Source organism: Magnolia sinica, chromosome 1 (assembly GCF_029962835.1).
Source record: "Magnolia sinica isolate HGM2019 chromosome 1, MsV1, whole genome shotgun sequence".
NCBI lineage: Eukaryota > Viridiplantae > Streptophyta > Magnoliopsida > Magnoliales > Magnoliaceae > Magnolia > Magnolia sinica.
The window spans coordinates 107501891-107646069 of record NC_080573.1 but is presented as its reverse complement, the minus strand read 5'-3'; the positions used below and the strand labels follow the sequence as shown (position 1 = coordinate 107646069).

The following is a 144179-nucleotide window of genomic DNA, read 5'->3' as shown; positions in this document are numbered from 1 at the left end:
AAAGTTATGGTGAGGGAGATGGTTTACCTAGAATGAGCGAAAGGTGTTGTTCCAAGCCACGTTCATCAGCACGTGATCCAGCATGGCCCACACCCTGGCAGTGCCAACCTGATTGTTCAACCAAGTATACTTGTTTCCCAGGAAACTAGTGTCAAGGAGACCCGTGTTGTTGATGGCCTCCACAAATTCATGGGAGCTCTCGCTGTCGATGCTTCTCCTGCTACGCCTTTCGGATACATCTATGACTGCGTTAAAGTCTCCACTCAGCACCTAGGGACCCTACACTGACCTGGACAAAGCAGCCATATCCTCCCATAGGGCTCTCTGCTGGATTCTTATACAACTAGTGTAGACCACATACAGCGCTATGAGACTAGTGCTCTACTAAAAATGCATGGTTAAGGAGATCATATGATTCGTATTGGATACCCCTGCTAGGGTGGACTAATATTTACAAAATATCCATATCTTACCTCCATCTTCCACATTTGAGAAGGATGAATGGAGGCCGAGACGGAGGCCTATTTGCACTCTCTTGAACTCTCTGACCATTGGTTCTAGGATCGCCAAAATCCACAGGTTGTGTTCCTTAATTAACCTCTTCAGTGACATGATGGTAGGCTGATTACCTACCCCTCGAGCATTCCACACTAACACCTTATCCGACATGGGAGGTAGCATTTGCAATAGCCCTTCTCTGCAAGCTTTTCAGCCTGAATAACCACTCATCCCTAGAGACTGGGCTTAGGGGATTTTTGGAGATTCTCTTGGCGCCTTTCTTCCTTGGGAGGGTCTTCTGACTAGTTGTTGTTCTCTTCCCAAGAGTAGCTTGCTCACGAAGCGTTACTTGATTTTGTATTAACGCCTGAACCTCCTCATTATTCCCCAACCGCTGATCCTCCGGTAATGTGGGCTGGCTCTTAGACCTCCCCACTTCCTAGTCCGGAAGGGAGCTGGTCTCCTCCATTTCCTCCCCTGATTAGGAGAAGTATGGAGACAGATCCACCACTATTCCCCTGCCGTTGGTTGGCAAGTCCACTGCTATAGGGAAAGTGGTGTGGGGGATGAACACTCTTCTAAGTAATTTGATGATGTCGTGGAACAAACTTCCTCACCAGGTCCTCCCCAAGAGTTGCAGATGGGGTGGTCCCCAACTGATCTAGATCAGATTTGTTCCCCGTCGGCCTTTTGAAATGGACTATCCAGCAATTTTATGTGCCACAATGCTGCTCCGTAGATAGAAGAATTCGGTAGCAATTTACTCACCTTGTGTGTATTTCGGCCCGTAGACAGCCCCTGGAACAGCTGTTGTTTGCTCAAAGCTTCCCAAGCACTGTAACTTGGGTAGTCTAAAAGAGGGGGCACTTGCTCGGGAAAACATTCTCGTTGGTTATACGCTGAAATAGGTCTTGCTGGCAAGGCTGGGTCCTCTTTGAACTAGGCATCTGCCACGCCCATCTCCATCCCATCAAAGACTGTTACCGACTGCCTGAGAGAGCAGGACCCCGAGTCCTGGTTTTCTATTCCATTCTTTCTCTTATCCGTAGTGGGGATGGTGGGACTCCTCTTCCTGCATCCGCCAGTGAGGAGCAATACAGGCTCCTGGATAAACTGATTCTCTGGCTTATTACTATAAACACCTTGGCTACATCGGTTAGGGTCCTTTGTTTCCCCTGATTGGAGCCCCATGAATCCATTGTTAAACGCAAGGCAAATGGCCCTAAACTGTTCCTCAACCCATTGCTTCGTGTTGCAAGTGTTTCTGTGGGTCGAGTTGGCAGTACCTGGGTCGCTCTCCCTGTCTCCTACCCTCAGCTCTAACTCAACGACTGCGTGCACTGGATTGTTAGCCATCCATGACTAATCTCAGGACTCTTTGTAGATCCACCCCAGGATGTAGTTGGACCTTGAGCCGAGCAAAACTTTGGAATAGCCCGAATCTGCTAATAGAGTCTACCATCGACACTTTACCAAAGAAATTCCCTAGATCTAGTAGGACCGATTCAAACCAAGTGTGGGCTGGGATGCTGAACAATCGGACCCAAGTTCCCCCTCCTATTCCTTCCTCCGCTAGCGACCATGGAGTGATTGCCATTAATCCCATCTTCTGTTGCAGCTCCTCATTTGTGATGAAAAGCTCTTGCTCTACTCATCTTCAGTTTGATGAGAAAGCTGGTTTTTGATAGTCTTACCACGTCAATGCATGAGGATGCAAATTTGGAAGCTCTAACTGTCTGGACTAGCTGGAGGACCGAAACACTTGTGGTTGCGCGTCCTATTAGCCCCAGTTTCAATTCCTGTTTCTTCCTCTCCACTACCCCTGGGTCCACAACTATGGTGTAATCATCACCGGGTTCTCTTTGTTGGATGTTCGCCCTGCTGGAGCCGACCACCGCTTTCGCCTATATTGTAGTCAAGGTCTCTGGTTGGGGGATTTTTGGCTCTGCAGGAGTTTTAGGGGGCTAGGGAAATCTGGGATTTACTTTCTTCACCGTTACTCTTCTCCCATCAACCCTTTTCCCATCCAATACATCCATCGCATTTTTTGCATCTTGCTCATATTGGAATCGCACAAAAACAAAACCCCTCGGGTGTTGGTCGATGGCCACACCGGGATGAACACGTCCTGTAGCTTTCCATACTTTCCAAACATATCTTGAAGATCCTTATGGGAGCAATCAAATGGCAGATTTCCTACAAACAAACTGAAGTCTGGCTATAGTTGGAATTGTGCCCTCTTAAGAGACCTTCCTCTATTTGATTTTCTGTGCTGAGGAAGCACAGTCCGGCTTTGTCTTCTAGATGGATACCGCCCCCGGGGACGGGACATCGCCTAGGGGGAAGAAAGCCCCCGATTCTGGGGATTCTAGGGGCTCTCTCTCTCTCTCTCTCTCTCTCTCTCTCTCTCTCTCTCTCGCATAGGACCAATATTAATTTCTATGTCAAAAGTGGGATTTGAACCCACTGTGTCAGAAGTGGGATTTTTCTTGTTCTTTTAATTCCTCATGGATTCGAGAAGAATCTATGAGGAGTCCAGAGAAGCTCTATGGATTCAAAGTAGTTATCCTTGATTGACCTCATCACGTTCATCCCTGCATCAATTGGTATCAGAGCGAGGACTCCCCTCGGGCGATAGAAAACAACAAAGGTATGAACCAAAATCCTGTTGACGGTGATCCATGTATTCGTTATCTTTTCGAAAAAAATGAAAGCATTCCACCGGGAGAATTAGTTAACCATGCAAGGGCTGTAGGCAACCCTCGACCATCTTATGGTTGCGTTACTTCTGCCTCAAGCCCTAAGCGATGCTCAACTGCCTGTGGTTGTTGTACAGCACAACCTCGATTTTCGTAGAGCACTACCAGTGGTGAATTGTAGGAATACACCAAATGATTCGAGCTTTAGAGATGAGGACCTTGATGAAAGCTTTGCCCAACGACCAATCCATAAAGGCAATCATCTAGATCGTGCTAAAAGAAACTATCGAGGTAAAGTTGAACTTCCTAGTTTTAACGATTTATTATGCATAAAAGATTTTCTCGACTGGCTAGCTGAAATAAAATGATATTTTGATTACATGAACGTGCCAGAGCATAAAAAGGTGAAATTAATAGCGTTTAAATTAAAATTTGGTACTTCTAAATGGTGGGAACAATTACAACTCTCACGTGCCCAACAGAATAAGGAGCTCATCTCATCATGGATACGGATGAGATGCCTTCTTCGATCACAATTCCTCGCTAGTAATTATGAGCAGGTATTGTTCTAGCAATACCAAAACTACCGACAGGGAATCAAATCGTCATAGATTATACCAAAGAATTCCAGCGGTTGGCAATGCGAAACGATCAGTCAGAAGCCGAATCACAAAATGTAGCACGATTTATAGATGGGTTACGATTGAAAATGCCAAAAAATTAAAAGGAAAAAAAAAAACTCTTCAAAAACCACATGTAATAAAGTGTCAGACTCATTTGAAGAGCCGCGTGAAGCCGAAGTCGACTTCTATATCTCTGATATAGAACTAAACTTTGAGCTCCTAAGTTTGGAAGAGGTCGAGGGTATGAAAAATGATGATCCAACCCCTAAACTTGAATATCTTCTCACTAAGTTCGAATTGTAGGGCAACGTTGCACCTAGCAACTTTGAAGAGCTAAATTTCAAAACTCCCGAGACTCCTCAAGAAGTACGCATCGGAAAATCCCTATCTCTAAGAATGATTGAGTTCTTGAAACCACGGTGTCGAATTTTGCTTTCTCTTACAAAAACTTGCCTAGACTCGATAAAGATTTAGTTGTACACCATTTACTCACTAAGCTTGAAGTCAAGCCTGTCAAACAAGAGTTAAGAAGAATGTGGCCAAAGTAGATCTTTAAATTAATAGTTCATCCCTGAAAATTTTAAAATTAACACATCTTTTGACGTTTTCAATTATAAGATAAAGTTAAATTGAATATCTTCCTTTTTAATTAAGCTGGACTTCAAAAGATTCATAGAGAATTCAAACCCGTAGACTATGTATTTGTTCTTCACCGCTTTAATGTTTGCGATCCATCAACCAAGGAAATTTTTGGTGCATGGTTCATATCTATAAATTGTATCCATAATTGAAGAACCCAACTGAAGTGAGATATTCCGAGAATTAATTTTATAGCCTGACATGACTCACACATGTAAATAGGGAAGGTGACTTGCACTAAAGCTGATCATGAGGAATGACTTCACGTGCATGAGGCCCACCAGTCGCTTGGGGCAAAGATAGATATATATATATATATATATATATATACACCGGTGTGCCACACCACAGAGAACAGTTTGGATGTGATGCCCACCATTAAAACCTTCCACATTGTGCATCGAGCACACAGTGGTCTCTAACATCATCTAATCCATTCATCTGAAACACCCCACTTGGATGAAGGGACGCCTCATAATAAGGCCATACATCTATTAGGCATGATTTTACACAGTTTCATATGGTTCGCCTCACCTGTGTTTTAGGCCATATATGCGGTGAACATGCATAGCCTTTTCCACCTTCTCATCTCTATTTCTCCATGCATAAACCGTAGAAATTGAGATTGACAAATGACACATGTAGTAATCGTTCAACTATTTCAAATCATAGAAAATTCCCGCTGCGTGAATGTATGATTGATGCGTTACATTAGAAATTCAAGAATAAAAACCATTCAACAGTTGAATAAGATCTTTGATAATCTGCATTACTTCAGTTTTAATTTTCCTTCCTAACATTCTATCACATTGGCGTTGGTGAGATTTCTCTTAAATCACTCAAGCTTGGTTTGTAGTCCTAGCAGCACCATCGATGATATTGATCTACTTGTTCCGTTGCGAGATTACCCTCTCAGGATCATCCAGACTTGTAGGATATATATCCATGCAGTGGGCCCCAGAACATGAATTTTCGATCAGTACAAGTTGAGACGATCATTTGCAGATGATGATTGATAGAGATCGAACATCCAGTCATTGGGCGATAGCTAGAAAAAATCATTCCGACCACCCCATTAGTACATTTTTCTTTTATTTATTTTTTCTACAATAGCCCATCCATCAGAAAGCTGATCAACTATTTTGAGAATCAATTCATCAATCTCAATCGTCTGGTACAACATTCATTCATATATCAAGCCATCCTTTCGATTGATTCTTAAAATAGTCCAAAAACGTTTAATTTAGGATCTCAATTACTTCGATAGAAGAATCAAACCATCCAGTAATATTTAATAAGTGTGTGTGTGCGTAATTATTATTATAAGTTTTACACAAACATAAATCAAAAGAATTATGGATGTAATTGATAATTTATTTATCATATAAATAATGTATGAAAATGTGTTGCAGTAGAATAATATGTATATAATTAACGTATATAAAATATTATGAAAATGATATTATAATGAGTAATAATTTTAGAATGTATAATTAAATTATAAATACTGATGTAATACTAAATAGCTAGCTTCTATAAATATGTGTACAAGATTTATTAGATAAGATTTTATATTATGGAATACAAATATGATTTTAAGTAAATATATATTGTATAGTCTTAAATTCATTCATATGTATAATATAACACTATATATTATGAATTATATACTAATAAACATGTGATCCATAGCATGTATATGATGGTATATTAATATTAAAATTAATATATTATTTAAATAGTAGCATATGACGGTGTTCTTAGACATATAAGTGATCCCTTAAGTCATTTTGACCATTGATGGTCGAAATGGAACTGATCCGACCATTAGATTCATGGAAAACCACCATTTGAACTAGAAATTCAAGAGTATGGCCCACCCGAGCCTTGAACCCACCTGATCTTGGGTCAAAGCCTATGTTTGGAACCACCAAGTGTAATGAACAGAGTGGATTTCCCACAAACATCACGGTGCCCCCACACGTGCGTTGCATGTGCACAGGGGGAACGTGCCTCGCTGTGCACCAGTCCGGGCAACCCGGTCAAAACGGGTTGACCCGCAATTCCTCTAAAAAGAGAGGATTCTCTCTCTCGCTCTGGCTTCTAACAGCGGACGGATGTCCGTCCATTTCGGTAATGAGTGGTCCACCTACACTGACCATTCGGGAAATCCGAACCGTCCATCTGACTCGTTCAATGGGCTCGACTAAAACCTAGCTGTTGTATCAGGTTTTCTGGTACGAATGGGTGCACGATTCTTGACGCAAGTGTAGCCTACAAACACAACATTTCCTGAAATGGAAACTATCTCTCCTTGCCAAGGTGGCAATCCGCATGAGGGGTCTTTCCTTTAGTCTTGGCCATCCACGTGGCGCAATCCCAGCCACTCAACGGCCTTTCACGCGGATTAGAGATTCCGCCCATAGCCAAACAGAAACCACGACCGGTTTGGCATTTCGGGCTGTATTTTGGGGCGGTTTCAACTGGAGCAAATCCAGACCGTTTATTACCAACCCAACGGTCCTGGGATGTTAGGTAAAACCATAAAAATGGGAGAGAACCGAGCAAGCACGTCTCCTCTCCCAGCCTTAAGAAAAATCGCCGTTTTCTTCCTCCAACGAATCCACCATGCAATCCCCACTAAGCTTTGATTTCAATCTTCCATAAATTCCATTGGTGGTGTAAAAGATGTCTGGAAGCGTTGGAATCAAGAGAGATTTGTCGGATTGAGAATCACCATTAGAGCTCAGTCATCTTCCCCGTTCGAAACAGAACTGGGTTCGGTCCGGTCCAGGCTAGTAACCCTGCTGCCATATGGGTCTGGTCCATTGTGAAAATCCAGGAAAGAGAGGCAGAGAGAAGAAGAAGAGCAGAGGAAAGGAGAAAGAGAGGGAGTGAGCGGCTGCCCTGTGCGGCAGCAGCTCGATCCGAGCCTCACGAGCTCGGGGCGTGTTGGTTGGACCCACCTGCAATGAAAAAAAGAAAAAAGAAAAGAAAGAAAGAAAGAGGAAGCAGAAAGAAGAGGAGGCTGGAATAGAGGGAGAGAGAAAGAATGGCTGCCTCAGCTGAGTCGAGACTGGACCGAGTCGCTGGGCAAACCGAGTCAGATTCTGACCGTGTTTCGCCTTAGCTGAATGGGCCTGCTGGCCGTGGAGTGGGGACTGATTCGCTGTGTTGGGCGAGCTGCATCACATCCACATGGTGCTGATGGGTTTTCAACAGAAAGGTGAGTGATAGAAAGGGAGGAATGAGAAAAAGGAAGAAAGAAGAGTAGTAGTGTTGGGCCCAGTCAACTCGGCTGGAACTGAGTCGACCTAGGTGAGCCCACAATTTCTTTCCATATTGAAATTATTTCAATTATAGATATTATTGTTACCATTACAATTATCGTTAGGATTGATTAATATTATATATGTATGGCCATTAGTAGATTATCTACATTAATATTAGCCATTACATACAAAAATTATCATTATTAAATAATAGAGTTTTATTTTCTCAACCTTAAAAATTATCTTTGATGATTAGAGCATACTATTTACTTCATTACAATAACTATTAGTGCCCTGTTAGCTAATATTAAGTATATTAATGATCGTTTTGAAATTATTAGTATTATTAGCATTTACGATCAACTATACATCGTTGGCCATTATTGTATTACTATTGGTAACATTATTAATACCGTTGTTACATCTATTAGAAATTGAATCTTAAAAATTTATTCTAGACCTAAACTTAAGGATGAAATCCAAAAACTTAGGCCATCTAAATCCGAGGTTAAGACCTTAACCCTAAATAATGTGTTAGGATTGGATCTAACAATAGAACTTCAAAATTCATGGCAGCTCCTAGTATCTATTATCATGACTAGATTTATTAATGATAGTCATGGCTACTAGCGTTGAGAAGTATTATCGTTTTTCTTTATGGGATTAGTAAAATACTTATTAATATAACTAGTAGTAATAGCCCTTATTATTATTATCGTTAGTAAAGAGTCTATCATTATTACTTGCATTATTTAGGAGATTTTTAGTTATTTTAGGAATATTAGACAATGTCGGTACATTTAAATAGGAACCTAGGAACCATCATTAATAATGGATTGGTACTCCTACTATGAATAATATCAATCTATCATACAATAATAATAATAATAATAATAATAATAATACTAATACTAATCTAGGATTCAAATCCTAGAATCTAAATCCTATAACTAAACCCTAGGATGAAGATTTAATTCTATATTAAAACCCTAAAAGTAATCCAAACCTTACGTTGTATAAATCTTAACCATAGACACTTGGTAGAACATTGATCTCATGTGTAAATTTCACAATTCATGGTAGGATCTGATTTTAAGGGCACACATGCTTCCTAGCAATGCTGGTAGGTGATGCAAACATAAGGTGATGATTTCTTCCCCTTGAGCTTTCCATTTCTCATAGCTTAAGTGATAGTTTTTATTTACATTTCAGTTAATAATTGATATCTTTATCTTATAGTCATATGTGCTAAGTATGGAATTGAACTGCTAAATTACATGTCTGATATCTATCCTACACATTTTCTTATGTTTATGAATTACTTGTGGATCGTATATGGAACTTAAACTGGTACATCAGTGGAAAACCCCCACTTATAAATGTACACCCATACTTGGGATGTAACCCGACTGGTTGTGATTGAAATGGACTTTCAGCTTAGTGGTTATTGAGTGGTGGTTAAATTGATCAATAATGTGGGCCTACCATCTAGGGTTGATGTGTCCAATGGTTTTCAAAGATGGTCTTTTAACGCATGGTTTTGATACTCGCCCTATGTGGCTTATTTTGATATTTGTCCTATGTGGCTTGTTTTGATACTTTCTCTATATGGGTTCGATGCTTTATACTATGCAACCATGCGATGGTAAGCCCCATATACTGTAATATGATTGGCCACTAATCGATGGATTTTCATTAAACATCCTAAGATGGTAGCCTCATGAGCCGGGGATGGTGGTATGGGACCTATACCCGAGCTGTTGGCCTACGCTGACAACTAGCCACCGTACCAACCTTTGAGCTAATTTAAATTGGCTGATTGTAACTGGACTAATAATGGTTGAGCTAATCATGCATACATGGTACAGACCAGCATTTATTGCTATCGTACGTGATGTATGTATTTGTCTAACCGGATGTTTTTCACAGGATAGAGACCGTTTGGATGCTTTTCTCGGGTCGATGATTGCATAGGTGACGAGCTCACTGTCCGCACAGATGAGTATTTTCGAGGGCGATGATTGCATTCATGCATCCATGCATCTAATAAGACCTACATCATGTATTGTTTTGTATGCTTTGTTTTGTAACTATGCTTACCTAATGCAGCGGTGTGTAATCTTGAGGGGAGTTCACACTGAGTTGGTAACTCATCCATCAAATATATAGCCGCACAGGTAATATAGGGTTGCTCAGATAATATTCACATTCATGTTGGTGAGGAGCAGGTTATAGTTGACAAGGGCGCATGATTCTATTTGCTAAGGGTTGCTACAGGATTTCACAGTTCAAGATTGTTGTAGTTTACCTTATTTCACATGTAATGCTATTTCATTTTGTATTTGTAAGAATGGGGACATTGGTTTGTATAAGTCATTATGCGCAGCTCTTGTATATTTAAATGATAATGCAAACTTTCCTTTATGTTTGATTTGTCCATTCTACGCTCATTTGCTTAATCTGGACGGAAAAAAAAAAATCACTACGTCAAAATCGAGGATTTGCAATGCATTTGTCCATCGCAAAATTGCTTTGTTTACTGACGAATTTAATCCGTCGCTAATGAAAAAAGTTAGTCGCCAGTCTCTTCTTTCTCGAAAATCTGTAGTTCAAACGTCGTGGAATTTCGTGACGAACCCAAATCGTCGCTAAAATCTTATTTACGATGGATTTTGGTCCGTCATAAATTAGCGACGGACCAAATCCGTCACAAAGTTTGATTTTGCGACGGAATATGATCAGTTGCAAATTCCCGCCCAAAATACCAGTTGGTGACGGTTTTCGACAGATCATGCTCCGTCGTAAAAGGACTTTCACCCTAAACATTAATTTTTTTCATTTTTTTTAAGAATATGGTGGAAAAATATGTTTTTTTGTAGTCTAATAATTGTTTTTAATAGAATTTTAGTGGTTTAGTTGTACATATTTGTATAAAAGATTATTTGAATGCAAATATATATATATATATTATTTTTATAACAAATGAGTGGAAATTATTATTTTAAAAAAAAATAAAACTAATATTTAAATGATTTGTAATATCACATGAAAAAGAATATTGAGAATAAAAAATTTAACAATGTTAGAGAAAAAAATGAGATTTTGAAAAAATAAAAATCGTGATTTAATAAAAATCTATTTTGCGGGGAAAAAAAAAAGAATATTGAATAAAGTTGATAAATTTGAAAAAAAAAACTTTTGATCTTGAGAAAAAAATAATATCCTAAAAAAGAAAATTAAAAATATTTTTAAAAATGTGAAAATTTTCACAATGTTGAAAATTGAAAATATTTTGAAAAGAAAATGAGAGTGTATTTTGAAAAATAAAATAAATTTGAGTTCGATAAAAATTGACAAGTTCGAATAAAATGCTTTTTTTTTTAAATGGAGAAGTTAAAAAAGAATTGAAAATTTTAAAATAAAACAATATTAAAAAATCGATACTTTATCAAAAAAACAAACATTTTGAAACGAAAAATAAAGAAGTTGAAAATTTTTGTGATGTTGAAAAATAATTGAAAATGTTCAAAATTTGAAATTAAAAGAAAAGGTTATTTATAAAAACATTGAGATTTTGAATATATATATATATATATATATATATATATATATATATATATATATCATTTTAAAAAGAAAATTGAAAAGTTGAAAACAAAATGATGCTTTTGAAGAAAAAATCAGCATTTTGGAATTTTTGGGAAAAAAAATAAAATTTGTGAAAATTTTAGAGATTTTGAAAATAAAAATTCAGAATATATATTTTAATTTTTTTTGAAATATTTTGTAATAAAAATGATATTTTGTTAAAAGTTTTCAAAGAAAAATTAGAAAAAATATACATTTTGAAAAAATGTTATTTTTAAATGGAAATTGAAATTTATCTGTGAAAAAAAATTAATAAATTATTAGGCACATCCACTAATTGAGCATTTAACCGTTTTTGGACAATAGAATTAGTCCAGATTGAAGAGTAAATAACTTCTGATGTTTAAATCAAATTTCACTCAAATTATTGATCAATCTTGTATGGCCAATATCTTTCTCATATCTATCCTGATTGGGGCGAGTAACTAGTCAAATTGAGGGTATTGATCAGTAAAATAGAGTGAATTGACCAGACATATAAAATGGATCAAATATTACTGTCAAAATTGTGACCCCACTTATTGACCTTGCGAGAACCTAAGAATTGATGTTAGTATGTTTTGTGGGCCCCATCACGATGTGTGTCGAACATCAACATCGTGCATTTAATGTGTCTCCTTTAGGTTATGAGATATCTCAAAAATCATCCGTATATGAAACTCAGGTGGGCCATACCATCTAAAACCATGTGAAGACATCCTAAAAAATATAAAAGCACTGGGTGGGGCCAACATGAGTTTTGGATGCGGCTAAAACTTGGTTTGACCCCTCATCCAAGTGGGACACACATAATGAGTGGGTTAGATATGTGACTCACATTTAGGCAGGCCCAATATATGATTATGAATGTTTTAAGGAAACCCCTCTCCACTACATTTCGGTGAGTTACTCATTACCCTTACCAGAGTAATCTTTGTGGGGTCCACCGTTATTTATATTTTATCCACTCCGTTCATCCATGTTAACAGATAATTTGAGGTCTAAATAACAAAAAGGAAGCATATCAAAAGCTCAAGCGGACCGCACCACAGGAAATAGTGTGATTGAACCTCTACCATTGAAAAATGCTTGGAGGCCATAGAAGTTTTGGATCAAGCTTATGTTTGTGTTTTCTCTTCATTCATATCTTTTTAATATTATGAGCAGGTTAGATGGCAAATAAACATTACTATGGGCCCAAGGAAGGTATCAATGGTGGAAATCATTATTCCACATTGTTTCGTGTGGCATGGTCCACTTGAGTTTTGGATTTACCGAAAATTTGGGATCAACCCACACCGTTCATCCATTTTTTGAGATCATTTTAGAGAATTATCCAAAAAATGAATCATATCCAAAGATTAAATGGACCACACCACAAATACTAGCATGGATGGGAATGGATTGGCTACTCCCTTGCCACCAGCCCGTTAGCTAGTATTCGGTGCTATGCGGGCCCCACCATGATGTATGTATTTCATCCATTTTTACAGATCATTTTAGGGCTTGATAAAAAAAAATGATAGGGATATAAACCTAAGGTGGACCACATCATAGGAAAACAATATTGATTGGATATCCACCATTAAAATCCTCTTAAGGCCCACTGTACTATTTATTTGACATCCAATCTGTTGATTAGATCATTCAGGCCCTGATGAAGGAAAAAAAACAAGGATCAGCTTGATCCAAAACTTGTATGGCCCCCAAAAGGGTTTCAATCGTAGACGTTCAATCCCCCACCGCTTTTTTCAGTGTGGTCGACTTGATAGTTAAATCTGTCTTATTTTTTGTCTCAAGCCTTATGTAACATCTCGGAATAATCTATATAAAGACCTGAGTAGCACCTCAGGCAGAAATCGCATAGGACCAAATCCTTTAGAAATTAGGTAAGAATTGACTAGTGCTAAACTAGAGTACTTGTGAAATTAGCACTGATCACTTTAAATATGACCTGTAAGACCTAAACTAGAATCATTGACGCTACATTACCCTGAAATCTAGAATCCACCTCTAATCCCGGTTGCTCTCGGGAGCACCTTAAAACTCCGTATCGGATCTGGACCGCACGTCGAAAGTCTGATTACCCCAAAATCATACGGCTATGACTGCATTACTGGACTTGACAAATCCCTCGAAAATCAACTCCTAATAGTATCCAGAAATGCACAACTTGAGCCCGGAGCGAAGTGTGTGAGAAACGTGAATATATTTAGAAATAAAATTCGACTTTAAGTAAACTGAGTAGTGTCGCTTACGGGCCAAATATAAGGATTCAGACCCAAATACACCCTCTGATCAGGAGAAATGTCCCACACATGTCGGTGTACTTGTAGCCCTGATCTAGTGCCGGTGACCGTTAAACTGAAACTGATCCGTCATGGCTGATCTGTAAACCCGATCAGAGCGAAAACTCAGCCTGACCTAGATCCAATGTCAGGGACCTTAAGTCCGACCGCACGTAGAAAGGGTGGCTCCAGAAGTGCTCCGTTGGACCGGAACAGTCTGTATTTGGATATAACCTAAGTATACCATGGCCCTGAGGCCATTCCCATCAGTTCTGGGCCTATATAAGGGCCTTAAACTCTCTCTCTCTCTCTCATATTCCATACGAATTCTAAAACCTTAAGAAAGAGAGTAGAGGAAAAGGAAAGGAAAGAGGGAGAAAGTGAGAGAGTGAGTTGGAGATTCCTCTTGGGATTCGATCACATTGCTCCTCGAGTTTAACTACCGCTTCTACATCGCTATTCCGGCGATTCCGACTCCGTACTTGGGTAAGAAAACATAACCCTAACTTGTTTTAGGGTTTTTGACTAGTGTAATAGATAAATTAGCTAACCTATTCCTTGTTATAGGTTATTGTGGTGCCGTAGATAAAGACTTAGCTTTTAAACTGAGTTCGTTACGAGTCTACCGGCGAAAGGTGCGGACTATAAACGTATAGGTTATGGTTTTCAAGGCTTTCAATGTCGACTAATGATTTATTATTGACATGGGTGCCATTTCACATGCCTAATGCGTTGTCTGTTTCGCCTTACATGTACATATGAACTATGTCGAAGTAGTGCAATTCATGTGTTTGTTAAAATATTTGTATGAGTATGGAATCTAGATTTGGGTTTACCATGATTAACTGTTGTAGACATATGGTTGAGGTATACGTGACAATTCCTTAGTGAAAGGATTTACCCTTATACGTGCTATCACCAACATACGTCATGTATGTTAGAATATGTAGTCTAAGTGTTTATAGAAATATCTGAATTAACAAGTGTGTAGTAAATTGTACTTTATATGGGCATTGAGATGAGATTCTCAACTACGTTAACGATGTGTATGATTTCCTCAATGTAACTTATATTCTTTGTCTATTTTATTTAGGGACTGCATATGTGTGAATTCATGTTTAAGTTGAAATCCATCAAATGCTCACATGCTTGTATGATTGGAATTATTAATCCATTACTGCTCTGATCATCTTATACGATTATCTGTTATAATTGAATGTGTTTGGGACTACGGTATAGTCCAAGCAATCGGTAGCAGGCACTGAATAGGTGGCTGAGGTTATTTCGCCCGTAGGACGTGATCGATGAATCCGAGCCGTACTTGGAATGTCGGCAGTGGTTAAGCCACACGGAGTGCTTACACACCTCATGTCAATCAACTTAACGTGCACTCGTACTAGTTGAGCTTGTCAAGTAAACTGATTGACCCAATGTATGTTCACCATGTATGGACGCTACTGCTTGAACCTAAGGTACCAACTTACCACTGAAAATCCCGTTAACCATGGTACCTCGATCCGCTAAGACTCATGAGTCGGACATGGTGGTATGGGACACCGTGGTCGAGTTGTCGCCCTACACTGGGGCGATGAGCCTCCCCGTAGTGACCAGTGAGCAACATAGCCTCGTGAGCCGAATACGATGGTATCGGACACTGTATTCGAGCTGTCGACCTACATTGATAAGGTGACGAGCCCTTTGTAGTGACCTCGTGCATACTCTAAGACTGTGTAGAGGCGACGAGCCTTTCCGTAGCAACAAGAGTACAAACTAGGCATACACTGATAAGGTGACGAGCCCTTTGTAGCGACCTAGAATCGTAACATCGTTTGAGATTTACTAGGACTGACGACCCTAGAATGGATCATCGTTTGGGAACTGATATAAGGGAGGTACCTTAGCTTCCCAATCATGCTGTATGAAAAGGACTAATAAGAACTTGGTAATCACGTTCATGCTCCGCACTTCATGTGCCGTTTGGCGTTGAGTAGAGATCACGAGAAAGTGACTGACATGCGCGATCGTTAGATAAAGATCCTAGAGGGAGTGCAGGCGAGGGCATGCATCATTTATACATACCATTCTTGCATTAATCAGAGTGCTTAGGGATGTTTGATTGTGTTGTTTTATCATTACTGCTTGACTGAATTGATAACATGTTAATCCTTGCTTTATTGTTCCACTAAGTTGATCACTCACTCCCACGTTATGGGACGGTGTTTTAAACACCAACTAGACTCTATCTTAGTTACAGATGGAGACCCGATGGGCGAGGCAGAGCCAGACTTCGAAGACGAGGAAGATGCTTTCTCGTATATGCAGTATTCAGGCAGGTTCATATAGACCGTTCTGATCGACGGGGCTTAAGGGTTATACTTGTAGTGGGCTCTCATATTTTTGACATTTTGTATTTTGAAACAATATTTGTAATATTTCACCTGGGAGATGTTTGTACTCTGGAGACGTACCACAACTTACATGTTTTATATCCATCTATCACAGTCTTCCGCTTGCGTAATTTAACTGTCTCTGGGGTATGATACGCTGTTTTGGTATAATCCCACTCATGTTTAACGCACTAATATGGACAACATTTAATCATCATTTTCTATGTTGCATAAGTGATACTTTGGAACTCGGGAATCGAGTTTGTGCTCGACCCCCGATTTTCAGGGCGTTACAAGTTGGTATCAGAGCATGATTTGGATTAAACTGGACCTGGGTTATGGTCACACGACATACGCTGATGAAAATTCAACGTAGGAGGGTGCGAGGAAACGTAGAAACAGACTTAGGATTTTCTATTTCGCCAAACAGCAAAATCGACCGAAACAGACTATAGGAATCGGACCAGTAGGCTTTCCCGACCACGTGAAATGATCCCAATACCATTCTAAACCGTCAATTGACTGGTTTAGATGAAACTTTCTTAGGTCCCGCACTTAACAAATTGAAATTACGTGAATATACGCGAGTGGGAACTCGAAATGACTTAAATCAGAGTCGGGGCCAAATCGGCGTAATTCGGGGGGATCCACAGTGGACCCTGTACACCATCGACACCCCGGGAGGGGGCTAGCCACCGCCCCACCATGGCGGCACCGTACCGGGTCCAGAGGACCGCGGCGGCGCCGCGCCTACCGCAATGGACTGCGGTCGGGTTCTGCCGGGCCTGTCGGGCCACTGCGGGCCAGCATCGGGCCGACCCCTAGACACGTGTGGGGCCCACCAAATCACGTGGGGACCCCCTTTTCCTACCTATTTACCCCCCTCTTCCCTCGCACACCCTTCCAAGCTCTCCTTTTCTCTCCAAAGACTCCATTTCTTCTCTCAAACCCCACTCCATTCTCTCATTTTCTCCTATTCCTTCAAGGCTTACACCCCTCCTCCGTTTTCAGCAAACTCCATCTTCTATCCCTCTCATTTCCTAAGATTTGAGTGCACAAAAACTATTTTTCGTGGCTCAACATCTCACAACTCAACAATCCGCCTTAATCCCACACTTTACTCCACTCCAATGGCCCTTTTCGAACTTATGGCAGCCATCTTCTCCATTTCCACCTTTGTTTCTCTCATGGGAAGGAAGCGGATTCCTATGGATGAAGCCAGGCTTAGTCTCCCAAACCGTCCAAGGAGGAGAGCGGGTGCAGAAGCAAGCACAAGCACCGCCCGTGAGCACAGGTCGAAGTGGGACCTAGATCCCCAAATCCCAATCGAGAGAACGCTACCGATAGGCTTCGAATATGGTCAGTTTGGTGGCCGCAGGGTTGTACTTGAAGCTCATGTAAATGAGAGGTTGTTTGAGCTACACCCGATTATGGACCGCTTGGTGGACGTTGAGTGGGGTCTCATGTTTGAAGGTAAGTCTCACGCATGTGAGAATACGGTTCGTGCTTTCTACGCCCATATCGGAGACCCATCACTGGAGCCTCTCCAGTTCACTGTTTCTGTAGGGAGGCGGGAGCACACAATCAATGTGGATCTGGTAGCTCGGATTATGAGGATTCCACATGGTGAGGTACACACCAATGAGAATTTTTTAAAGAGTGCGCGAGAAAGAGATCGGTAGACACGATACCTTTGTGGCCGACTGGCTCCCTGGACGCAAGGCGATTGCCTCCCATCGACGAGATTGATAGATGACTTCCATTTGTTTCACCACATTTTCACGTACAATGTGTATCCACGGTGGGGCAACCGTACTGAATGCACTCATTTGATGAAAAACTTCTTGTACAGGGTTGGACATGGGGACAAGTTATGCCTGCCCACATTCGCCCTACTCCAGATAATTCAAACCGTACGCTCTATCAGGGACGACGTCTCACTCTCGTTCGGCAGGCTGGTATGTAAGATTGCTCGAGAGGTCGGCTATAGACTTAACATAGATGCTATTGCGCCGATCCGGTTCATAAACAATACTACGCTTAACGACATGGTGATCGACCCTCGATAACGTTAAGCCCGACTCGACGAGTATGGGGAGGAGTCCGATAGTGAGGGGGAGGAAAGTATTGATCTAGGGGAAGAAAGTGAGGGAGGAAGTGGTGAAGAGATAGAGGAGCAGGAAGAAGAAGAAGAGGCTCAGGACACGGAGGAGAGCTCCCCTCCTACGGCACCGGGGCATGACACTGATCGGGCTGCTAGGGAAGCCCGCTTAACTCGACTTGAGGAGGGCCAGGCTACCCTGCGACAGGAGATTATCGATGTCCGGGCCCTCGTGAAGCATAAGTTTAAGAGGGTGACCCGCACTGTGAAAACTATCCTGTGTTGCCTGCAGGATAAGGGTGCCCCTCCTCCATCGCCAGACTCGGATGTCTAGTCATTCATGTCGTCGCCCAGTAGTTTATTTTGTTGCTGTTTTAGAATGTTTGCTTTTTAATGTGGATGGGCCTAGTAGTATAGTAGGTAGGAAGTGTGTTTGTGTTTGGTAGGTTTTCTACTGTTTACAACCTTGCTTGTAATAGCTCATATGTGTTTCCTGTCATGATTCATGTAATGTGTATTTCATGTATTATGACAATTTTGGTAAATGAAATGCATGAAGTTTCTTTAAACTGTGTGTAAATATTGTGTGGTTGAGTTTGTGGGCATGCTGAATCTGAACTGGGTTGCACCCTATATTGTATATAGGGAATGCCACCTAAGGTCACACGGAGAACGGCACGGCTCACTCTTGGTGATTCGTCTGACGGGGCACCTCCCCTAAGTGATAGCCACACGGACCCCAGTTCGGGCCCGTTTCCTTCTGACACCTTGCCGGACTCTCTGCCGGCCACTGGCCCCACCAACGGGCCTACACCTGTTGTGCCACCAGTTCCAGAGCAGAACCGTGGTTGGAGCAGATGATGTTGTTGATACAGCAGCAACAAGTATAGCAGCAACAGTTTTTTACCACCATGGCGGGAATTTTTGCCCAGAGCATGGGTGTGGCTCCGCCTGCTCCATTTATGCCCCCTACTGGGAATGCAGGTGCCAGTGGCCACTTTGAGTGATTCCAGCACTTACGGCCCCCTACCTTTGCAGGTACTCACAGACCCGAGGAGGCCAAGTATGGCCATGGCTCCCTATGAGGCCTTGTATGGGCGCCCGTGTAGAGCACCGCATTGCTGGGCAGAGGTTGGCGAGAAGAGCTTGATCGACCCAGAGTTAGTATAGGCGACCTCAGAGAAGATCGACATTATCAGGCGTCGACTTCTGACGGCGCAGAGCAAACAGAAGAGCTACGCCGATACGAGACGGCTACCGCTAAAGTTCGAGGTCGGAGACCATGTGTTCCTCAAAGTTTCCCCTATGAAGGGAGTCCTTCGGTTTGGTAAGAAGGGGAAGCTTACACCGAGATTCATTGGCCCATTCCAGATACTTGATCGAGTGGGTGTGGTGGCGTACCACCTTGCGTTGCCCACACCACTTTCGGGTGTGCATAACATGTTTCATATATCTATGCTGAAGAAATACGTTCCCGATCCTTCCCACATTATCAGATGGGAGCAGGTGCAGTTGAGCGAGGACGCTACATATATACTGCGACCGACGCATATCCTAGACAGGAAGGAGCAGGTATTGCATAGCAAAGTTATTCCACTTGTGAAAGTGCTGTGGACGCATCACATGGAAGAAGAGGTTACTTGAGAGACAGAAGTCGAGGTTCAAAAGAACTACCCTCAAATTCTCGAGGAGTACAAAAAGGTACTAATTTCGAGGATGAAATTTTTCTTTAAGGGGGGTACATTGTAACATCTCGGAAAAATCTGTACAAAGACTCGAGTACCACCTCAGGCAGAAATCACATAGGACCAAATCCTTTAGAAATTAGGCGATAATTGACTAGCACTAAACTAGAGTACTTGTGAAATTAGCACTAATCACTTTAAATATGACCTGCAAGACCTAAAACGTGTAGAATCATTGACGCTACATTACCCTGAAATCTAGAATCCACTTCTAATCCCGGTTGCTCTTGGAAGCACCTTGAAACTCTATATTGGATCTGGACCACACGGCGAAAGTCCGATTATCCCGAAACCATACGGCTATGACGCATTACTGGACTTGACAACACCCTCGAAAATCAAGTCCTAATAGTGTTTAGAAATGCACAACTTGAGTCCGGAGCGAAGTGTGTGAGAAACGTGAATATATTTAGAAATAAAATCCAAATTTAAGTAAATTGAGTCGTATCGCTTATGGGCCAAATATTAGGATTCAGACCCAAATACACCCTCGAATCAGGAGAAATGTCCCACACATGTCGGTGTACTTGTGGCCCTGATGGAGTGCCGGTGACCGTTAAACTGAAATCGGTCTGCCACGGCTGATCTGTAAACCCGATCGGAGTGAAAACTCAGCTTGACCTAGATCCAATGTCAGGGAGCTTAAGTCTGACCGCACGTAGAAAGGGTGGCTCCAGAAGTGCTCCGTTGGACCGAAACAGTCCGTATTTGGATATAACCTAAGTATACCATGGCCCTGGGGCCATTCCCATCAGTTCTGGCCCTATATAAGGGCCTTAAACTCTCTCTCTTATATTCCATACGAATTCTAAAACCCTAAGAAAGAGAGTAGAGGAAAAGGAAAGGAAAGAGAGAGAAAGTGAGAGAGTGAGTTGGAGATTCCTCCTGGGATTCGATCCCATTGCTCCTCGGGTTTAACTACCGCTTCTACATCGCTATTCCGGTGATTCCGACTCCGTACCTGGGTAAGAAAACCTAACCCTAACTTGTTTTAAGGTTTCCGACTAGTGTAATAGATGAATTAGCTAACTATTCCCTGTTATAGGCTATTGTGGTGCCGTAGACAAAGATTTAGTTTTTAAACTGAATTCGTTACGAGTCTACCGGCGAAAGGTGCGGACTATAAACGTATAGGTTATGGTTGTCCAGGCTTTCAATGTCGGCTAATGATTTATTATTGACATGGGTGCCATTTCACATGCCTAATGCGTTGTCTGTTTCGCCTTACATGTACATATGAACTATGTCGAAGTAGTGCAATTCATCTGTTTGTTAAAATGTTTGTATGAGTATGGAATCTAGATTTGGGTTTACCATGATTAACTATTGTAGACATATGGTTGAGGTATATGTGACAATTCCTTAGTGAAAGGATTTGCCCTAATACGTGCTATCACCAACATACGTCATGTATGTTGGAATATGTAGTCTAAGTGTTTATAAAAATGTCTGAATGAACAAGTGTGTAGTAAATTGTACTTTATATGGGCATTGAGATGAGATTCTCAACTACCTTAACGATGTGTATGATTTCCTCAATGTAACTTATATTCTTTGTCTATTTTACTTAGAGACTGCATATGTGTGAATTCATGTTTAAGTTGAAATCCATCAAATGCTCACATGCTTGTATGATTGGAATTATTGATCCATTACTGCTCTGATCATCTTATACGATTATCTATTATAATTGAATGTGTTTGGGACTACGGTCTAGTCCAGGCAATCGGTAACAGGCACTGAATAGGTGGCTAAGGTTGTTTCGCCACATAGAATGTGATCGATGAATCCGAGCCATACTTGGGATGTCGGCAGTGGTTAGGTCACACGGACTGCTTACGCACTTCATGTCGATCAACTCAACGTGCACTCGTACTAGTCGAGCTTGTCAAGTAAACCGATTGACCCGATGTATGTTCACCATGTATGGATGCTACTGCTTGAACCTAAGGTACTAACTTACCAGTGAAAATCTCGTTAACCATGGTACCTTGATCCGTTAAGACTCATGAGCCGGACATGGCGGTATGGGACACCGTGGTCGAGCTATCGGCCTACGTTGGGGCGACGAGCCTCCCCGTAGTGACCAGTGAGCAACATAGCTTCGTGAGCCGACTACGGTGGTATGGGACACTGTATTCGAGCTGTCGGCTTACATTGATAAGGTGACGAGCTCTTTATAGTGACCTCGAGCATACTCTAAGACTGTGTAGAGGCGACGAGCCTTCCCGTAGCAAAAAGAGTACAAACTAGGCCTACACTGATAAGGTGACGAGCCCTTTGTAGCGACTTAGAACTATAACATCATATGTGATTTACTAGTCCTTTTCATACAGCAGAATGGATCATCGTTTGGGAACTGATATAAGGGAGGCACCTTAGCTTCCCAATCCTGCTGTATGAAAAGGACTAATAAGAACTTGGTAATCACGTTCATGCACCCACTGCATGTGCCGTTTGGCGTTGAGTAGACAGCACGAGAAAGTGACAAACATGCGCGACCGTTAGATGAAGATGACAGAGGGAGTGCAGGCGAGGGCATGTATCATTTATACATACCATTCTTGCATTAATTAGAGTGCTTAGGGATGTTTAATTGTGTTGTTTTATCATTACTATTTGATTGAATTGATAACATGTTAACCTTTGCTTTATTGTTCCACTGAGTTGATCACTCACTCCCACGTTACGGGACGGTGTTTTAAACACCAACCAGACTCTGTCTTAGTTGTAGATGGAGACCCGACTGGCAAGGCAGAACTAGACTTCGAAGATGAGGAAAATGTTTTCTCGTATATGCAGTATTCAGGCGGGTTCATATAGACCGTTCTGATCGACGGGGCTCCAGTGTTATACTTGTAGTAGGCTCTCATATTTTTGACATTTTATATTTTGAAACAATATTTGTAATATTTCACCTGGGAGATGTTTATACTCTGGAGACATGCCACAACTTAAATGTTTTATATCCATCTATTACAGTCTTCCACTTGCGTAATTTAACTGTCTCTGGGGTATGATACGCTGTTTTGGTATAATCTCACTCATGTTTAAGGCACTAATACGGACAACATTTAATCATCATTTTCTATGTTGCATAAGTGATGCGTTGGAACTCGGGAATCGAGTTTGTGCTCGACCCCCGATTTTTAGGGCATTACACCTTACGACGAGCTCACCAGTTAGATGGACAGTTTGGATATAACACATACCTCACGGTGGGACCCATAGAACTTGCTGACATCAGCCCCTCTCACTTCATTTCGCCGGCCCTAAAACGAGCCCTGTTTCTCTCTCCCTCTCATCCGCTCTCCTCTCTGACTGTCCCTTTCCTAGCGCCGGCCCTAAAACGATCTCTGTTTCTCTCTCCCTCTCATCCGCTCTCCTCTCCTTTTATCCCTCTCCCAGCGCTGGCCCTACAGACCTCTCCCACCTCTCTCTTCCTGTCGATCACTTCATGAACATTGAGGTAATTCTCTCTCTCTCTCTCTCTCTCTCTCTCTCTCTCTCTCAATCGATTGATAGATCGCTCTCTCAATCTCCCTCTCCCAGCGCCAGCCCTAAACCTACTGGATTCGAAACCCCCATGATTGGAAACCCCCTGGATTCGAATCCCCCGTGATTGGAATCCACGGTGCCAAATGACCCTAAGGGCCTGTTTACCAGGCTAAGATAAGAAACTTAGACACAAATTGGCTTAAGGCGCACGCCCCCGAATTGTGGCCTGTTTGGAAGCACCACCCAATTAGGTTTGGTTTTGCAAAATAGGGTGGAACATCAGATGAAATGCTTGCAGCCATTTTCTTTTAAGTTCTGGATATTCATTTCAGTTTCCTCTTTTAAAAACAGATGAACTCATTTTTAAGCATCTACCAAACATACCCTAATTTTTCCTTCGAGTATTCATGATAACATGAAATAGGTCGTGACTCAATGAGTGGCCCACCTAATACGATGGAATGCAGATTTGAGCAGACAACAAGTATCAGAGATCCAGACCATTCATCTGCAGGTACTGCACAAGCATGCTATGTACCAAAAAAACAGGATATTACAGTAGCCGAAGTGAGCCACAATTGTACTTTGAATAAGCATCGGAGTTCTTTTACTAACCGACCATTTTTCTCTTACAAGCTTAACCAACATTATTTTAAGTCCCTGGCAGGTTGGCAGTTGCCTTACCTGATGAATGGCCTGGATCTCTAACATCCCAGCCATTCTACTTCCTCACATGACAGGCCTTCATTGAATCACGAACTTGGAAATTACTATTGTGACGGCAGCATCCTTTGAATTTTCCTGTGGGCCAACTCATTTCTTTATTATTTAAAAGAACTAATTACGTACAGCTATAAGTACACATACTTTCTGTCCAGCACCATCTTTCCTGCCAACATGCCCCTTTGGCAGGAAATCTGTTCCATGAAAGCGGCTGTAAGTCTTGCATTGAGCACCATTGGTAAGCAATCAGGCCCGTCCACTCATCAGGCAACCACAACTATATCTGAGCCAGATCGTCGGCTGTCCATAGGTTCCAATATTGTAGCCTATATTGACGAACGTACTGACCTGATTTTTGAACTTGCCTCATTTTGTCTCAAGAACTAAAATGTGTGCTAAAATGAAAGGACATTGTGGATGTCATAGAAACATCAACCACAAAATGTTCCATAATTTGAAAATAATATGTTATGTTAAAATGGGGGAAAATTGTCTTTTCAGCTGCTAATGTCCATTTTGGTTAATTCCTAGTCAGTCAAAGTCAAAGTTGCTATTTATTTTTAAAACCATATCTAAAAAGTTCGTTGCTTCTCTTTTCATCTACAGATTGCCAAAATCTACGTTGTAATCCTAGATGTGAGGATTCAAAAGCTTTCCATTGCTTGATTTTTTTATTTTTAACTACTTAAGAATCAAAAGATTTTTACGAATTCGAAAGATAAATCCCAAGAGATTAGAGGCAATGGAGGGAGAGAGATTTGAACCCTCAGTATGAATAACTCATACAACGGATTAACAATCCATTGCTTTAGTAGTGTTTATTTTGACTAATTTTTAAAGTAGATAGTTTTTGGAAAATCAACTAAAGGATAGGCATTTATAAGGAAAAATCATTATATAATACCTAGGCTGTATATGGTGCTTCATACCTAGGCACTTAGAAATTGTATACAAGTGACATACATTAACTCGAATTAAACAGCCTAAATTTATGAGGAATTTTGTAGGAAAAACCTTTATATAATACACATAATAGGGAGGTATTTGATACTATGGGCAAGTGTGAGAGTTGATATGCAAGTGCACATGGTATGTAATAACTGAAATTAATCTGCCCAAATTGCAGTACCTATTATGGGTAGGTTATTATTCAAAATCATATTAATTAAAAGATCTTAACCTTTGATTAATGGCCATTTGTTTGATGCTGCACTGTTTATGTTTGCACTCCTATTTTGTACTAATGGTAATTGATTACTATTTTTGGCACTATTCTGATACCAAAAAAAAAAAAAAAACTAGAACAAAAGGGCGCATGCATAAGAAAGGCAGGGACTAAATGTTGTTTCCCATAATCATGTCTACTTTCATGTATTGCCACACCATCCACGGGAGATTACACCCATCTATTAGAAAAGAATATCCCCATCACCATGCTTAATAAGGGCCTGTTTGGCCAGGCAGATTGGATGGTATTAGATGGTATTAGAGTGGATTGCATGGATTTCAAGGTAATGATAGCTGCGTCAGTGGATTGGTGCAAGATCTATGGGATTACAATATCCCAGGATTGCTATATCCGGTCTGTTTGGCATGCCCGGCCAATCCCGGGATTAAACCTTCCAATCCCTTTCAATCCCTCAAACCAAACACGTCCCAGGCAATTTTCAAGGGATTAGGGTGGATTGGATGGGATTTAAAGGTAATGATGGTGATGTCAGTGGATTGTCTTAAGATCCATGGGATTGTTATATCCCATGATCAAGATCCTGTGTCTATTTGGTACACCTGGCCAATCCCGAGATCTATCTTCCAATCCCTTCCAATCCCATATAATATGCCCGGCCAAACAGGCCCTAAAAAGAAAGGAGGATAAACCTGTTATACTTGGATTGAGCATTTTCTTTTTGTTACTACTGGTGAAAGGAGGATTCAATGTTATTCAATGTCATGCTCTGAGTTCTATTTATCTGTTTATATATGGAGAACTGGTGGTGTTGGTATCTAGTGAGACTGATTGCAGGAAAACAACTCAGGTTACCAGTTCTTTGCTTTGTCTTATTTATGGTATATGTAATGTATTTTGTAGAGTTCCATTTAGAAATGTGTTGTTATCAACATATGCTTCTACATGGTTAATTGCTTTGATTTTACATTTAGAAATGAGTTGTATTTTGAATTATGTTCATTTAGATTACAAATTTTGATGTGATTGTATATAGATTAGGACAATCAGTTACACATTTGAGGATTTTTATGTGGCCAGGCATAGATACAGTGTGCTCCTTGGTGCATAAAAATTCTTAAATTGTCCCTGTTTGGACAGTTTAAGACCAGATAGAATGTAATGCTTTCATTTTAACAATTCAAATGCGCTTGCCTTTTCTATGCATCATCTCTCTTTTCTCTCTAGATATGTTTCTTGCATTTATTTTCATTGTCAAATATCCTCACTTTGTGTCGATACCTGACGTGGGAATCAAATACAAGATCAATATATCTGGAGAGACATGAGGAGATGTTGCTGGAATTTCGGTGTAGGCATTTAAATTTGAAAATGAAATTACAATCAATTCGGTCTTGGATGGGCGACTGATTTAGTCAATTAGATAGACATACTCATTCGTAATCTAACTTAAACACATCATGTACATGTTACCAGAGATGGCTTCCATGACACCATGCAAGAATTGGATGAGGGCAGGAAGGTTAATTGTGGAATACATGGAAGGTGTTGCAACATTTCTAAAGTACGTGAAACAAAATTCAAATGGGGATGACTGGCACAGCTGTCCTTATGCCAAGTGTTATAATATACATAGGAAGGTGACATTAGAAACCATTTCCGAACACTTGGTTTTTAATGGCATAGATCAAACGTACACGACATGGTTTCTCCATGGGGAACAACGTCTTCAAACAGGTGCGAGTACATCTGTCGATAATCGTAACAAAAATGTGTTGCCCAGAATGGTTGATTTGGTGAATGATGCTTTCGGTCGTCTTTAACCCGATGAGTTAGATGCATGTATGGATGAGGTTAATAATGAAGATGATATTGAACCTCATGATGACTTAGGCGATGAGGCTTGGTATAGGAAGTTAAAGGAGGATGCAAAATAACCCCTATATCCATTGTGTAAACCCTAGCATACAAAGTTGTCTGTGACAGTGGAGTTACTGAGTATGAAGGCTAGGTTTCGTTGGTCAGACAATATCTTTACAGAGTTGTTAAACTTGCTCAAGAAAATTTTGCCAAACGAAAACTCTTTGCCAGATAGTACTTATAATGCAAAGAGGCTGATCAGTTCATTGGGTATGAACTATGAGACAATACATGCATGCCCTAACGATTGTATTTTGTACTGGAAGGACCATGTTGATAAGCAGTGTTGTCCAAAATGTGGAACAAGCATATGAAAATTTAATAGTGTTGTAAGGTCAACTGCCCCACGTGTACCTTGTAAGGTGCTAAGGTATTTCCCATTAACGCCGAGGTTAAAAAGACTCTACACTATACCAGAGATTGCAGAGAATATGATATGGCATTCAAAGTCGGCTCAAGATGATATTTGCATGCGTCATCCTGTGGATTCGTCTATGTGGAAGATTGTAGATGAAAAGTATGCTGATTTTGTTGCGGAGCTATGCAACGTTCGTTTGGAACTTGTAATGAATGGATTCAATCTTTTTAGGAATATGAGCAATTCATATAGTTACTGGCCTGTTATGATTGTTACGTATAATCTCCCGCCTCATTTATGCATGTGGAAGGAGTTTACCATGTTAATACTTTTGATCCCCAGAAAAAAAAAGGTCCAGGACATGACATTGACGTTTACTTACAACCGTTGATTGCAGAGTTACTTGAATTGTGGGAAGGATCTATGACATATGACTCACACAGTAAGAATATGTTCACAATGAGGGCAATTTTATTATGGGCAATACACGATTGTCTATCATATGGACATCTTTTTAGTTGTAGGACAGGAGAAAAGTACACATGCCCTATTTGTAGTGAGGAGACGGAATCAGTTTAGCTTGAACATGGAAAGAAGTTTGCATATATGCAACATAGAAGATTCCTGCCATCAGGTCATAACTTTAGGACCGACAGAACCAGATTCAATGGGAAAGAGGAAAAAAGGAAGGCTCTGAAGCATATGAAAGGTTCAGATGTACTACGTAAAATGCATAATATTGAAACTATTTTTGGAAAGCAAGTGGGAAAGAATAAGAAAAAGTCTAAGAATGACCCGATCAAAATTGCTGCCTAGATGAAGAGATCAATCCTTTTTGACTTGCCATACTGGGAGCATTTGCCCATTCGTCACAATCTGGATGTGATGCATGTTGAGAAAAATGTCACCGAGAACCTCATTGCAACAATCATCGATACAAAAGATAAAACTAAGGATGGTTTACAAGCCGGTCAGGATCTTCAGGCTATGAAGATAAGAAAGTCTATGTGGCCTGAAGAAAGGAACAACAAGCTATTCTTACCCAAAGCTCCTTTCACATTGTCGACATCTGAAAGCAGCTTGTTTTGTTTGACACTGAGCAATTTAAAAGTCCCGAGAGGATATTGTGCAAACTAGACACATCATGTCAATTTAGAGAATTGTCGGCTAAAGGCCCTCAAGTCGCATGATTATCACATTTTGATGCAGCAATTGCTACCAGTTTTATTTTTGCACTCATTTTTAGGAAAGAAGAAGACATTGTGCACCGTCATTTGTGATATATCAAGATTCTTCAACGTCATATGTTCAAAAGTTATTAATTGTGAAGAGCTTCAAAATACAAAAAATAAAATAGTGGAAACATTATGTGTATTTGAAAAATATTTTTCCTCATCTTTTTTTATTCCTATGACACACCCAGTGGTGCACTTAGCAGAGGAAGTACAACTTTGTGGACCTGTCAGATATCGATGGATGTATCCTTTTGAGAGGTAACATTAATTATTAGAATTTATCAACTTTCTTTTTCTAATTTTTTTCTATTTATATCGATATCTGATTTTAATGTGTACAAGATGATGAGAACATACAAAAAGTATGTGACAAATCAAACTTATTCAAAGGGTTGTATTGTTGAACGCTACATACTAGAAGAGTCCATGATGTACTACATGGACTACATGCCAGATAAGATGTTAGGAAGCTATAAGAGAGTAAAAAAGATATTCTATGATGAGGGTGATGATAATGCCGATAATTTCCAAATCAATAAGAAAGGGAAAAGTTTTCTTACTAATGTGCAATATCAACAAGCACGTAGATGGTATTACAACATCACGCTGAAAATGCTCAATGGCTAGGGTATGTTGACAAAAGTCTATGTATCTATCCTTAATGTTTTTAGATTGTACCATGTAAAGTAAAATTTTAATTTACATATTATATTATATGTGAATTATAGAAAGTACAATGCATACATTCATGGCCAAACACGTAGGGGACAAAATCGGAGGGGCAATCCGTCAGTACAAAAAGAAGTAAACTACAATGCTTCGTTAAGAGAACAATTAGAGAATGAAGAAATGTCACAATTTAAGAGAATTGCTGCTGGTCCTATCTATGATGCCACATCATATAATACATACTCAGTAAATGGATATATTTTTTACACATCAGACTCTGAAAAAACTTGACAACATAAAACACTGGGGTCTCTATGAAAGCCTTAACTATGTCCAGGGCGAGTGCCAGGGATAAGAACTTGGTAGAACAGGAAGCCACCTGCTATGGCATCATTAGACAAATTCTTGAATTAAACTACTTCACCTTCAAGATAACATTGTTCTACTGTGATTGGGTGCATATCAAAGATACTTCAAATGGATGTTATGTAAACAAATCTAATATTTGTTAACGTAAGAAGGTTTAGAAGGAATATCAAGGAAGAGGATGAGCCATTTATCCTTGCATCTCAGGCAGGTCAGGTCTTCTATTGCAAGGATCTGATAAGAGATAACTAGCATATTGTATTAGATGTTCCGAAGCGACTAACAAAAGACGAATATGCATTTGAGGATCCGCTAGTGTTCGAGGCCAGGTTGACTGCAGGTTCCTCGAGCTCTTCCTTAGTAGACGATTTGTATGACCCAACTAGTGAAGATATACAAGAAGGGTCATATGTAGAAATTGAATCAAGTAACCCACGTATTCGGAAGCGGATAAGAAACTGATCATGTTTCATATCAGGTTGAAGTAAATTTAATTACATCTACTATATGAGATTATTTTTCCTTTTCAAATTTTTTTTTTCAAATTCAGTAAAAACATATGCATGTGTATAGCGTTATCTCTTTATAATGTATAACAAAATATTAAATAACTAATAATCTTAATTTTTTTAGTAATTATGTCATATGCAGGGCCTTCTTCTAGTTTTGCCCCAGGAAGCACCACAAAGATAAAAGTTTCAATCAGTTCAGTTGGAGAGATTACTGTAGATAAAAAAAATCAATTCACTTCATTTTTGGGAAATGTGGTCAGGACACACTGTCCAATTTCATACAAAGACTGGCGACTTCTACCAAAAACCATTAAGGAATGTTTGGTGAACCGTTTTGGTAAGCATTGAAATACACGAGTTTTACTTTCTAATGTTTATAATGTAATTATTGTTGACTAATTGCCCTATGTAATGAAATACGTAGGCCAAATATGATGTCGATGATAATGAGAGATGTGAAAATATGTATAATGAAGCATGCTAATGATATGTGGAAGGACTGGAAGAACAAATTGTGAGTATGTGTCTTGCATAAGTATGATCATGATGCAGATAGGAAAAAAAATTATCCTAATGGTGTGAAGATAGAAGATTGGGTCAAATTCGTTGATTACGAATCTACTGAAGAGGCGAAGTCTCATCGTGGAAAGGGAAAGGTATCAAGAAGAGAGATAAAGTTCCCCCACATGACTGGTCGACGGGGATCTACGAGAACAGCAGAGTTGATTGTAAGTTTTTAACATAACTTTAATTTCTTTTAATCCAATTTAAGAATATATAATAATTAACATGATTTCTCATTGTAAATTACAAGAAAAAAAAATTCAAATACTCAAATCACGAGAACAGAATTGTTTCTGGCAACTCATGCTAAATCCGATGGGTCTCTCTCTTCACAAAAGCTAAGCATCACAATGGAAAAAATAAAAGAAATAGTTGTCAATGACCCTGCTAGTATACATAATGATTTAAATCACGACCCGGTTTCACAGGCTTTTCATTTGTTCTCTTCACTTTGACATACTTAGCTTTCTGAACCTTTTCTATAACTAATATACACGCATTACTAATAATGGTAGATTATCATTTAGGTTTGTAGTCTTGATAAAAGAGGACATGTTAAGGGGTTGGGTCATATTTCAAAAACTATCATTATTACTTCAACCCCTTACATTAATGAAATTAGAGAAGGAAATGGCGAAATCGCTGAGGTTAAAGCATTGTTGAATGAATTAAAACAGCAAATGGAACACAAGATGAACAAGAAATTTGACATGTGCTAGAACATGATATTCAACATTAGAGAACGTTTGGTTGAAGTTCAGAATCAAATAAATAATCTAGTTTAACCAATGCAATGCTCTCCTAGCAGTACTGCTGGTTCTCAGGTATTTTAACAATTAAAGAATAATGTATAATTACTATTTTATCCATGAAAATAATAAAAAATATTTATTGTAGGCATTTTTTCGATCTAGCGAGACCTCAAGTCGTCGTGATGAGTCAGCTCCACCTCCACCTCTACGGGTGGAACAAATCTGTCATTTGACATATATTCGTAGTCGAGTTGTTGCACGTGGGCGTCTGATTAGAGATAATGCAGGCATCCCTCCATATTGCATCAAATTTATATTGAATGTTGTTGAAGTTCCTAGTGCGGATGTGTTTAGTGACATTGGGGAGAAGACGTTGGCCGATTGCGACGTGGGTGATGTTCTCGTTTGGCCTAGAGTGCTGACGAAAACATAGATATTAAAGGAGTTTACTTAAAACTTTTCTTAAGTCAAGAACATACTTTTGTAATTTGGTCAGGACATGTGGATTGTGTTTGAGGTTATTTTGGATATTATTTGACTAAATCTTTATCTTGAATTATCTAGTAGCTTTGCTTTACTAATCTAGTGATTTGTTTCAGCTTTTCATCTTCTTATGTGTAATAGAAGATACACATATTTATATTATGATTTATTTGATTTTTTCTCTACTTATGCGTAAAATGTTCTGATTTAAATATTAAGAACTACATAGTGGCTTGATCCCAATCTTCCGAACATTAGGTACGTAAGCAGTTGTTCATACTAGACCGTGTCGGTGGAGCCACAAATTCTTTTTTTTTCCCCTTCTTGTAGTGTGGATTGATTTTCGTCAGGACTACTTGGTAGTAAGAGTGAGGTGGATGTAAGTTCTTGAAACTTTAAATTAATCTTGAATCATTTATATCTTTATCGCTTCATTTATATGCTATCGTCAGGGTCAACTTGTAACTCCTTAGAACCCGCTCTGCCGTAAGACATTACGGTGCATGACGGTTCCTAGTAGGTTAAGTTACAAATTATTATTAAGAGTTGGTTGGATATATTTTCTTTTTTGTAAATGTTGTTAACAGTTGGATGGATGATGAATATATTTGCGAATGTAAATGAAAATAAAAAACTTACAATACGTGTGTGTGTGTGTGTGTGTGTGTGTGTGTTATCAATGGAGGATACCTTGTTTAAGGGGACATGAAATTCTTGTAGCTTATGGTATGGTGCCCTAATATTGGTTGTATGTACTAGTATGTAGCAGATAATACTAGGTCCAATATTTTTTATATGTGAAATATTGGTTTATGTAGCCCACACGTGTGCATTGGCCATGCCACTAGTGCTTAATCATCTCTCTCCAGCAAGTGAGGCGCGCTGTTTAGATCTTATACTTTAAAAATCAGGCCATTTCACACATTTGGCAAAGTAGCATAAGTGGTTGTGAATTAGGCTTTTACACAATGGGCCCCATCGTGAATGTACCCTGGACATAAATCAAATAGTTTGGTCACCGCTTGGGCCACATATGTACCTTGACACAGTTCAAATGTAATTCAGCTTTAAACACACAAGAACACACACACACACACACACACACACACACACACAACTGATTGTACATCCAACTAGTTGGTATGTGGAGGCCACAATGTTGTTTATGTGGTATCTCGCTGCCCCAACAAGGTTGTCCCACCATGAAAGTGGGATGCCCTAAAGATCTAGTTAGCCTAACCATGAGAATGGGATCCCAAATGAATGTGGAGTTTTTTGGTTGGTTGTTCTTGGTTTTCTAAGGTGTGTCCCACCTGATAGTTGGATTAACCTGATTTTTGGGGGATCCAATTTTCATAAAGGGACAACCTTGCTGGTTGGTGAGATTTCATGATACAAACACTATGGTGGGTCCCACATGCCAACTAGTCGATGTACAGCTAGTTGTGTGTGAGCATTTCTCTTTTCCAGCACCCCAATTGGTAATGGAGGGGTCATACCGAATCTGAGTACCATTCATGTGGGCACAGCTGTGAAAATGTGCTAACCAAAAATCTCTAGCCAATTCATCAGGTGGGCCATGGTGTAGAAAACAAATGAACAAATGGACAACTTGTGAGCCTGATGGAACATATTTTTTCTGACTAAACACAATTTCTAATGGATCTCAACAATCACATTGATCCAAATTGGATAGCAGACCATTTTATTTTAACTATTCATTGATGGCCACTAGTCAGATGGTTAGATCTTTCCATGTCAACAACTTTCAGTATATGATCCATCTATACCAGTGCTTAACATTTGGAATGTTTGAAATCATGCGACCAATACGATCTTCCGTCTAGAATCATTGCCCACTTTGATTTTCTATTCACTTCATTCTATCCATAACTTTGATTTTCTATTCACTTCATTCTATCCATATCTAGAATTTAGTTGGAAAATCATTTCTTAGAAAGATAATATCTTACAATACGATAATTTCCTAGGCATCATTGGAGAGAAGGAATACAATTAGAACACCTGATGCAACTTACCATACACTACATATCTTCCATCCTTAAACACCCAAAATATGTCAAGATATACAAAAGAGAAGATGAACCTTGGCCCCTCAATTGTGGCTGTCTTGGTAGATTCCAGCCCCAAGATATAAATCCCTGATTACATGAATTTCCACGACAATATCTCTTATCTTCATTCTTTTGTTTGGAGATTCTACAGAACATGAGACACCAATTTCAACTATAGAAACCAAGCACTCTTGCATTTTACTCAAGGGAGTGTTGCATTGTTGTATGTTGTTCAGAGCTCGAACTTCTTCTAAGAGCAGACGTGGGTCTACAATCCTCATCACTTGATCAGGCAAAGTCCTTTTTGCAAATTCATGAAGGCTCAGACTATCTTTAAACATGTCATCAATTGGTCTCTTTCCTGTGAACATTTCCAAAAGAAGGATCCCATAACTGTAGACATCACCATGTGCAGATGCCATTCCACCCATTCCATACTCCGCCACTCATGCATCTCAAAATTTTCAGATATTAAGGTTTCATTCCAATAATTAAATAACAATAGATAATAGTTATTGAAATAGAAGAAGTGGCAATCATTGCAAGCATAGGAAACAATAATCCTATTAATTTTAAACTTTTGAAGCATGATCATGAAGTTATATTAACTAATGACAAATGAGTCTTACAAGAATAAGACTAAGAAAAAAAAAAAAAAAAAACAAAAAACACAAACATGCAACTCAATATAAAACAATTTGCTTCCATCGAATGTTACATGGCCTACTGTTCGATGCATTTTCAGGTGAAGTTTATCTTTAAAATAAATTAAATTAAAATAGAGACATTTTAATTACTCCATTAGAGAAATCCTTCCATTATCTCCTTCATTCTTATTGAGAGTTTCTTTCCAATTACCACTACAACTGGTTTTAGTTGTGGTAATGGAAGTATATTAGTTGTGGTAATAGAAGTATAAAATTTACAGAACAATCTATTTTGAAGGTTTTATTGATGCCATTATTTTGAAGGTTTTATGAGGAATGATCCAATGTTCCACTACAATTATAATACCAAAAACAATGAAAATGGTTGAAGTATTATCCAAGGTTCTATGTCAAATTGTAGCTACATGTCCATTGCAATTGCTTAACTACCTGAAAATGAATGAAACCAAACTGTGAGTTATTCTGATGGGTAATTTAAGTACCTCATTTATTGCATTTGTTTAACAAATTGTTATCTTATACACTGCTATGTTTATGTGTGATTATGCGTGTTAGATCCTGAAAATTTCCTTCTTGATTTAGCACTAGGTCTTCCCTATCAATACCCTCTACCACTATGTTGTTTTTCATTCAAACACAGTTTTGACACCTTCACAGGAAGTAGCTGAATTAGTAAAACATGACTTTGGGAGCACTGACATCCTTGTGCACTCTCTTACCACTGGCCTAGAGGTACCGTAGTAACTATATTATTCATGCCCCTTCTCATGTTTATGTTTGTTGTTTTCGTCTAACTTGTAATTTCCTTTATAGGTTAGTAAACCTCTATTAGAGACATCCTGAAATGGATATCTTGCAGCGATTTCAGCATCAAGTTATTCCTATGTGTCATTGCTCAAGCATTTTGTTCCAATAATGAATCCAGGCAAGCTTCTCAGAAAATGAAAAAGAAAAAAAAAAGTGGGCTGCCTGATTTTTTTGGCTAGCTAGGGTCATCTACACTGTGGGACCACTTGATGAATGGCTGAGATTGGCACCATGTGCCTTGTTGGAACTTGTGGCTTGGTGTAGAATGGGCTGCCTAGCCAACCTCTATATTTGTATGTATGTGCAGTCAACTTACCATATGAACATGTGGTCCATGTAATGTTGCAGGTGGTGCATCAATTTCTCTCACATACATTGCTGCCGAAAGGATCATTCCTGAGTAACTTGATTTACACACCCTGTGATTTTATCAGCCCATGTAAACCAGAACTATTAAAGAAAGGATTATTATTGTTGTGTTGTTCTTTATATATTAATGCATACAAATATGGTGGGGCATAGTTCAGCTAAAGCTGCTCTAGAGAGTGATACCAAGGTGAAATTTTTATAGCTGGTAGGTCTACTACCTTCAATGCAAAATATATAATTTCCTGAAACAAATGGGGCTGTATTTATAACATTTTCTGATCTGGAAGGTGCTCATTTGAAGCAGGAAGGTGCCACAAGATTCGAGTTAATACAATATCCGCTGGTATGACTACTATCTTCGTACTTTTATTTTCTGAGACATGGTACTTGCTAGAGTATCTCCCTGTCGTGACATTTTCACATTGATGAAAACTCTCAAGTCCATTGAGAATCCGTGCAGCCAAGGCCATTGGATTCATCGACATGATGATTGACTACTCATCAGCCAATGAAGGATTATATCATGGTGATTTCCCGGCAACTGCTGAAAGTCCAACAGTGTTTAACAGACAAAATTAAATTACATTCACCAACTAGTGATTTTTTATTTTATTTTATTGTAGTGAGATGATAGGAGTTGGCCATGAATACATGGAAGAGTTCTTTGATGGTTGCGAATCCATTTTGGCTAAAGATGGTTTGTTTGTCCTACAGGTTACATATTGTCTATTATAATTTTTCTTAATTAAGGTTTGATTTGAATTATCTAAAAAGAAAGGTGTACCTGTAGTAGTCCATTCAAATGGCCCCACTTAGCCATTTCCTCTTTATTGATTTGAGTTGTTACCAATTTTGTGAATGGAATTCTTATTAACAATCATGTGAATTAATTTTGGAATGACTATCAGGTGTAAGATTCAAAAATAATAATAATAACAATAATAAAAATAAAATAAAATCTGACGATATTTTTTTAAAATTTACAGATATTATCCGTCGTTGATTTCTCAACAAGTAGCATATCAACGACGGATTCGAGTCCATCGCATTCCTCATATTAGCAACGGACCTTATCTGTCGCTAATATTTATAATGACATAATTTGGGGGGTTTTTTCAGCATTTCAGCAACGGATTTTTAATTTGTTGCGACAGATCTTATCCATCGGTAATATGCGACGGACCTTATCCGTCCTAGATTCAATGACGGATTTTATCCGTTGGAAAAAAAACCCAGTAAACAGTGACGGAGGAAATCTATCTTTTTTGGTTTTACGAAGGATTTGGTCCGTCGCAAATCTACGATTTTGGCGTAGTGAATGTATACTCGAATTTGACCATTTTTTAAGGTTAACACTCGGGTTTTTGAGATGGGTCATGTACTCGAGTCCTGAAAACACGGGGCGTTATAATGTTTGACATGGAGTCAGAACTCAGCACCCCCCCCCCCCCCAAACACACACAGACATCATTATGATTTGGCACGATAGAATAGATCAACCCATTATGTCCTGGAGCCCTGCCTCCTAAGAGGAAGGGGCGCAGGGCTCCAATTAGTTCATCTCCATGACTTTTGTATTGGTTGGCCAAGCATCTCAATGTCCTTATCTTTAAAAAAAATGCCTTTATAAATAGGCATTGGAACTCTGACCAAGACTAAGAGATCTCGGTGTATGACAGATCCTATATATATATATATATATATATATATATATATATATATATATAACCTTCAAAAAAAATAAAAACAAAAAATCCACAAAAATCAAATACGTACATCCAAAAAATTTCAAAATGCCAAAAAATTGAAAAAAAAAAAACTCTCTTCAAAAACCACATCTAAAGGGTCTCTGATCTATGATATTAGCTGGACCCCCACTCATGTTTGGCATTCTAAACTGCTCATCTATTACCCTGAGTGTAGAACTTCTTATGGACCAATTTTTATAATTTTTAGACACATCAACTGTAAATCAAAGACATAATACAAAAAGGAATCACTTTCCAAGATTCATACGTGTGACCTTATGTAATATTTAAGAACAACTTATTTATTATATACCTAATAGATTATGGGAAACACAAGGAGCGAATCAGATTTACATAGCACCATATGTGGATCTGCATTTAACATAAAACTTAAATAGCATAAGTGTTCTCACATAAAATTCAAGAGAAATCTGAGGGAGATTTGTTTTAACCAAAATAGAAAAGGAAAGTAGGCATCCAGGTGTTCACACATCAATCACGGCATCGGTGCAGAACCACTCAAGCTTGGTTTATGGTCCTAGTAGCAAGATCAGAATAGTACTGTGCAATCCATCCGTCGATGATATTGATCTCCTTGTTCCGTTGCCAGATTACCCACTCGGGATCATTCGGCCTTGTAGGATATATATCCATGCAATGGGCCCCCGAACATGAATTTTCAATCAGTAAAAGCTGAGATACTTATCATTCATAGATGATGATTGATAGAGACCATCCAGTCATTGGGTGAACTCTTGGATGGGCTATACCTAGAAAAAATCATCCCGACCACCCCATTAGTACTGTAAGACCCGTATCCAAGGCAGTACCATTTCGTAAACTTCCGCGGTCCTCCCGGTCGAATTCTGGCAACCTTCGACCTGTATTCGACATTTGCACGTGATCCTAAGTCAAGTCTCGTATATTAAAGTCCACACAACTCAAAACTTGTACCCTAGCGACCGTGCCATTGCCGCGGTTCCAACGCCACGACTCGCGCACTAAACCGATACCCAGGCCAAGAGATGTGGGCCTGCGTTTATTTTAAAGAAACGCCCCGCAATACAAATTTTGAGGGAATCTCTACAACATGTCCCATCAATCAATCAATGTCAAGTACAAGCCATACCCCAAGTACAACACCCATCCCTCCTTTTCCATAAGTCAACTCTCTCTCTCCCCTAACCATCCCTCTTTACAAAATTTCAAACTAAGTCATGCCTCCCCATCACCTTTCCTTATAACAACCCCATCATCCCATCCCTTTTCACCCATCATTTCCCTCTCTCTCTCATTCCCTCTCTTCACTCCCAAGCAACCCAAAAATTTTCATACGTCCAAGCCTTTCCAAACTATCCCAAAGCAACAAGTGTAGCCCACCCTCTCATCTCTCATCCCCACCATCAAAACTCCATCAGCCATCATTAATAGTGAAGGTAAGGAGCATAGGAGTCCAAGGGATCAAGGAGAAGGCTGATAGGTGGGTGATCCACCGTTAATTCTTATTTTAAGGCCCACTTGTTGGTGGGACACATTTTGATGTATGTGATGTAACCGTGAGGGGCCCAATAGTGGCGTGGTCCCTCCCCTTCATCTGTATCTATCTCTCTCTCTCTCTCTCTCTCTCTTAAAATGAAGTGGACCCCACCGATATGTTAAATCTACTCCATCCATTAGATGGTGTGGCCCACCACATTTCAAGGAGATCCATACCGTCCACTCTAGGGACGGTGGGAAGTTCCACACACCAGACTAAATGATATATAATATATTATATTTATATGTTAATATATATATATATATATGCATGGTGGGCCATGTACAGGTGGGACCCACCACGATGCTTGTGTTATATCCATGTCATCCAGCGTCCCTGGACGCTGGACGTGATGGAGGCTAACATGGAGTGCGTATACTGCCATAGGTGTGTATTAGCAGTTAAATATATATATATATATATATATATATATATAATATTATATTTAAGCTTTTGGGTGGACCACTCATGTAGGCCCCACCTTGATGTATGTACTTAATCCAATCCGCTATCCTTTTCCTCAGATCATTTTAGGCGTTGAGCCGAAAAATGAACCCAATCCGATTTCCTGGCGGGCCATAGCATAGAAAATATTAATTTTACTGTTAAAATTGACTAGGACCCACCTTGAGCCAAAACATACTGAATATTGGGCTTGTTTGGTCAGTCCTGACCCATGAAATGTAATGGCTGGAGTGGATTCTCCTAATGCGGGCCCCACAAGGGAAAAATCGCAAGATTTATATTTAAAAAAAAAAAAACAACGACAACATAGGCAGCAGCGCCTGCTACTACCGCTAACACTAGAGGACACAACAGCTTCCTGGGCGCTAGAGGCAAGGACCCATGGTCCCAGCTGTGGGTCCCACCGTGATGTGTGTAGAACATCTACACTGTGCATTTTGTGGGCCCTCCTTCTAGCTGTGGGCCGCCATAAAAATCAACCGTGTATGTAACTCAGGTGGCCCACTTCACAGGAAACAGTGGGATTGAACGTCTACCATTGAAACCTTTTTAAGCGTCACAAAAGTTCTAGATCATTATGAAATTTGTTTTTCCGTTTCATCAGGGTCCGTGTGACCTTGTCAATGGCTTGGATGGCAGAGAAACATTATGGTGGGGCCCACGTGGGACCCACTGATGTATGTATTGTATCCCATACTGTCCCAGGGTGGGACGGCTAGTGTACCTCACTCCAGCTAAGTAGCTACTGTAGTGGCGTCACCAAGTTTTGTGGGTCCCGCCTGTGTCATCCACGTCATCCATCTATGGGACCCACCATGATCCATGTGTTGCATCCAAGCCATCCAACCATTTTCAAAGCTCATTTTATGGCATGAGCTAAAGACTGAGACTGATCTCAGATCAAGTGGACCACCTAGTAAAAAAGGCATTGGGGATTGAGCTTCTGCCATTGAAATTCCTTTGTTGTCACAAGAGTTTGAATCATTAAGAAATTTATTTTCCTCTTAATCTAAGTCTGTGTGACCTCATGACCAGATTGGATAGAAAATAAATGTTACGTGGGCCTTAAGAATTTTAATGGTGGAAATCATTGTCACCACTGTTATTGGAGTGTGGTCCAGTTGATCTTTTGATATGATTCATACATATATATATATATATATATATATATGTATATATATAAGGCCCATGTGATTGGCCCATCTTGATGTATTTGTGGCCCGTTGTTAAGGCCCACTTTGATATATATGAGGCCCATGTGATTGGCCTATCTTGATATATTTGTGGCCCGTTGTTGAGGCCCACCTTGATATATATACGAGACCCATGTTATGAGGCCCATTTGATGTATTGAAGGCCCATGGGTCGAGGCCCAATGGGTTGTACATAAGGCCCATTGTAATGTGATTCCACCATGGTTTATGTGTTGACCTTTATAGCGGGCTATGCCTTGAGAGCAATGATGGTTTGACGCCCACATTGTAAGTACAATGTTGGTTAAATGTCCGCATTGTGACTCTCCCTAGGGCCCAATGATAGGCCCATACTTGTAGTGTGTAGGCCGTCTAGGGCCATCTTGTTATGAACAGAGCCCATCACTACATAACATGTTTATTATGGATCTATGATTCATGATCATACGCATCCTATGTATGCCTGATATGAGGAGTGACTGATCATAGCATATGCCTTCGGGTAAATTGTTTATGGGCTCCCAGATAGGCAGAGTTGCCCTACATGAGCGCTCGATACGCGCAGGATTGTTGCATGTCTGGTAGAGTGGTTCGTGCACTTACATGTGTGTGATTATGATTATTGTATGCCCTAGCGACATCAGGGCCATAGCTTCCACAGACACATCGTGGATGGCTGGATTGGATACCAAAAATACTGTTCTAGTATCAGGGCCCCATAGATGTCCCTATGTAAAAATTTCTAAACTCGATGTACGAGAGGATGACTCCAACGTCGTGACCAAGTGGATATATGAGCGCACGAGGGCCGAATACCAGGAGGTCGCATCTCCCACTGTGTCATGGTCAGTTGGAAGGGGGTGTGGCCTTACTCGTCCGAGGGTAGGGGGCATTACTAGGCTGAGTTTGACCAGCTCGTAAATGGGTCCGCTATCGATATGTCGGATAGGTATTGGCAGACTATTGGCCAGGCGGATAGTGAGGTTTCTTACTCTCACTTGGACTGTGCGGCTGGGAGAGGAGTAGTGCCATTTGGAGTATACTAAACCCTAGTGATTTTTCAGAATGAGAACTATACTGATATTTGATGAGCTGTATGTAGATTTGGATGAGGATTGGTATGCTTGAGTTGCATCATGCATCGCATGGTCTCGATATGGCCGATAGCATTCATATCTTGCACTACAAAGCCTTGGTACAGCTACTTGCATTCATGTTCTCATCAGCATGATTCCACATTACTCTGACCTTGCATTCTGAGCACGCTCATATTGCACACACACTTACACCACCCTCTAAGCTTTTTATAAGCTTATGCAAGATTGATGCGTGCAGGTGATGCCAGGACGTAGCCATAACCTCGCCGCAGTTGGAGTGTGTAGCTGAGCTTCTGGAGTTTTATTACTTTCATTATATTGTATTTCCCTTTCATACGCATTGTACTCAAAGTTTTTAATCATAGTCGATTTTGTAATGGTGTTCTTGTGGTTATTGTTCGTGAGTTATGCTTATGTTATGCTCATTACGAATCAAATCATGTTTGAAATCCTCCTTGTAGGATCCCAGGATCGGAACCTGGTGTATAAGTACCGGGAGCCAAGAATGGAGTAATATGGAGGCTGTCGGCGCCGGATTCGATGATCGGGGATTTTGTGAGCCCAGTTTTTGAGTTTGGGGCGTGATAGAAGTTGGTATCAGAGCATAACTTAGGAATTACCGAGAATAACATCACATGTTTGTTATGGGTTTATGACGATTAGGTTCCGAGTGCGCAACCTTCCGATTGAGTTCCCTAAACGTGTGATTCTTAAGGTTGATTGGCATCCTTATTCTTTCTATAGGATATGCCACGCAGGAAAGTGATCCGATCGACTCTCGCTCCACCACCTGATGCTCCCGCTTTACCACTTGCGGCTCCCGTTCCACAGAGATCCCTGCTCCCCAGCCTGAGGATGTCGTTCCTCCACTTGAGACCGGTGCAAATCTAACCGTACCTATGAGTGCCTCTCAGTTACAGCTGATGTTACAGGCTGTGACAGCCGCACTTCAGGGACAGGGCAGGTCCCCAGTTGTTTCACAGCTCAGGCCAAGCAGGAGCGAGCAAGCACCCTTCTTCGTGAGTTCAGACAGCTCGATCCTCTACATTTCTAGGGCGAGCCAGATCCGACAGCAGCTGAGAGGTGGCACTCCGATGTGGAAAAGATTTTTGATACCATGGCATGTAGGACCCAGCAGCAAGTTCGGTTGACCGTATTTCTTCTTCAGGGAGAAGTCGAGCACTGGTGGACCTCCATTACCCATGTTGTAGGGCCGGCTTATGTCTAGACATGGGAGGATTTTATTAACCGATTCGAGCAGTAGTACTTCCCCGACCACATTCGTCATCAGAGAGCGTTAGAGTTCGAGACTCTGGTGGAAGGGGACATATCCGTGGCATAGTATGTGGCCCATTTTGTGGCGCTATCGAGGTTTGCGCCATATCTGGTTGATGATGAGGGGCGGAAGGCCCGCCGTTTCGAGAACAGCTTGCGTTACGGTCTTTGAGGTCGTGTTATTGGGCATGAGCTCCTGACCTTTCAGGCGGTAGTACAGAAGGCCCAAATTTATGAGACTGAGTGGGCTGGTTCACAGACCGATCGAGATTAGAGGAGGGACCGAAAGAGGCAGGCCCCCTCCTGTAGCTCTCAGCAGCATCGACGACTGCAGAGATATAGGAGCCACCTTCCGCCAGAGCACTAGTAGCACCATCGGAACCTCCAACTGCACCACCTCAAAAATAACTTTTTGATACCTGCTATGGATGCGGTGGGATAGGACACCATAGGTGGGAGTGTCCCCGACCTTAGCAGTAGTAGCCGAGAGCACAGCAGCAGCCTTTAGTGCAGCAACAACTCCATCAGCAGCGACCACAACCACCTCAGCGCCGAGGCCCCAGCAGCAGTAGAGACAGCAGTACAGGGACCTCAGAGGGGGCATGCACCTCCCCAACCAGCTCAGGCTAGGTTCTATGCGGCCCAGCAAGACCCGCAGTCCTCTGGAGGAGTCGTTGAGGGTATACTCTCAGTCTCTACATGCATCGCTCAAGTATTATTTGATTCCAGTGCTTCACACTCATTCGTGTCTGAGGATTTTTATCGATCGACTAGATTGTCGACAGAGTCCACTAGTGAGGGATTGATCGTATCAATGCCCTTAGGGAAGACTACAGTATTAGGCCGCTTCTGTTCATCTTACCCCGTGTTAGTGAGAGAGATTTTCTTACCCGCCGACTTGTACGTGTTGCCGATGTCAAACTTCGACATTATCTTGGGCATGGATTGGCTTATCGAGTACCACGCCATCTTAAACTGTTCCGCAACGACAATCACGTTCTGCATACCAGACTTGCTGTAGTTTCAGTTCGTTGCCAAGCCCCGAGGAGAGCCATTATCTTACTTGATGTCCTATGCCGTTGAGGAGTCTGTTGCCACTTGTATTGATCAGTTGCCAATTGTCTGTGACTTCCCCGATGTGTTCCAGGAGATTCTGGGGTTGCCGCCTTGTCGTCATATTAAGTTTCAGATCGATCTTTTGCCCAGTACAGCGCCTATTTCGAAGGCCCCACACCGTATGGCACCGATGGAGTTACGTGAGCTGCATCATCAATTGGACGAGTTGCATGAGTTGGGATTCATTCGTCCGAGTAGTTCACCTTGGGGAGCACCAATACTCTTCGTCAGGAAGAAGGATGGCTCATTGAGGCACTGTGTGTATTATCACGAGCTCAACCGGGTCACGATCAAGAACAAGTACCCGCTCCTACGGATAGATGATTTGTTTGATCAGCTACAGGTGCACAGTTCTTTTCAAAGATTGACCTACGTTCCGGTTATCATCAGATTCGGGTCCGAGAGGAGGACATCCCGAAGACGGCTTTCAGGACGTGTTATGGTCATTTTGAGTTTCAGGTCATGTCCCTTGGACTGACCAATGCACCCGCAGTCTTCATGCAGTTAATGAATGAAGTCTTCCGTTCGTATCTCGATCAGTTTGTTGTGGTCTTCATCGACGACATTATGATATATTCGAGGACCCATGAGGACCATATGCAGCATCTGGAGATCGTGTTGTAGACCCTCCATGCCCACCAGTTGTATGAGAAGCTGGAGAAGTGCGAGTTTTGGCAGGAGGAGGTGAGGTTCCTCGATCTCGTGGTGACGAGGGAGGGTGTCGCAGCAGACCCCTCGAAGGTTGAGGCAGTATATCTGTCGGGCCAGCCCACGACTGCATCCGAGATCCACAGTTTCCTTGGTTTAGCGAGATACTATCGGCATTTCATTGAGGGTTTCTCTCGTATTGCAGCCCCGTTGACCAGCTTGACTTGAAAGGGCGTAGATTTTGTTTGGACTGACGCATGTGAGCAGGCATTCTTGAAGTTGAAGGATCATCTGACGTCTGCTCCTATCCTTACTCTTCCCTCTGGGAGTGATAGATTTGTTGTATTTACCGATGCTTCGCGTATTAGCTTGGGTACTGTCCTGATGCAGCACGGGAGACCAATGGCTTATGCATCTCATCAGCTCAAGGTCCATGAGCTGAACTACCCTACGCATGATTTGGATCTGGCAGCAGCCATCTTCGCACTGAAGGTGTGGAGACACTATCTCTATGGCGTCAGGTTCGAGCTCTTCTCTGACCACAAGAGCTTAAAGTACTTATTCTCTTAGTCCGAGCTGAACATGAGGTAGAGGCGCTAGATGGAGCTTCTGAAGGACTATAATTTTTATCTCCAGTACCACCCAGGCAAGAAAAATGTGGTGGCGGATGCCCTCAGCAGTCAGTCGTAAGGCCTAGTAGCACACATGATGATTTAGGAGTGGAGGATGCTCGAGGATATAACAGAGTATGACTTCGATTTTAGTCTGCAGTCTTCTATCGTTCAGCTATCGAGCCTGTCGATTCAACCCTCTCTTGTCGCAAGGGTGATCGAGGCTCAGCATATAGACGAGTCGTTACAGGATTACCGAGCAAAAGTAGCATTTGACAGTCAGACAGATTGGCAAATTGGTGCTGATAGTGAACTTCGCTTCAGAGGCCGATTATGTGTCCCAGATATTCCTGAGTTCTGCAGAGATCTTATGACTGAGGCACATCGATCGTGATTTTCTATCCACCATGGCTCGACGAAGATGTATCGTAATATACGGAGACAGTATTTATAGGCGGGGATGAAGCACCAGATCACCAATTTTATGGCCGAGTGTGACACATGCCAGCATGTCAAGGCCAATCATCAGCGACCCCCTAGTCCATTGCAGCCGTTGAGCATCCCGACATGGAAGTGGGAGCATGTGTCGACAGATTTTATCATGGGCTTACCGAGGACTCAGCGATGTCAAGACGCTATCTGGGTCGTCGTTGATAGTTTGACGAAGTTGGCACATTTTCTTGCGATTCGTGCGACTTGGCCTTTGGACTGGCTTGCAAGGTTATTCATAGAGGAGATTGTGAGACTACACAGCGTTCTAGTCTTGATCATTTCTAACCGAGACCCGAGGTTCATGTCTTAGTTTTGGAGGAGCTTTCTGAGAGCGACGAGCACTGATTTACAGCTCAGCACCGCATATCACCCGCAGATCGATGGCCAGACCGAGAGGGTCAATCAGATCCTTGAGGACATGCTTCGGGCCTGCGTGATTGACTTCGGGGGTAGCTGGGATGAGCATCTGTGATTGGTTGAGTTCGCATACAACAACAGCTATCAGGCGACCATTGGCATGGCTCTTTTTAAGGCATTATATGGCAGACCATGCAGATCTCCGAGTTGTTGGACTGAGGTCAGAGAGCGACGTCTCCTAGGTCCTGAGCTTGTGTAGTAGACGTCAGAGGCTATCGACATCATCAGGCAGAGGATACGCACAGCTCAGAGCCGGCAAAAGAGTTTTGTTGATCGCCGGCGTCGTCCCTTAGAGTTTGATGTAGGGGACCATGTGTATCTCAAGGTCTCGCCCATGAAGGGCGTAGTTCGATTTAGAACGAAGGACAAGCTTACCCCGAGATTCATAGGACCTTTTGAGATCACTGAGCGCATTGGCGTCGTGGCCTATCGGATTGCCTTACCATCTCAGTTGTCTGACATCCACAACATTTTCCATATCTCTATGCTGAGCAAGTGTGGGTCAGATATTATTCCTGTTATTGATTGGCAGCCGCTGGAGGTTCGTGAGGACGCTTCTTACATTGAGCAGCCAGTTCGTATCCTTTATCAGAAGGAGCAGGTCCTCTAGACCAAGGTCATTCCCTTGGTGAAAGTTCAGTGGGGTCACCATTCTATTGATGAGGCGTCTTGGGAGCACGAGCTGAGATTCGAAAGCATTATCCCCATCTCTTTGATGATTGATTGTATGTTGTATCCTGTATACTGTCTCCAATTTTATATAAAGATACCTTATTTCCTCTTTTATTATGATTTATAATTACTTACAATGATCGTGTAAATTTTGAGGATGAAATTTTTATTTGGAAGGGAGAGTTGTAAGACTCGTATCCTAGTCTGTACCGTTTCAAAGGCTTCCGCAGTCCTCCCGGTCAAATTCTGGCAACCTTCAACCCGTATATGATGTTTACACGCGATCCTAAGTCGAGTCCCGCATATTAGAGTCGACACAACTCGAAACTTGTACCCTAGCGATCGCACCGTCGCCACAACTCGTGCACCGAACTGATACCCAAGCCCGGAGATGTAGGCCGACGTTTATTTCAAAGAAACGCCACACGTTACGAATTTTGAGAGAATCTCTACAACATGTCTCATCAATCAATCAATTAATCAATGTCAAGTACAAGCCATACCCCAAGTACAACACCCATCCCTCCTTTTCCATAAGTCAACTCTCTCTCTCCCCTAACCATCCCTCTTTACAAAATTTCAAACTAAGCCATGCCTCCCCATCACCTTTCCTTACAACAACCCCATCATCCCATCCCTTTTCACCCATCATTTCCCTCTCTCTCTCTCATTCCCTCTCTTCACTCCCAAGCAACCCAAAAATTTTCATACATCCAAGCCTTTCCAAACTATCCCAAAGCAACAAGTGTGGCCCACCCTCTCATCTCTCATCCCCACCATCAAAACTCCATCAACCACCATTAATAGTGAAGGCAAGGAGCATAGGAGTCCAAGGGATCAAGGAGAAGGCCGATAGGTGGGTGATCCACCGTTAATTCTTATTTTAGGACCCACTTGTTGGTGGGACCCATTTTGATGTATGTGATGTAACCGTGAGGGGCCCAATAGTGGCTGGGTCCCTCCCTTTCACGTGTATTTCTCTCTCTCTCTCTCTCTCTCTCTTAAAATGAAGTGGGCCCCACCGATATGTTAAATCTACTCCATCCATCAGATGGTGTGGCCCACCACATTTCAAGGAGATCCATACCGTCCACTCTAGGGACGGTGGGAAGTTCCACACACTACACTAAATGATATATAATATATTATATTTATATGTTAATATATATATATATATGCATGGTGGGCCATGTACAGGTGGGACCCACCATGATGCTTGTGTTATATCCATGTCATCCAGCGTCCCTGGACATTGGACGTGATGGAGGGTAACATGGAGTGTGTGTACTGCCATGGGTGTGTATTAGCAGTTAAATATATATATATATATATATATATATATATATATATATATATAATATTTTATTTAAGCTTTTGGGTGGACCACTCATGTAAGCCCCACCTTGATGTATGTACTTAATCCAATCCGTCCATCCTTTTCCTCAGATCATTTTAGGCATTGAGCTGAAAAATGAACCCAATCTGATTTCCTAATAGGCCATAGCATAGAAAATATTGATTTTACCATTAAAATTGACTAGGACCCACCTTGAGCCAAAACATACTGAATATTGGGCTTCTTTGGTCGATCCTGACCCATGAAATGCAATGGCTAGAGTGAATTCACCTGATGCGGGCCCCATAAGGGAAAAACCGCAAGATTTCTATTTAAAAAAAAACAACAACATAGGTAACAACGCCTGCTGTTGCCGCTGACACCAGAGGACGCAACAACGTCCTGAGCGCTGGAGGCAAGGACCCACGGTCCCAGCTATGGGTGCCACCGTGATGTGTGTAGAACATCTACATTGTGCATTTTGTGGGCCCTCCTTCTAGCTGTGGGCCGCCATAAAAATTAGCCATGTATGTAACTCAAGTGGCCCACTTCATAGGAAACAGTGAGATTGAACGTCTACCATTGAAACCTTTTTAAGCGTCACAGAAGTTTTGGATCATTATGAAATTTGTTTTTCCTTTTCATCAAGGTCCGTGTGACCTTGTCAATGGCTTGGATGGTAGAGAAACATTATGGTGGGCCCCACGTGGGACCCACTGATCTATATATTGTATTCCATACCATCCCAGGGTGGGACGGCTAGTGTACCTCACTCCAGCTAAGTAGCTACTACAGTGGCGTCACCAAGTTCTGTGGGTCCTGCCTGTGTCATCCACGCCGTCCATTTATGGGACCCACCATGATGCATGTGTTGCATCCAAGCCATCCAACCATTTTCAAAGCTCATTTTATGGCATGAGCTAAAGACTGAGACAGATCTAGGATCAAGTGGACCACCCAGCAAAAAAGGCATTGGGGATTGAGCTTCTGCCATTGAAACTCCTTTGTTGTCACAAGAGTTTGGATCATTAAGAAATTTATTTTCCTCTTAATCCAAGTCTATGTGACCTCATGACCAGATTGGATAGAAAATAAATGTTATGGTGGGCCTTAAGAATTTTAATGGTGGAAATCATTGTCACCACTGTTATTTGGAGTGTGGTCCAGTTGATCTTTTGATATGATTCATATATATATATATATATATATATATATATATATATATATATATATATATATATATATATATATATATATATATATATATATCGATATATATATATATATATATAAGGCCCATCTTGATGTATTTGTGGCCCGTTGTTGAGGCCCACCTTGATGTATATATACAAGACCCATGTTATGAGGCCCATTTGATGTATTAAAGGCCCATGGGTCGAGGCCCAATGGGTTGTACATAAGGCCCATTGTAATGTGATTTCACCATGGTTTATGTGTTGACCTTTATAGCGGGTTATGCCTTAGGAGCAATAATGGTTTGACGCCCACATTATAAGTACATTGTTGGTTAAATGTCTTCATTGTGACTCTCCCTAGGGCCCAATGATAGGCCCATACTTGTAGTGTGTAGGCCATCTAGGCCCATCTTTGTTATGAACAGATCACATCACCACATAACATGTTTATTATAGATCCATGATTCATGATCATACGCATCATATGTATGCCTGATATGAGGAGTGACTGATCATAGCATTTGCCTTCGGGTAGATTGTTTTTGGGCTCCCTGATAGGCGGAGTTGCCCTACATGAGCGCCCAGTAAGCACAAGATTGTTGCATGTCTGGTAGAGTGGTTCATGCACTTGCATGTGTGTGATTATGATTATTGTATGCCCTAGCGACATCAGGGTCCTAGCCTCCACAGACCATCGTAGATGGTTGGATTGGATACCGTAAATAATATTTCTAGCATCGGGGCGCCATAGATGTCCTTGAGTGAAAAGTCCTAAACCCGATGGTGCCAGAGGATGACTCCAACATCGAGACCGAGTGGATAAATGAGCGCACGAGGGCCGAATACCAGGAGGCCACATCTCCCACTGTGTCATGGTCAGTTGGAAAGGGGTGTGGCCTTACTCGCCCGAGGCTAGAGGGCATTACTAAGCTGAGTTTAACCAGCTCTTAAATGGGTCCGCTATCGATATGCCGGATAGGTATTGGCAGACTATTGGCCAGGCGGATAGTGATGTTTCTTACGCTCACTTGCACTGTGCAGCTGGGAGAGGGGCAGTGCTATTTAAAGTATACTAAACCCCGGTGATTATCCACAATGAGAACTGTACTGATATTTGATGAGTTGTATGTGGATTTGGATGAGGATTGGTATACTTGAGTTGCATCATACATCGCATGGTCTCGATATGGCCGGTAGCCTTCATATCTTACACCGCATAGCCTTGGTACGGCTGCTTGCATTCATGTACTCATTAGCATAATTCCGCATTGCTCTAACCTTGCATTCTGAGCACGCTCATATTGCGCACACACTTACACCACCCTCTAAGCTTTCTATAAGCTTATGCACGATTGATGTGTGCAGGTGACGCCAAGGCGCAGCCATAGCCTCGCCGCAGTTGGAGTGTGCAGCCGAGCTTCTGAAGTTTTTGTTACTTTCATTATATCGTATTTTCCTTTCATATGCATTGTATTCAAAGTTTTTAATCATTGTGGATTTTGTGATGGTGTTCTTATGGTTATTGTTCGTGAGTTATGCTTATGGTTATGCTCATTATGAATCAAATCATGTTTGAAATCCTCCTTGTAGGATCCCAAGATCAGAACCTGGTGCATAGGTGCCGGGAGCCGAGAATGGGGTACTACGGAGGCTATCAGCGCCAGATTCGGCAATCGGGAATTTTGTGAGCCTGATTTCTGAGTTTGGAGCGTGACAAGTACATTTTTCTATTATTTATTTTTTCTGTAATGTTCCCTGTGCTGTGGCCCGCATGAGTTTGGACCAACCAAATTTTTTAGGCATGCACTAAGGAGAATATGAAAAGGGGCTCACCCATCATTAAGCCTCACCTATTGCATTATTGGTTAAATCTTAACTTACAATGAGATGTGTTGGGGCCACCTGATGGGCAGTAGATCTCAACAAAATAAAAAATAAAAAAAGACAGCGGAAGTACCTTAAGTGATATATATAGCAACAACACTATCCGATATGTTCTGTAGTACCCTGTTTATGGAAAAAATAATATTAAATAAATCCTCACTAGGCCATTTGAAAGAAACAAGTTTAAAATAAAATAAAATTAAATAATAAAAAAACGCTAAGGGTGTGTTTGGTTGCATCAGATTTAATAAAATATTGAGAAATTTTACACCAAATTAAACTGATTAATCATTAAATATCCTAATAATTAGTGCAACCAAATAGACCATAGGAAAGAGAGAAGCGGATTTTTATACCCTGCCACACTATAAGGGTCCCTGAGTCCATTGGAAAATATGATGTTGCTGCTAAATCTCTGTAGCGCCAATTTTATATCCTATAGTTGACACCAAAGCCCAATTATTATCAAATTTAAACAACTAAATTGCATGGAGCAGAATAATTGTACCTTTATTAGGAGTTTGATCTGAGCATAGTCTAAAAAACATGAAAAAAAAAAATCAGATGAGTTGACTCAACTTGACTAGATTTCATGAAAACTCGGGGAAAAACTCAACCTGATCACCACTCAGTAAAAGCTTTTAAAAAAAACTCAAGAAAACAAAACTCAATAAAACTTAGCATTATGAGGATTGCTCCCAAGTTTTGAATGCTAGGAAAGATTCCTCTTCATTAAATTGAATGTTCCCAATTTGATTTTCTTTTGCATCCAAACATAGAGCTAAAAGTGTTTGCGAAAGAAACTTACATGCCCACCAAATTTTGTGGTTATCCAATGAGGCCTTGGAGTGACGCCATACATATTCCTACACTCATCCATATAGTTTTTCATATCGAATGGTTCCTTTTAAAACATGGTATCATTGCTTCCACTCCCAATGGGCATTACCATCTCCGTACATGTCTGCATAGTGGGAAAATAATAATTAAAAAATTGTTTATATGAAAATAAAATACAACCGGGTGTTTTAGAAGTATTGTTTATGGTGGTATATACTCATGTTAGTTTTATGCGTTGAAAAGACAAGGGATTTTGACCGTACTAGCATTGTGGTATGGTTAAAAATCTCTAAATCCAATGGAAGTTCCAAATATTCTAAAGGTAGTCATCTGACAGGTCTTAAAAAGTTTTTCAAACTAAATTGTCTTTTATCCTTCTATCAATAGTTGTATGGTTTTTTAGTGAAAAAAGAAGTTAAGTCGTATTCAATCTCGAAAAAACGACATGGTAAAAGCCCTTTTTTGGCATGAAAAAGCCTCAACTCGTGGGGCCCACATTGATGTATATGTATAATTCATGACCCCCATCCTTTTTGCCATGTCATTTTGGGGTTAGGGCTCAAATATCAGCCTCATCCGGAGCTATTATAGGCCACATAATAGAAAACAATGGTGATAGTGTCACCCCCTGTTGAAACTTTTCAAGCTCATTGTTATGTTTTTTGGAAGTGGACCATGCCTTCTTGGGACCACATCGAGCTGGCCGACAAGTGGATGGAACGAATCACCCCACTGTGGGCCTTAGGGCTATAGTACCAATGAATACGGACTAAAACATTCTTTTACTGTGTATTTAGTTTGAAGCCTTTCATCCTTTTTATAGTAAAGGAAGTTAACATATGACAACCACGACCCTTAACATATCACAACCTCGACCCTTAACACATTACAACCTCGACCCTTAATACATCAACACCCCGACCCTTAACACATGACAACCTCGACCCTCACAACTTCGACCCTTAACACATGACAACCTCGACCCTCACAACTTCGACCCTTAACACATGATAACCTCGACCCTTAACATATCACAACCCCGACCCTCCCAACCTCGACCCTTAACACATCACAATCCCGACCCTCCCAACCTCGACCCTCAACACATCACAACCCCGACCCTCCAAACCTCGACCCTTAACACATCACAACCCCGACTCTTAACACATGATAACCTCAACCCTTAACACATGACAACCTCGACCTTAATAGTCTTTCATCCATTTTGGTAGTAAATGAAGTGAACATATGACAACCCAACCCTTAACACCTCCCAACCTCGACCCTTAACACATGACAACCCCGACCCTTAACACATGATAATCTCGACCTGCACAACTGTTGAGGGTCAAATATTGCATATTATCCCCCATTGATATCTTGGTTTTATAAACATGATACTGCTTAATGTCCTATTTTACTCATGTTTGTGTTGCAAGGTGACTTTAAGAGCTTAGATTAGAAAAGGTGTTAAAAACATGAATTTAACGCTCAAAGATCACCAAGGAAAAGAAGGATCTTAGGAGACAAAGATTGAAGATTTCAAGGTCCCAAGATTCAAGAAAACCAAGTGGAGAATGAAATAAGTTGAAAGAACAAGTGCAGAATTCACATTGATTATGTCATCAATCACCGTTCGATGACATCAAACACGGGTCGATAACATTGAATTTATGAATAAAAATTAAGTTGGTTGCTAGACAAATTGAAGACATTTTGCGATGACTTGATGTCCTGTTCAATGTCTGAAAGCTTTGCTCGATGGCATCGAAGCCAGTTCGATGACATCAAATTTTCTGTGAATTTTTGACAAAACTCGCTGGACAGATTGGGCACAATGTTCGATTACTCGAAACTCTCCTCGATGATATCGAAAACCTGCTCGATGACATCAAAGGCCTCTTCGATGGCATCAAATTTATTGAAGAAATTGGATTAACTCTCTGGATTCTTTTGGACGCATTATCGGTTCCTCGAACAGCACTCGATAACATCGAAGGCCTCTTCGATGACATCAAAGGTAGGATCAAATACATATAAGGTTACACAGTCCGGATGAAGCTACAACAATGTGAAAAGGCACGTATAAAAGGCACCTTCGATGACATCAAAGGCAATTCGATGTCATCGAACGAATTGCACAAAGTTACACAGAGTTACATGGAGTGCGTAAATTTGAGGCGGTTTTCGAAAGGCGGTTTCTGAAATTGGAAGGTCGGTTTGAAGCATGGAGCACCAAAACTATAAATAGGAGACCCCGGGGCATCCTTAGGCATATCTATCTAGGGTTTGGAGGAGCGAAGCACAAGGGTGGAGAGCCGTCGCCAACTATTTTTCTTCTTTCTTCCTTAGTTTTTCATGCTTTTTTCTAGGGTTTTGAATCTAATCATGTCTATGGTTGGCTAAACCTCTTAGCTAAGGCTAAGAGGTGAAGCTTGTAGAGTGATGGGATGTTTCTATTGTTTTGATTCATGTTTATGTTAAACTCTCTTTTATTCTAGTTTAATATTTAAGGAATACTTTTAGTTTTTAATAGTTTGTTGTGACTCAAATTACAATAGATCTGCAATAGCTTTGCATATCTTCTTTTCATTTTTTGAGATTGTGAAATTAGGAAATCCTGTTATTCATCATCGTCCCTTGGGCATGGTTGGGTGATAGAATCCCTTCTAATCTTTATAATTCTCTTATGATTGATTATGGGATTGGTATTTCCTGTTGTTTGTCATTGTTTCCTGGGTATGGCTAGGTGATGGAATCACTTCCATTTCTCACAACTCTCATCCGTTAAGAATTAGATCAATGGAAGTTCAGATTTGATCTTAATTGTTATACCTTCGAACTGGATAAGATAGGACTCCGATTCCAGTTGTGTCCTTGAATCAAGCATTATATCACCCTGATTGCTACAAGTGGATCCTTGGAAACCCTAGTTCCCACCTTTAAATTCTTAAGTTTCTAATTAAACACCTCACAACCACTCCCTTTAATCTCATATTTATATTCACATCTTCTTCTAGTTCTACTTCTAGCTACTTTCAGATATGTACAAGTTCAGTCCCTGTGGATTCGACCTCGGTCTCACCGAGATTATTACTACATCACAACCCTACACTTGGGTTTATGAACAACAACCTCGACCCTTAACACATGACAACCCCTACCTTGAAAACATTGACCCTTAACACATGACAACTTCTACCCATACAGCATTTCATCCATTTTTTGTAGTAAAGGAAGTAAACATATACAACCCTGACCGTTAAAACATCACAACCTCTACCCTCACAACATCGACCTTGACAACATCAACCCTCCCAACTACCCGAGAAATCAATCGCGCAGGCCCGAAGCATATCCTCAAGGATCTGGTTGACCCTCTCAGTCTGGCCATCGGTCTGCGGATGATACGCGGTGCTGAGCTGCAAATCAGTCCCCATCGCTCTCTGAAAGCTCCTCCAAAACTGAGATGTGAACCTCGGGTCTCGGTCTGAAACGATCGAGACAGGAACACCATGTAGTCTCACGATCTCATCAACAAACATCTTGGCGAGCCGGTCCGTATGTCAAGTCTCACGAATTGCAAGAAAGTGTGCCGACTTCGTCAGACGGTCCACGACAACCCAGATAGCGTCATGACCACGCTGAGTCCTCGGCAAACCCATGACAAAATCGGTAGATATGTGCTCCCACTTCCACATCGGGACGCTCAATGGCTGCAATAGACCAGGGGGTCTCTGATGATCGGCCTTGACACGCTGGCATGTGTCACACTCGGCCACAAAACTGGCTATCTGGCGCTTCATCCCCGCCCAAAAATACTGACGCCTCATATCGCGATACATCTTCGTCGAGCCAGGGTGGATAGAGAATCGCGATCGATGTGCCTCGGTCATAAGATCTCGGCGTAACTCAGGAATATCCAGGACACATAATCGGCCTCTAAAACGAAGTCCACCATCAAAACCAATCTGCCAATCTGTCAATGCGGCCTCTGCTTCGTACTCCTGAAGTGACTCGTCCTTCTGTCGAGCCTTGATCACCCTTGCGACAAGAGAGGGTTGAATCGGCAGGCTCGATAGGAACGATAGAAGGCTGCAGACCAAACTTGAAGTCGTACTCTGCTATATCCTCGAGCATCCTCCATTCTGAATCATCATGTGCGCCACTAGGCCTCGTGGTTGCGGGTGAGGGCATCCGCCACCACGTTCGCTTTGCCAGGTGGTACCGGAGATCAAAATCATAGTCCTTCGATAGCTCCATTCATCACCTCCTCATGTTCAGCTCGGACTGAGAGAACAAATACTTCAAGCTCTTGCGGTCGGAGAAGAGCTCGAACCTCACCCCATAAAGATAGTGTCTCCACACCTTCAGTGCGAAGACTACTGCTGCCAGTTCCAAATCATGCGTAGGGTAGTTCAGCTCATGTACCTTAAGCTGACGAGACGCATAAGCCACCGGTTTCCCGTGCTGCATCAGGACAGCACCCAAACCAACTCGCGAGGCATCTGTAAATACAACAAATCCATCACTCCCAGAGGGAAGAGTGAGGACAGGAGCAGACGTGAGACGGTCCTTCAGCTCCATAAATGCCTGCTCACAAGCATCGCTCCACACGAACTCGGCACCCTTCCGGGTCAACCTGGTCAACGGGGCTGCAATGCGAGAGAATCCTTCAATAAAACGTCGGTAGTAGCCCACTAAACCAAGAAAACTACGGATCTCGGATGCGTTCGTGGGCTGGCCCCACTGACGTACGTCATCAATCTTTGAGGGGTCCACTGCGACACCCTGCCTCGTCACCACATGACCGAGGAACTTCACATCCTCCTGCCAGAACTCGCACTTCTCGCCGCGTAAAGTCGGTGTGCACGGAGGGTCTGCAATGTGATCTCCAGATGCCGCTCATGCTCCTCACGGGTCCTCGAATAGATCAGAATGTCGTCGATGAATACCACAACAAACTGGTCGAGATATGGACGGAAAACCTCGTTCATCAACTGCATGAACACAGCGGGCGCATTGGTCAGTCCGAAGGACATGACCTGGAACTCAAAATGACCATAGCGAGTCCTGAAGGCTGTCTTCGGGATATCCTCATCTCGAACCCGAACCTGATGATAACCGGACCGCAAGTCTATCTTCGAAAAGAACTGCGCCTCCTGCAGCTGATCGAACAAATCATCGATCCTCGGAAGCGGGTACTTGTTCTTAATTGTGACCTTGTTGAGCTCGCGGTAATCTACGCAAAGCCTCAACGAGCCATCCTTCTTCTTCACGAAGAGTACCGGTGCTCCCCACGGCGAACTGCTCGGACGGATAAAGCCTAACTCGCACAACTCGTCCAACTGCTTCTGCAGTTCCCGTAACTCCAACGATGTCATACGATACGGGGCCTTCGAAATAGGCGTGGTACCAGGCACAAGATCAATCTGAAACTCAGTGTGCCGACGAGGTGGTAACCCTGGAATCTCCTGGAATACATCGGGAAAACCACAAACAACCGGCAGCTGTTCGATACTCAAAGCAGCTGGTTCCTCAACGGCACACGATAACAGACAAGAAAGCAGCTCTCCTCTGGGCTCGGCAACAAACTGGAACTCTGGTACGCCGGGTATATAGAACGTGACTGTCCTCGCGAAGCAGTCCAATACGGCATGATACTCGACGAGCTAATCCATGCCCAAGATAACATCAAAATCGGACATCGGCAATACGAATAGGTCCGCAGGCAAAAAGATATCCCCACTCAGAACGGGGCAAGACGAGCAAAATTGGTCTAATACTGCAGTCTTCCCTAAGGGTGTCGATACTGACAAACCCTCACGGGCAGACTCCATCGGTAAACCGGTCGATCGACAGAAATCAGCGGCCACAAAGGAATGAGATGCACCAGAGTTAAATAATACACGTGCAATGCATGCAGAAACAGGGAGAGTACCCTCGACGACCCCTCCCGATGACTGAGGGTCCTGCTGTGCGGCATAAAATCTACCACCGAGCTGCTGGGAGGTGCAGTCCCTCTCGAGGTCTCTGCGATGCCGATCTGCTGCCGCTGTGGCGGCTCGATCTCGCCCTCGCTGCGTGGGGAGGCCACGGAGGCCGGTGATGTGGTCGCGCGCCGCTGTGGGGGAGGCCCGGAGGCCGGTGATGTGGTCGCCGCGCTGTGGTGGCTGCGTGGAGGCCGATGCGGTGTCTAGCCTGCCGCCGTGGATGGGGATGCCCGCACGCGATGTCCGTCCTACCACACCCAAAGCAAGTACCGGTAAATGGTCCCGAAGGTGGTGCTGGGTGTGCCACTAGTGCTCGGAATGCTGGGCGGGTCGTGCGTCGCTGCTGTGAACGATGCTGCTGCTGCTGGGAACTACCAGAGGGTGCCTTCCTCTTCTGATCTCCCCTCTGGTCACGGGCTCTCTGCAAACTGGCTCAATCCGACTCATAAATCTGAGTCCTCTCCACAATCTGCTCAAAAGTCGGAAGCATGTGTCCAATCACACGACTCCTGAGGGCAGGACGCAAACCGTTCTCAAAACAGCGGGCCTTCCGCCCCTTATCATCAACAAGATACGTCACGAATCTCGATAGTGTGACGAAACGAGCCTCATACTGGGACACAGACATGTCTCCCTGGACCAGAGTCTCAAACTCTAATGCGCGCTGCTGTCGCACATGCTCGGGAAAGAACTTCCGGTCAAACCGGTCCACAAAGTCCTCCCAGGTCCACTCAAAATCAGTGGCTACAGATCGAGCTACAGATGCCCACCAATGCTGAGCCTCACCCTGGAGAAGGAATACAGCTAATGGGACACGCTGCTGGGTCGTACATCTCATGGTGTCAAATATCTTCTACACCTCAGAGCACCATATCTCTGTTGCAGTAGGGTCAGGCTCGCCTCGAAAACGAGGAGGATCGTGCTGCCGGAAGTCCTTGAGAAGGGCACTCGCTCGCTCCTGCTTAGCCTCGGCTGGTGTAACAGTGGGACGTCTGCTCTGCCCCTGAAGAATAGCGGTCATCGCCTGAAGCATATGCTGCACTTGGGTGGCACTCACGGGTACGGTCAGATCCGCACCGGTCTCAGGTAAAGGAGTGGCATCCTCGGGCTGAAAATCAGGAATATCTGGTGGCGGAACGGGAGTCGCCGGTGGTAGAGCGGGAGCAGCAGCTGGTGGAGAAGCGGGAGTCGCAGGCGGAGGAGGGGGATTCGCTCGGGTCGATCTTCTAGCCATTTGTCCTACAGGAAGGAACAAGGGCCTATCAACCTTGAGAATTCTCGAAGGCATGAAGGTTAAGGGTCTAAGTCGAAAAATCGTGAAGTTATTCCGACTTGGAACCTATTCATTCTAAGTTCATAGCAGATATGTGATGTGATCCTCAGGTATTCCCAAGTTATGCTCTGATACCAACTTCTGTCACGCCCCAAATTCGGAAAACGGGCTCACAAAATTCCCGATCGCCGAATCCGGTGCCGACAGCCTCCGTAGTGCCCCATTCTCGGATTCCGGCATTCTCATGCCAGATTCCGATCCTGGGATCCTACAAGGAAGATTTTCAGTATGAAATTTTTTTTTGTAATGGAGCATAACTACAAGCATAACCAAGTCACAAAACAACATCACCACATATCCACTAAATCAAAAACTTTAAGTACAATGCGGAAAGGGAAATACAGGGTGATCAAAAGCTTCAAAATAAACTGATGTGCACTCCTGCCTCAGCGCTGCTGCTGTCCAACACTACCTGCACGCGACGGTCGTGCATATGCTTACAAAAGCTTAGAGGGTGGTGTAAGTGTGTGTGCAAGGCTAGCGCCAAGTGTACAGTATCAGAGTAATGCGGAAATATGCGATAAGTCCATGAATGTTATCATCTATATCAAAGCTATGTGATGCAAGGCATGAATGCTATCGGCCATACCAAGGCCATGCGATGTAAGGCCTATGTAGCCAAATGTCATATGCGAGATGCAAAGCAAGCATGCCAGTACTCATCATATCAATACAGTTCCTCTCTGGATATCACCGGGGTCTAATACACCTCACACTGACTGCCTCCTCCCTAGCTGCACAGTCAAGCAAGTGGAAGAGACCACACTATCCGCCTGACCAGTAGTCTGCCAATACCTACCCGGCTCGTCGATAGCGGACTCATTTACGAGCTGGTCAAACTCAGCCTAGCTTATAGCCCCCTCACTCGGGCGGATAAGGCCACACCCCCTTCCAACCGACCACGACACAGTGGGAGACGCGGCCTACTGGTATTCGGCACTCGGGCGCTCATGTATCCACTCGGTCTAGACGTTGGAGCATCTCCTGGTACCAAAAAGGTTCTGGGACTTTCACCCAAGGACATCCTAAGTGCCCACAATACTAGAGCCAATATTTCCGGTATCCGATACGACCATCCACGATGTGCCTATGGAGGCCACGGCCCTGATGTCGCTAGGGTGTGCATTGAATCACGACACACAATGTGAAATGCATGAGTCACACCGTCAGTCATGCAGCAATCTCGCGCGTACCACGCGCTCATGAGGGGCACTCCATCTCATAAGAAGTCCCGTAAATGTCTCAGCCCAACGACTTATGCAACGATCAAACATTCCTCATATCAAGCATACATATGATGCGTATGGGCATGGATCATGGAAATATACCAAGCATGTTACAAAGTGATGAACCGTCAACAAGTATGGGCCTACCAATGGGCCCTAGGGAGAGTTATAATGCGGACATTTAACCAACATTATCCTTACAACGTGGACGTCAAACCAACATTGCTCCCAACGCATGGCCCGCCATAAAGTATCATTACCCAAACCATAAGGAATCACACATTGCAATGGGCCTATATATGTCTTATTGGGCCTAGACCCATAGGCCTTAGATACATCAAATGGCCGCCTCATATGGGCCTTATATAAATCAAGTGGGCCGCATCAATAGGTCTTGTACACATTGCAATGGGCCATAACCCATGGGCCTTGAATACAGAACAATGGGCTTTATAACATGGGCCTTATATTCATATCAAGGTGGGCCTCAACAACAGCCACAAATATATCGAATAGGCCTAATCACATGGGCCTTATATTCATCAGATGGGCCACCCCAATTGGGCCTCATGACTATACTCAAGTGGGCCCCAACAACGGGCCATAATACATCAAGATGGGCCTAATCCTATGGCATTATGTATATACCAAGGTGGGGTCCACTTGGACTATAAATTGAGCTTTCAAAATGGTTAGACAATTTGGATGCAACACAAGCATCATGGTGGGGGGTCCACATGATGGTGGCCATCATGTGTATTATATATAATATAATATAATATATATATAATATAATATATATAATAATATATATATATATATACACAATATATACACACACATATATATATATATACCCACACATGCTGCCGGCCCCACACGTGGGGTGGATCCCACCGTCCAGGGTGGACGGTGCAGATAGAACACATCAGCAAGGTGGGTTTCACCGTCCACGGCCAGTGGACGGTGAGAATGAAACTCATGCATCACTGTGGGCCTCACGTGGGGCCCTCCATAGCGTGTACTTTACATCCAAGCCGCTGGTAAGGTTGTGCGGGCCCAGACGAACAGGAAAAACAAATTTCATCGTGATCCAAAACTCCCGTGGACCCAAGAACGGATTTCAAGGGCAGACGTTCAAGCCCACTGTTTCTCATGATGTGGGCCACTTGAGTTTCAGATCGGGCCAATTTTTGGAGGGAGCCCACTTCAAGCAGGGGCCCACCTAATGAAAGGATTGGATGACAAATATACACCATGGTGGGGCCCACGGCTAGGGCCGTGGGTCTGCTCTCGTCCGCCCGCCCGCCTGGCGCTGTCAGCGTCTCTGACGCCACAGCAGCAGCAACTGCTGCTGGTTGATATATTTTTTTTTATTTTTTGAAAAACCTCTGTTCTCAAGGTTTTGCATACGTGGGGCCCGCATCAGGGAGATCTAAGCTCGCCATCAATCCCCATAACTCAAGACAAGAAGGATGAGCCCAATATTCAATATATTTTGGTGAATAAAAACAGCAGTTGGATTTTCAACGGTAACCACCACTGTTTCTCATGCTATGGCCCACCAGTTACTCGGATCTGCTTCATTTTTCGGCTCAACGCCTAAAATGAACTCAAGAATGGAATGGACGGCATGGATTGATCTCATACATCAATGTGGGGTCCACACAAGTGGACCACCTCAATAGGGTGTGAACCAAGCTGATATTTGTGCTTTTCCCATACCACGTCCAGCGTCCCTGGACGCTGGATGGTTGGACGAAACACATACATTCGAGGTGGGCCCGGCTTAGGTGGGCCACCACATGGAGGATGGTGTGGGTGCAACACATGTAAGGTGGGCCCCATTTATAAATGGCTTGGGTAAAAGTCACACCTCATGGTGGGGTCCATCCGGGTGGGCCAAAGGCCACATCATCACATAAAATAGGCACAAAGAAAATGAAAGAGAGAGGGAGAGAGAGAAAGAGTGAGAGACACGTGTGATGGAGGGACCCCGGCACTATGGGCCCTCCGTTCAAGCATCCAATTGTACATCAAGTGGGTCCCATTGCATGTGGGCCCATTAAATTGAAAATCAACGGTGGAGATCCTTTCTCCACCAAAATAGACGGTCTAGATGACCCTATGCATGCAAGGAAGATAAACATCATGATGGGGTCCATGGAGAATGGCCCCATCATGGAATGATCATGAGCATTAAGGTGGGCCATTGGCCACATCAAGGGTCCAAAGTGAGATCCATACCATTGATCGGTAGGCCTCACTTGGTCCATCATAAGAACATGAAAACCTAGTCTATAGAAGCACCCACCGGTCAAACTTCTCGGTCCGTTGAAATGCCGATCTCCTTAAGCTTCTATTTGATGGTTGAAGATGAGAAGTGAAAGGCTAGGATGGAGGATTTGGGATGGGAAAGTGGGCCACACACATGCACTCTCTCACATGGAGAAGCTTGGACGTGAGCTCTCTCTTTGGTTGCTTGGAATTGAGTTGAGAAATGAGAAAGAGAGAGGGAGAGATGGGATGTAAAGAGAGAGAGTGATGGATGTGAGTGATGGGTGAGGTGATGTGTACTTGACTAGCATGGGTGTGTAAGAGAGAGGGTGAGAAAGGGTTGACTTTGGAGAGAGAAAGCATGGGTTGCTTGTACTTGATATGAGGTGATGGATGTGATTGATTGATGGGATTGATTTGACATATTGTAGAGATTCTCTTGGGATTGCAAACGCGCGGCGTTTTCTTCGAAATAAACGCCGGCTCACATCTTCCTGCCAGGGTATCGGATCGGTGCGAGAGACGCGGCGTCGGAACCGCGGCGACGGTGCGGTCGCAATGGTACAAGTCTTGATTTAAGCCGACTCAAATGTACAGCATAAGGCTTAGGGTCGATCGCAACGTTGATTATACGTCACAGGTTGCCGAAATTCGACAGGAAGGATCGCAGGATTCGACGAAACAGAACGGACTAGGATACGGGTCTTACAATAATGAATTATGTTTTGCAAGATTTTTTTGTTTCATGTAAGGATTGATGAAGATAGGAGAAGCTATGCAAGTTTACATGTCTTAGTATATTTGAGTTATAAATCATTTATATTTGACATTAAATATTTTGTGTTATTTTGGTATGTCATTGGTATGGACCATGACATTATCTAAGTTAAGTTTTTATTACGTAATTAACAAAGAGAGAGATTGTTAGTGCACCCTGTTTGTCAATCACTTGCGTTAATGTGTCAGGAAGTCGATTGAGCCCTTGGAAGCTAAAGACCGAAGACACATGAAGATTGGAACATCAATGAAGTGAAGAACAGGTAAATGAGGTGCCTTAGTAACCCTAGTCTTGATCTAAAATAACCCTTGAACCTCTAAATGATTCTTACCTCAATATAAAAATCTTGTGTTATCATCCATCAACCTTAGGAGCCTTATTAAAACATGATAAGATAGGTTATATATGTAACAAGTTGTTGGAAATCAAACTACCCAGACCAATGATTTTATAGTGTGCTTGAGTGAAGCTCGATAGATCGAGTCGATTAAGCAAACATAGAAAAATATGTCCAGCAAGCAACTAACCTAAATATGATTTAGTTTGGGTGCTCGATACACGAGCTTGATCGAACATGGCCAAAACAGTCCAGGGAGTTCACTGTACCATTTTTTGCCGAGCTCGATCAATTGAAGGCTAGGCTCAATCGATCAAGCATAACTAATGGAGATCCATTTGAACCTTTTTATTATAAATAATGCATTCAGATCTTTGAACAAATCATGGATTTTGGCATTTTAGAGACCCTAGTGCATTCCAAGTTCTACCAAACCTCTTAGGCTCTATCACATTGAGATTCATGCTTTCTTCTTAGTGATTATTCACTCTAATGAGCACTTCATACTCCTCTATAAGAATATCATGACTCCAAGCATTCTCTAGAGTTTAGGTACTGATTCTATTGGCAAATCCTAATGTCTATTAACCTATAAGATGTCAATCAAGGAGAATCCTCATAAAAATTCAACTTTCCATTAGTTGTAAGAGATTTTATCTGACTCTCATCACCTCAACGGAGCATTGCGTGCAAGGTGTTTGATATTGGAGTTGAAGGTTTGGTAAAGCATCGACATAAATGATCCAGGGAAGACAAGGAGAGAGCTGATGGAAGCATGAGAAAGCATCAATCAAACGACCTGAGAAGGTACTATAAAAAGGGCTCAATCTGACAAGTTGTCAAATTGTAAGAGCCACAACATTCCTTTTTTGTGTAGGATTGAGTGTACAGTTTGCAACCCAAACTCACGTAGATTCTTATGTAGGACCGTATCGCCACCAACACGGTTGAGTATGTGTTTAAGTCTTGTAGGCAAGCGACACGAGTGTGTACATGGGTAAGTCCTTGAGTAGGCCACTGACACAGGTGTGTACATGTAAGTCATTACGTAAGCCACCGACATGGGTGAGTACGTGCACAAGTCTTTATATAAGCCTTTGGCGGGAGTGCACCTTATAAAGGTTGGAGATGAACCTAATTTAAAACCTCTAATAGTGAAATCCGGTACACTTATAGGTTGAGTGCATTCGCTAGGAGTGGAGTAGGAAAACCGAACCACTATACATGCTTGTGTTTGGGATTGTCATTTGAGTACTTGTTTAATTATGCTTATGTAATTGATTGACGAATTATATATTTACATGATTAATGAATATTAGGATTTGATAATTAGTACATCCCACACACACATGTATACTATCATATATATACTAGTTGCTTCATTAGGTTCAAGCTGTGTAGGAGCATATGGAGGAACGCGGAGAGAGCCGTTATGGGAAAGGGTTGCGACTCTCAAAACTTCTTCCAAATACTCCATATTTGCGGCGAATCTAACCTATGACACTACGGAAGACGATCTTCTTCACATTTTCGGCCATTTTAGGAAACTGGCAGATGTGTTCTTACCCTGGAATCGTCTCCAGAATCATCCAAGGGGTTTTGCTTTCATTCGATTCTTCTATGAGCAAGATGCATTCAATGCTATTCAATGTTTAAATGAAAGATGAATCGTTGGAAGGGTTGTGTTTATCATGTGGGCGAAGAGACAAAAGGGAGTGAGAGAAGAAGCTAAGGTTCCACTACAGCATCAAAACCAGTCGGAATCGCTTAACCCAACCCGCACCAAGGAGGATGTCGTCCCACTGGCGGGGCCAGTAAACCATAACCAAAGGGGAGAGATATAGGACATCTCAACCACGGTGGACCCTAGTGCGGTAGAAGAACGTTTGAGAATGTTAAACCTAACGCTGGTGGGCACGGCCACAAGTCAGCATGTTCGGATTGGGAGGTTAATAGAGGCAATCAGGGCAGCAAATCTGAAATCGACGGATGTAGAGATAGTGAGGATTGCTCCTGTCAAATTTCTGCTGACTTTCAAGTCCAGAAAAGGGATGGAGGACTTCTTAAACAGGAGAGATCTTCACAAAGATATCGGGCTAATGTCGGTGGAATCGTGGACTCCAAAGGAGGTGTTAGGGGGTGACAGTATATGGATTCGGCTCTTCGGTATCCCTGCTCAGGCATGGATCGAGTCAGTCATTCTAGACCTGGCTAGCTTCTTTGGGAAGGTCACAAAGATTGACTCAAACTCTAGGTTCGATTTCCAAGCATTTACAAGGATCAAGGTAAAGCCTCGGCCGAGAGCTAACTTCAATCGATTTTTGAGATTGAGGGTGCTGGAGAAGTCTTACCTAATTATCACAGAAGTGGAACCACTATTTAAGAATGGAGGTAATGCAACTATCAACCAGGCTTCAAAGGAAAGTACAAAGGAGTGGGTAATTAGGTGATTCCACACCTCTACAGGCCACTCGCAGGGTGTTTGTGAAAATGAACCAATGAGGACAGGAAAAGGTAGAGATGGAGCTGAGGATAACTGGGCAAAGCTACCCGATAAAGGTGCTTTGATACCAAAGGGGAGTGGAAATTCGGAATGTAGGCATCATGTTTGTGAAGATGCGATTGTGGTGGCAAGTGGTAAGGGAGATGGCCTACATCTGCCTGAGGTAGATGGAGATGAAGATGTTACGTTCAACAAAGAAATGCAATCCTCTCAGTCTATTCCTCTCCCTCTGGTTGTTAATACAGTTGTAATGGTGCGGCCGGAAGGTGCTTCAGTAGGGGATCAAATAGAAGGTAGTTTATCGGCAAAATTATAGGAAAAGGAAAAGGGAAGTCGTCCAGATCAGGGCCAATATCAGGTAACTTTTGCGCAAGGAGAAGTGGACATGGTGATGGGTATGCAAGCATATAACATGCCTCAGCAGTGTGAGAATCCTCAGCACAGTCAGTTGGAGATGATCAGCACAATGGTTCTAGGTGGGGCGTGTCAGCGAGCTAAAAGTAAAAGAGCAGCGTTGGTAGAGTACACTCCAGCTAACACAGAATTAGTAGTGCAATGCCAGCAACAAAATGTGGGGCTAGTGGGTAGCAGGGGAAAGGAAAATATTTCCCCTAATCAGAGTCCAGCTTTGGTCAGTATCAGAGATGAAAGGGGTGGAAATGGTGAAATCAGGAATGTGTGTGGAGGTAGTACAAATGCAGGGCAATATAGGAGATCGGCAGTATCAATGCCGGGATTGGAGAGGGCTGAACTGGAGGTACATATCTCCCCCTATTTCTTGTCAGTTTTCAGAACAGGAAGTCAGTTTAAGGAACACCTTGAGAAAGAATGTAGTAGCCCCATCGATGCTTTCGTTGTGAGAAAGGAAAGGAACCAGGAAAATGAGGAGGGAGATGAGGCTGTTTGGGAGGAACAAGTGCAAGAGATGAATGAGGTAGGGTATCAAGAGGGGCATAAGATGTCAGACACCAGGACAAGGTCTAGAAAGATAAGAAGGCACAGAACCTTATATACTAAAGGCAACTGGGAGTCAAGACTACACAGATTAAAGAGGAGGGCCGTGAATACAGGCTGTATGATGGATGGATAAGGTCTTGGTGTGGAACGTCCGAGGAATAAGCAACCAACGGTCTTTAAGGACTGCGAGAAAACTGATAAAGAAACATGATCCCTGGATAATGGCTCTGCTTGAACCGATGTTGGGGGAGGAGAAAAGAGTTAGAACTGGGCTATTACTGGGCTTTCACTCATCTTGTTCTAACGGTGATGAGGGTGGAAAGATTTGGATATTCTTCAAGGCTTCGGTGTCATTGTCGGTTATATTTAAATCTGACCAATGTGTGTCGATTATTGTTTCAGTGCAGAGTTGTCCCTCTCAATTTTATATTACTTTCGTCTATGTCAGGTGTGCTAGGATCTTGAGGAGATCTCTTTGTTTGGATCTTGCTACCATATCGGCCTCGGTGCTAGGTCCCTGGCAGTTTGCGGAGATTTTAACACAATCATTAATGACTCGGAAAGGAGAAGCAAGAGGCCAGCGAATCGTGCTTCTTCCATGGAATTTGCTGATGCTATTAATATGGCGGGGCTGCAGGATGCGGGTTTTAGCGGCAATAGATTTACTTTGAGCAATAACCAGTCAAGTACTTCTCGGGTGTGGGCGAGGCTAGACCAGGTTCTCATCAATGTGAGATGGGCTTCTTTGTTTTCCTAGTGTAAGCCCCTTATCCTAGACCGTACCATTCCATAGACTTCCGCGGTCTTCCCGGTTGAATTCCGACAACCTTCGACCCTTAACTGGTATTTGCACGCGACCCTGATTCACATGCCATCAACCTGAATCGACTCAACCCAGGACTTGTACCTTAGCGACCGTGTCGTCACCGCGGTTCCAATGCCGCGACTCGCGCGCCAAGGTGATATCGTGGTTAGGAGATGTGGGCCAGCGTTCGGTGTGAGGAAAATGCCGCGTGTGCGAATTTTGAGAGAATCTCTACAAGATGTCACATCAATCAATCAACCCATCAATCCCATCATGTCAAGTACACATCACCTTTCACCCATTCTCAAGCAAGCCCCAAAAGTCAAAAATTCTTACAAAACCCATACTTTTCTTACAACTTTTGCCACAAAAGTCAAAAAGGGCTCTTACACCCATCACTCACCACATCAACACATCTATAACCCATCCCTCTCTCTGTACAAGTCTCTCTCTCATTTTCAAAGTCATTCCTAAGCAACTAAGAGCCTCACGTCCAAGCCCTCCCATGGTGAGAAAAATGCATGTGTGAGGCCCACCTTTCCATCCCTAGATCTCCCATCCTAGCCATCCATTTCTCATCTTCCTCCATCAAAGAGAAGCACAAAGAGCTAAGGAAGCCAAGGGAGCAAGAAGATCAAGCGGTGGGTGCTTTGATAGGGTAGTTTTAATCTTTTTTTAGATGGGCCAAGTGTGGCCAACCGATCAATGGTTTGGATCTCACTTTGGACCCTAAGATGTGGCTGATGGCCCACTTGGATCATCATGATCATTCCATGATGGGGCCATTCTCCATGGACCCCATCATGATGTTTATTTTCCTTACATACCTAGGGTCATCTAGACCGTCTATTTTAGTGGAGAAGGGATCTCCACCGTTGGATTTTGATTTAATGGGCCCATGTGTAATGAGACCCACTTGATGTATGTTTGGTTGCAAGGGAGGGCCCATAGTGTCGGGGTCCCTCCATCACGCATGTCCCACTCTCTCTTTCCCTCTCTTTTTTCTTTTTTTTCTCTTCTTATGTTAATATGGTCTTGTAGCCCATTAGGTTGGACCCCACCATGAGGTAGGTATTTTATCCAAACCATTTATAAGTGGGGCCCACCTTATATGTGTAGTACCCACACCATCCATCATTTGGTGGCCCACCTAGGCAGGGCCCACACCAATGCATGTGGACTGCCAAACCGTCCAGCATCCCTGGACGCTGGACAAAAAAAAAGAAGGGAAAACACATATTTTAGCTTGTTAACAAGCATTTGGGGTGGCCCACTCTTATAGGCCCCACCTCGATGTATGTAATCAATCCACGCCATCCATTCCTTTTCCAAGCTCGTTTTAGGCGTTGAGCCGAAAAATGGGACCAATCAGACTTTCAGGCCGGTCATAACATGGCAAACAGCGGGTTTACCGTTGAAATGCCCACTGTTGTTTCTATACACCGAAACAGGCCCAATATTGGGCTTATTTTGCTTGTTTTGAGCCGTGGAGGGCCATTGGACGGGATAGATTCACCTAATGTGGGCCCCCCATGAGCAAAACCGTAGAAAAACTAGAAAATAATATATATATATATATATATATATATATATATATATATATATATATATATAACAGCAGCAGGCACTGCTGCTATGTCAGAAGGCAGCAGGCGCTGCCTGCGCACTAGCTGGAGGGCGGAAAGCAAGAACCCATGGGCCCTGTCGTGGGCCCCACCATGATGTATATTTTATATCCACTCCGTTCATTGTGTAGGCCACTTCCTAAAGTGGGCCTACTCCAAAAATCAGCCTGATCTAGAGCTCAGGTGGCCCACACCGTAGGGAACAGTGGGATTAAACGTCTGCCCTTGAAACCCTTTTTGGGTCCACAGAAGTTTTGGATCAGGGTGAAATTTTTTTTTACCCTTCATCTAGGTCTACGTGACCTTATCAACGGGTTGGATGGCGTATCAACATTATGGTGGGCCCCACGTGGAGCCCACAGTGATATATGTGTTTTATTACCACCATCCAGGCCGACGGTGGAGCCCACTATGATATATGTGTTCTGTCCCCACCGTCCAGGGAACGGTGGGTGTGTGAGTGTGCGTGTGTGTGTGTGTGCATGTGCGTGTGCGTGTGTGTGTGGGTGTGTGTGTGTGTGTGTGTATATATATATAATATTGTATATACTATATATAAAATATATATTATATTATATAAAATATGTGATGGTTGGCCTTCATGTGGACCCCCCACCATGAGGCAGGTGCTGCATCCAATCTGTCCATCCATTTTAAAAAGGTTATTTTATGGCATGGGCTTAGAGAATGGGCCAGATCTATAGTCCAAGTGGACCCCACCTTGGCATGTTGTAAGGCCCATTAGATGTATTTATGGCCCATGGGTTAAGGCCCATTAAGATGTATTGGGGCCTATGGGTTGAGGCCCATTTGATGTACATATAAGGCCCAATTGGTGTGGCCCATTTGATACACATAAGACCCATGAGATTAGGCCCATTTGATGCATTCTAAGGTCCACGGGTTATGGCCCATTGCAATGCACATAAGGCCCATTGGTGTGGCCCATTGATGTGGCCCACTTGGTGAATATAAGGCCCATGTGATTTGGCCCATTTGATGTATTTAAGGCCCAATGGGATGTACCTAAGGTCCATTGCAATGTGTGATCCCAACATGGTTTAGGTAATGATATTTATGACGGTCGTGCCTTGGGAGCAATGTTGGTTTGACGTCCACATTGCAAGTATAATGTTGGTTAAATGTTCACATAACAACTCTCCTTAGGGCCCATTGTTTGGCCCATACTTGTTGTGTGTAGGCCATCTAGGCCATCTGCATTGTAAGGATAGTGTATTACTTTATAACATGTGTAGTATAGCTCCATAACTCATGATCATACGCATCATATGTATGCTTGATATGAGAAGTGACTGATCATAGCATATGCCTTCAGTCAGATTGTTTAGGGGCTCCCGGATAGGCGGTGTTGCCCTACATGAACGCACGATACGCACAAGATTGTTGTATGACTGGATAGTGTGATTCATGCATTCGCATTGTGTGATATAGTTACTGTACGCCCTAGCGACATCAGGGCCGTATCCTCCACTGACGTATCGTGGTTGGCAGGATTGGATACTAGAAATATTGTTCTACATGGGGTGCTATCGATATCCCTGGGTGAAAGTCCCTAAACTCTTATGGTACCAAGAGGTTGCTCCAACGTCTAGACCGAGTGGGTGCATGAGCACCGAGTGCCGATTACCAGACGGTTGCGCTTTCCACTGTGTCGTGGTCAGTTGGAAAGGGGTGCGGCCTTACCCGCCCGAGAGTAGGGGGCAATGCTGGGCTGAGTCTGACCAGCTCGAGGAATGGGTCCACTATTGACGAGCCGAGCCCGATATTGGTAGGCGGATAGTGAGGTCTTTTTCACTCACCTTATTGCGCGCGATGGGGCGGCAATCTTGCTTGGAGTGTACTAGACCCCGGTGATATTCCAGATTTTGAGTTGTATCGATATGTGGACTTAGATGAGGATTTGTATGCTTGAGTTGCATTTCGCATTACATGGTCTTGGTATGGCCGACATTATTCATGTTTTGCACCGCATGGCCTTGGTACGGCTAATGGTATTCTTGGCTTTTCATCAGCATGTTCCGCATTACTCTGATACTGCATAACTGCATTACCACCTTGAGTATACACTTTCACCACCCTCTAAGCTTTCTATAAGCTTATGCATGACCGTTGCGTACATGTGACGTTGGATCGCAGCAGCGCTGAGGCTTGAGCACGTGGCAGATTATTTTGGAGTTTTGTTCATCATCATTGTATTTCCCTTTATGCTCATTGTAATTGTAAAGTTTTTAATCATAGTGAAAATGTGATGGAGTTTTTGGTTGTTGTTTGTGGGTTATACCTTTGGTTATGCTTATTATGAATCAAACTAATGTTGAAAATCCTCCTCGTAGCATCCCAGGATCGAAATCTGGCGAATGGGCGCTGGGAGCCGAGAATGGGGTTCTACGGAGGCTGTCGGCGCCGGATTTGGCGATCGAAAATTTTGTGAGCCCGGTTTTCGAGTTTGGGGCGTGACATTTCAAGTATCCCATCTTCCTCTCATCTAATCGGATCATGCCCCACTACTCCTGGGCTTTCCTGGGCCGCAGAATGGTGGCCCAGAACCATTCCGATTTCAACGAATGTGGATACAAGAGGAATCCTTCTTTGGGGTGGTTAAGAAGGCTTGGAGAATGGTCAATTCTAAACATCCTATTTTTAATGTAATAGCGAAGCTAAAGAAAGTAAAGAATGATCTTAAGATATGAACAAGGAGGTGTTTGGTGATATTTTTGAGTAGTTGAAGACAGCAGAGAGTGATTTGGCTAAGCTGGTAAATAGAATGCAGGCTCCTTCAGATGCGTCAAATCAATTTGAAAACCTCCAACTGGAGAGGAATTCAATCTCACTCAAGCTAGAATCACTGGAGCTAAAGCAGGAAATTTCTGGAAGCAAAAATCGAGAGTGGATTAGATGTCGGAGGGGGACAAGAACATGAAGTTTTTCCACGCTACAGCGATGGAGAGACAAAGGAAATCAATCATTCATAAGGTGGAGCTTGAATCAGGTCTTTCGGTGGAAAATCCTGAAGACTTAAAAGCAGCAGCGGTAGAGTATTTTCAGAAATAGTTCAGTGCTACTTCTTGTACAGCGAATGACGTCCTATTTAGCTACATTCCCCAGCTGGTTATACAAGAGCAGAACAACATGTTAATGGCTTCTCTGTCCATGGATGAGGTGCGCGTAACAGTTTTATCAATTTATGTGGACAGTGTGGCTGGTCCTGACGGATTTTCAACTAATTTCTTCTTGTCAAGTTGGGATGTAGTGGATCAAGACATACAACAGGCGGTTTCCTTCACTACCAGAAAATAGGGAAAAGGCTACGGATAAAAACCGTAGCTAAAAGCCTTTGGCTACGGTTAAAATCCGTAGCACGACCATAGCCATTGGTGTCGTAGCCATAGGTCTAAAAGCTATGGCTACGGCTAAAATCCGTAGCTACAAAGAAAATAGATACGGATTAAAGCCGTAGCCATTGCTTCTGTAGCAGTCAAGGATTTACGGCTACGGATTATATCTGTAGCCAAAAGTTGGGCAAGAACTGTAGCAATAGGCTGAAATTAGCAACAACTATGGTTTTCAGATACAATGCTACGGTTAGTAGCCGTACCTAATGAAAGTATAGGTACGGAATAAATCCGTAGCAATATTGTCTGTAGTTTAAAATTACATACAGCTACAGATTTTATCTGTAGCTAAAAGTAGAATGAGAACTGTAGCAAAAAGCTAATTTTAGCAAGAGCTACGGTTTCAATAAAGGGCTACGGTGAATAGCCGTAGCTAATGCTTGTTGTTAATAGAAAATTTAATTAGTAATGGCAGCTCTTACCATTGTAGTACACCCTGATAAATCATTCATTCATTTAATCAAACACAATCATTCATTTCCATTCACAAAAGTACAATGCCAACATAATAATAGTTATATGTCTATTTAAAGTTCTCATTAACAACAAGATCCAATCGGCATCAACAGTAAATACTCATAATCACTTGCTCTTACAACTATTCCCACCTCCAGTGTCTCTTCATTTTCTTCTGTTTCCATTGCCTCGCTGGTATCAACGCCTTTGGTTTTAGGGAACGGTGTGAAACCCTTCTACTGTAACTCGAGGACCAGATCTACTCTCTTCATGTTACTCACAATAATCTCTCCTTCTACCACCCCAATGATGAATCTGACTTTGTTAAACAATCTCAACAGCTTTATTTCAAGATTATCCAACATTACTTTCTGCATGAAAGTAGCAAGTCAATACTACCATCTTCTCAATTACCAAAAAGAAAAAATGGGGGGCCTAGATCAAAGCTCACCTTTCTCTTTACATAGAAATCAAGTCTTAAATGAAAGAATTCTTCAAGAACTGCAAGAAAAGAAGGCACGGTGATGAGAAAGCATGTATAGATTTAATAAATTCATAGCAGTACATAGAATAAGCAAACTTACATAGAAAACTTAGTGTTATCCACTCCCTATCCATTACAGGTGAAACCCGATTAACCAAAGGGACCTTTTTGAACCTGCACCTTACCAAAAAAATAATTAATAAGTATTTTTCACTCATTCACGAATATAATTCTAAACACATGCATCTATGATCTTGATTTGAAATCAACTAAAACACCAAAGAGTTTTGAAGTACTTAGCTAAAATGCTAGTCAGAAATGGTTCATTGTTGTTATCAATGCACAATGAAAAAAGATCATCTATTAGCATCCATACAAGCACAACAACTTACCCAAGGCAAAAGTTCCTTCGTTGCCATGAAAAGAGATCTTTGAAGACTTAAAACCCAATGCGGGCCACCACCATTGTTGTATTATTAGTTGAGGCTCCAAGTAAAATGATGGAAATGGTTAGACTGGAAGGTTCTATAAGGGATTTCAAGGAAAGGTTCTAAATATCCCTTTTAAGTGTTTTCTATCAAGAATTCAACGGTGCATCAAACAATTCATTGATAAGAATATTGTTTATCAGCTTGGCCAGATGAACGTCAACCAAATAGACCTTAATCTATTGGTAGGTCGTGCTTATCAAGAAATCTCTCAAGGCCAATGGATGGTACAACTTGAAGACCTACAGCATAATTAATTGGTTATGGCCGAAACAATTCTAGCAAGAAAGAATGCAGAAAAGATTCCAAAGATGTTCGACTCAAAATAAACTCAAAATGCTGCACTGTTGTGTTTTTCCTGAGTTGTAGGATCCTTCTCTCTCTCTCTCTCTCTCTCTCTCTCTCTCTCTCTCTCTCTCTCTCTCTCTCTTTAGACACAGTCACACAGCGTGCTGCTCCTGCTTCCTAGCTGTTTATACTTGACAACATTTTGAAACAGATGGTTCCCCGCTCCCACACCTACTTTGCTTATTTGGTTCCTTGTTTCTGTTTTAAAGAAACTTAAAATCGTAGTTCCCTTTTCGTAGTTCCCTATTCAAGCTATCTATTCTAATTGTGTAACTACTATATTGACGTAGCAAAGTTCTTTGAGTTGAATATATGTGATTTAATTACCAGAAATGAAAGAAAGCAGGAATTGCAACAAGAGGTAGTGGGACCATGAGTGGTTGAAGTGGGCCAGCACCTTAAAAGTAGGGATTCATGCGGCTACTATAAATTTATGGCATTCCTTTTGAGTTGAAAGAAAGCAATCAATTGTAGGTTATTGGATTAACCAGGGGAGTCGCTATTAACGCCTGTTCCAATTGATTTAGCTGCACCCTATTTTCAATTTTGGGTCTTGAAATATTACCACAAATGTACTCTTTAGAATGCCCAAAATGGAAAATGGAGGGTAAGCAAATCAATCAGGTTGGGTGTTGACATCAATACCCTTTACTAATATTTCAGCATCATCAAACAAAATAGTAGTCTGTTGTGAGTATCAAACAACAATATACCCTGAAAGTATATTCCATCAACGGATAGAGAGAGAATACAATCAAACTGAAAATATACTACTCCACAAAATCACATCTCATTGACATTTTAACAACCAACTCCCCTGCATGTTTTAACAACCAACTCCACAAAAATTTCATATTCATTAAAATCATGTGATTGAAAACATTGATCTAGTAATTGAAATAAAGATAAATGCTATATAGAACACTTCATATGAGTTCTAGTAATTGAAATCATTGATTTGGTGTGCCACCCCATGAGTGTATATAGGCAAACAAATTCGGAAAACCCATCTGTGCAATTAAGATTCAAAAACAAAGGCTCCACAGGCAATAGGTAATCATACAAAGAACTTTCTATCCTTGCATGGCATTTGCTATGATTGAGGTTTGATTTTTTAACCCATCCCACTTTGAAATCCCACCATTAGATTTCTGATCATCCCATGACCACTCCCTAGGCTCTGTCTTCAATAGCCCGTCAACCAATGCTTCTTGTTTGAGTGAACAGTTCCTTTCTCATGCCATTGGTTGGATGACTACTACAGTCCAATGACTTATTGTAGCATTTCTCATCATCATCCAAGCCTCATCATCCAATAAATTGGGATGAGGCTTGATTTGCAATGAATCAAGGTGACGGAGATCAAGAGAGACAGAGAAAAGGGGCCGAAGATCGAGAGAGAGAGAAGAACGCATACCAAAATCCTCTCTGACGATGCAATCTAAGGAATGCCGATGATGATGTTTCTGTTTCAAACAATGGTGCGGGAGATCGAGAGAGAGAGAGAGAGAGAGAGAGAGAGAGAGAGAGAGAGAGAGGGACAGGAACAATGGTGCCGGAGATCGAGAGAGACAGAGAAAAGAGAAGTGGGAGATTGAGAGTGAGAGAGAAAGGGACGGACGTGAGAGTGAGTGAGAAAGGGACGGACGTGAGAGCGAAATAAAAAAAATTTGAGAGAGGGGGAAAAGAAAAAGGAGCGCGGTTTTCGCATTTTGTACCTACTACGGATTTACTACGGTCTAAAGCCGTAGCTAAAAATTCATAAAGCCGTAGCTATTGTTCCGTCCGTAACCAGCCCTCGGCGTTCACACGTTTGGTGGGATCTAGACGGACGGATTTTTTATTCTATTTGGGGGGTCCATCTTGATGCATTTGACAAATCCACTCCATTCATTAATTTTGAAATTTTTTTATAGGAAATGAGCCCAACAAATCTACAAACATTTTGTCCAATTGAACCACACCAACTTTCAATGATAGGTATTAATCTCCACTGTTTCCTAATGTGTGGTCCACTTGATCATTCGATCTACTTCATTTTTTGGATCTTGCCCTAACATTATTTTTCAAAACGGATAGACGTATTAGATGGAGCATACGAATTTTAATGGGCCTCGTAGAGTCCCTCAAGGGGCTATGCAGGTTGGATGGACGTGGGAAGGTGGTCACTTTTAGCTACGGTTTTGGGACTTTTAGCTACGAATTTGAGCTGTAGCAGTTGAGCTACGGTTTATATCCGTAGCCAAAAACTAACATAGTCCGTAGCCGTTGATCGTTTTTTTGGTAGTGCTTCTTCTTTCAGGGAGGAAATCTCCCCAGGTCAGTCACAGCAACCATCATTTTCCTAATTCCAAAATCAGCTGCTCCTAAAAGATTCTCTGATTATCGTAAGGTAAGTTTATGCAACTATTTGTATAAGATTTTTGCTAAGATAGTTGCTTCCAGGCTCAGCTAGGTTCTTCCACTGTTGATTTTGCCAGAGCAGGGAGCCTTTGTCCATGGCCGAGCCATATCCGAAAATATTGCGCTAGCTTAGGAATTGTTCAAGGAATTAAAAACGCCAGTCCGAGGCGGGAATATAGTGTTGAAGTTGGATATAGACAAAGCTTATGACGGGGTGGATTGGATCTTTCTCAAGAAGGTGTTGTATCAATTCGGTTTCAGCGAGCAATGAATTCAACTGGTTGAAAAATGTTGGGCAAACAGTTGGTTTTTAGTTCTTATAAATGGTGAGTTAGCAGGATTTTTTAAATCTTCTAGGAGATTGAGGCAGGGGGACCCCAATCTCTCCGAGTTTGTTTATTCTTTCAGCTAAAGTGCTCAGCAGAGGTCTTAAAAATCTGATTAACTAGCAAATTTCCAAACCATTTGTGGTCAGAAGAGGGTGTCCAAACATTTCACATTTGTTGTACGCGGATGATACATTGATTTTTACAAATGAGAGCAAAACCTCGCTTCAAGCTACAAAGAAATTTTTAGATATCTTCTAAGCCTCCTCAAGTCAAAGTATTAATATTCAGAAATGTTCCTTTTTCTGTTCTAAGAAGATGTCGGTGGCTAGAACCAGAGAGATTGAAACAGTGCTTAGTTTTGGTAGATCCTCGGGAGCTTTCTCTTACCTTGGTGTTCCAATAGCGGAAGGCAGACTTAAAGCGAGTGATTTTATCCCTCTTATTACGAGAGTGGTGGGTCGTATTAATGGGTGGAAAGCCAAAATTTTATCCCAGGCTGGGAGATTGATTCCGGTTAAGAATGTGCTAGCGAGTATTCCGGTTCACTCCATGGCGGCAGTGCATATTTCATTACAGGTGTTGAAGTCCATAGAGAGGCATATGGAAAATTTCTTCTGGGGTTGGTCTGAAGGGAAACAGAAATGTCACTGAAAAAATTGGAAGGTGATTGCTCTACCAAACGCTGAAGGAGAAATTGGAATTAGAAGACTGCCTGACATTATGAAAGCTTTTCGATTGAAGATGGCGTGGAATATCAGATTTGCTAAAGAAGGAAATGTCTAGAAATCATACATGTCAGCCAAGCATAATGGTGATTTGTCCTCAGGTATGATGACCTGGTCAACCCGAACCTCTTCTCTGTTGTGGAAACGAATTACAGAGCTCATTCCAGTGGTGGATTCTAGAGTTCAGTGGCAGATCACAGCAAGGAATTGCAATTTTTGGAGGGTGAATTGGTCCGGGCTGGGTCCCCTTGACCACCTTGTCGGGGTGGAGGTTCCTGATAGTTTGCAGAACTTACAAGTACATCAAGCACTTGGTCCAATGGGTCCTCTCCCCCCCTCTGCGGCATGGATGCTCCTTCCACAGACCGTTATCAATTATGTGTTTCTGGTCGGCTTCTGCACTTCAGGGGAATTTGACAATCCGATTTAGCCTTTCAATCCATCGGGAGAATTCTCAGTAAAATCAGCTTGGAATATGAATAGAACTCTTCACCCCGATCAGAGTTGGTCTAAATGGGTTTGGCATGCTAAACTTTCGCCAAAAATCTCCCTCCTCGTTTGGAGAGTTCTCCAAAAGGCGGTATCGGTGGACCAGGAGGTTAAATCTTGCTTCTAGGTGTGTGTGTGTGCTATTCACTTCAAGACACCCAGTCGCACGATCAGGAATCACTATTTCATTTGTTTGTTGCTAGCAGATTAGCTCATCGAGTGTGAGGGGAGGTCGGCAGGTTATTAGGCATCAATGTTATGGCAACAGGATCTATTGAAGGCAGATTAGCACAATGGTGGGTGGCAGCGGCTGTTAAACGAGGGAGAATGGTGTCTCAAATGCTTATTCTGTGCATTACCATTTGGGAAATTTGGAATGCGAGAAATGCTGTAATTTTTGATAGTTTTATAGTGGATCCAAGAACACTAATCTCCAAAATCTGGCGTTAGGGCGAGAGGATTGAAGAGTTGGGATCAAATCAGTCTTCAAAGAGAAGAACAAGGGGGTCACCTTCAAATCTAGGGAGTGGTCGCCAAACGATGGTGATCAAATGGGAAAAACCTTCTGCGGGTTGGGTTAAAATAAATGTAGATGGGTCAACCAGAGGGAATTCAGGATGTTCAGGAGGGGGTGGTATGTGTAAAGGGGAGAATGGTGATTTTTTGTTTGCATTTTCGGCTAGCTACGGGGTCGGTTCGAATACTCAGGCAGAATTACGAGCGATGCATGACGGGATCCACTTTGGCTTGCAAAGGGGTTTTTCCCAAATCATAATAGAATCGGACTCGAGGCCGATTGTAGAGATGCTCAATGGATTGGCGATACCGGGCTGGAAGTGGAAGACGTGGTTATACAGGATTCAGCAAATGAAGCAGAGAGGGAGGATCATCTTCAGACATGTCATGAGAGAAGGAAACTCGTCAGCCAATTTTATGGCTCGTCTGGGGAGTGAATCTCACTCCTCTGGATGGTAGGATAGAAAATTTGATCTCCCTCAACAGGTTAGGGGATTGATTTTTCTCGATAAGGTGGGGTTGGGTTCGGTTAAGGTTGGTTGATCTTGTTGAAATTTTGTGCAGTTTTGTTTTTGTTCTTTTCTTTTCCATGATAGGCCCCTGTTTTTGTTAAGGGGGCCTGAATGTAAAGATTTGAATATGAATGGAGGAAAGTTTTGAAAAAAAAATTAAAAATTAAAAAATTAAAATAAAATAAAATACTAGTTGCTTCATTGAAATATGATTTATAGTTTATGTGATTGGACCCACTATTGGCTTGGAAGCTTTAGTGTTAAATTATTTTACTTAGTTTAATTTGCATATTAGTTTAAGTAAGCAATTACGTCTTATAATTGGCTAAAATTTTATTTGATCCTAATCACCCCCCTTCTAGGACATAACCTTCATTATATGAATCTGCTAAGCTTCTGTGCATAGCCCGTGGCCCACCACCACACACAATTTCACACACCACTAACCTTCTTCAATTACAGGATATCACATTCTCCCCTTGCAATGTGCACCTCTAGGAACCCTAGATCCCTTTAGAAATCCTTTCTCAAGCCCTTATAAGTGTAAAAACTACATCCCTTAGCAAAATCCTTTCTCAAGCCCTTATAAGTGTAAAAACTACATCCCTTAGCAAAATCCTTTTTCATTAAGAGAAAACACTCGTGTTATTAAAACCATTATCTAAAAACAGATTTAAATACCCCAAATCCGAGCAAAACCGATGGTCGTACCACGGTCAACCGACAATCGACCGTGAATCATCACAGCGAGTCACAGTTGACCCCGGAATTCCCTGGTTTACCGTGAACAACATAGTGACTTTTAGTCAACCCTAGAATTACCCGATCGACCCGAACTGTGCCCCTTCAAGATGGCAAGATACAAAGCATCTTGCACAACAACTTAAAAGAAGATGGGGGGCTATTTTTGAACATCTAACAACCGTAAAAGGGAAGATTAACTTCACCACCCTATTGATTTGCATACACTCGTTTGGCACTCGGATAATTGAAATGGTACAATTAAAAGGTAATAGAACAATTAAACATAATCATTCCATTTTAAAGCTCAAGAATGAAAAATGGGCGTACGCAAATCAATCACTGTGATAAAAACAATAGTAACTCACAACTCAAACCTACATGCAAAAACGTATAATCGCCCATATGATGAATATACCTGATATGTCCATGGTCTAATCGTTCCTCCATAGTCAGATTCAGTGACAGAATAGCAGGGCTACCATCCTTCTCTGGCAACAACGGCTGCAAATATCCGATCGAGAATATCTATCCCTTGAGGTGCTCCATCGATCGCGTTACATATCACATTAACTGGATATTTTGGTGGATAATCGTATTGAGCTACTGAAACAAATATAGTTCCTAAGTAGTCTTTCAGCTCTTCGGTGTCGTTCAAAGGGATTAAAATTTCAACAAAGATGAAAACATATATATATATATATATATATATATATATATATATATATATATATATATATTAAATTTTTTGAGGAATACTCATTATTTAACATTTAAAAAAAAAAAAAAAACTATTTCATTTCATCAAGCCGGAAACATTACATCAACATCATCTACAATGATTCGGGCTTCCGCATAGAGAAAAAGGATCTAGCGAAAGCCTATCATATGAGACTGAATATTCCAAGGAGACAAAGGGACAAGGGGACGTTGATGCAGCCCTGTCCGTGGCTGGGCAGTCTACGCTAAGCCTAATAACGGATCTTTCCTAATAGAACATAATCCAGCCTTACTAGAAGAAAAGCACCCTTGGCAATACGTGGGAGAGCCGAGACTTCGGTGAGATGGATGTCAGATTGATATTGGCTACCCTTTTTGGCTAGACCATCTGCTACAGCATTAGCTTCCCTGAAAATGTGGGAGATGCGAAAAGAGCCTTGTGAGCTGAGCCTTTTGATTCTAGTTATCCAGTACTTCCACTGCCATGCACAAATGGAGTTTCCCAGCAGGCAATCCACCACCCACTTGGAGTCTGATTCAATGAGAACGTGCCGCAGCCCGTGTTCTAAGCAGAGCCGCATACCATCATGGACTGCTCGAATTTCAGCCCCACTATTGGACATGATACCATACCCTCTGGCAAATGCAAAAATCAAGTTTCCGCTATAGTTCCTGCATATGCCGCCCCCTCCAGCTGCACCTGGATTTGAGAGGGCTGAGCCGTCAATATTTAACTTATGACACCCTGCTATCGGCCTGATCCATCCCACGGTGTAGCATCCATGGGGCAGGGAGCTGCGGTGATGCCGACTGGGGGGAAACGAGAGGGAGGGGGGTTCTGGTTGTAATAGAGAGGGTTGTACCTAGGGGAGAGACGAGATCAGCCACCATTTGACTTTTGCGAATGTACCTTAAGCTAAGATATTCCGGCCTTCAAATCTTGCTCCGTGCCTGGCCTTCCAAATTTCCCATAGCAAGAAAGCGGGAGCAAGTCGGAGAGCGATCAAAGTCTTTCGGAATGGAAGATCCCGCTGCCACCACCAGAGAAGACGACCTCTAGCCGTTTAGATGAGCTGACAGCGAAACTCCAAAATACGCAGCTAGATAGCTCCATAACTTATCAGCCAGATTACCTGCCAGAAAGAGGTGGGATAGAGTTACTCATTACTTAACATGGAGTGTTTGATTATTAAGTTAGACTGTCCATTCATTCCAAGACTCTCTTGGGAATCACATTGATCAGATGATCATTCCATCAATAGGTTAGATGCCTAACAATTCTTTCAATGGGTCCCACCTTGGATTTCTTGTGAGTATATGTTAAGATGATGTTAACCATCTGAACCATGGATTGGAGATGTTTATAACAAGTGACTAGTTAGTAGTGTTTTAGATTGTTAGGATTACCGATCAATGTGATTAATGGACGGTTCAGATGCCACGCGTGTGTTGCATTGCCTCGTTTAGAGGTGTGGTACACGTGGATCTATACACACGCGTGGGATGGGGAAACCATACTTGTAATTTTCCTGCAGGTGTTGAATTTTTGAGACAAGAGAGTAAGGCCATTGGATTGGGAGGCGATTGTGTCGATTTCAAACCATGACTGCCTTATGGTATTGTAGCAGCTCTCGCTAGCTTCCTGCACCCACAATAAAAAGATGGCCAAGTTGTTATTCTGCAAGCCTATGCAAATGTTCGGCAATCTAGACCGTTGATCTGATGTGGGTTCCCTGACAATTATTCCCACATTGGATAATTGGATGGTTAGGATCACTCAATCAGTCTGATTTCTTATCTATGCTACATCCTCATCTTGCACTACAGTTTGGACGGTATGGGATCTGGATAGTCATACATCGCGCCGAATGTCAAGAGCATCAGCCATCACCAGTTCCTTTCGCACCATTGAAAACATGGTGGTGATTCTTTCACCATACATAAGTCTCAGATATACAAAATCCAGACCATCAATCACCGACCCATGCTGCTTATCGGGCATAACCCAAGAAAATAATATACTATCTATCTAATTTGCCGCTCCAAAACTTTGTGGGGCCCACTGCCATGTCGGTGTGAAATCTACCCCGTTTTTGTGGGCCCATAATGATATATGTATTTTATTCACACCAACCATTCATTTTGGATCATTATTTTCAAGCATGAACTCAAAAATTAGACAGACCCAAATCTCAGATGAACCACACCACAGAAAAACAGTAGAGATGATATATATATATATATATAGATATATATATATATATATATCCAAAACTTTTGTGGCCCCCAGGAAGTTTTAATGGTAGGCGTTCAAACACTATTGTTTACTGTGGTGTGGTCCACCTTAGATTTCAGTATACCTCTTAATTGTCTCATGCCTTAAAATGAGCAGAAAAAAATGGATGGAAATCATTGGTATAAAAAAATAATAAAATAAAAATAAAATTAAATAAAATTAAAAAAGACCTACTTTATGGTGGGGCCCACAAAGCACCGTCCGGCTATTGGCAATGTCAGTGGACAGTCCACCCCATCCACAAAGGGACCCACACAATTTGAATGGTCTGAAAAACGAGTGCCACTATCATTTTTAAATGATTCCAAACTAACATCAGACTCTACGTAAGAGAGATATATCGTTGCAGAATAGCTTACTCTGTAGTCCTTAGTTACAACCGAATAATATCCGTTTTCTGGGGTGATGTCATCGAAGTAGAGAATGGGTGCTGATGATGCTACTGCCCCAATTGCAACGTGCAGGTATTTTAATCTAAACCATGACGCAAGCACTGCAAAAGCAAGGTTATCATCATCAAATAAATAAATCTATAATTATGGTGCGTTTGGGTGCTCCATTTATATGAATTGCAATCATTCAATTCAATTAAGGTGGTCATTTGGCAACATATATGGATTAAATTAAGGTGCGTTTGGGTGCTCCATTTATATGAATTGCAATCATTCAATTCAATTAAGGGGGTCAGTTGCCAGCATATGTATATTTTGAGCATTCAGGATTTGGAATCTTGCACTTTAGACTAAGGATGGACGTGATGAGGTCGAGCACCGTCTTCCTCAGAATCCAGCACCGTCTTCCTCAGAATCCAAGGAGCTTCCCTGGACTCCACGTAGAAACTTCTCTAACTCATGAGTAAAAAAATAGAAATAAATTCTAAATAATTCATAAATTGATTGATGATTCAAATAAATGAGATTACAACTATTTAAATAGGGATACTAAGCCTTGGAAGAAGCTTCGGAATTAAATTACAGCTAAAACTCTTAGAAATCATGGCTTATTATAAATAGTAAACTTACTATTTATAGACAGTTGTGATGTCTACTTGTCATCACGGTTTTCGGCCAAAAATAGTATCCTACTTCACGCAACCATGTGATTCTCCTAATTATTCTAAACACTTTTCATGTTGGGCGCAACTTCAAAGCCTAATGGATAAAGGGTTATACCGAAACTGAAACTTACTATAAATAGTAAAAATGAAATTAAAATAGGAATTCAAACGTCGATCTAATGGTATTTCACAAATTCGACGTGTGCAGCACGGCATAGATGGGGTTGGGTGGCTAAAGTAGCTTGTCCTACCCCAAAATCAGATATGGCACGTCGGATAACTTATTTCGGTTTGCGAGATACGTCCATTTTAAGGTCCTGACAGTCCGGATCACTTTCGTTTCCGATCAGGCCTTTTCTAATCCATCTTGGCCATGAAACTGTCCACGACCCGCTCTACATCAACTTTCAATCAAGTATTGTTCATCACCTATCAAAATTATGGATTTCAAATCCAACTTAGATTGAAAATCTTCAAAAAAATCAAAAAATCAAAAAAAAAAAATCAAAATCAAAATCAAAATCCAAGATAAAAAGTGGGATGCAAAATTCTGAATTTTCAATTTTCTTCAACTGTCATAATAGCCCACTCAAGTCAAATATTAGACTACCAAACATAAATTTTAAATTTCATGGAATTGAAAATCCAAGCTACAAAACACAATTGAATTAATGCGAAATTCAGATTTGAAATCCAGAATCTGAATTCGTAATTCAAAATCCAATTCCATACTCCCAAACGACTCGAATGAGATATTCGAAGGAGGGAATCTGAAACATGGACACAAAAATGTGACATAATATCCTCACAAAACGAAAGACTTAGCATAGTGATGGACTCAAACTCAAAAATTCAATCCGAGTTAAATTCCCAGTTCCTGTCGATGTTGTTTATGGGGGTATGTCGATGCCTCAGCTCCTGTCGACGTTGGACTCGCAGACAATTCAGGCAGATATAACTAGAACTATCAGAAACTGAATCTTGAGAGAGATGGAGGGTTGTGCCTTGTATGTATGTATATATATATGTATGTATATATATATATATATATATATATATATATATATATATATATAGGGAAAAGGTACTATGCGCTTGACCTCACGATAAGCTCCCATGAGGTTGAGCTGTGTGGGCCCCACCGTGATGCGTGTCGACCATCAACACCGTGCATTTGATGGGTACCCTCTAAATTATGGGATATCCCAAAAATCAGCCATATACGGAACTCAGGTGGGCCATACCATCTAAAATCATGTGAAGACATGCCAAAAACATATAAAAGCACTTGGTGGGGCCCACCTGAGTTTTGAATGCTGCTGAAACTTGGTTTGAACCCTCATCCAAGTGGGACACACATAATGGATGGGCTGGATTTGCAAACCACATCTAGGTGGGCCCCAAAAATGATTATGAATGTATATATAGATATATATACTGATCTAGAAGGAAAAAATGTCAAAACACAAAAAAATAAAATAAAATAAAATAAAATAAAATAAATAAAAAGGTTGGTGGCTGAAGGGTTGATGCCGTGGAGCTGGGGTTGATGTTGGTCTTGTTGGAAGTTTTGGGGCTTTATATTTCCCGAGGTCTTGATCAGCTAGACTTGCCTGTCGAAGAATCTTAAAGCAATTCAAGTAGCTGCGATGCTTTTAAGTTGCTACCCTTCGTGGAAGCTATGGTTCCTGATGTTTACATCTACGGGGTCAAGAGCAGTTATGGCTTGTGTTCTTAGTGACCCAGTGAGATAAGCTATCTGGTCTCTATATAGGTCTAGTCCTTTATCATGTTCATGGTTTTTTATGTTGTATATGGATATATTATGTTACGTATGGACGGCTGTTTTTTCATGGTGCCCGCCGTTTGGATGTATAATGAATTTTCAATCAACTAAGTTTTATATGGTGTGCTCCCATCTTTTTTGAAAATAAAAAAATAATAAATAATAATAAAATTCCCGGTTGATCCTTGAGTCAAGTCAGTAAGTTTTTAAACGTTACCTACTCTTCCATTTTGGCCATTCCACTTTTCAATTGAATTCTTGAAATTTGGTCTGACCAATCATCCAAACGCACCATTAATGTATTTTGTTAATTGGTATGGTTTTGTAGCGGCCTACTTCCACCGTATGATCCTCCAAGGACTATCACCGGGCAACTCTCTGCAGATAAGTTCTTCTTTAGGTTGATGATCAGCTCCGCATAGTCGGCAAGAGCTTGGGTCGAGCTGAAGTATCCGAGAGTGCTGGCATTCCGAAATGCTTCCTCCATTGACCCAAACGGTATGGATGCTCCATAATATCGATGCTGTTAATTACAAATAAAAGAAATTTTTTTTTTTTAATTTTAAAAAAGCATTCTATCAGTGTAAAAAATAAAAATAAATCTTGGATGATGGGTGGCTGTCAATCTTCTAGGAGTTATTGTGGATGGGCGACATTTCAATTTTTAAACTATGGTAACAACATCCCTTAGGAACCATTCTCACCTCTATATACACGAGAAGAGATTTGTAGCGTGGAGCGTTATCAGTTAAAAAGTCAGCAGCTTCAACATCAGTAAACAACCCCGCCTCATCTCCGGTGTAAATGAAGATCGGAGCGCTAACGTTGGGGCCGCAAGTAGCGGGAGTTCACTACATATCATTGTTGGAAAGTTGTGTAACTTTCAGGCCTGTAGTTAAAATGGTTTAGCGTTTGTGTAGTACAACGTTTCAAAGCCGTCTGCAGCCAGAAATTGGGCGTCGTAAGAGCTGTTGAAAGTTCTTTGGATGATACCGAGCTTCGGAATCTTCAAGGTTACAGGTAGGGTTAGTGAGAGAAATACAAGGAGCCATGCAAGCACTAGCTTTGAAGACGTTGGAGAAGTGCTTGTACTGGCCATGTTTGTAGGTGGGGAATGCAATGGAGTTCAAAGCTTGAGATTAGCCTTCTCAAGCCTGCTTATATTTATCACCAGCTTTTCTGAGTGGAAGATAGGTGAAACATTCAAGATATTCATCATGTGGATCTCACCATGTGAATAACGGGTCTTAGTTTTCATGGGTCGTAGTTTTCATGTTATATGGATCGTGGTTGTCATGCTAAATGGGTCGTGGTTTATGGATCGTACATGTAGCGCTGATTCCGAAGGGTCGCGCTAAATCTGAAGAGAAGGGTCATGGATATGACGAACAATGGGTCGTGGTTGTCATGTTGACAATAAGAGTGTCATGTTGAGATGGGATACTTACACGTGCGACCGAAGGCACAAAACGGCAAGAAGAGATTATCGACACGATTGTCCATTGAGACAGCCATAAGAGGCCATTGACAATAAGATAGTGACATGCAATTAATATGACTACGAGAATGGCATCCACGCCGTTCATTATGTGGGCCCACGTGAAAATTCGTAAGGTCCACTAATCCATCGAGTCTCACTTCGTGCTTTGAATATAGACCACCAAAGCTTTTTCTCACCATCCATTCTTCACTAGCAAGTGTGGCCCAAAAGTTCATGAGATATAAATCTTTTAGGTCGTCTGGCATCAATGATTTTTTGAGATATGTGAATTTTAGAGAAATCAAAATCCTAAAAAAAGCTCTTTTTGCATTTCCACACTTCAAAACTGATTTCTAAAATTCACTCCATTCAACCTAATTTAAAATTCATATTTGCCAAACAAGCCTCTGGAGGTGTTTAGTTTATTGACAGCTAAAGCAGTTAAAGATGATCATTATGATATACATATCACCCTATCCTAAGGGCATTTTGGTCATTATAAAATGTGATAATTAAATCATTTATACAACTATTCTCATCTTAGATATGTGTGCGTGTGTTTGTATGGTTTTGCTGATATCCCCACCTTCATGGAATGTCAGCAACATCTACTAAGCTTTTTTAAATGACACATTAGACCACATATAACATTTTATTTATTTGTACAGCTAGTGTAAAAATCATGCCAATTGGATGATCCTAAACACCCAATTAATGGCATGGAAATGGTCAGTTAAGATTGAGCAGAGAATCAAAACAAGTCTACTCACCATTTTAAAATATATATTTGATAAATCTTATTTTATATTGCTTATAATTTAAAGTAGCATTTGGGTTTGATGATTTCTAACCATGCCATCTGTGGCTTGTAAACAACTAACAATTGTAACAAATTGGACCAAGTCAAAAGAGATTCTTGCATCATGGCTTACTCTTGGTATTTCATTTAATGGAGATAAAAGAAAGAAAATCTCTTAGATTAGGACATTTTTATTTTTATTTTTATCATTCAACTTTTTACCTATGAATTGGAAGTCTGTACAAGTGGGACACCAAACTCGTCATTTAGGAACGGTTTAAAACCGTTCCTAAATGCGGCGTCGCAAAGACAATTCATGGGCAAATTTTAGAAACGGAATTTTAGGAACGGTTTTAAACCGTTCTTAATGTTGCCAATGGTCAGATTTTAAGACGAAATTTTAGGAACAATTTTAAACCTTGCTAAACACGAAATTTAGGATCAAGGGAAATAAATTAGCAAAAGTTTATTGCATTCCATCAAAATAGAGATTAATCGAAAGAAAAACATAAGCTAATAATGTGTTTGAAGATGTTTCATTGCAAAATCAAATTTACAAAAAGCCCCAAATAACTTATCAAATAAGGAAAGAATAACTTAAACTTTCATAATCTTGTGAAAAATTATCCAGCCATACTCTCGGAATCATTATGAAAAAAGACACTTTTGATTCTGTGATTTCGCCATAGGCAGCACATTCCTTTGCTACAGTGACCAATTGAGCACTTATGGGCTGCTAACATCACAGGGTGTGTAAATCAAGTTACCTAGGAATGATCCTTTCAGCAACAATGTGTGTGAGAGAAATTGATGCACCACTTGCAACATTACATGGACCACATGTTCAGATGCTAAGTTGATGGTAAGTTGACTGCACATACATACCAATGTATGTATTTGCATTTAGATCAACACCAATAATCCTTGAAGCTCTAGCAATCCTTGCCCCTTCTACAGCCTAATCATATAATACAATAACATCATTCATCATTTCTCATAAATAAAAGCTACATAAAACAAATGCACCTTATATAGATGAACGTATCAGCAATTTACATCTGCCCAGTACCACTTGAGCACACCCTTTATTGGCACAAGTTTCAGTGCATATATCTATGTTGTGGGTGGGTTAAACCTTCTTGGAAATGAAAAGGCAATGAAAATGATGATGATTTAAAGATTGAAAATCCATTGTCCTTACACAAATGTGAAAGTCGTGAAACATAATAAATATCAAACTGCTCCTACATTTTTTTACTATGTTTTTGTATGCTTGAAAGTCCATCTGTCTATATTGAAGAGCATTCAACTGTTATAGAAGAAAGGAGTATTGGTACAAAGTTATAAAACATACAAAATCATTTGAAATTGAAGAATAACTACAGATAGTCAACAGTAAAATAGATACCAAAGCAAGAAAATCATGAATGTGGGATTCCTTCATAGCATCTGTTGCATTTTTCACCAATGCCTGGCCAAGATATTTAGTAATCATCAATAGCAGTAACTGAACATTGTAGCTTAACAACCAACAGTAGACATGCCCAGTAAGAAATCTACATATTACAGAAAGAAACTAACCATTCTAATGTTTTCTAGTGAGATGCACCCATTCTTATTTGGCTCCAATAGTGCAAATTGCTCTTTCATATAAAAAAGCTCATCCACAGTCAATGTCTTTGCAAGAGCCTGTTGTGAATGTGAAAGAAATGAAATCTAAGTATGTAACATAATCAGTGAACTAAGACAATTTCTTTGTAGCCATCAGATTTGGTTTAAATGTGTATAAAAATTTTAAAAAGAAGAAGGAGAAGAAGGTGATGCAGTAATGCAAACTTTAAGAACCAGAACAGTGCAAGGCCTTAAATTTGAAAGAAGGATTATGCTTCAAAAGAACCTAATTATAATTTTACGTACTAAATGTTTCCCCCACCTACCTCCAATCTATGTATAAAGAACTTTTTTTAAAAAACAATACCCATCCTGGGCATAAGCTGCACATCTGTGCTAAACACATTGAAATAGCTAGTAGGATAAAATCTAAGTTCATGGTCTTGTTCATTTACAGGCACCATCCACATTCTAACTACATAGTTCTAGGCAAATTCCTATTTGACTAGAAACATTTTTTCTATATGTACGCATGTATAATCTCACATCATGCAACAAATGGCTAGGACAAGGCTATGGAGATGATGATTGTATCTTCTGAGTTCTAACAATAACATATAGCCCATGCAGAGATGTTTGCATTTGGATTCTCAAGGTTTGTAGTGTCTAACACTGAGTCTCCATGTCAGCTACCTACAATTAGAACATTCGGTAACTACCTGGATGCAAGTTTGTACATGAATTGAGATTCAGGAATATCATAAAAGACCAATAAGGCTCTGTGAGGAAAAGAGGAGGGAAAAGTGTAAACCAGGATGGCAGAAAACATACTTCAGGCCTTCATGCTGTGAGATATTGGTGGGTGAAGATGATTTAGAGTTTCCAGACAGTTGTAAAAACTAACTAAACAATATTGACCACAATCATTACCCACAAAACTGATATTTTAAAGAGAAAAATATTGTCAAGAATGAACTTGATTTTACATTCTAGCTAGGCCATAAAGTGCAGAGTAAAGATGCCAACATTTTTACCTTCGAATTGAGAGTAGAGCTTGGTGCGGATGTTGATCTTGCAGGCCCATTCAAATCAACACTTGCAATTCTGGAGGAATATCACTGATAGATCGAGTTGAAGGTAACCCCTTAATCTCCTTCACGAAAGCATCTCTGGATGGGAGAAAGAGTAAAATAGTGTTTCCATAAATTTCCTAACAAAACCAAATGTGAGTTTAATGAGAAATAACGTTTCTCAGGTCCTTAATGTCAAGATAAATAAAATCATGATATTTCAAAAGCTATGGATAATCCCAAAATCTTGCAATATTATCATGACAATATCATTAATTATACTTGCCTCAATAACATCGCAAAAATTTCAAATAACATTATTTGTCACATGCCATTTGGATCCCAAATAACATTATTTGTCACATGCCATTTGAATTCCATTACATCTATTGGCCCTATATTATAATTTTAAATGCTTTAACTGCAAGAAAACCAGATGGACAGTTAAATCAATTCAAACAAAATTCAAGTATAGGAAGCCTGCCAATCAGTCAGAAACTGAAACCTGTGTCAAACAAGAACAAGGGGGAAAAAAGGTGGTCTGGAGCATGCCAATGCGACCCCATTTGAGTCATTAAAGAAGAAACATGCCATGCATCATATGAATGGGAAGTCATGCATGGTAGGGCAGGATCCTTAAAAAGAAGGGCCTTAAGAAAAAGGCATTAAAAAGATCTACAATTGCTACCGCTTGTCAGGGAGGTTGAGAGATTCATCCATAACATTAGATGATGCATCCAGGTACATAAGATCAGACCATCCAACTTTAGATTAAATATCCAGATCACTTATTAACTCCAAGTTGATCAGATGACAAGTATGGAACCATATCAATGCTTCAAACAGCTTCAATTGATCCAAACATTCTTTATCGATTTCATTAATCAACCCAACAATTTTGTGGTAGGGGTCGCCAACGGGCTAGGTGCAGGTGTTGCCCATACCCACCAATGGGAACTGTACCCATACCATCATAGGCCTTGAATGGGGATGGGCACTCTTGCCAGTTAAAGGTATGCCGGGCACCTATTAAGGTATGTAACATCTCGGAAAAATTCGTACAAGGACCCGAGTATCACCTCAGGCAGAAATCACTCAGGACCAAATCTTTTAGAAATTAGACGAGAATTAGCTAGTGCTACACTAGAGTACCTGTAAAATTAGCACTAATCACTTTAAATATGATCTACAAGACATAAAACGTGTAGAATCATTGTCGCTACTTTACCCTGAAATCTAGAATCAATCTCTAGACCCGGTTACTCTCGGGAGCACCTTGAAACTCTGTATCCGACCTGAACCATGCGTCGAAAGTCTTATGACCGCGAAACTATATGAATATGACCACTTTTTTGGGCTTGATAACCATCTCGAAAATCAAGTTCTAACAGTGTCTAGAAACGCATAACTTGAGCCTGGAGCGGTGTGTGAGAAACGCGAATATCTTTAGAAAACGAACCCAGATTTAAGTGAATTGAGTCGTTCACTTGCAGGCCAAATCTAAATATTCAGACCGTCAAAATCTGACCCAATTACACCCTCGGATCAGGAAAAATTTTCAAATCATGTCGGTGCACTTGTGGCCCTGATCGAGTACTGGTGACCGTTGAACTAAAACTGGTCTGCCACGGTCGATCTATAAATCCAATCGGACCGAAAATTCAGCTGACCTAGATCTAATATCAGGGAACTTCAGTCCGACCGCATGCTAAAGGGAGGCCACCAGAAGTGCTCCATTGAACTGAAACAGACGCCCTTTTGGATATAACCTAAGTATACCTTGGCCCTGGGGCCATTTCCATCAGTCCTAGGCCTATATAAAGGCTTAAAACCCCCTCTCTCTCTCTCTCACTCCATATGAATTTGCTAACCTAAGTGAGAGAAGAGAAAAGAAAGAGAAGGAAAGAGAGAGAAAGTGTGAGGGAAGTTAGGGTTTTACTACAGAGATCGTTCCCTGCCGCTCTAAGTATCGAAACACTGCTGCCGTGTCGCGATACCGGCGATTTTGGTTCAGTTCTTAGGTAAGAAATCCTAACCCTAATCTGTTTTAGGTTTTCAAACGGTGTATTGGATGAAATAACTAACTTATTTCATGCTATAGGTTGTCGTTGTGCCATAGACAAAGGCTTAGTGTTTAAACTGAGTTCGTTACGAGTCTACCGGCAAAAGGTGCGGACTATAAATGTTTAGGTTATGGTTTTCAAGGCTTTCAATGTCAGTTAATGATTTATGTCTAACTTGAATGCTATCACATGCTTAGATACGATGTTTCCCACACTTTACACATATATGAACTATGTTGAGTGTAGTGTACTCCATGTGTTAGTTGAAATGATTGAATGCATATAGAATTTGGACTCATGTTTGACATGATTATCCGTCGTGGATATAGGGTTGTAGTATGTGCGACAGCCCCTTGGTGAAAGGATTTACCCTAATACATGTTATAGCCAACATACGTCATGTATCTTATAGTGTGTAGTCTAAGTGTTTGTTGAAATGACTGAATGAATATGGGATTATGATTTGTGCCTGCCGTGTCTATGGAATGAAAATACATGATTGTTGTGTATGTGACAACTCCTTGTTGGAAGGATCTGTCCAAGTATATGTTATAATCAACATATGTTATGTATGTTGATATGTGCAGTCTAAGTGTTTGTAAAAATGTCGGTATGAGTAAGTATTTGGTGCATTATACTTTATACGAGTGTCGAGATAAGATTCTCAACTACCTTAACTATGTGTATAAATCTGTCCATGCAACCTGCACTATATTGTCTGTTTTACTTATGGAATGCGTATGTGGGAATCCATGGTTATGCTGTATTTCATAAAATGCTAAATGGTTGTAGGATCTGAATTAATTGTTCAATACTGTATTTACTACTTCATGTGATTACTTGTTGGAATCGAGTATGGTTGGGACTATGAAATAGTCTAGGCAATCGGTAACACGTCCTAGTTTGGCAGCCGAGGTTGTTTCGCCACACCAAACATGTTCGAGGAATTCGAGTCGTACGCTGCTAGTCGATAGTGGTTAGGTCACGCAGAGTACTTATGCACTCCATGTCAATCGGCTCGACGTATACTCGTACCAGTCGAGCTTGTCAAGTAACCCGATTAGCCTGATGTATGTTCACCATGTATGGGCGTTACTGCTTAAATCTAAGGCACCAAACTCACAAGTGAAAAACCCGTTTAACTTTGATACCTCAATCCGTTAAGACTCATGAGCTGGACATGGTGGTATGGGACATTGTGGCCGAGCTGTCGGCCTACGCTGGGGCGACGAGCCTCCTGAAATGGCATAGCTATACGTCCTAAAGGGGGGGTGAATAGGACAATGCCAAAATAAAACGTTACCAGCAGAATAAAAGAATATGATAACCAAATAAAATAAATCAATTCACAATGCTGAAATAAAAGCAACCTCAATAAACAACAATTGAGAGGTTGATACGAATTCAGTTCTAAGGACAACCTTACACCATAAAAACCAAGGGTTTATGGCAGGACAACCTTATTTCTAGAATGTCCTTTGTATCAAAAACTCAAACCGGAGAGGAATAAATAAATAGCAAGGAATTGAAATAAATTGCAGAAATTTAAATCTAAATTATTACAACATTCCCACTATACTTGAAATGTAAATTTTACAACATTCACATCCACACATACATTCCACAAATCTGAATAATAAAAGATATAAAACTTCAGCAAGCATTCAAACCACAAGACAAAGAATTATAGTGGTTCGCCTAGGTGTACACCAACTGTTCAACAACAGCCACACAGAATGCTACTCCACTCCTAATATCTTCACACAAGGGATATTAGTGTTCACTAATAAAATAGGTTTCACAGGTTCACCTAAAACTTTCACAATTGTGTCTTTTTAACTTCGGCATACACAATCTAAAAACCCACACTTTCTGAGTTTTTTGGCTCTCCTTAGAAAACCACACAATGAGATTTTTCTAGCGAATCTTAAATAAAAACCAAAAGAATGTAAATTACATAAAAGTAAAAACCTGGATTTCTACTTTTTGTAGTAGCCCGGTAGAACCAATCAGAGTAGATGTTCGAATCAACGTTCAATGTCCAATACTCACTTTACAATGTTTCTAAGTTTTAATTGATTTTAAATTAAATCAAATGGGCTTAGCTCTATTTGATTTTGATTCTAAGAAGAAGGAATACAGCAATTCCTCTTTTCAAATAAGATTGGAATATAGGAATAAAATCAAATAAGAAAAGCTAACAAAAATAATATTAAATATGCACAACGTAACTTAAAATGAACAAACTTATCTCGGAGTAGAGGCTCGAATTTTCTTAAAATTCATAGATATAAAACTCTGAAATTCGTGTTCAATTTATAGATAAAAAGATCACATCTATGACTGGTCTTAGGAACTCTTTGACTGGTCGTAGCTTCAACGGCATTTTAAATTTTTAAGCGCGATTTTTTAAAACAGTTCTACAACTGGTCTTAGGGAGTCTACAACTAGTCGTGGACCACCTACGACCAGTCGTAGCTGACCCAGGACTGGTCATAGACAATTAGGCTTGGTTGCTGGAGTTTGAGTCGTAGTTCTAGGACTGGTCGAAGGTCAAGTCGTGACCTCCCTACGACCGGTCGAACAGTCTCCAGGACTGGTCGTAGAGTAACTAAAAAATTCTGAAAATCTTCAACAACTTAGGATTGGTCGTGGAATTTCTTGGATTGGTCGAACCAGTGCTAGGACTAGTCGAACAAGGTCCAGGACTAGTCTTAGAACAGACCAATTCATATAAATAGATTCATTTTGAATTATGTATACAAAATGACTTGAACTTCATTCCTAAGGTCAATCTAAGGTCTATCATACCTAGATCATTAAGTATGAACATTGAACTTCATTCTTTTCAGATAATGGTTGACCTTTGAACTTATGAAGCTTTAGATCTCTACTTGATGTAGCTTAATCTTGAGATCTTCTAAATCTTGAAATTAAACTTCATCTTGAGTTGTACTTGAGTCTTGAAATGTACTTGAGTCTTGAAATGTACTTTTCTTATCGATGTAGCTCTGAACATAGATGCTTAAAGTACCTGACTTTACATTTCTTGAAGCAGAGCACCATACAAGTCTTGAACCATTGTGATGCAGTGTCTTGATTATATACATATCAACATACAAACACAAGACACAGATAGAGGTTTTGGCATAACAAAATTTGACAATCAAAGGAGCATGAGACCATAGTATTTACAATCTCTCCCTTTGTCAAATTTGTGACAAAACACACTCATATAAAAATAATAGAAGCACCACATGCATAATAAAGAATCATGCACCAGTTGTCATAAACTAGCAAGTACACAACATTCATCTATACTTACTACCCCTGAGTAGCAGCATATATATAATGATTGCTATACATATTATAGTACCATTCATATCCATAAGCAATCAAACCAAAAGCTTCCAAAATAGCTTCAAAAAGCCTTCTCCCCCTTTTTGTCACAAAATGACAAAGGAAGAAACAATGTAAAGGATTAAAAGATGGAGTAACAGATGGATTTAATCGACAATATATAAGCAAGTAAAAGATCACAATCCATTTACCAGTTTAACTAAAAAGTCAGCAAACCAACTAAAGTGCACAATCCAACATAAGTATGAAAGTTAATACAGACCAAGAAATAAAATCTCTCAATCAGATCCTGAAGATGGAGTAGGAATGGTAGGATAAAGTTTATGCATCCCCTTCTTCAAGCACCTAAAATACTTGCGCATATATTTAACTGAAGATCATGGGCAACATTCATATTCTCTACCTTCTCCTCTACAACACGAAGACAAGCATCAAACTCAGATGGCTCATAGTCAAGATCATTTCCAGAATCTGAATCAAGTTTATCGAAAATATCATTCATATCAACATCATCAGGAAGATTGCCAACATCTTCCGCTTCAATCCCAGCTTCAGTACTACTACCTCCAACATCCACTTGGCTAGGAGCCAATCCCAATTTCATCTTGTTAATATTTGTATTGTTAAAAATAAGATGATGAATAGAGGCCTCTCCAACAGGCATAGCCACGAGCATGTGAGTAACTAAAACAGTCATAAGATAGGTAAATGGAAGATCACTATGACCAGGATGGATTCAAAACTGAATGATGGAATGACAAATTAAAGAAGGTAGACAGATCTTTACACCAGTAATGACACAATGCAAAACACGAACCATAAAGGCAGTTAGCTCTGTTTTGTTGTCAGACCGTGGACAAATTTGAGATAAAGATTCTATAAACAACCTTGTATCTAGGTAACAAATACCCTCAGGGGAGCACATTTCCTTTATGGGTCCATTGCACTTCCATATTGCATAAATCTCTAGTGAGCATCTATTTTTCTAATTCAGAGGGTTTTTCAAATAATGTATGAATGGAAATACCCTCATCATTAACAGGGATATCCATAAGACCAGCTATTAAATGTCGATCTACTTCAAATAGACCTTTTCTAGTATCAATTTTAAACGTTAAATTCTCATATGAAAAATCAGAAATGCATGCTAATATGGACTGAGCAATAGACTGGTATGCAGGCCCACCCCAATGTAAGATGTTATCCCAACCTATAGATTGGAGTAGAGGTAGGATACCAAATTGACCAATGTGGTTAAGATCAACTGGACGTTCAACGATGACATTGCGCATATGCAAATCCCGTACATCGGATGGATCATTTTCAGGAGATCAAAGATAGCGTTGTGTGATAGGAGTTAATCTAGAAGAAGATGGACCACGGGAAGGTTTCTTTTTCCCTTTGGGATCCATTTGCAATACCAGATACAAGAAAACAACTAGATTCAAAAAATATGGAATGGATTTTGATAGATCAGATTTTTGAAAAGAAGAACCACAATCTTACACTGAAAGACCAAATAAGGTGCACAAGAGTGAAAAATGAGATACAATAAGTAAGATTCTACAAGAAAAATGCAAAAGAACGACTAACCTTGAAGGAAAATGTTGGTGGGTTCGACCAGTCGAGCTTAGGCTCGTTGGAGAGTGAAATGGAAATGAAGAAGAAGAAGCTTTTCTCCAAGTTAAAGTGATTTCACGAGTTCTACGACTGGTTGTGGATATACACAACCGGTCGTACCAAGACTGGTCGTGTATACTCACGACTGGTCAAGTATTACATTTTACAACAATTTTAAAATTCAACCAAAAAGATAAATAAACATATATATAATATGATACAATAATACAAGAATATTCAATTTAAATTGTACGTACCAAGATCAAACTTTAATTTATTAAACCTACTTTTGTCAAAAGGTTTAGTGAAAATATCCTCAAGTTGAGTCTCGGTAGGAATATATTCCAAAGATATTATTTTTTCTTCCACTAATTCACGAATGTAATGATACCTAATGTCAATGTGCTTGGTACGTGAATGCTGGATTGGGTTTTTAGAAATATTTATTGCACTGGAATTATTTCAATATAAAACCACTGAGTCCTGTGTAATTCCATAATCGCATAACATATGTTTCATCCAAACATGCTGAGTACATGCATTTCCAGCTGCAATGTATTCAGCCTCAGCAGTTGAGAGCGATATAGAACTTTACCTCTTGCTAAACCAATAAACCAAGCAATTTCCAATATAAAAACAACCACCACTGGTTGATTTTCTATCATCAATATTACCAGCCCAATCAGCATCTGAGTACCCAACCAACTGGACACTAGTATCATATGGATACCAAAGACCCAAATGCATAGAACTTGCAACATATCTAATAATCCTCTTAACTGCAGTTAAATGAGATTCTTTAGGATTAGACTGATATCTTGCACAAATATCAACACTAAAAGCTATATCAGGTCCACTAGCAGTTAAATAAAGCAAATGCCAATCATGCTACGATACAATTTAGGATCTACATCTTTACCTATAGAGTCTTTTGAGAGTCTTAAAGATGTACTTATGGGAGTATCAAAATTCTTACCATTCTCAAATCCGAACCTTTTAATCAAGTTCAAAGCATACTGGGTTTGAGAAATAAAAACTCCAACAGGTTGTTGTTTTACTTGCAACCCTAGGAAATAATGTAATTCCCCAACCATGCTCATCTCAAACTTAGATTTCATTAAATCTACAAACTCAATAGTCATATTAGTACAAGTTGATCCATAAATAATATCATCAACATAGATCTGAACCATTAAAACATCATTATTGTGTTTCTTAACAAAAAGCATCTTTCTACACTGCCCATTTGAAAATTATGACTGAGTAAAAACTTCGTCAATTTCTCATACCATGCTTTGGGGCTTGTTTTAGACCATAGAGAGCCTTTTAAGATGGTATACATGATCAGTAAACCTAAGGTCTTCAAACCCTATAGGTTGTTCAACATATACCTCTTCATGTAAATCGCCATTCGAAAAAGCACTCTTTACATTCATTTGATAAATCTTAAATTTTCTATAGCATGCAATGGATATAAAAAGTCTGATTGATTCAAGGCGAGCGACTGGGGCAAAGGTTTCATCGTAATCGATACCTTCAATTTGAGTGTACCCTTGTACAACCAGTCTTGCCTTGTTTTGAATTATATTTCCAAGTTCATCAGACTTATTTTTGAAAATCCACTTTGTTCCTATAATATGTTTATCGTTAGGTCTAGGAACGAGATACCAGACATCATTACGAACAAATTGATTAAATTCTTCCTGCATGGCAACTATCCAGTTTTCGTTAGAAAGAGCTTCTTTTACGTTCACCGGTTCTATCTGGGAAGTAAAGCACACGTAATTACATATGTCTTCTAATTGTCTACGAGTGCATACACCAGTGAGAGGGTTTCCAAGAATTTGAGTGGTTGGATGATCTTTGACAGTCCTCAGTTCAGAGTTTTCTTGATTTGATGAAGTATCTGGTTTGTCAATTAAAAGAACTTCATCATTATCTGAACTTGGGACAGGTGTATTCAATTGATCATCAATGACCACATTAATAGACTCTGGAATCACACCGGTCCTGTTGTTCAGTACACGATATGCACGACTGTTTAAAGAGTATCCTAAAAAGATCCCTTCATCACTCTTAGTGTCAAACTTTTCTAAATTTTCACAGTCACGTAAAATATAGCACTTGCTACCAAAAACTCGAAAGTATTTGACAGTAGGCTTCTTATCAAACCAAAGTTCGTAAGCTATTTTATTATTAGATTTACAAGTATAAACCCGGTTAATAATATAGCAAGCGGCATTCACTGCTCAGCTCAAAGATTTCTAGGGAGCTTCATACTATTTAACATTACGTTTCCCATTTCTTGAAGCACTCTATTTTCCTCTCCACAATTCCATTTTGTTGTGGTGTTTTGGGCGCAGAGAATTCATGCGATATTCCCTGATCGCTACAAAACTTTTCGAAATTGTTATTCTCAAACTCAGATCCATGGTCACTACGGACCTTACAAACTTGAGAACTTTTTCCAGCTTGGATTCGTTTAATGATCTTTTTCACTTCATCAAGGGTTTCTGATTTGTCCCTTAAAAATGTAACCCAAGTGAATCTGGTATAATCATCCACTATTACCAAGATGTATTTTTTGCCACCTTGACTCTCCGTCCTTATAGGTCCTATAAGATCCATGTGGAGTAGCTCGAGTGGTCTTAATGTGGCATTAGAGTTCACCTTTTTATGAGCGCTCCTTGTTTGCTTGCCATACTGGTATTCACCACATATTTTGTCTACTTTTTGTAATTTAGGTAGACCTCTTATTAGTTCTCCTTTGCTCAATCTGTATAAATTTCGGTAGTGTACATGTCCAAGTCGTTTATGCCATAATTATGTTTCATCGGTATGGACCATGTAACATTGTTGATTAGATGAGCTACCATCGCTTACAATATACCAGTTTTCAGAAGTTCTGCGACCAGTTAATATTACAGAACCCATTTTGTTTATGATTTCACAACCTTGATTGAAAAATTTCACACTATGGTTGTTATCGCATATTTGGGATATGCTTAACAGGTTATGTTTTAGCCCCTCAACAAATAAAACGTTCTTAAATAAGGGAAGATTATAGAGTTGAACCGTACCTTGGCCAATTACCTTGTAATTGCTTCCATCACCAAAAGTAACTGACCCATCAGTCATATCTTTAAGATTGGTGAATAAAGTCTTGTCGCCTGTCATATGCCTGGAGCATCCACTATCTAAGTACCACTTTGAATAACTTGTAGCTTTGAAAGCAATGTGGGCAACCAAGCAGGTAACCTTAGGAACCCATTTCATAACTGTTTTGGGTTTAGGAGTATAGTTGGTCTTCTTCTGTCTGTTGTTATAAGAATGACCTACTGAGTTAGATTTTAAGAGCTCCTTGAGTAAATCAACTATCTTTTCAGCTAGTGGGTTTCTATTCTGATTTTTGAAGTTGACATAACTGCTTTTAAGTTTTTAAAAAGCTTTTGTATTTTTAGAAAAACCTTGACTAGTATTTTTTCCTTTTGAGTTAGAAGACTCTCCTTTCACAAACTTAGGAGGAGTATACTTTTGTTTAGGAGGAACATTTTTATCGTAGCCCAACTCGGATCTGTCGTCACATTTTCTAGATCCGGATAAAAGTTTTTCTAACTTTGGATCTCCTTGGGCATACTTCCATGTATCCTTTAAACTCAGAAGAGAAGATACTTCAGTTTTAAGTTTCTCATTTTCAGATTTCAGATTTTCAATTAGGGAGGTTTTGAATTCTAAATCGCATTTTGATTTTTCAAAACAATTTGAAATTTGGGATTTTTCTAAAACAAGAGATTCAAAACATTCTTTAAGTTTAAAAAACTTTTCTTTTTGAAGTTTAAGTTTGACAACAATTTTACAACTTTCCTTGTATAAGGCATTGTAAACGTCTTGAAGATCATCTTCATTTTCATAATTACTATTCAGATTTTCTTCGCTAGTTGAATCATCATGATCTGAAAAAGTGAATTTGGCTAGAGTCATAAGGGCTTTAACTTCACTGCCCGACTCGGTTTCAAAATCTTCTGACTCAGAAGAAGCTTCAGAATCAGATGATTCATCCCAAGTAGCCAATATACCCTTCTTTTTGGGTTTGTCCTTTTTAGGACATTTGTTTGCTAAATGCCCATATTCTTAGCAGTTGTAACATTGACTATCTTTCAAAGATTTTCAAGTTTTAGATTTAAGTTTTGATCTTTTCTTATCATTTGATTTTTGAAAATCAACCCTCTTTTTACTCTTGAAAATCTTGTAAAACTTTTTCGCTAAAAGATCCATATCATCTTCAGAATCAGAGTTTTCTTGAGAAGAAGATTTACGAGCAATAGATTTACTTTTAGGAGCTTTAAAATTTAACTCATAGGTTTGTAAAGAACCAACTAGTTCTTCTACCCTCATATTGTCCGTATCACGAAGTTCTTGGATCGCGGTTACCTTAGAGTTGAACCGTTCAGGAAGTGAGCGTAGTATCTTTACACACACTTTACTTTTTAGGATTTTATCGCTAAGAACCCACATTGAGTTTACAATGTCATTTAATCTTGTGTAAAAGTCCATAAACATTTCATTTTCCTCCATATGAATTTCTTCAAATTTGGTTGTGAGGAGTTGGAGTTTAGATTTTTTTACAATTGATGTACCCTCGTGTGTTATTTCTAATATATCCCAGGCTTGCTTTGCAGTATCGTAGGATATAATTCTTTTGAATTCATCCGGTGATAATGCGTAAGTGATTGCATTTAGTGCTTTTGCATTGCCAGTATTCTCATTTTTCTGAAGAGTGGTCCATAAGAAATATGGTGTTACTCTCATTGATTTTGAACCATCGATACCAGTCACTTTAGTGGTAGGTGGGTTCCATTCAGTCACTGTGGCTTGCCACACACTCTCATCCATTGATTTGAGGAAGATCCTCATTCCGGCTTTCCAATAGGCATAGTTGGAGCCATCAAAGGGTGGGGGCCTAGTGACTGATAGGCTATCAAAATTTGATATCTTTTAAATAACTTAGATCGTTAGCTCAAGAAATAAATCCAAATAAAAAGCAATAAGAGCGAGCTTTTAGGCTCTGATACCACTTGAAATGGCCTAGCTATACGTCCTAAAGGGGGGGTGAATAGGACGATGCCAAAATAAAACTTTAACAGCAGAATAAAAGAATATGATAACCAAATAAAATAAATCAATTCACAATGCTGAAATAAAAGCAACCTCAATAAACAACAATTGAGAGGTTGATACGAATTCAGTTCTAAGGACAACCTTACACCATAAAAACCAAGGGTTTATGGCAGGACAACCTTATTTCTAGAACGTCCTTTGTATCAAAAACTTAAACCGAAGAGGAATAAATAAATAGCAAGGAACTGAAATAAATTGCAGGAATTTAAATCTAAATAATTACAACATTCCCACTATGCTTGAAATGTAAATTTTACAACATTCACATCCACACATACATTCCACAAATCTGAATGATAAAAGATATAAAACTTAAGCAAGCATTCAAACCACAAGACAAAGAATTATAGTGGTTCGCCTGTGTGTACACCAACTGTTCAACAACAGCCACACAAAATGCTACTCCACTCCTAATATCCTCACACAGGGGATATTAGTGTTCACTAATAAAATAGGTTTCACAGGTTCACTTAAAACCTTCATTATTGTGTCTTTTTAACTTGGGCTTACACAATCCAAAAACCCACACTTTCTGAGTTTTCTGGCTCTCCTTAGATAACCACACAATGAGATTTTTCTAGCGAATCTCAAACAAAAACCAAAAGAATGTAAATTACATAAAAGTAAAATACCTGGATTTCTCCTTTTTGTAGTAGCCCGGTAGAACCAATCGGAGTAGATGTTCAAATCAACGTTCAATGTCCAATACTCAATTTACAATGTTTCTAAGTTTTAATTGATTTTAAATTAAATCAAATGGGCTTAGCTCTATTTGATTTTGATTCCAAGAAGAAAGAATATAACAATTCCTCTTTTCAAATAAGATTGGAATATAGGAATAAAATCAAATAAGAAAAGCTAATAAAAATAATATTAAATATGCACAACATAGCTTAAAATGAACAAACTTATCTCAGAGTGGAGGCTCGAATTTTCTTGAAATTAATCGATATAAAACTCTGAAATTTGTGTTCAATTTATAGATGAAAAGATCACATCTATGATTGGTCTTAGGAACCCTTCGACTGGTCATAGCTTTAACGGCATTTTAAATTTTTATGCCCGATCTTTGAAAACAATTCTACGACTGGTCCTAGGGAGTTTACGACTGATCATGGACCACCTACGACCGGTTGTAGCTAACCTAGGACTAGTCGTAGACAACCAGGCTTAGTTGCTGGAGTTTTGAGTCGTAGTTCTAGGACTGGTCGAAGGTCGAGTCGTGACCTCCCTACAACCAGTCGAACAGTCTCCATGACTAGTCATAGAGTAACCAAAAAATTCTGAAAATCTTCAACAACTTAGGACTGGTCGTGGAATTTCTTGGACTGGTCGAACCAGTGCTAGGATTAGTCGAACAAGGTCTAGGACTAGTCTTAGAATAGACCAATTCATATAAATAGATTCATTTTGAATTATGTATACAAAATGACTTACCCTAAGGTCAATCTAAGGTCATCATACCTGGATCATTAAGTATGAACATTGAACTTCATTCTTTTCAGATAATGGTTAACCTTTGAACTTATGAAGCTTAAGATATCTACTTGATGTAGCTTGATCTTGAGATTTTCTAAAGCTGAAAATTAAACTTCATCTTGAGTTGTACTTGAGTCTTGAAATGTACTTGAGTCTTAAAATGTACTTTTCTTACCGATGTAGCTCTGAACATAGATGCTTAAAGTACATGACTTTACATTTCTTGAAGCACAGCACCATACAAGTCTTGAACTATTGTGATGCAGTGTCTTAATCATATACATATCAACATACAAACACAAGACACGGATAGAGGTTTTGGCACAACAAAATTTGACAATCAAAAGAGCATGAGACCATAGCACTTACACCTTCCCGTAATGACAAGTGAGCAACACCGCCTCGTGAGCCAAATACGGTGGTATGGGATACTGTATTTAAGCTGTCGGCCTACACTGATCAGGTGGAAAGCCCTTTGTAGTGACCTCAAGCATACTCTGAGACTGCGTTGAGGCAACGAGTTTTTCCGTAGCAACTAGAGTATAAACTAAGCCTATACTGATCAGGTGACAAGCCCTTTGTAGTGATCTAGAACCGCAACATCGTATGAGATTTACTAGGACTAACGACCCTAGAATAGATCATTGTTTGGGAATTGATATAAGGGAGGTACCTTAGCTTCCCAACCCTGCTGTATGAATAAACCTAAGTAAGAACTTGGTTAAAATGATCATAACATTGCCTTGCACGGTGCTTTAGCGAGGAAGTAGTATGTGTCTGGAGTGGTGCATGCCGCGACTGTGAGATGAAGTTCACAGAGGGAGTGCAGGCAAGGGCATGCATCATATCATACCATCTTTGCATTAACAAGAGTATTTAGGGCTTGATTGTTGTATTGCTTTATCATTTCTGCTTGATTGAATTAATAACATGTTAACCTTTGCCTTATAGCTCCACTGAGTTGATCACTCACTCCCATGTTCTAGGATGGTGTTTTAAACACCAACCAGACTTTTTCTTAGTTGCAAATGGCGACGCAACATATGATGCGGAGCCTGACTTCTATGACGATGAGGAGGAGTTCTTTTTCATGCAGTTATCAGGCGGGTTTACTTAGACCGTCTTGATCAACGGGGGCTACAGGGTTTATCATTTGTAGTTGGACTATCTTTGATATTTTGTATTTTGGACTAATACATGTAATTATTTGACCTGGCAATGTATTCATATTCTGGAGACCGGCAATGGTCTATACATTCCATATATGCTTATATACATCTCTCAGTCTACCGCTTGCGTTATTTAACTGCCTCTAGAGTATGATATACTAATTTGGTATAATCCCACTTATGTTTAATGCACCAATACAGACAACATTTAATCATCATCATATATGTTGCATAAGTGATGTTTTGAGACTCGGGAGTTGGGCTCCTACTCGACCCCCGATTTTCAGGGCGTTACAAGGTATCAAATACCAATTCATTATTTGAAGTTCTAAAATAAATCACACAAATCCAAAAGATAAAACTAATGGCATAAAAGTTTCCATCTAATTTTTTTCCCTTCGAATTTGAACCACTGACTTTTAAAAACCTACCCATCAATTTCACAGCCTTGAAGTGGTGATTAGGATTGCTTGATCATTGTGGCTTTTGAGATATGCTCCATCCATAGTGTTACAATTAAGTGATGTGGATTGCCATACATGATGACATGTGTGATGAGATGAGTCACCATAATTTTCAAATTGGTGGTGAATTATAGTACAAGATAGATTTGCAAATCAGAGGACCTTCGCAAGGAGACATGCAACAATTTCTTAAAAGGAGTTCAAAAAGAATAAATACCAATGTTGAGGCATTTCCACTGCCTGAAAATTCATTAAATAAAGGAAATATGCTCCCCAATTGTTCATTTGCCTGTGGAAAAGCAAGCAAGAGAGTGATTTATGAGACTTGAGGGAGGTAATTATGACTTGCTAGGTTGGCATAGTGTGTGCATATATACCGTGTGTAATTGCAACAACTCTCTTTGTAAACCTTGAAAAGCTGGGTCTGAATGATGTTCATCTTGTGGTAGAAGAGAAGTCAGGTTCTCACTTTTCATCCTTTCCAATTGCAAGTATATGAAAGAGGCTTAAGGTGAAAAGGGGAGAAAAATCAACCAAGAAAAAAATTCCTGCTGAAATAAAAATGACACAGTTCCTTATCTATTCAGAAACCATCCCATAATTCATACAATCTGCGCAAAGGTATAAACTCCAATAGAAATACCTCAATGCATCTGTAATGATGAGAAATGCTATAATTATGCATACTTCATGTAAGTCCCATGAAGCCCTGTCCTCACCATATACATGGAGAAAGTGTTTGCTGACCAAACTGTGGGATCATCATCATCATCTAAAGCCTTATCCCAATTAATTAGATTCCACTACATGAATTCTATTCTGCTATTCCACTCTATCAAATGATACATGAATACAAAACCAGATTGATTAGAAAAAAAAATGGTTGGCACAAAATCTGGAACGAAGCCCAGACCACTGTAGCATGAACACCATAGCACAATTACTATTGCAAGTGCAGATAGAAGGAAGTAGGAACATGTGGAATGAACGTGTGGATTGAGCCTCAATGCGCTGATACCATGTAGAAAAATAAGCTAAGAAGAAAGGAAAAAGAAGAAGTGAGAGAGACTTGTGTCTAATCTTCATAATCATACAAAGCAGCTGACTAACCTCCTTATTGATAAAGATTATAAAAAGACTAAACATATTCGCACTAAGCATAAACATAAGATAACCAACTACATTGAGGTGTGCACTGCAGGCACACATAGAGATTCCAACATGTACATGGATGGGCCAAATGCAAAAAATTTAGTGATTAGGCAAATGCTATCCACTTTTTGCTAGTTGAATGGGGACTACTGCTCAATTTTCCTTCATAACGGCATTCCTCTATAGCTATAAGAAAAACATAAAAGTATAAGCATACCTCTTTATGAAGACGCTCCATGCTAGACTTTAAGCATTGCTCTCTGAAATGCCCATTGATAAGAGCCGTATTCATGTTGTTTTGTAGCAGGCCCTCTTTTTCTTGGCGCTCTAGCCTTGAAACTTCAAAACTTTTAGATGCGAGGGCATCCTGTTAAACAATAGAATATAACTTAGGAGATCGTTATATGGTTGAAATATGGTAATGAAATAAATAAATAGGTTCAGGATCATGGTAAGCCCAATGATCTAAATGAAGCAGATAGGGAATAAACTGTCCAAACAAAGACTTCCGAAGACACGTCGCAAGAGGATGACGCCACTGATATGAACAGGGACAATTCAGTTTATGCTTGAGCTATAGCATTCTAGTGTTAGAAATCATTTAAAGCACCATTACTCCTTAAAGGCAATAAGTACAAACAAAATAAAAAAACTTTTTTTTTTGAAAGATTCTATTACTTTCCCATTTACTGCATGATTCCCACCTTTTCTACAGCAGTTATAAATAACCATCCAATCTAGTACCATATTGGGCAACATCCAATGTGATTTTTCAATCTTGCGTGATTACTATATACATTGCTGCTGCATACAGTAACGCTATAAAGATTTAGTCATTAACTATATTCGGCAATTGCATGCTTTGTACACAACTAGACTGCTTCTAGACCACAATCTAATCTGGAGTCTAAAATTTACACACGCTTGAAGACAACCAAACAATACAAGGAACACATATTAACAAGAATAAAATAAATAAATAAAGAAGAAGACTTCTAATGCTCACATCAGTACCAAATACAGCTGATGCAACAACTATTCCACGGCATTGCTCCATTTCAAGAATATCAACATCATTAATCCTTTCACAAATCTAATGACAAAATGTGTAGAAAAACTTGAACACTTAAAAAAAATCATAAAACATTTAATAAGGAGATATAAATGATACCCACAGTGTACACTCATGGACTCTTTTATATCAAAAGAATCATTCCTCTGTTGCAGAGATGGATATCCACCAAAAGGAGAGCGTTCAAATGGTGGAGGACTAATTGGAGTTTCTTCTGTAATGTATGTTAAATTCTCAAGTATAGGAGAAACTGATGGAGTAGTCAGCATAAGGGCCATGGCCTGCTCAACGGGAAGGTAACAGATGTAGAATTGTAACAGATATTGAAGGAAAGAGGAACCAGTACATCTTAATCTGAAAATGCACAGTTATCAACCAGGTTACTTGCATAAATGAACCAATGTAGAATTGTAACAGATATTAAGAACTTCAAAATTAATACAAACATTTCACTCAGATTCATTGAGACAGCAGCCAGACCCACTTCATATCCCCATTAGAACTATTTAAGCATGGATCAAAGAAAATCTGCTTCTACTTCTTTTTCTTTTTTTTTTTTGAAAGATGGTACCTTTATTGAAGGAAAGAGGAAAAGCAAAGCACGGAAAGAACGAAACCAAAGAGAAAAAATGTAAACACAGTGAGAAAGTAAAAATACAGGAGCTGCTCCAAAGCGGCCAAAGCCCAAAAACCTAACCCAAAACGGCAAGTACGGGGTTTGAGGTATCAAACAAAAAATCACAAATAAATATACTAGGAATAGAATTGATATATCCATACACAAGGTTTATGATTCATATCAGAAATCAGAACAGAAAAAACTTTAAACAATCTGTCAAGCCAGCATGGTGGATCAACAGAGAACAGCTATTGGAAGCAGATTACTGTCAGAAGACCTGCTTGTTTTCAGGAACAAAAACATCAACGCGCTGTATATTCCCTCCATGAGAAGCGATGCACTCTGACAGCTTTGCGACGATCCCTGCCTCATCCTTAAAAAAAAAAACAACGAATCCAGGCAATTCAATCTCTGAAAGCAGAAATATCGAGCCATCTGAGGAATGGAATTTTGATGGCTATGATCGGAGATCCCAAACTACAAGCGATTCAAGGGCTCTGATTACTGGGCAATGGAAGATGTGGATGCCGAGAGTGGAGGTGAATCTCCATGAATGGAAGAAGGGCCATGAGAATCCTGCTGCAATTTGCGGGAAGAGCGTGGAGATTCTTGTACCATACGTAAGGAAGCCACCTAATTGCAAATATCATCCACCAAAAAAAAAATATATAACACATCAATATCACCGTGCTATAGTTTGAAAATATCATCCACATATCTCATACCATACATAAGGATGCCAACAGAGAAACCATAAAAGAAAAATAAATTTTCATTCACTACCATTCTCTACGTCATTCCTGCTAGCGTGAGTACTTGACCCAAACTACTGTAAACGCAAGAGCTTATATATTAAAACAATCTCTAATTAAAACGTAGCTTTTTCTATAAAAGTAAGAGCTTATTTCTATTTGGTGTAGCACAACTACCCTACATACATGAACACCACTTCCATCAAATAAAGACAATTGGCAAAAAGAAACAAGCAGACAGCCAGACATGCAAGCAGCTCCCTTGGATATGATCATAACAGAAAAGATTTACATATTGGATCCTTCCAAATATTTGCAGGATCATTTTCCAATATGATCATAACAGAAAATATTTGCATCAATTAGATCCTATCATTTTCCAAGACAGCCAGACAATTAGATTCTCAGCAGACAAGCCAGCTGGACCAATTCCACCCTGATTTGCATCAACAAAAAAGATAGAGATTTGGTTGGGTACTTCATCAAAGCATACAAATATTGCAAAAAAAATTTTAAAAATAAAAAAAATTGTAAGCACATACATGCTCCACATTAATGAAAGTAAGGTATAACAATGAAAGTAAGGTAGAACAATAGGTCTGCATTCAAATCAAAATAATGGATCTAAAATAATTCAACTTCCACATGTTAGAGTACAATAGAATCCAAAATCTGCAAATTTCAATATAGAATCTTGAATGTACTAGAATCTTGACTGGAATCCCATGGTTTCCTGCAGCAACAAAAGCCATATATGTTCGTATTTAATGAGGGTGAAATCCATTCCAACTAAAGAAGAAATTCATTCCAACCATATACGAAACTTGTCCTAGCTCCAACTCAAGCATGTTTCTTCATAAAGAACTGACTTCATAGTCAATGTTATGTTACTTGGTCTTAAGGCAGCTTCCTTTTGCTTGGAAGAGCAGGCAAATTGCCATTAAATATTATTAAAGAACACAAAAACTATAGATCAAAATTAAACCATGCCAGTCTATCGAAAAAATTAAAGATGACGGTGCTTGAATGTGCACAGCATATCAAAATTTGAGAAAGGTGTCATGCTACCATGAAAACAATATGCATTGTGCATTGACTACCATACAGAAGCAAGTGTTGTTTGTATATCATGATACACCATCTAGCAGATGAAAACACATTATAGAAGCCAACCCATGCCATGAGGCCTACCATCCAATTCAACATGCAGGCTTGCTTGCATGGGTTACACAGCTAATAGCCATCTGATGGTATATGTTCCAGTCAATGCATGTGCTATGGGCTATGTTTTCCAGTGAAGAAGACCCACTCATTACCATGAATGCATAGAAGATGGTATTTAAGTATCATTGTTATGCTCTACAACTATAAGCTTTAATAAACCAGACTAGGACATGTATGCGTCAAAATCAGAAACAAGTTTAGACACATCCTTATCACTCTCTCCATCAAAATGAATAAATGAAACAGTATCATTGTCAAAACAAGAAGATTTGATGTTTAGAAGAACCATGCAGCTTCGGTTCCATAGAAATAAAAACAGACACTTCCCACATCATTATGGGTACCAGTCTCATTGATTCCAAGTAAAAGCAACATCTGGTTACCTGGTTTTCAACTGTCAAATCTTGTCGGAGACCTTCTATCTTCTCATCTGCATGAAAAGGTCAGATGGTTTTTCGATTCCCATGGCATTGCTACCACCAATAGCGATGGTCAAGAAACTAGAAGCCTTTCCAGTCGACCTGTTAAAGCAACAAAACAAAAATTTAAGTATTATAGAACCAAAAACTAATCTTTAAGAAGCAATATGAAAAAGTAAAGGGAAGGAGAGAAAAGAAAATGGATAAAGTACAAATTCAAGCCACAAATGCTGTGTACAAATATCTGATGAAGAAAACTAGAACTACGAGTAACTGCAATTCAAATTAGGCATGTTGAGCGTCAAAGTTGTAGTAAGCATCAGCCCAAGAATGGTCAAAGATGAATTCTCCATACGAGTGACTGCAATTCAAAATAGAATTAACTAAAATAGTTCAACTGCTATCAAACAGAAATTATACAGAAACCTAGCCAACAAAAAACACTAGCTGAAACTCAAAACATCAGAACATCCACTCCTGATACATAAACCAGTTTTGCAAGTGATAGAATCAGAACCATCGAAGAGCCTATGAGCAGAAATTTATACAAGTCATGGCTGGATTCTAATAGAAAAGGTGCACACTCAACAACATGAATCTTGCAACATGGAATGAGGAAGATCCGTTTGGCTGCCAATGGAGTTTCTTGTAATCTCGGTCCGGCCAGCCATTTCGAAAGCAATTGTACAGCACGTCGATTAAACAAGATCCTTTTGGATATAACAGAGATTATTGCAATAATAATAAAAACCAAATACATGAGATACGAAGAAAGTCTGTGTGAATCAACAAGACCCATAATATCTATTTGAGTCTATTTGGATGCTCAGCTGAATTGAATCGCGATTCACTCAATTCACCAAACAGGAAATGCCCAGAGTGGGGTGAGAAAACCAAACCCCTACTTGCAATTCCAGATTTTGTATCAATAAGACTTCTTGCTGAGCATGTGAATGCGATCACTAGAAGCTAGAATTATTGAAAGAGACTATAGAAAGTTTGAAAATTCAATATCATAGCCCCTTGTCCAACAATGCAACCTGCAACATACAAAAGGAAAAAAAAAAAAAAAACCACTTGATTGCATAAGATTATGAAAATTGCAGGCAATGCTGACAGATGGTGATTGAGAAGCTTTTGACCAATCAGGTATTTGATTACTGATGAAACACAACAAAGTCTCATACACCAATCAGGTATGTGATTATTGATGAAACACAACTTTTTGCTGATCTTAAGCCATAAACCACAGGACTAATGGAATGCCTAAAGTTAGGCTCTTTAAACCCTTGGGAACATAACAGTCCCACCAACATGTCCACATGACATCTACCCTGTCCATCAGTTTTCGCCAATGAAGGTTTCAATGGTGGGTGCTCAATCTCCATTGTTTAATTTGGCATGGCCTACTTGAGTTTTGGATCCAGTCATTTTTGGGCTCATATCCTAACACGAGGTGGTGAAACTGATGTACAGGGTGGATGTCATGGAAGCAGATTGCCTGCAGCACCCGCCACAACGTGGCCCAAGCTCTGTGAGGCCTATCGTGATGTATGTGTTTTATCCATGTTATCCATGCCGTCTATCCATTTTTCCAACTCATTTTAAGGAATGAGCTCAAAAATGATGCAAATCAAGCTCATAAGCTTTCTTTTTCTTTTCTAGATGAAACTACATAGTTAAGAAGTACCAAATATAGATTTTTTTTGAGTTTGCATAAAATAATGTGGCCAAAATGTTCTCTTCATGAACCAAGGGGATAAAAAATAATATATGTAATGCATATTATGCACTTGTTGGTTAACTGGGGGAGATATGTTTTGGGGCAAGGGACTCATCCCATTTTTTGAAGCTTTAAGCAGGTATTGCAATTAGAATGGAATCCACAAGCAGAACAGCAAACCAAAATTGAATGTAGTGAAATCACAGGTAGGAAATTACCTGTAAAGGGGTTAGTTCAAATGATGAATGAGCACCATTCTCTCTTCTCTGAGCACAAACACAAGAAAGGCCTCTTCCAAGCCATGCTGCTGATCTAGCCACAACCTCAATTGTAGCAATACAAGGTTGGCATGAAAGAAATTTTGTTGAACAGTGGGTATTTTTAGAGATTTCCCCTAATATCCAAAAAATTAAGAAAGACATCAAAATTTAAAAAAAAAAAAAAAAAATCAGTCGAATGAAAACCAAACACACAGTTGTTAATTCAATGGTTGAGGCGGAAGTTTCAACTCATGTTGTCATCGTCATTCGGGCTGCTAACGAAAGGTTGAAAATCCAACTCCAAAGGGTAACCCGCAAACTCCCAAATCTTCTGAATGTAATAACGTGAGATAAGAATGGCTCTTATTCACTTGCATTTTGAGGTGAGAAAGTGAGAAAATGGGAACTTGTCTAATATAATTACTATTTCCCAAGCCACTTAAATGCTTAGTGAACTGGTTCTACCAAGAAAGAAAAATCAAATTCATTGTAAGGATCTAAGAAAACAGAGCCATGTGTATTTAGAGTCATTTTAATCCATAAAAAAACAAGGTTTTTCCATATATTTGATCTCTTAAGCATTGTTCAAAACCCAATTAACCCACATATACATAACATCATCAACTTCTATTTATTTTGATGTGTAATATAGATGGCATTAAAGAAAGCAGAAAATAAGCTATATTTTAGGTAGTACATGAAAATAGCAAATCCAGCCATCTGCAATATTGTGAGACTGTAGTACATGACAGTGTTGAGTCTTGTGAGTTGCTGAAATGCCTGCACATGAAAATAGCAACAATCCATTACAGAGTGCATAGAAATATAGATGCATGTGACGAATTAACACAAACAAAACAGATCCACCATCGAAACTTCCAACAACATTTTTTAAAAATGGCAAAGCAAAAAATGCCTAAAAGGCCAAAACAGCTCTATCTTTTTGAAATTTTAAAAAATTCAAAAAAAAAAAAGAAAAAAAAAAGGAAAGGAAAATAACTTACCAAAAGAAAAATATGAGAGATACCAAAACATTGATGACAACATACAATAACCTATATGAATCAAATTCAAACCAAAACAAGCCAAACCAAGACAAATTAAGACACACCCAAAACAACTCTACCCTTATACCTCCAAAATATTTTAAAATAATAATAACAAGGCAAAGAAAAAATGCCCATTACTTGCACACCCATGACAAAATAACAGAAACCCAAAATAGCTCTATCCTTATGAAAAAGAACAAAAAAAGAAAAGAAGAAGAAGAAGAAGAAGAAGGAAATACCTTGCCAAGAGAAAAATGAGAGATAACCAAAACATCAATGCACCCGAGGCGCATGTTAGTAGGAGGGGAAGTGTAATGCCCTGAAAATCGGGGGTCGAGCAGAAGCTCAACTCCCGAGTTCCAACGCATCACTTATGTAACATAGATAATGATGTTTAAATGTTGTCTATATTAGTGCATTAAACATGAGTGGGATTATACTAAAACAGCATATCATACTCCAGAGATAATGTAATTTGGCAAGCGGAAGACTGAAATAAATGCATTTAATTATGGAAACGTTTCATAAATTTTGGAGTATGAGTATGAAACCGGGCTAAATATATACATGTATTGTTTCTAACCATATAAAATACAGGAAGTAAATGTGTTTGACTAAACAAGTATCCCAGTTGTCCCTGCACATCGTTATGAGATCTACATAGATCCGCCCGACAGTTGAACGTAGGAGAATCCTTCCTCCGCTCCTACGAAGTCCAACTCTTCTATATAGACCTAGCCATCACCTGCATCTAAACCAGAGTCTGGGTGGTATTTTAAAACACCGTCTCAGGTGAGAATGACTAGTTAATTCTGTGGAACTATAAAGCAAAGGTTAACATGTTATCAATTCAGTCAAGCAGTAATGATAAAGCAATACAACAATCATGTCCTAAGTACTCTTGTTAATGCAGGGATGATATCCTATAATGATGCATGCCCTCGCCTGCACTCCCTCTGCGACATCATCTCACGATCGCGGCATGCACCCCTTCCTCTGTGCTCAACTCTAACGCCAAAGGCACATGCAAATGCGGTGCATGTACGTGATTAGCCAAGTTCTTAATTAGACTTATTCATACAGCAGGTTTAGGAAGCTAAGGTACCTCCCTTCGTATCATTTACCCAAACAATGATCCATTCAAGGTCGTCAATCCTAGTTAATCATATACGATAGGCAAGTTCACGAGTTTACACTGTAAGTTGCTACGGGAGGCTCCTCACCTCAGCGTAGGCTTAACTCACACTCGAGGTCACACCACCAATGCCCTACCAACTGGCAGTCTATTTTCGAAGGCTCGCCACGAACCCGACTAGGGACCACAGCCAGGCTGCACCGGGGTAGGCCTATTTTATACTCGAGGTAACTACGGAAAGGCTCATCGCCTTAGCGTAGTCCTAGAGTATACTCAAGGTCACTACGAGAGGCTCGCCACCTGATCGTAGGCCGACAGCTTGAATACAGTGTCCCATACCACCGTATTCGGCTCACGAGTTTGGTTTGCTCACTGGTCACTACGGGGAGGCTTGTCACCCCAGCATAGGCTGACATCTTGACCACGGTGTCTCATACCACCATGCCCAGCTCATGAGTCTTAGTAGATCGCGGTACCAAGGTTAAACGGGCTTTTCACTGGTAAGTTGGTACCTTAGATTCAAGCAGTAGCGTTCATACATGATAAACATACATTTGGTCAATCGGGTTACTTGACAAGCTCGACTAGTACGAGTGTACGTTGAATTAATCGACATTGAGCGCATAAGTATTCCGCGTGGCCTAACCACTATCGATAATCACCATACGACTTGGATTTATCGAATGTGTCCGACGTGGCTAAAACCATTCGACCACCGATCATAAACCATTGTCGATTTCCTGGACTACATCGTAGCCCCAATCACACTCCAAACAATAGCATTCACATGTGATAGTCAAAGACAGCATGTGACAACCAATTTCAGTATCAATCTCATTTAAGCATTTCAAACAAACACGGACTACACAGGTTATCATACATAGGCATTCCATCCATAAATCACATAGTAGTAAGATAGGTTACATAAAGGAAACTGTAACTATAGATAAGGAATTGAGAATCTCATCTCAACACCCTCATTAAATACATTGCACCAAGCATTTTTCCATTCAGGCATTTTATCAAACACTTAGACTACACATATCGCATATATGTAATAAGTCAGTTAAAACACATATTAAAGCAAATCCTTCCACATAGGAGTTGTCACACGTACTACAATCATGTATTCTCAAACATCAATCATAACAAGGACTAATCATAATTCCACGTTCATACAAACATCTAAACAAACACATGAAATGCATTATTTTTGACATAGTTCATATATATGTGTAATATGCGGAAACATCGTATCTAAGCATACATGATAGAAATCAAGTCAGTCATAAATTATTAACTGACATTGAAAGCCTTGAAAACTATAACCTAAATGTTTATAGTCCGCACCTTTCACCGGTAAACCCGTACCGAGCTCAGTTTGAACACTACGTCTTTGTCTACAGCACAACGGCTACCTAAATCAGGAAATAAGTTATCTATTTCGTCGATTCATCTACTTGGACACCTAAAACAGATTAGGGTTAGGATTTCTTAACCATAAATGAATTCATATTCGTCGGTGTAGCGACACGGGAGAAGGGATTCAGCCCGTGGAGTGGCAGGAACGAATCCCGGCATCTATCCCTCACTCTCTCTCACTTCTCCTCACCTTTTTATCCTCTTCTCTCTCTTCTCTCTTCTAGGGTTTAGGAATTTCGTATGGAATAGAAATGAGGTGCGTTTAGGCCCTTATATAGGCCCAGAACTGATGGTAATGGCCCCAAGGCCATGATATACTTAGGTTATAGCCAAAAGTCAACTGTTTCGGGCCAACGGAGCTCATCTGGAGACTCATTTCCTGCATACAGTCTGGGAAAAGTTTCCTGACATTGGATTTATGCCATGTTAAGATTTCGGTCCAATCGGATCAGTGGATCGACCGCGGAGGACTTGTTTCAGTTCAACGGTCATCGTTACTCGATCAGGGCCACAAGTACACTGACATGTGTTGAAAATTTTCTCTAGTCTGAGGGTGTAGTTGGGTCAGAATCTGACGGTCTGAAACCTTAAATTTAGCCTGCAAGCGAACGGCTCAATTCACTTAAGTTTGAGTTCATTTTCTAAAGATATTCGCGTTTCTCACACACTTTGCTCCGGGCTCAAGTTGTGCGTTTCTGGATACTGTTAGGACTTGATTTCTTAGACGGTCATCAAGCCCAGTAAGGCAGTCATAACCGTATAGTTTCGCGGTAATCGAACTTCCGACGCGCGGTCTAGGTCCGATACGGAGTTTCAATGTACTCCCGAGAGCAGCTAGGTTTTGAGATTGCTCCTACGTTTTTAAGTAATGTTGAGTTAGTGATTTTAAAGGTTTTTGGTCTTATAGTTTGTATAGAAAGTAGTTCAAGCTAATTCTACTGCTTATTCAGTTTAGTACTTAACTAAATTATGCCCTAATTATGACAGAACATAGTCCTAGGGAAGTTCTATGCCCCTTTCTGACACTTTTAGTTAGTATATTATTTTAATTATTTTTTTAGTAGTTCTTCATCAAGTATACTTCATCTTCACCAAATTTCATTAGATTTTGTGTTGTATAAAAATTCTAAAAATTCTAGAAGCAGCAGCTATCCAAACTAATGATTTTTGGACAGTTGTCACAACGACCTATATTTAACTATATTAACATTTTTATTATATTTTTTACTTATTTTTATATGAAACTAAACTTATCAAGATTCAATCTTAATTTGAATCACCTAAATCGGAGTTATAACAAGGGAGATATGACTTTTTAAAATTGGACGAAAATTACAGAAAATGGGGCAGAAAACGGGCCACCCGGCCTGCTGTGGCCCATTGGACGGCGAGGCCTCGCCGTCACGGCGATGCCATCGCTAACCTCTGGACATTGGGACGATGGCTCACCCTAGGGGCGATGTCATCCCCCCCATCCCCCCTCCCCCCCCCCCCCCCCAGGTGCTAGATATGCATGGGACCCACCTCGGGTCCCCCCAATTTGCGTCGTTTGGCCCCCCGAGTCTATTTGACATAGTTTCGTCACTCGATATTTGAAACAAGTGTATCTTTCAATCCAAAATGAGTTACACGATGTACAATATATGATTTTGGGGTAGGAGAAGCTTATCTATCCAAATAAACTATTTATTTCATGATATTCCAAAACTTTAATAGTAAAAAAATGAATTTATTTATATATTCACTATTCATAGTAAATTTTAATTTCATTATTATTCTTCATCATTTAAACTTTAGGATTAGTGTCTAATGTGAAAGTAATTTAAAAAAATTTGAAGAACAAGGTGGTGAAAGGTGAGATTTTGAAGGAAATGGGTTGAAAAGGGGATTTAAGACTTTGAGATTTAGTTCTGAGAAGTTAATAAGGTGTTAGGAATGACCCATTGCCTAAGGACATCTAACTCCAAGTTTGTAAAAAATCCGGGATGTTACAGGAAAGGAAGAGGGTGTTGAAGCTCACCATTGTTGCTGCTACCGTTGTTGCTGTTGATGCATTTCGTTTGGGTTTTGTAGAGAGAGAGAGATGGGTTTGAGAAGTAGATGATGTCAGTTTTAATTGGCCGATCACATTAGATTCTTCCTTCCAAGATAGAAAATATTAACCCTCTCTCTACACACGCATTTGAGGAGTTATTTGATACTCCTGGCAGAGTATAACACTAGACATGCAGACATTAATACGAAAATCACCTTACCAATCCAAAAAATAAATCTCAGCAAAACTAACTGTCACGCCCCAAACTCGGAAACTGGGCTCACAAAATTTTTGATCACCGAATCCGGTGCCAACAGCCTCCATAGTACCCCATTCTCGGCTCCCAGCGCCCATACGCCAGATTCCAATCCTGGGATCCTATAAGGAGAATTTTCCAACATACATTTATCTCGTAAGAAGCATAACCACAAGTTTACCCAAATCACAAAGACAACATCATCATCACATATCCACTAATATAAACAGTTGAATACAGTACTGAAAGGGAGATAAATATATCAAAAATCAAAACTCCAAAAGACAGCTACAAGCTCCAAGCTCAATGCTATTGCGACCTAACGCCACCTGCATTCATCTATCGTGCATTAGTTTATAGAAAGCTTAGAGGGTGGTGTAAGTCTGTGCGCAAGGTAAGTACCAAGTATGTAGTATCAGAGCAATGCGAAAACATGCTGGTAAGTCCATAAATGTCATCAGTCTTATCTAGGTTATGCGATGCAAAAACATAATAAGTCAATATCATATACTGAAGAAGCAATGTAGATCAGCTATGAAATGCGGAGACATATTAAACCAAATATCATATACTGATGATGCAATGTAATATGCAGTGCAAATGAAATGATCAAGCTAGAGCATGAAGTCAAGAGATAGTATGTAGTATCGCAAGTTGTGGGCTCCATCACAAGGAACTTCTATCCAAACTGGCCCATACCTGATTTGGATAACTAAACACAATGTCGTAAACTCCTAATCTCAGGTTAGTCGCGTGCCCAACCGAAATCCTGGCCATTGCGAAGGTACACATATCAAATTAGTTGCGCACCACCAGCCCAAGTGGATAATGAATGAATGAATGAATGAATGAGTAAAATACTGAGTATGCAACTCCTGCTCAATAAGTCCACATATCAGTACCTCTGGGATCATCACCGGGGTTTAGTATACTCTATGCCACCTGCCACCCCATCAAGTGCACAACTGGGTAAGTAGAAGAGACCTCACTATCCGCTTACCAATATCGGCTCGGCTCATCGATAGCGGACCCATTTTGAGCTAGTCAAACTTAGTCTAAAATTGCCTACTCCCTCGGGCAGGTAAGGCCATAGCCCCTTCCAACCAACCACGACACAATGTGAGATGTGGCTTACTAGTATACGGCCCTTATGCACTCATATATTTCCACTCGGTCTAGACGCTGGAGCGTCCTCTGATACAAAGAGGGTTTAGGGACTTTCACCCAGGGACATCTATGGCACCCTATGTAGAAAAAGATTTTCGGTGTCCCATCTGGCCATCCACAATATACCTGTGGAGGCTACGGCCCTAATGTTGCTAGGGCGTATGGTGGTCATATCACAAAATACGAGATGCATAAGTCGTACCATCAAGTCATGCATCAAACCTTCGCGTTCTATGCGCTCATGTAGGGCAACTCTGTCTCTCAGGGAGTCACATAAACAATCAGCCCAATGGCACATGCTATGTTCAATCACTCATAATAAGCATGCAGATGATGCATATCGAAATGTATCATGATGTAATACTATACATGTTCTCAATGTGTCCTACTAGACTAAGTACACTTAGCATGATTGTCAGATAAGGCAGACAATAATCAACCACGATCGGCTTTCACCGATATGTCACATACTAAGATTATGAACTAATCTACATGCTTCTTCTATAACTATAAGAGTCCACGTGGCATGTCCTACATTAGCCTTTTAAGATACTGATATATCATATATTCCAAGACGGGGTCCACTGGAAGGACGGTGGATCTTGCCCATACATCAAGATAGGCTCTACGCAGAGGATATACTAAATCTGGTACCACATATTCTCATATATACGGTAAGAGGTAATGTACTAGCGTCAAGCATAGGCCTCACACTTGTCCCAAAGAAGTAAATGGACGGTGTGATGATATATACATGACACTAAGGTCCTAGCAACTAGATACAAGGATAAGATATGTCTCATGGGGCGAGTCAAGTGGGTATATGACAAGTGGGCATACGACAAGTGGGCTTCCTCACTTCCTTTATCATGACAACTGGGATTTCCTATGAGGGCCTAATACAAATATAAGGCAGCCCTTGGTAGGATCCACATATCTAGGACTACATAACCCTACAAACGGTCCTGCTCATCATCTAAGTGGGCCTCGAGTTTAGGTCATTAAGCTTGGACAAACACATGCATCTAGGTGGGCCACATTCCCTATGGAAGGCTCAGTACGAACACAAGATGGGCTCTAAGGCTTAGGTGGTCCTACAGGGTATGGCAAAAAGCATCATTATCAAACGGGGATCCAACGGATTAGGATAGCCTAATCAAGGGAAAGATGGGTAATATAATCATCAATGGGGGCCCAACGGTTTAGATTAGCCTATTAAGGGGAGATGAGGATGGGCCTAACAACAGGCCCTAGGAGAGTTACAATGTGGACATTTAACCATCATTGCTCTTACAATGTGAACATTAAACCATCATTGTTCCCAACGCATGGCCCATTTAATATCAACAAGGAACATGGATGGGCATCATAAACATCATTACATACATCCTGGTGGAATCACACATTGCAATGGGCCTCATATACATCACCTTAGGCCTCACACAAGGGCTTTATATATATCGCATTGAGCCTCACTCATGGGCCTCATATAGATCACATTGGGCCTCATACTTAGGCCTCAAATATATTACAATGGGCCGCATCACATGTGCCTAATACACTTCACAATGGGTCGCATCACATGGACCTAAGATACATCACAATGGGTCGTATCACATGTGCCTTACTCATCACAATGGGCCGCATCACATGGGCCTAATACACATCACAATGGGCCACATCACATGGGCCTCACTCATGGGCCACATATACATCATAATGAGCCACATCCCATGGGCCTCATGTACATCACAATGGGCCCCAACACATGGGCCTCATGTACATCACAATGGGCCTTAAAGACGGGCCACATGCTCATTATAATGGGCCTCATACACGGGCCTCATATACTTCACAATGGGCCCCAACACATGGGCTAGGTATACATCACATTGGGCCTCAAACATGGGCCTCATGTACATCAAGTGGGCCGCATCACATGGGCCAAGGAGCAGCCCATGATCTAGAAAATGGATGAATAGTGTGTACATAACACATACATCATGGTGGGCCTCACGTCCAAGGGACGGATGACGTGAATATGCAGCACATACACTGAGGTGGGTCCCACCATCCAGGGTGCTGGATAGTGTGGATATAGACATATACATCAACGGTGGGTCCCACTGTCCAACCATTTGGACGGTGTGGATAAGACCCATACATCAACGGTGGGTCCCACAGAACTTGCTGACATCATTATAGCAACTATATAGCCGGTGTGTGGTACACCAGCCAATCAGTTTCCACACAGGTGGGTCCCACGACCATAACGTTTATTTTCCATCTGTTTATAAGGTCACAAAGACCTGAATTAAGAGGAAAAACAAATTTCATATTTATCTAAAACTTCTGTGACCCAAAAAGGGTTTCAATGGTAGACGTCCAATCCCCCGCTACTTCTTATAGTGTGGACGACCTGAGTTCCGTGTACGGCTGATTTTTGTCGTACCCCATTTTTAAGACGAGACCCATCAAATGCATGGTGTAGATGGTCGACATGCATCATGGTGAGACCTATGGTGGGGCCCACAGACCCAGCCTCTATTCCAAGTAGCAGGACGCTGCTTGCTACAGCGTCCTCTGGATGCTGGCAACAGCAGCATCTGCCGGTTATTTTTTTTAATTTTGCAATGGATTTTCAAAGGTGGGGCCCACATTAGGGCGATCCAGTCCGCCTACTGGGTTCCCGGGCTCGGGACAGGTCCAATGAGCCCAATATTGGATATGTTTTGGTGTACAAAAACATCAAAGCGGGCCCTAACAATTTATCACTATTAAAATAGTCTTTTTGCTGGTGCGGCCTACCAGAGAGTTGGATTGGCTTCATTTTTCGACTCAAGGCCTAAAATGAGCGAGAAAATTGAATGGACGACGTACATTTAATACATACATCAAGGTAGGGCCCACGTCTAGTGGACTAGAAGCGTGGATAAAAACACTCACGTCATGGTGGTCCCACGTGCACGATATAGCATGGTGTGCTCCACCTGGGATTTGCATCTGCCTCATTCCTGGGAGGCCTGGATGGACGGCGTGGATAATACATCAAGGTGGGTCCACGCGTACGTGGCCCACCTGATTTGAATCAAGCTGAAATTTGTGTTTTGCCTTCATCCACAGCCTGTCCAAAATAGACGGCCAGATGGGTTGGACGGTGGAGATAAAACCCGTTCATCGAGGTGGGTCACAAGATGGGAAAGAGAGAGATAGAGAGAGAGAGGGGTGGTGTGATGGAGGGAACCCTCCACTATGGGCCTCTCTTTACTTACAACACATACATGTAAATGGGTCCCATCATAAGTAGGCCTTACATCAAAAATCAAGATCTAATGCTATGAACACCCACTGATTTCGCTCCTTCTTGGCTCCTTGGAATGCTAAGATCCTAAGCTCTCTCTTTGATGAAGGTTGATGAATTATAGATAGCTAAGATGGGAGATTGGGTGGTAGGGAGTGGGCCACACATGGTTCTCTTTGGGAAGAGCTTGGACGATTGCTCTCTCTTAGTTTGCTTGAGAAATGGATTGAGAAAGAGAAAGAGAGAGAGAGGTGATGGGATGAAAAAGGATGGGTGAGTGACGTGTGAGTGATGGGTGGAGTGGTGTTGTGTAAGAGATGGGATGGAAAGGTATGGGTGTCATTGACTTTTGGGTGAGAGAGGGATGGGTAGGGTATGGGTTGAGATGGAATGTGTACTTGACATGTGATTGATTGATTGATGTGATGTTTGGGTAGAGATTCTCTTGTTATTCGCAACGCACAGCATTTTTTTAAAATATATGCGGGCCCACAACTCCTAGCTTGGTTATCGCATTGGTGTGCAAGTCGCGGCATTGGAGTCGCTGCGATGGCGCGATCGATAAGGTACATGTCTCGGGTTGACAGGGTGCGACTCAGGGTCATGCACAAATGCTATTTACGCGTCGTCAGATTACCAAAATTGGACAGGGAGGATCGCAGGGGTCTACGGAATGGTACGGGCTAAGATATGGGCCTTAAGCTAACCTCCAAAATGGGATCCGAGATCTACAATCGAAACCCTATTTCATGAAAATGGAATTCGAGATCAAAGATTCATCACCTCAAAAGCGGTTGAACAATAGAAAATCTGCTCGAAAACAAGTGGATGGGGTGAAGGTCAATCGATCTACGATCTTCTGCAGCTACAGAGATTGAGATGGACAGAGATTAGGAGTGAGGGAGCGGGAGAGAGAGAAATGGAAAGAGATCAGAGGGAGGGAGTGAGGGAGCAGGAGAGGGAGGGAGAGGAGAGCGATAGGGAGAGAGATCAAGAGGGAGGGGGGAGTGAGGGAGCGGAGAGAGAGAGAGGGAGGGAGGGATTGAAGCAGTGAGGGAGAGGGAGAGAGAGAGAGAGAGAGAGAGAGAGAGAGAGAGAGATTGGGTGCGGCTGCGGTGGAAATAGGGCTTTTTTCTGTTTTGGAATGGCTTAAAAGTTTAGAACTGTTTCGGAACCAAGATACAGTGTCGTTCCTAAACGGTATTTTTGGTGTAGTGAACCTTTAAATAATCAAAGTATTAAAATACATTAATTTAAAAGTTATCTTGGATGTCTATGGTACAAAGGCTCATTATATGTGCCATACCTGCTAATTGCATTTAAAATTTAGGGTTCCCATATCATGTGGGCCTACTCGAACCCATGACCTCATGTTGAAACTTTTGTGAGCTTACAACTAAGCCATAAAGTTGCAGGCTACTGCCGATTCAAGTGTTGTTTTGTAATTACTATTTACAGAAGTTGTGACCTTGTCATCACACTTCATTCACGATTATAATTTACGCATATCCAAGAGGCGATAAAAGTATATTTATGCGTCACAAAAAGGTTGTCAAAAACGCCGAGAAAGATATGCAGAAATGTCGAAAAAAGCCTGCCGAAGCGTCATTTAGACATATCAAAGTGCCGGTATACATCGGTATAAATCTATCAAGGCATCAATAAAAGGCTCCCGACAAGCCAAGCATAATTCAAATGTCATGAAACGCCGATATATACCATGAAAAACCTTTAAATATGCACTAATAAAAACTGTTGGCCGCCTATAAAGGTGCTGATTACAAGTTAATTTTTTTCTTAATCCATTTGATTGTTTACATTTAATAGGAACATGAATTATTTTTAAATATTTAGAAACCTAAAAAATGTTGCACAACACAATTAAAAATGAATACTAAATAAATTATATTACTTTACAATAAAAAACGTATAATATTTACAATAATATGTTGAAAATGTTCTGAATACATATAAAAGAGATCCCTCCATCTAGCCATCATCTGTCTCTGCTTGCAACCTGTAAATCAAAATAATAAAAATAAATTAATTACATTTCAAACATTTCCTGTGATTTGGATAGCATATCCTATGACTTTCAATGGCCCACTTACATGAACTAGGGCTTAAAATTTCATGGTCATGTCTCATTTCTAACCCAACAAGCTTCCATTTGCAAAGAATAGAGGTAAGAAAAATGAAGAAGAGAGTGTAGAGATCCGACCTCTAATTGGCCAATCCAATCTACCATAGGGATTGATTCATGGGAAGATGAAGCTGCAACAACCTAAAACAAAAAAGAGAGAGAGAGAGAGAGAGAGAGAGAGGAAAAAAGAATTAAAAAAAAAGCTACAACAATCTATCAGCAAAAATAAAAAGAAAAAGAAAAAAGTAAAAGGAAATATAAAGAAAGACAGTTTTTTCGTATTAACAACCAAGAGAATTGAAATATAGCATAGATGCATTTCTGGAATCCAAGCTCTTCAGAAGGAAAATGTCATATGTAAGACATGGGTCTATATCTATATATACTGTTAAAAGAACTAAAAGAACTGTTGTAATATAGAACTCTCTACAACCATTAAAAAAAGACCGGATTTATTTGTATTAAAAAATCCATATCGTTCCTACCATAGATTTTTGCATTCTCCACCACCTGCATAAACATAGCAAAGATGAGATCTAGAATGAAGCTCTAGCTAAACTCATCAAGAACCCAAATTCCTCAGTTTAAAAATGACAAATGGAGTCACTGTAATTACAAGGTAGACTCCAACTCAAGCCAATACCTGAGTGATGATGAGTGACAGGGACTTCCAAATGTCCCATGATGGAGGATGGCAGCCCGGTCCTCGACCGAGCGACCAGAGGACGCCGAGGGGGCTATTCCGGTGACAGAGGAAGCCAGTGGGTCCTCGTCAGAGGTGGAGGAGAAGGGGGCTAGTTGAGTCGACATTGAAGGAAGCCGACCTAGTACGAATAAGGTTGGGGTATCACATTCCAGATTCTGTGGTACTCTAAGCTCCCGTACTTTGCGAGCTTCTGAGCGAGCCTTAGGCTAAAGAGGTGGCCATATTCCAAGTCACCCTCCAGTGTGACTTGAGGCTCCCTCTCCAGTGCATAGTTAGGAGAGTCCTCTTGCACCTGGGGTTGGCCCCTGGGTGGGTAATCCCAAATGCTTGGAGGGTACTGGTGGGGTCATTCATCCTCTGGTTCGAGCTTGACCAACCTGAGCTGACTGTGAATGAATTTCTCAACCTGTATTAGGTGAAGTCCAATCTTAATCATGAGGGTTGGCATTATTTTTCCGCCTGGCCGAGGACTGGCAGAGCAATAATTATGGACGCCCCAACCTCAAACAAGGGTTGGAAGAGTAAATGGTTTTGGGTGTCGAGAAATTGAGAGGCTCCAGCAGGTACCAGGCTGCGCTCTTGTAACGCCCTGAAAATCAGCACCTGAGTACATGGACTTCAGTCCCGAGTTCCTAGGTATTAACCAAATAAAAATGCACGTGTGTCCTCATTCAGATTCAAATTCATTTTACACATAGATAATTAGAGTTGCGTAATTCAACTTAGGAGAACTAAAGCAAGGTAGAGATAACAAAAGATTTAGAAATATATGGCTAAGAGTCAAAAATACAATTCCAATAATGATAATCAAATCGCCCAAAATGAGGATTATACAAGCCACAATAAACATACAATAAAACTTACACATAAAGCACAACTTTAACATACACATACACAAAATTAAATAAATGAAAGGACTTCCAGCTTCGTCCGACGCTCTCAAGGCATCATGACGAAAGTGTAAGCTGATCCAAGCCTACCTGCCGGAGGCCTCGATAGAACCTGAATCAATAACAATGTTTAGATGGTGTTTTAAAACACCGTCCCAGGTGGGAGTGAGTAGCTAACTTAGTGGTTCCATTAATTCTAAGTTACACATCTTATTAACCCAATTAACGAAGGTAACGATAAAACAAGAAAACAAACATTTCTTAAATACTCTTGTTAAATGCATGAATAAGATTATGTAATAATGCATGCACCTTTCAATCCAACACTCTCTCACAAGCAACCTCAATGCCTATTTCGCAAATACCAACACTCCCTCATCACGCAACTCCAACGTCAAATCGTCACATCATATCTAACACAATGTGATTGATGCGTATGTTAGCCGAGTAATTATTAAGTTTTATTCATCCAAAATATTAACAAAGCTAAGATATCGACGTCATATCACTAGTCCTTATTCGGATCACATGGCTCATCACGCCACATAGCGACTCCTCACCAGTGTCCCTTGATCCAAATTTAAGTGTCACCCATTTATCTCACAAATAAATGATTCCAAAGGTATGACATGATACCTAAATGTATGAGGATGAACTCGGTATGGGTCATCACCCAAACACCAAGTATGATCACTCAGTTCTGAGGTGCAGGCTTGTTACATAAAATCAAACCACCACAAAAGAAAAGGCTCATCACCCAATTCCATTCACGCCTGAGTCGTTCAAACAGTACTCTGGCACACAACCATCGGTCAGGTAATTTGACGGAGTCGTTCGAACAATGGTCTATCTCCTCCATTAGTGTTGACAGGTCACTACGGAGAGGCTCATCACCCCATCATAAGCCAACAGCTCGGACACGGTGTCTCATACCACTATGCCCGGCTCATGAGTCTTAGGGGGATCATATCTCACTAACTGTTATGAATGGACCATCCATTAGGAATAAGGTATCCTAGATTCAATTTGGTTATGTCATACATTGTGAACATATATGATTAGTCGGCTAATATACTAATTTGATTGACCTTGGAGAATCTCGGCGCAACCGGCAATAGGTGCAAGCATCCCGTGTACTGTCAGTTGTCCATGTTCACCAAGGTCGATCGAACAAGCGTAGGGTGGTCGCCCTAACTCGAGCCACCCGTTGATTTGGGCAATTTACCGACTGACCCAATATCGTAGAAATCCTAAGCACCGTTATGAACTACATCATGCAATTATAGCATGCATACTACTACGTAACGACCTAGGCATTTCATCGAACATATAAGCATCAATAGAGCAATACATTTACTTATGCATTTCATCAAACACGTGAGCACCAATGGGATAATGGATTCAATCACTTAGGCATTTCATCAAACATGTGAGTAACAATAGAATAATATATTCATTAGAGCATTTAATCAAACACGTGAGCATCAACAAATCAATGCATTTAATCTAGAGTTCAATCAATCATGTGAGCATTATTAAAATAACATGTTTAATCACTTAGGCAATTTATTAAATATGTGAGCATGTATAGACAAGCAATGACACATATTACAACCAAACATGAAATATGAACATGCTAGCTATTTACAAATCATTCACCATAACAAATCATTAACTGATACCCTCAAGGGTTAATAAATAGAAACCTATGTATAATGGTCCACATATTTAAGAAGAAATCTTCGATTTTGAGCGCATAGGTTTAAGGATTTGGGGAAAAATCATTAATTCCTAAATCAAAATTAAGAAAACACCATTAATGACTAGAAATCTACACTAGGTTGCTTAATTGAAGGGTAAGATATAATTTTTACTTCCGATTCTTGGCATGGGTGGATTTGGTGGAGGTTTGGTAGTAGCTAAAGGTTTTGTTGAAGAAGTACTAACCCTACAAGCACTAAGATTTCCATCACTCACACACACACACACTCTCTCTCTTCATTCTCTTTCTCTTTCTTTTCTCTCCATCTCTCTTTCTGTTTCTCTTCTTCTTCACCTAAGCTAGGGTATGAAATTCGTATGGGAGAAGGGGGTGCCTAAATGAGGGTCTTATATTGTGTCAGAATTGGTGAAAATGACCCTAAGGGCTGGGTTTTTACTATACGAGAGTGTGTTTCTAACCTCTGGGGCCCACTATGGGCTATAGGGGTCAATATCCACTGTTGGATAGTTGGCTCTAATGAAGATCTACGCATAGACACAATTGGCCTGTCATTTAAATGTGTCGATCGACGGGTATGATCAGAAGTCTATTCGATGGTCACTAATGATCGATCGAGGCCGTGGCTATACGGATATGTGTAAGATATTAACTTAGATTATTGCCATAAATTTGATTGTGATCTAATGGTCTAAAGGCCACTACTTAGGTAAAGATCGAACGCAGATAAGTGACTTAAGTTCCTAGTTAATTTCAAGAATATTCGCACAACTCATGCATCGACCTTGCAAGTCCAAGTTAATCGATTCGAGTCACGATTTCTACTCGATGTCTTGCGATAGACATCAAGCCTACTAAGATGAGTGTATTTCTATAGCCTCGGATTTAATGGCCCATTAACGAGTAGTCTAGAGCTTGTTCAAATAATCAGAGCATTTCTATAATGAATTGGGTAGCGAGATTTCTTGTGCACAATGATTAGGGTTTGAATTATTTAAGTTCATATTGTGACTTATTTGCATCTAGAAGAAATAACGATTCGATTATAATCACCCAAGTTGTTGGTTCTTTGGCTAAAAGGATAAGTGGGTTAGTTTATTTTGTTAATTAAGATCTGACCCTTAATTGTCTCGACTTTTGGTATATCTTTATTTAGTTATGGTTGTCTCGATTAGTTAGTGATAGGTCGGGTAGATTTGGGCCCCATGTGAACAAATCATGTGGCTAAACTCGGTATTTAAGTGATCGGACGAATTCGTTAGCTTCCTACAGTTGATTATTCGGATTTGTGTAGTTATTTACAGGTACCACCCGCGTTTAGGCTCACTTCGAGTGTCAAGGATCAATAAGCGACAACATATGCTAGTCATATCGAAAGTTTTCAAGGGTTTTTTAGAAATTCAAAATAGCAAAAATCCAAGACGTTGCAATCTACCCTGCTTAAAAATAATTTTGTCCCCAAAATTGGCTAATGTCAATAAGTAAAGATATTCTAATTTCGTATGCCTAAGTTTTGTTGATTTTATGTTTATATGTGTGTTAAGGTGCATAATAACTACAATAGCTTGGCTTATTATAGTCTACCCCCCTTAAAAACAATTTCACCCTAACGGTTTAGTACAACTTTTCAAAAGATTTGGACTTGTTACGATAGTTCCCCTATATCTAGAGTAAAAAAATTTATTTTTAGTGTTCGGCTAACATTAAGAGATGGTTAAAGTGGGCTTGGACCTGATACGTCGATCATCTATCTGACCACAGTAGAAAGCTCATTGTATCCCTTCCTAGTCCTAGTGGATCCTGGTCTTCTGCTCGGTCAAAGTAGTGAGTCCATTGGTAGTCATCTAGAATTGAGAATTGGGTCAAGCCGCGAATGCCTTTTAGGTATATGGTTCCGTAATTCCATAGTCCAATTATTCTAGACATTTGAGAAATATCAGAATTTATTAGGAATTTCAAGTTTCACATTTATAAGATTGTCTATTGGATCTTTTCAAGGTGGGTTCTTATTTAATTTATGCTCAACTTAATGGGTGATGAGTCTCTCACGACGCTTATAATCAAACGACTATCCTAGAAAGGTTTTTTAGGAGCCTAAGATTTCTCTCGACATTACCATTTTGATCCTATGGTCAGTGAATTATGAGCACATTATGCATTGTTTTCATTAATTTCAACAGAGAAGAAAGAATCGAAAATTTTAAGGTATTCTAGAGGTTTGGAGTGCTGGTGTCGCAAGGAATGCTGTGGAAAAGGAAAGAGGAAGAACATTATCTCCTTAAAGTGGTATGAACTTTGAATCCATAAGAGAATAAAAACTCAAAATATTTTAGTGAAGTCCGCTTCGAATACGAACTCACAGAATCTTAAGCAATGAAACCAAACCCTATTTAAGAAGTCTAATTCGTCTAAGCTATAAATTATCTAAAATAGTAAAATATACTAAAAATAAGAATTTAATTTAATCACCCAGGATGATCCTAGGATGTTTGGAAGCAATTCCTAATTAGACTTCAAATCCTAAAACTCTATGATGAAAAAGAAACGTCCGGTCCATTAGCAACTTTTAGTTGTAGAAACTTTTTGTTTCAATACATACTTTTCTTCATAATGTATTTATCATTTTTAATTACTGAATAATTTTATAATTTTTACAATAATTCATTATTAATTTAACCTTTGTCATACAAAATTTCATTCTATTTCAAGTTCCATAAAAATTATAAAAAATTCAGAAGTACAAGTTATTTGAAGCCAATGATTTTCTGTATGATTCTAAAATGCCTCCAATTCTAGTAACGTTTTTTGTAATTTTAGTAACTGAATTATTTTAAAAATCTTTATGATATTTTATCATTAAGTTTAAAGCCATCTCACAAAATTTCATTTCATTCGGAGTTATAAAAAAAATATTAAAATTCTAGAAGTAACAGCTGTATGAAACAAATGATTTTTGTACAGCTGTCAAAGAATCCTAAAATTTAATATATTTTAATTTTATTTTATTTTTTTTATTTTTATATAAAACTAAATTATTAAGCTTAAATATGGCTTTTGAATCACCTCAATCGGAGTTTTATTGAATGAGATATGAATTTTTGAAGTAGGCCCAAAAATCTAGAAATCTGTCCAAATTTTGGCGGTGGGGCCACCCATCTAGCGGTGGAGCTGCCACTCCCTGCCACTCTAGCCTGGCACCGCTATATGTGTGTGTGTGTGTGTGTGTGTGTGTGTGTGTGTGAAAATATGTATATATATATATGCATATAAAAATATATTTTCCTCTCTTTCTTTCTTCCTTTCTTTATTCATTCAACAAGCATATCTCCCAAACCAGAATGATTTACTTGATGTACCATTTATGATTTTAGAGTAAGAGAATCTACTTTAACCAACTAATCTGGTTATTTTCCAAGATTCCATCAGATCTATGGTCGAAAATCCATTTTATTTCCATTTTTACTATTTTCCAACATTCCATCAGATCTGAGAAACTTTGCTCTAAGAATTCTGCCCTAAAGGCCTAGGTGGAGGAGGCAAAGACTGAGTTGGAAGTGTCAAAGTCGCTTCTTAAAGAAGCTTGAGAGAAGGGCACCCGATGGTAATATGACTTGGGTAAGTTGAGGCATACCTTCAATGTGAAGGTGAAGGCGGCCTAGACAGCTATTCCGGTGGTTCGGCCAACAGCCATGGAGGAGTTCAATGCCTCCAAAGAGTTTAAGGAGGACAAAGATGCACTCTTCAACCTCTAGTATGACAAGTGCTTCGAGGACATAAAGGAGTCGTATCCCGAGCTCGACCTAACTCCTTTCGAGAGAAGCCCTACTGAAGAGCCGACTCCTCTTAAAGTCGAGTAGCCGCCCTCTGTTGAGGGTCAAGTATTGCATGTGAGATGCCAAGTATTACCTAATTTTATGAACATGATACTGTTTAACGGCCCATTTTAATCATGTTTGTGATGCAAGGTGTATTTAGGAGCCTGGACTGAAAAAAGGGTACGAAAAGCATGAATATAACTCTCTGAAGTCACCAAGCCAAGGGACGGACCCTAGGGGACTAGGATCGAAGAAATTACATGCCAGAAATCTGAGAAAATCAGGCCACTCACGTTAAACAGGCCTGAAAATCATCCAGAATACAAGATTACAGGGTTTCCACAATCTGTTCGGCTTGAAACTTTATATATTGCCTGAGAACCATAAATTAATCGTACACATCAAATTTCAGCCATTGGATACTTGTAGAAGTGGCCCAACGGATAGATCAGCCATCAAATCTCTAATTTGTGGCCCACCTGATATCTGGATATACTTCAATTTTGGTCTCAACCCATTAAACGGGGTTCCAAAATAAATGGATGGCGTAGATTTCTCATATACATCACCGTGGGACCCACCTGTGCATTGCACGTGTATAGCGTGGGTGCTCCAGCCGTGCACCAGTTTTCAGGAACTCGGTCAGGAAACGCTGACCGAGGATTTCTCAAAAACCTCACAGACGCAACGGCGTCTTCGCATGTCCGATCATGGGTTTTGCTAGTGGGCCATATGCACCGCTATTTTTTATGATCTGGACCGTCCATATGCTCCAGAGGGGGGCGTAACCATCGCCTAGGTGGCCATTTGGCCCATGCACATGTACGCACGTGGATCATCGAAAAACACAAGATTAACGATGAGTTGGTTTGATACAGTGGACCACACCAAAACCTGATAAAAACTACTCCTTCTCAACTGGTTTTTCACCAGGAATCCAATGAACGGATCAAATTTCTCAAAAAATATCACTGTGGGGCCCACGAAGTATCACAATGTAATGAAATTCGCACTGTTCGCACGTCCAGTTTTTCTGGACGTTGCAAGCGTTGAACGGCCCAAATGATGGTCGGATCTCTGATCCGAACCGTCCAAAAGCTCGGGAAGGGGTCTTTACCCCAACTATGAAGCTAAAAACAGTTCTTAGAACGTCTACCGGCCAAAATCTCCCTCCAAACGCAAGGTGATTTGTGTTTTTTGCTGCATATATACGCATGTTGTTGTGTAAAGGGAGTCTTCCCACCGACTCCAGACACAAACCGGCCCCCCTGGTGCCTATATAAAGGACAGGAGAAGAGAAAGAAATCATACTGGTGAACATGAGGAGCAAGAAAGACAGCGGTGGAGCGGGCCGGCATCAAGAAAGTCTTCCTTCTTTTCCTGGTTTTGTTTATTTCTTTCCTTTCTTTCCTTAAGAGATTTTAGCGCCATCATGTCTGCGATAAGCTAAACCTCTTAGCTAGGCCTAAGAGGTGAAGCTTGTAGTGTGGTGGGAGACTTTTTGTTTGAACTAAACTGATTTTGATTCTAGTTTAATTATAAGGAATGCCTTTAGTTTTTAATGGTTTGTTGTGACTTAAATTATAGTAGATCTACGATAGCTTTGAGTATTTCTTTTTCATTATTTTGATTATGAAGTTAAGAAGCCCTGTTGTTCACCATTGCCCCTTGGACATGGTTGGATGATGGAATCCTTCCTAACATTCATATATCTCTCAGATTGGTTGTGGATTGGCTTAATTCAGTTGTTTACTTTGTCTCATGGGCATGGTTTTGTAATGGAATCCATTCTAATTGACATCCTTCTTATCTCTTAAAAACTAGATCAAAGGAAGTTCATAATTGATTTTTAATGGTATATCTTCCAACTGGATGAAGATGGGACTCTAAATCCAGTTGAGTTCATGAATCAAGCGTAGATCTCCTTGATCTCTACAAGGCGATCCTTGGCACCCTAGCTTCCTACCTTAGAATTTTACAAGTTTTAGTTAAAGTTATTTACCATTATTCTCTTAAATCCCTCTGATTTAGATTTCATCTTATTCTAGTTCTAGTTCTGTTTACTTTCAGAATATGTATAGGGTTTAATTCCTGTGGATTCAAACTCAGTCTTACCGAGATTATTACTATATCGCAACCCTATACTTGGGGTGTGAACAAGTTTTTGGCGGCATTGTCGGGGACTGACGGTTACATTTTTCTGAGATTAGCTAATTTTAGAATTAGGTTAAGATTAGGAATTTTCTATATTTAGGTTTTTTCTATTTGATTTCTAGAAACAAACCTAATTTTCCTGTTTTGTAGGACTCTGATATAGGCTTTCTAAATTGGTTATCTCTTTCTAATTTTTCTTCCTTTCTATTTCTAGATTAGGATTTGTTTTATATTTTTAGAAATTTTTCTGATTTATTTTATATTAGGACTTCTTTTTTTTTTAGAAACTAACTTCCTAATTCTAGGTTAGAACTTTTCTGATTAACTTTTAGAAACTAGGTTAGTTACTTCCCTTTTTAGAAACTCTTTCTAATTTTAGAAACTAACTCATCTTTTCTTTATTTTATTTTTAAAAACTTTCTAATTATAGGTTTTCTTTTAGAAACTTTCTATTTTTGGATATCTTTAGAATTCTTCTTCTTCTTTTTTAAAAAATAAAAAATAAAAATGAAAAATAGTTTACTTTCTATTCTTAAACTATCTATTTTTAGAAACTAACTTGTTTTTGTTTGTTTTGTAGGTTTTTAACTTAGGAACTTCGAATTTGGTAACTTCTGTCCAAACTCTTTTCTCTTTATTTCTATATTTCTATTTCCTTTCTTTCTCTTAGGTTTAGGTTTAGAATCTGAATTGATGGCTGCAAGTGTTTCATGCCCAAGTGGGTCCATGATAACACTCGACATCTCTTGACTGAAGGAGGATTGGTTGAGGGGTTAACTATCCATCACATGACTAGACACCATTCGAGATCCCCAAAGTTAATTGAAGTGATGGTTGCAAACCAACCTCTTCTACCCCAACCTAGGGTGGAGGACATCCAAGATGAGAATGAGGTGCATCAAGCACCCCCGCCTCATACTTTACGAGATTATTTACAACAAGTTTGGGGTGAGCATGCCCTCATGCATGGTTTTTCCAGAAAATATGGGACACATGAATATCAAGCCAGGGGTGATCCAACTTCTTCCAAAATTTCATGGGCTTGAATCTGAAAATCCGTATCTACACTTGAAAGAGTTTGATGAGATCATAGCCACTTTATATTTTCCAAACGTATCTGAGGACACAGTCAGGCTGAAACTCTTTCCCTTTTCTTTGAAAGAGAAAGATAAGATGTGATTACATTCACTACGTCTTAGATCTATTGGCACATGGAATGACATGACAAGGGAGTTCATAAAGAAATTTTTTTCATATCACAAAACGAACACCCTTAGAAAATCAATAATAAACTTCACCCAAAAGGAGGATGAAACATTCTTCCAATGTTGGGAAAGGTTCAAGGATCTTGTCAGTTCATGCCCACAACACGATTTTGAAATGTGGCGCATTACACACCTTTTCTATGATGAATTGACATCTTCCATATGCCAATTGGTTAAGACAATGTGCGATGGAGAATTTATGAATAAAAATGTCAATGATGTGTGAGATTACTTGGATAGACTTGCTGAAAATGTACAATCATGGGACACATACCCAAAATCGAGTACCACTTCTAGGCCCACTTAATCAAAGGAAAGGAGCAAAGTATACCTGCTGAAAGAGGATGATGATATCAATGTTACAGTGGCTAATCTTATAAAGAAATTCGAGGCCATGGAATCAATGAAGGATAAGGGTAAGGAAGTTGTTTGCGGTATTTGTGGTTGTAACAGTCACACAACTAAAAATTGTCCAACTATATCTGCCTTTTAAGAGGTACTGATTGAGCAATCAAATGCTGTAAATAATTGCCAAAGACCTTTCAATGGACCAACCTCTAATATGTACAATCCTAGTTGGAAAAATCATCTAAACTTCAATTGGAAGAATAGACAAACTGCTATCCCTCAAGGTTTTCTTTAATCAAATTCCAAATCAAGAGAAACCTCAAAAAGATCCAGTTCTAAAATACATTCAAGACTAAGAGCTATTCAACTAAGATATCAGATCAACAATAGGATCACTTACATCATCCATTCAAAGGATAGAGTCCCACATAATGATTGGGGGAAAGGGGATGCTTCCTGCTCAACCTCTCCCTAATCCCAAGCCGCAATATGAGATAAGTGATCCAAGCTCTTCAGATCAGATGGAAGCTAAATCTATCACCACTCTTAGGAATGGGAAGACTATTGACAAAACTATTCCGGTTAGGGCTGAAAAGCTTAAGGACCCGGAAGAGGACAATAATGATAGACCTAGCATTACTCCACAAGAATTAGAACCGAAACTTCAAGACAAGCCAGTTGCTCCATTTCCCTAACAGTTGGTTGCACCAAAACCTCTCTCTAACTCTCAGGATATTCTAGAGGTGTTGAAACAAGTGAAGGTCAATATTCTTCTACTTGATGTCGTAAAACAAATACCTTCATATACCAAATTTCTGAAAGACTTATGTACGACCAAAAGACGATAAAATATTCAAAAGAAAATCTTCTTGACTGAGAAAGTGAGTGCCATCCTAAAACAAAATGTGCTACAGAAATTCAAAGATTCTGGTAGCCCAACCATATTATGTGTAATCGAGAACTATCAAATTGCGCACGCACTTCTTGACTTAGGAGTGAGCGTAAATCTAATTCCCTATTTGGTGTACAAACAGTTAGGTTTAGGTGAATTAAAACCCACCCAAGCCATATTACAACTTGCCGATCGCTCAGTTCGTGTACCAAGAGGGGTAATCGATGATGTGTTGGTCCAGGTTGACAGATTCTACTATCCAATAGATTTTATCCTTCTAGATACAAAACTCATCAATAACATGAGCATTCAAATTCTTGTTATTCTTAGTCGCCCATTCCTTGTCACTTCAAACACCATCATCAATTGCAGGAATGGAGTAATGAGTATGTCTTTCGAGAATATAACATTAGAGTTAAATATTTTTTTCAATACTGGCAAACAGTTGGAGGATGATGACAATTTCCACGACATTAATATGATTGACTATATCGTGGAAGATAGAACACCTCTGTCTTATCCTCTGATCCTCTAGAGATGTGTCTGGCCCACTCCCATGATTTTAAGGATGATTTGATTAGGGAGATGGGTGACATGCTTGATATTACGCCGGTACTTGAAGTTAATCAATGGAGGTGACAATTTGAAGAGTTGCCCTAAACTGATGCAGTGCCTCTACTATCTAACCTCAAAGCACCGAAGCTTGACCTAAAACCTCTGCCCTCTGATTTGAAATATGACTATTTAGGTTAAGACGCGACATACCAAGTGGTGATTTCTTCCCACCTTGAACAGCAACAAGAGAGTATGCTCATTTCTACTCTCGAGAAAGATAAAGGACTTATTGGGCATATCATCATGATCTCGATAAGATGAATGAACTCCTTTCGACTGAATGTTTCGACTCTTTGAATGATTTCTTGGCACACTTTATAGATTCAAACAATCCCATGATACAAGAAATAGTGGATGCCTCGCAAGACAATACCTTGGTAGTTGTCACGGACCAAAAGAACCCTTATTCTGAAGTACCTCCTCCCCCAGATCCTGAATGTTTACCATTAAAGGAGGAGGAGCTAAAAATTGAACTAAAGAGTGAAACTTTGACATGTGTTGAGACTACACCACCTACTATAAATTTTTCTGAATTTCATCTACTTGTAGCCTCTGATTCATCATAGTGTACTAACTTCAAAAAAATTTCTGCCATAGGTGAATCGTATATACTTTGGATACTTCAGAAGATTAAAAGAAAACTTTATGTTGAGGTCCATCAATTTCTCTGGACATTCATGCTCTAGGACATCTAAGCCTATTATAAAAAGGGCTTATGGATGATCTTGTTGAGAAACCTTTTAAGAAATTTACCAAGATACTGGCCTAAGAAAGAACCTGGATGCATGACTGAGTAGATTTCCCGTGCTTTCACAGTTGAGGATTGGAATTTGCTGCTTTCATAGGACTAGGGTAGTTTGCTTTATGCCGTTCTAGGATAGTCAGTTTTATGCCATTAGGTTAGTTTACTTTTGTTGATTTCACTCTTGTGCTGACCTGCTTTCATGCTGAGATCTCTTTGAAAGAAGTCGTTTAATCTCCTCATCAGGTACTATCTTCCCATCACTTCTCTTTCAATTTTATTGTCTCATGTGCATTGCATGCTCATATCTTTTACATTGAGGACAATGTAGATTTTAAGTTGGGGGTGGGAGATTAGGTTACCTAATCAGTGTTTTTTTCAGTCTTGAGCAAAAATTGTAAAAAAATTTAACCTTTTTTTGGAAATTCTTGTGAATTCGAAGTGATTTTGATGCCATCTTTGATTTAGAAGTATAAGATACATAATGTTGGTGATTTACGACTCTTGGATTCAGCTTTCTTTAGATTTCACAGTTTAGTTCGAATTGCTAATCCATGATTAGAAGATTTAAACATTGATTGAGTCATGATTTCACATGTCACATCTAGCTTACACATTAAGGCTTTAGTTCGATATTGAATTGTTAACCTGGTAGTCACTAAATATAGAAGAAGCCCACCTGGGGAATTTGTCCATCATGTTTAAAGAAAAAAATAATACCTAGCTAAAAAAAAACATTGTCTTCAGAAAAGGTTGGGTGAATGGTCCTCACCATGGGTTTGCTCCCTATAAGTGAGGGCTCGTTTCCCCTCCTTGGCTTTACCTTTAAAAGATTGACATAACATAAAAGCCATCAATGGAAAAATCAAAAGATAGAAGAATGAAAAGTTGAACTGTAAGGTAAGTTTTGGTTTAGGCTATAGTTATCCTAATTGTTCTTTTGATTATCAATGTTATCATGAAAATAAAGAATTGAGCTTTTAATTGTGATAAGTTTATGTTTCACTATACACCCATGAAACTCAATGTTTAGAATTCTTCTAATCGATGGATTAATACTTTGAACTTGACTATGAAGTTTACTGTGCACTTGAGTCCAGGAGAAAGTAATGCCCAAAATTCATGAAACCTAGAATTCTATTGACTAGATTCCTGTTCAAAAATCACTCAAGTTTAAAAATTTATCATGTGATTCTCAACTTATTTTTCACATACTTTGCTCAGGACTAGCAAAATGCCAGTTAGAGATTATGTTGAGGGTCAAATATTGCATATTAGACCCTAAGTATTACCTGATTTTACGAACATGATACTGTTTAACGGCTCATTTTAATTGTGTTTGTGATGCAAGGTGTATTTAGGAGCCTGGACTGAAAAAGGGTACTAAAAGTATGAATTTAATGCTCTGAAGTCACCAAGATAAGAGATGGACCCTAGGGGACCAAGATCGAAGAAATCACATGCTAGAAATCTGAGAAAATCAGCCACTCACGTTAAACGGGCTCGAAAATCGCCCAGAATGCAGGATCATAGGGTTCCCACCATCCGTTCGGCGGCTCCCACCATCCGTTCAGCTCAAAACTTTATATATGGCATGAGGACCATAAATTAACCGTACATGTAAAATTTTAGATCCTTGTGGAAGTGGCCCAATGGACAGATCAACTACTAAATCTCTTATTTGTGGCCCACCTGATATTTGGATATGCTTCAATTTTGGTCTTAACCCATTAAATGTGGTGCCAAAATAAATGGACGGCATGAATTTCTCATATACATCACCGTGGGATCCACTTGTACATTGCACGTGTACAGCGTCAGTGCTTTAGCCGCGCACCAGTTTTTAAGAACTCGGTCAGCAAGCGCTGACCGAGGATTTCTCAAAAACCTCACAGATGCAACAGCATCTTCGCACATCCGACCATGGGTTTTGCTAGTGGGCCCCATGTACCGCTATTTTTTCTGATCTGGACCGTCCATATGCTCCAAAGGGGGGACGTGACCATCTCCTAGGTGGCCGTTTGGCCCATGCACGTGTACGCACGTGGATCGTTGGAAAACACAAGATTAACGATGAGTTGGTTTGATACAGTGGACTACACAAAATCCGATAAAAACCACTCCTTCCTGACTAGTTTTTCTCCATGAATCTAATTAACGATTTCTCAGAAAACATCACTGTTGGGCCCACTGAGCATCGCAGCACAATGAAATTCACACTGTTTGCACGTCTGATTTTTTCGAACATTGCAGGGCATTGAACGGCCCAGATGATGGTTGGATCTCTGATCCAAACCGTCAAACCCTAACCATGAAGCCAAAACAGTTCTTGGAACATCCACCAGCTGAAATCTCCCTCCAAACGCAAGGTGATTTGCATTTTTTGCTGCATATGCACGTTGTTGCGTAAAGGGGGTCTCCCCACCAACTCCAGACAAGAAGCAGTCCCCCTGGCACCTATATAAAGGAGAGGAGAAGAGAAAGAAATCATCCTGGTGAATGTGAGGAGCAAGAAAGAGAGAGTTGGAGTGAGCCGGCATCAAGAAGTTCTTCCTTCTTTTCCTGGTTTTGTTTATTTCTTTCCTTAAGAGATTTTAGCGCCATCATGTCTGCGATAAGCAAAACCTCTTAACTAGGGCTACGAGGCAAAGCTTGTAGTGTGATGGGGGACTTTTTGTTTATGCCTTTTGTTTAAACTGAACTGATTTTGATTCTAGTTTGATTATAAGGAATGCCTTTAGTTTTTAATGGTTTGTTGTAACTTAAATTACAATAGATTTGCGATAGCTTTGAATATTTCTTTTTCATTATTTTGATTATGAAGTTAGGAAGCCCTGTTTTTCACCATTACCCCTTGGACATGGTTGGATGATGGAATCCTTCCTAACATTCATATATCTCTTAGATTGGTTGTGGATTGGCTTAATTCTGTTGTTTACTTTGTCTCATGGGCATGGTTTTGTGATGGAATCCATTCTAATTTACATCCTTCTTATCTCTTGAAAACTAGATCTAAGGAAGTTCATAATTGGTTTTTAATGGTATATCTTCCAACTGGATGAAGATGGGACTCTAAAACCAGTTGAGTTCATGAATCAAGCGTAAATCTCCCTGATCTCTACAAGGGGATCCTTGGCACCCTAGTTTCCTACCTTTGAATTTTACAAGTTTTAGTTAAAGTTATTTACCATTATTATCTTAAATCCCTCTGATTTAGATTTTATCTTATTCTAGTTCTAGTTCTGGTTACTTTCAGAATATGTACAAGGTTCAGTCCCTATGGATTCGACCTCGGTCTTACTGAGATTATTAGTACATCGCAACCCTATACTTGGGGTGTGAATAACCTTGAAGAAGCTCTAATTTATTTTCCCTTTATGTAAAAAGTTTTTGTTTCTTATATGTACCCCTTTCCTTTTTATGAATGAAAAGAGTATTTTGTTGCAATGATTGTTGTGCTTGAATATTCTAAGTAGACTTGTCAGGTCGGTTTATTGTTAGTTAGCAGTTCAGTCCAGTTGCAATAATCCCCTCACGGAGGGTCGAGCAGTTTGTTTTAGGAGACCACTTCCCTTTATCTTAAGGGGTCATTTACTCGCAGGTCGTGCAGCTTGAGTAGTGTCATTAATTAGTGGTCCAACCTCTTCTTTAAGGGTTGGACGACTGGTTAGAACTCTTTCTCTCTTGTACTAAGAGAAGTCCATGGTAGGCCATGTGTTAGAATCGGTTAATGGTCCGTCCTATTCTTTAAGGGTCAGATGATTGGTGGGAGGATAGTTCTTCCTTATTTTTTAAAGGAAGTCCTCGATGGACTATGTAGAT

General features: G+C 40.4%; 2 long non-coding RNA genes and 1 pseudogene across 3 annotated transcripts; all 3 read right to left on the bottom strand.

Moving 5' to 3' along the window:
- Positions 1-38254: 38254 nt before the first annotated feature.
- LOC131248278 (uncharacterized) lies at positions 38255-88397 on the bottom strand (annotated as a pseudogene).
- A 23719-nt stretch (positions 88398-112116) lies between these two features.
- LOC131253374 (uncharacterized) lies at positions 112117-115594 on the bottom strand. Of its 2 annotated transcripts, XR_009175126.1 has the most exons (3): positions 114661-115585; positions 113268-113759; positions 112117-112821 (listed from the first exon to the last, which is right to left on the bottom strand). It is a non-coding gene; the product is annotated as an uncharacterized LOC131253374 (long non-coding RNA). The 2 variants fall into 2 exon arrangements; XR_009175125.1 differs by lacking the exon at positions 113268-113759 and having other exon boundaries at positions 114661-115594.
- Positions 115595-126935: 11341 nt separating this feature from the next.
- LOC131255706 (uncharacterized) lies at positions 126936-127364 on the bottom strand. The gene is made up of 2 exons (XR_009176311.1): positions 127289-127364; positions 126936-127084 (listed from the first exon to the last, which is right to left on the bottom strand). It is a non-coding gene; the product is annotated as an uncharacterized LOC131255706 (long non-coding RNA).
- Between the last annotated feature and the right edge of the window lie 16815 nt (positions 127365-144179).